The sequence below is a fragment of the Lynx rufus genome, unplaced genomic scaffold (genome assembly GCF_022079265.1).
Source record: "Lynx rufus isolate CCGP_SWC_20201006 ecotype Redwood Valley unplaced genomic scaffold, mLynRuf1.p SCAF_9, whole genome shotgun sequence".
NCBI lineage: Eukaryota > Metazoa > Chordata > Mammalia > Carnivora > Felidae > Lynx > Lynx rufus.
Window position 1 is genome coordinate 38,702,040 of NW_025814897.1, and position 128,017 is coordinate 38,830,056.

Sequence of the window (128,017 nt, forward strand, 5' to 3'; positions counted from 1 at the left end):
TTCTTTTCTTTGTCTGTAGTAACATGGCCTGCTCCGCGTCCTTCAGAGCCTGCCGTAAGTGAGAAGGTTTGAGAATAACAAACCTCAGGCAGAGAATAACAATGCTATTTTACTTGTCTCTCTAGCCTTGATCATATATTTCAAGTTCGTTGGGTCCCGCATGATAGCAGTGGTGGCTGAATTTACAAAGCTTACCAGAATTCTGTTCTCTGCTTTTCACCTGGTTTAAAAAAATGTTTCCTGTTGCCTATTGAAATCTTAGCTGCTCTTAAGTAGCACGCTGTACTTATCCTGAGTTAAGGAACATCTAGGAAAGACTCGGGATTATTTTGTTATCCCCTTTTACAGGAAGCACAGATGTGCTACACTTAGGTGATCTAAGAGGCAAGGGGTTCCATTGTCATTGCTGGCCCACACTGTGGGCCCAGCTGGGCTGACATTTTAATTTGTTTCTTTTGTGGCTTCCATTATCCTGGGGACCAAGGTATAAACGTGTCTGGAATCACAATTTGTGGAAAGGCTAGTAAAACTTTGGAACAGTGCCAGGACCATTCAGTGCTTGGGATGGATTCCTTGGAGTCACTCCAAATGTATGGGTTGTCCATTTGTGCCATGTGGCCAGACTTGAGTCTAGAGTAGACAATTAAGACAAAATGATGTTTACTGCAGCCTTGCTGTACAATGGAAAAAAAACAAGGGAGCAGTCTGGAGAGGGTTGCCTCTGTGTTTAGGTTCCATAGAGGTATGCTGCTCACATGTGGAGAAGCTTGTAGATGCTTAGAAAGCAGTTGCTATCCAGATATAAAAGATGATTTAAAGGGGAAGTGATGGTTAAGGACGAAAGGGCTCTGCTTTTTGGTAATTGCTCTGTTTATTGAAAGCAAAGGTAGCTCTATGCGATAAACCAAAGCGTGGCATCCTGGTTCAGCCTGGGTTGGTACCCCAGCTTCCCCACTTGTTGGCTGTCAGACTCTGAGAAAGTGAACTTCTTCTCAGAAGAGCAACCGTATTGCGAAGTTAGGGTCAAATTAGGTAATACATACAAAATGTTTAGCATAGTGCCTGACCGCTGGAAAGCGTTCTGACAAGGCTCATAAGCAGACGATCTAAAACATTATATGAATCCAGTGGCTTATAAGGCTTTTGGGGTCTCAAGCCTTTCTGGAAACCTACTGAAAACTATTGGTCCTCGTTCCTCAGGGGGAAAACAATGCACACATACAAAATGTTTACACACAGTTTTAGGGAGTTCAAAGACACAAGACTGTACAGCAAGGTTAAGAGCCTTTGTTCTAGGGCTAAGTCCCTTCCAAAAAGAGAGAAAACTCCTCAGTTTTATTTATTTTGTATAAGTTTTGATCATTTATGATCAGAATTTCATAACTTTTTAGATTAGGAAGGGATTTTACCTAGTCTAAATCCCCTCCCCTTTGTTTGGAATAACAAAATATTAAGATTCTAAGAAAACACTTGGTGTCAGGGAACTCTATCAATTTCACCTTTACATAATTTAAAAGATAAATTTTCCTTTTATCAACTACTCTTCATTTTGAGATATTCCTTAAGATCTATTGTATGTCCACTCTGTTCCTAACTCTGTACTCTGAGACACATTTACAGTGCTCAGCTCATGTCCATTCAAAGCCCCACGATGGACACAATGACCATTAATTCTGTGTATTTTGATCGGCACATCTGCTGTACCCATTTGATATTGCGCTATTTGTTGAACTATATTGCTGGAGTATAACTTCATCAAGTAGGAATTTGTATGAACAGAGTTATTGAGCACCGAGACTGGGACAGACTCCATTCTCTCCTCCTAGGATACACGGATGAATAGACAGAGATGTTTTCTCCCCATGGAGCTCACAGTGAAAATGATCTTTTTTTTTGGACAAACATGGCTAGGGTTGAGATTCTATTCGTGGACAGGAACAGAGGTAACCTGCAAGTTTCCAGTCAAGTGAATGTCACCAAAGCCTCCGTTACCATTCCCCAAGGACACATGCCTTCATTTGCTTAAACAATAGTTGACAGCATGGACAGCACTAAACACAGAAAAGCCAAAGTGTGTCTGGGCATAATCCCACCCATAACTTCCCTCTGGCAGGAGCAAGAACTATATATCAAGGGGTAAATAGGCCATGTTTAGATAAGTCATCCCTTGGTTTTTCATTGCAAAATGCTTTTAAACACTTCTACTTTGCTTCCAGGATGTTTTGGGTGACTTTTGAGGAAAATGTGAACAAGAGAGCAAAGGCCTCTTAGCTGTTTATAGTTAGAATGGAGCAGAGAATATGGCTGCCAATGTGGAGAAGACGCTGATTCATATAAGGAACAGGAGACTGGAACGTGAAAAATTGGAAGTAGGTCAGATAAGGGACTGGGCCAAAGGCAAGAGACACTAAAGGCTTTGAAATCATGGAATCTTGTTCAATCTACTCCTGGAGCCCCAGAGGCAGTAGTGACACAAAGTCAGTGTAGCTAACACGTCGCTGGGATCCATGGGCTCTGGGCAATTCACCTGATCTCACTCAGAATACAGGTAGAATGATGTTGCTGTAGCCCTGAAGACACAGGGCAGAGACAACAGAGTCGAGGTGGTGCTGACCTGGCTCAGGAGCTGACGGTTGGGGCTAGAGCCTCCACTGACCTCAGCTTCCTGTCCTGTCTAGTGGAACGGACTACTGGCTTTCATCCTGAAGCTACTTTGGGTAACACCAGGTCTACGGAAACTATCGCACCAACACACCCAAGCATCTCCTTCCCTTCTTTGCTTTCCTACCTAGAACAATCTCATCCGTTTTTGCTGCCCTCCACACCTACAGCCTCATCCTTGTCTGGCTAAATATACTCCACAGTTCTTCGGAAAAGGGGAAACACTCTTCTTGACGTTATCAGGAGGATCTAACTCAGCCTTCACTTCAGCCCTTTTTTACCTGAGACGTGACTGCGCAATAGCCTAAGAACCATAGCGAAAAAGCAAAAATCACGTTCGTCACATCCGAAGAAGGTGAAATTAAGTGAGTTGTGTCGTTTGCTCAAGAGAACAAAATCATTTGCTTTTGACCTGGTAATGCAGTGACCTTTCTTACGTGCACCCGTAATGTGCAAGCCACAGTATTTTTGGCAGAAGACTTTCTTATCTCCTCTCCCAGTGAATGCTTTGATAGACGACAGTATAAATATCCTGTAGCTTGGGTCCTTGGTTTTGTAAACAGCCAGGAAATAAGATATTTTGCCTGATGACCAAGGCAGACTCACAAATAGGCTCCTATAAACAGAGGGCAATTGTAAAAGGCAAAGACAAAACCGATGGTTTGGTCCATGCTTTATATTTATCTTGCCCATTACACCACTCAGAGTACCCTCACAGCCCAGACCTATGTTTAAAAAAAAAAAAAAAAACAGACCCATGAATATGGTTAAGCCCTTGCTTGAGTCATACAGAATCCATCAGGTATATTATCTTTCATGATTTTGTTCATGTCACAAAAGGTAATTGCCTCCCGCAGACTAAAACTGGGGATCCTCAGCTATTGGCTAGTAGGCAAAACTCTTAAAGTATTCCAAGCCACTCTATCTCAGAATTCTAGCTTTTAAATGGATATAATATTTCCTTTTCCTGAGCTGGCAAACCGCCATCCTTCAGTTAAAACCTTAAGTAATAATCCTGACTGGCTATCTCTAGTTTAGCAAAAATAATGCATTGAGCACAAGACACATAAAGGTACATACACACACGTGTGTGTGCGCGCACACTCACGTGTATACATGTAGTACAAGCCCAAGTTCCAGAGAAGATCATCCTTCTGCACCCAGAGAGAGGTAAGAATGAGGAATACATTGTCGTCACCTCATTTCTCCAAGCACTTATGTTCTTCATTATTCGACGTTATCTCTGACAGGGAGTTCTCTATCTTGGAATGCGATTGGATAGGCTAATGGAAAGCAAAAATGTTCTTTGCAAACACGAGTGCAATAAAGATGCTTAATGATAAACCTTGCATGTCATCAAGCACTTGAGGCCCTTTTAAATCAAAACAAACCGTGGCAAATGGTATGAGGGAACCCAGAACATTAAAATTCAAGTAAACTTCAACGCCTCTTAGAAAAAAGTACGATTGTTGTATGAAACCTTTAAAAATAACAACAGCGAGGGGCGCCTTGGTGGCGCAGTCGGTTAAGCGTCCGACTTCAGCCAGGTCACGATCTCGCGGTCCGTGAGTTCGAGCCCCGCGTCGGGCTCTGGGCTGATGGCTCAGAGCCTGGAGCCTGTTTCCGATTCTGTGTCTCCCTCTCTCTCTGCCCCTCCCCCGTTCATGCTCTGTCTCTCTCTGTCCCCAAAAAAATAAACAAACGTTGAAAAAAAAATTTTTAAAAAAATAAAAAAATAAAAATAACAACAGCGAACATCTGTCGAGTGCTCATGATAGGAGGAACGCTGTTCAATGCACTTGGCATATATTTTTTATTTAACCCTCAAACACCTTCTAAAGTTCAATACTTAAAAACGAAATTTGAAGAAACATGAACAGTGACTAGAATATACAATATCGCGATAGAACAAAAAGTTTTCAATTTTGCCCTTACAGAGCTCTTTTTTTAAATTTTTTAATTTTTTAAATTTACATCCAAGTTAGTTAGCATGTAGTGCAATAATGATTTCAGGAGTAGAATCCAGTGATTCATCCCCTACATATAACACCCAGTGTTGATTCCAACAAGTGTTCTCCTGAATGTTCCTTGCCTATTTAACCCATCCCTCCAGCTACAACCGCTCCAGTAACCATTTATTCTCTGTATTTAAGAGTCTTTCACGTTCTGTCCCCCTCCCTTTTTTACATTATTTTTGCTTCCCTTCCGTTCTGTTCATCTGTTTTGTATCTTAAATTCCACATATGAGTGAAGTCATATATTTGTCTTTCTCCGCCTGACTTATTTCACTTAGCATAATACCCTCTAGCTCCATCCACGTTGCTGCAAATGGCAAGATTTCATTCTTTTTGATTGCCGAGGAATATTCCATTGTATATATATACCACATCTTCTTTATCCATTCATCAGTTGATGGACATTTGGGCTCCTTCCATGTTGGCTATTGTCGATAGCGCTGCTATAAACACTGGGATGCATGTGCCCCTTCAAAACAGCACACCTGTATCCCTTGGACAAATACCTAGTAGTGTAATTGCTGGGTCATAGGGTAGTTCTATTTTTAATTTTTTGAGGAACCTCCATACTGTTTTCCAGAGTGGCTGCACCAGTTTGCACTCTCCCCAGCAGTGCAAAAAGTTCCTCTTCCTCCGCATCCTCGCCAACATCTGTTGTTGTCTGAGTTGTTATTTTTAATCATCCTGACTGGTGTGAGTGGTATCTCATTGTGGTTTTGATTTGTATTTGCCTGATGATGAGAGATGTTGAGCATTTTTTCATGCGTTGCCCTTACAGAGCTCTTAGGCAACATATTTCAGGTCACTGCTAAATTTGTATCTTTATATTTACATTTATAAAGATGTATATGTATAGAATTATATGAAGGTTTTTCATTTGCTTCCATTCCTCGACATTCTAGCTCCCCATAGATGTGTGAATCTCTGGAGGTTCAGGCTTTCTCAGAGACATAGGAAATGCAAAGTGACAAGTCTCAGACACACGGAAGTAACGGCAGAGTGATGTCATCAATAGCAAGTCCAACACAACCACAACCCTTCCCTTATGCCGAGGGGAAGAGCCATTTCCTTCTCTTCCCCATCCATAAAGTTTTCAAAGGTGTGGCAAGGCACACCTGCAATGATGATCCTCATTGATGAGGTGAAGTACCTCCCTCATAGGGCTTAGCCTAGCCTAAGAACTATTTACCTAGGAGATAGAGAACAGTTCAAGGCTTGCTGAGCTCAGAATGAGCCCAATGTAAAAGAGAGAGAGAGAGAGAGAGGCCTTAGAAACACAAAGGAGTAGTGGCAAGAGAGAGAAAGAGAGAGACCTTAGAAAGAGAAAGGAGCAGTGTCTCCCGCACAGGCAAGGCATATGAGGCACAGGAATGGAAACCAAGAAAAGCCCAGATCTACTAAGGCTAGTGATTGGCTCTACAGAAACAGCTCAGTTAGTTAGGAACATTCCACATCTGGCAAGTTGAATCAAATTAAAACACTTCTATGTGTTTATATTTCCAAACCAAAATGACCTCTTCGTATATGCCTGGTCCCCTCTGGACCCCCATGAAGACCACCAAAGTGATCTTTAACCTGCAGGCTGACACAAAGTCACGCTCACTCACTTTATCTTTTTCTCGACTACTTAGTTCTTGGAACTAAAGAAATTTGAGGAAATTGAACTTTGATTTCTGTTTGGTTTTACTTTTTTAAAAAATCTTTTTGGTTCAAAAACCCTAGAAAATCATTAAACCAGGCCAGCAGGCATTAGGTCTGAATGAAGAATAAAGAGTGAGCAGGGAGAAAACTTTTTGTCTCCCAAAGTTTTCTTCACAGGCAGTTGCTGGCATGGGCACTTTGGAATCACTCTGGCATTTAACCTGAAGGGGAAAAGCAGTTTGGGTAATAGATTACTGATATCCATTGTGCAACTAGGAACACAAAAAGTTTCTAAAAAGTTTGAGGTTCATGCAGAGCAGACTTTCTTCATGAAACGTGGGCTGTAAGAATTTTTTATGTGCAAAAACTAACCTGGGGTTTTCTGGCCCAGTGAGTTCTAGTTCTTTCTTCTGGGCTGTCTGACTTTCACATCCATTTACTAATGAGAACTAAAAGTAATATGTCATATTTGTAAGTGCTTGACATGGAAACGAAGGAAGACTGTTTCAGTCCGTCTTTTTTGCTGGAAAGAAACAAAGGTGCATTCAAGTTACTCCATAAAATTGGTGGCGGGAGGAGATCAGATGGGGGAAGGGAATTATTACAAGAATATGCAGCAAGGACTGAACAGGAAACGCATCAGCACTGAAGGCATCTCTAACTACGAGTGTCTTAGTGCCTTTGCTTTCTTTCCGTGTGTTACTATGGCTGCCTCAACATTCACTCTCTATCTGTTCTGATCCTTCAAAGTTTGAGCTTGCATATGGTTCACGGCATCCTCTTACAATCTGACTGCTGCCAACTGGCTTAACATCTTAGCTTCCCATTGCCAAATCTCCAAGAGAGGCATCTGATTGGCCCTGGTTATCATTTTAAGCTAGTCTATACAGATGGCTGGCTGGGTTACAGAACGGTTGCCTTCAAACCAAGTGTCTACCCTTTGGTCCACTCATCTGAGAAGAGGGGCAAAGGCATGGCATAAGAGCATGACTATTCAGAATGAGGCCCCAGTGGAAAGAGAAAGATATGGATGGGACAGGCTGAGAAAAGTATCTCTAGTTTGCTGGCAGATTACGGGAAACCAGTTTATCCATCTTCCTTCTGAGTGGAGCTAATCTGAACTAATCACAGCAGACCTAGACTATTTTCGGAGTGGCATGGGAGCATGACAGCGCCATCTTCTTTCCTCTCCCTTGCCCTCAACTTTATCACCTTTATCTCCATTACATCTACCACTCTATCGCCATAACTGACCAAATGCCGAGGAATCTGCAGACTTCTGTATCAAAGTATTCGGAATTTCAACTTAGAGCGCCAACAAAAGTATTTCTCATTTTCCAGGGTCACTCAATTGTTTTATTTTAGAGTATCATGCCGGTAGACAATAAAATATTAGAATGGGGATCATAGATACCCCTTGGCCCACTCCCATGGCATTTATTGCAATAGGAATTCAATCAACAGAAGCGCCCAAACTATATTTGGTGAGGGTTGGGAGATCTAAGTCAGCTGACCTCACCATTTGGTAACCTAATACAGAGAATTGGTTCAAAGGATATTTACAATAATGACCGATTGTACAATGCCAAGACATGATTGCATTAAGACTATTAAACTCTGGCATCAAGCAAATATGGATTCAAATCACAGTTCTGTCTTGCAATATCTGTGTGACTTTGACAAAATTGCCAGTCCCTGTGAATCACTTGTTAAGTGGATGTAATAAGAACCACTTCACAGGGGTTTTGTAAGTATCTAGGCAAGATAATATTTACAATATTATTTAAGATAAATAAATATTTAGGCAAGATAATTTAGGCAAGATAAACCTGCATAGGTTATTGCAACATGCCTGGCACATAATAAGCACTCGGTAGGTGATAGTAATGGTTTCCATTGCTCTCACTATTATCATTCACATGGGTGTTATGGGGATTGCAGAATGTGGATGAGAGATGTGAGGATTATCTTCAAAAACGAGACATCTTAGGAGAGATGACACAGACGTACTTATTAGAAGTGGGCATGCATAGAATTTGCACATACACAAGCGGGACTCAGAAAAATGGTGGACTAAGTGGGAAATGTTATGTGTGAAACAATGTTAAGTGATAGTCTTTAATCGGGAAAAGGAGGTTCAAATTCTGGTGAATTTTTAATAGGGATAATGCCTCTGCAAAAAGAAAGGAGAGATCGCTCCCAGTGTGAAAGTGTATCTGCTGTAATGTAACAGGATGCCTAGGAGTTTCATAACTGGAACATGAACCCTATTAAAAGGGGGAATTAGAGCATCGAGCATTGCAAATGGAAAGGACCTACTGGATGGAAGACATGGAAGTCATTGTCAGGAACTAGGGACAGCCCACTGCTTGGGTGTACATTTCACTTCCCTGGGGAGGCTTAAACCTCCCGGGTCAGTGTCCCCTGCTGTATATTCTCTTCCTGTGTTTTCCCTACTAAAATACTCACTACACAGTGGTATTACTTGCTTGAGGTCTATCTTCTGCTTATAAGCTCTGTTTGACCCTGACTCTCCGTTTATCGCCTTGTTTCCGCAACTGGCCAAGTTCCTAGCACGTGGTAGGTATTCCACAAACATGCTGAGTGAATGAACGCATGAATGCAAGAATGAATTAAGTAATGAACATGGAATTCAGAGGTGATTGCATCATATACTGGTCTGCATTGTTCTCTAATATTTATAAGGATTAGTCCTACCTTCCTGTTGACATTATAAATTGCGTTGAGACACAGCAAAAATTCTGCATCATATGTCTCCACCACTATGAGATATCCAGTTACAGGCATAAATGGTCAAAGGTCTTTCTGAGCTCTCTACTAATAATCCTTTTTACCCTCTAGTCTCCATTTTCTATTCTTTTTATACCAATGCAGAAATTATACCTCTGTCTCACTATTACGGTATAAACATGTCTTTTGTTATTTTTCTCACCAGGACTTACCACTTGGTAAAGTCCCTGTAAATAAGTAAGTGACTAAGGGAATATCTGGACAGTACATATTTCAGAGCACACTATCCAAACTTGCAGACTTCTAGAACCTCACACATTGCTGTTGTGATTTCAGGCTTATAGATCATGCAGGAATGCATCACCTCAAGCCAACATTTTGGGTTGAAATTGCTGTCTTTGTTGTTACCATTCACACAAATGTTGAATGTTTCTTCTCTTGTTAACAAGGAACATTTTACCGTTGCATGAAAATATTTTTACAATTTTAAGATAACTTGAGAACTTTTGTTGGTAAAAGTAACATGCTCAGTTGCTTCCTAGTTAGCGAACTCTAATACATCCCATCAGTTCATCCAACAAGTTTTTTTGAACACCTCTTAGGTTCCAAGCACTTGAATTACTCAGATCAATAAGACTGGCCCCTAAAGATGCTCCAAGTCTTTATGTATCATAGCCACCTTCAGAGGGCCTGAAAGTTGAAGTGTAGACTATTCCTTTCTAAGGGCCCCTTCAGTCTCACCTCTGTCCTGCATGTTGACTCCTACAAATCCCTCACAACAGACTACCATGGCATTTAAGACTTCTGAGTCTATAGATCATACTTCCTCTCTATGAATTAGATCCTACTCCCAAACTTCCTTACTGTCATGTCGATTTTTCTGTTTTATCCATCTACTTTCCCTTTTACACAGCATATTTTACAATCATCTTGCTTTAAAATATATAAAATAGTCCTCTGTCTGAGTTTTCTCATCTCTGAAAGAAGGACATTGAGAATTTGGGACCACGATTTTGGAATATCAAGGAGACAAACAGGTTAACATGGAGAAATAATCCCTGAGTGAACAAAGTATAAACCAGCACAACTCTGGCAATTTTTAAGAATAGAACTTTTACTTTCTCTCTGCCTACTTGAAGAACTTCTCCTGCTTCTCCTTTATCCTTCTTACACTAGATTCTCATGGAAATCCTAAGATAAAGCAGATCCACAGAATTTTAGAGCTTGAAAAGGTCTCCTCTGTACTCCAACATGAGTTAACCACGAATAAAATAAAGTTTATGCCTTAGGGTCCAAGGCCCTGGGAGAGGTCCAAGCAATGTGTGCACATTGTTATATTTCTAATTAAATATCAAAAATAAGGGTTTTTTAAGTTTATTTATTTATTTTGAGAGAAAGAGAGAGCGCAAGCAGGGAAGGGGCAGAAAGAGGGAGAGAAAGAGGTAGAGGGAGAGAATCCCAAGCAGGCTCCACACTGTCAGTGCAGAGACCTAAGTGGGGCTTGATCTCACGAACCATGAGATCATGACCTGAGCCAAAATCAAGAGTCAGACATTCAGCGGACTGAGCCATCCAGGTGCCCCCAAAGTAAGCTATTTTAACCATTATTGGTAAAGATTATAGTCTCTGCAGCCTGATTTACTTCCCTCAAACTTCCCCCTTGTGCTGGAGGAACTGGGGCAGCCATGGGTATTTTTGTTGATCTGGCTAAGGAGCAGTTGAGATGGAGATACCCTTAGCCCGGGTATACTGGGTTATATCCACTATATGTGGATCACAGTTGTTTCAGGGGGTAGTTGTTCTTTTGAGTTGTTCCAGTGTAAGGAGGGATTCTAGGAATAGTTCCAGTGCCCAGTGAGCTAATTAACTGGCATCATGTCACAAAGATGTAGGATTAGAGGCTGTTTCCTAATGCATATCTGTCTTAGGGCATTCAGCACTGGCAATGTAAGCTAGGGAAAAGATAAATTATCTTTCTATCCTCCCTGAGAAGATAATATTGCAAAAACCATTGTCATATGAAGAGGAAATCAGCCCCCAAAATGCAGGAAAAAAAGTAAGAAAGGGTGGTATCAGATAGTTAATTGATAAAGTTATTGGATTTTGTGATATTTATGGTATTTCACCCTAAAAATTTGTTGTAATTTTGTTACTGATTTTAAGTAGCTGTTCACTTTCATAACTAATTTTGGATCTATAATTTTATATTCTTTTCATAAAAAAGATTCTTATTATATAAGCTTCAGTCTCCCCACCTGGATTTGGCCCCAGCCCTACTTAATCACCTCTCCACATTTAACAGATGGGGAAACTGAGGCCTAACCATACCACATAGTTCCAAGCACTACTGAACTAAACCCTAGGCCTCCTGACTTTTTGTCTATTGTTATCTTTACCCACATCATCTTACTTTTGAGAAGTACCTAAAAAATTAAATATCTCTACTAAAAAAAAAAAAATCTCCTGACCACGGTATGTAATAATAGTAAACCCTTACATAGCATTTCTTATATGTTAGGCATTGTTTTAAAGTGTTTCACATATAGCTCATTTAATCCTTAAAACAACTCTATGATTAAGCCAATATTGATACCCTCATTTTCAGAACAAAAATTTGTACAAAGAATGGTTACGTAACTAAAGTAAGGTCACAGTTTGCAGAGAATATAACATCCTTTGTACTGTGGATCCAGCAGCAAACATTTTTTAAGGGCTTACGATGTTCTAGGCACTTTGTTAAGCACTATAGTTAGTGCATTATCTCGTTCAATCTTTAAAATCACCTGTTAAGAGAAGTAGCATTATTACTTCATCTTATGCTTGAGAAACTGAAGTACAGAGAAATTAAACAATTTGTGCCCAACGTCATATGTCTGGTGAGGGGCAAAGCCAGGACTCAAATCCAAGCTTGGCTCCAGGGTCAGGGCTTTGAGTTTCTGCATGATACTGCCCATCAAGGAAATACTTTCAATGACCTACCATTGCCACGATTCCTGTGGTTCCTTTCCCCTAAAGTTACAATTAGAATGGGTATGTGGGCAGAATTAGAATAAGGAGTGGGGTTAGCAGCCTAAAGGATATAGTAATCCCTTCTTTGACGACTGTTCTCCACCTTGTGAGATTTATATATAATCTCACTGTACACACACATACACACACACACACACACACACGTTTGGATCTTAGTGGAATATTTGTTCTTTGAAAAATGAGCTTTGAAAAGAATTTTCTTGGTGGTGATGGGTGATTGAGAGTGTGTGTGTGTGTGTGTGTGTGTGTGTGTGTGTGAGAGAGAGAGAGAGTCAAGGCCGTACATCATAATACTCCCTGCATCGGATCCTGCCCTCAACTTTTGCTGTCCCTTAGAGATGGCCACTTTATTTGTGACTCATATCCTGTGATAAAGTTAAGAATGACAACCAGCGGATCAGTGATTTAGATGCTGCAGAAGGTCTATCGAGGTGGCAAGTCCCTACAAATGTCAATAAGATAATGTAAATTAAGTGGCAAAATGTAATCCCTAGGGAGTGACAGAGACCTTGGTAAATAAAGTAGAGAGCACATGTCCAAACTCGAATAGCAGATACCGGCCTCCAGGAAACGGTTGCCGTGTGGCAATATAAGCCTAGTGTGACCATATCTGACCATTCTTCAAGAGAAACTAGAAATCTAGATTTTTGGTGTAAAATCTCCTGAACTGTAAAAATTTTAAACTAATTCAAAAAAAAATTTTTTTGTTTTTAAAGCACTGCGCTCGCTAACATTGTGCAGGCCAAACACACAACAACAAACCCCACATCAGTAGGCCTCTCCCTGGCAGTCTGCTCCAAAGGGGGTTAAATGCAGGAAACTCCGAAATGGGAAATGACAAGGGAGGACTGACAGAAATTTGGATCTTGGCGGAATATTTGTTTTTTGAAAAATGAGCTTTGGTAAGAATTCTCTTGGTGGAGGTGGGTGTTTCAGGGTGTGGGATGGATACGGGCACTAAAGCAGTGGACTTTTTGGATCAGATCCTCTTAATTTCTCCTCTGGTGTAGTATTGGTCTTGGGCCCAAGGAAAAAATAGCAGAAATCTAATTAACAGCTCAAAGGGAGCAATCAATTTACAATTGTGTGAAGTGCAAATTCCTTTGTGCAGGAAACAAATTACAGTATTTGCAAATTTGTAAATAATGCAGCACTTTCGGCTATCCAAATGCTTTGGATGCCCCCAGGGAGAAGGAAACAGAAGTCTGAGGAGGCAAAATGTTAGAAAATGACCTATTGTCTCACGAAATGGAATTTTAAAAACATCTTTAGTAATTGATTTTTTCAATTGAATCCTTATTTAGGAACTATAAAGGGGCCCAGTTCTTAGGTCAGTAGGAGAATATCTAGAGAAGTAAACAATTTCACATCCAAAAATCACAGCATGTTATTTACAGGGTAACTTGTTTCAAAATTTCTGAACATAAAAAGTTGCCCCCAACTCTTCCTATGCTCTTGGTTTGTGGCTAGAACTTCCAATTTATAAAAAGAGATAGCAAGCCCTGGCCATAACAACCATTATGTTCAATGTCAGAGAAGGAATTGGTGACAGTTCAGGACATGAATCTGGTCTATCTGTTCCATAGCAATAATTTTGTGAACTGTTCAATTCACAGAGATTTATGGAGGCCCTTTTATAAAATGCTAAGCTGTTATTAGAGATTCACAAGGTGCCCTGGAAGAGTGTGTGGTGTATTTAGGAAAGTAACAGTGAAAACTCATTATTTTTGCCCAAGATTTTTGAAGCACTTCTCTTTGGGTTGAGCTAGGAATTGAGAATAATGTAAACGTAACTTCATCCTTACCCTGAAGGTGTTCACAGTCTAATGAGAAAATAAAATTTAAGCCAAACACCTCAATGCGGAGATGGGTGCTAAAGAAGAGATATGAGGGTGAGCGCGTGGACACTTTGACAAGTGCTTGACTCTACCAGGAGATCTTTCAACAGGCGATGAAAATCGTCAGGCAGAAGGGCGTGGAAAGCATTAGAGATAGAGGTAAGTGGACTATTTATGGGCCTTATGTTGGAGAATGACGGTTCGGATTTGTGCTTTTCAAATATTCTTTCCCCTGTGTTCTCATTCACTATAAGAGGAGTGCAAATTGGTTGAACCTTCCCACAAAATATTTTAGCAAATCGTTAACAGGACCCTTAAAACATATTCACATCCTTTCTGTTAGAAATTCCATTTCCAGGAATCAGAGGGACTGCCAGAAACGTATGTATGAGGAAGCTTATCACAGCATTATTTATAACCATGAAAAACTGGAAACAGCCTCCATGTTCAATAATGGAGTAATGGTTAAATAAGTTATGGAACATTCAAACCATGTGATTTTAAGCACTAAATGGAAAAAAAAAATCACATCTTAAAAGAGTATTTCAAAACAGGCAAAAGTTATTTTAAAAAACAATGTAAAACAAGGGTGCCTGGGTGGCTCAGGGGGTTATGTGTCCGACTCTTGGTTTCGGCTCAGGTCATGATCTTGTGGTTTCTGGGTTCCAGCTCTGTGCTGATGGTGCAGAGCCTGCCTGGGATTCTCGCTCTCTCTCTCTCTCTCCCTCCCCATCCTGTGCACTCTCTCAAAATAAATAAATAAACTAAAAAAAAGAAAAAGAAAGAAAGAAAAAAAAAGAAAGAACAATGTAAAACATTTAATAAAGTATTATCCTAATTTTATAATCAAAAGTTGAAAAGTACTTCCCAGTGTTGGTAATTTTCACCAATATCTTAACTTTTCTGAGGTTTTTTTTTATTCCATACATACCACACAACAAAAGGGAGTTTCTCCTTGTTCTGTGCGAAATCTGAAGAAGTGACTTTTGTTTTCTTCCCTCTTAAAAGTGTGATCCAGGATTCACAAGTCAATTAGCTTCTGAGTCGCATTCTCTTTATAATAACCAGGCTGACTAGAAAAGGAAGGGAGACCACGTAAGGAATGGAAGAGCAAGGAAGGATCCAGAAGTCGAATGTTGACATGAGAACAGAAAAGAACAAGTATGATGAGAGTGTGGGAGGTGAGGACTAGAAGAAAGGGTGGGGGTTGTGTGCTGAGGAGTTGCCGGATTGAAGATTTCAGGGGTGAAACATAGACTCATACGTAAGGGTTCCATGTAAGAAATGTCCCAATGCAGTACATGGTTAAATGCCAAATAAATGGCCCTATGGACAATTAATGTTATAAAAGTTTGGAGGAGTTTGGTGGAGACCACCATTATTTGGTCACATACATGAATCTATGTATCGGTCAAGCTATTCCTTTAAAACCTCCCTTTAGCAATCTTTGTCAGAGGGTATAATTGTGTAGGCTCCACTCTCTTGGCCATCTTTTCTGGGGAATTTAGTTACTGAGGAGCTTAAAGAACCATTGTGAAAGGATTTTAACTACTAAGTAAAAGGAACGGTTATAAGAATACGATGGAAAACAATTTGAATCTAAAGTACTATTTGAGAAAATTCAATCTCTCCACAAAAATTCACTTCAGCCTTCAATATCTCCTATCCTTTAAAATGCATTCACATAAAATCTGCTTTACAAGGGAGAACCAGCCAGGAATATAGCCCAAGAAATTTACCACTAAACAGGGACACATATGTGTTTCAGTTCCTAGGAAAACTGTGCCTTGCTAACTTTCTCCCTGGATTTCTTGGTTCTCTGCATTGACAAGCCTATGGTAATTTCTCTCCTTAATGTTCTTGCTTTTACAGTTTTTTCTGATTGTCAAGCACCTTCCCCACACCATTGCTATTCTAGGCTATCCATGTCTACAACAGCATCAAGTGACCTTTAGCTATTACTAGTTAAGTGGATCAACACATTTACCCAACCGCATAACTCAGGCCCTTCAGGGGTTTTCCAGTCAATTTTAATGTATTTCAACCTGACACTGGCAGATTTCCACTTCCTTTGTTCCTTGTGTAGACTTGGTTTATGTGTGTTGGTCTCTAAAAGGGGCAGAGGAGGCAGCTGTTGAAAAAATAAGATTGACAGTTTTAACCACACAATTTGGTCTAATAGCTTTGATATGCTAAACTTGCTAGCTCCTCCAAGTGTACCTTTCTGATTTTGCATTACAACACCACTCTGAATCCCTAAGGAAACCAGGCTGTGTGTGTGTGTGTGTGTGTGTGTGTGTGTGTGTCCGTGTGTTTTTTAATTAAAAAGAAAAGGAAGAAAAGAAAGAAATGCAAACCAGTGAAACCGTTCTTTTACATCATCTCCAGATTCATTCTGCGGACTGCAGGCCTTCCCAAATCCCGGTACACTAGAGACCTCTAAAAAAGGAGAAGCTGAGACTACAGATCATGTTCTAAAGAGCGAAAACAGGTGATGTCATAACGCACAGCCCTGTGTGGTCACGGCCAAGGCCGGGTGGGGAGCCTGGGCTCCAGTGAGCACGGAGCTCCGCGCCAGTGGGTGAAGCAAGTTGTCTCCGGGGCCCAGAGGACACCCGTGAGGACCCGGCACCAATCAGGTTCTCGCTTGGCGCCTGCCTTTGTTCTCACTGGGGAGCAGGTTTCCGGGCGTCTTGCGTCGGGAACCCGCATTCGACCCGCACGCGCGTTGCTGGCCTCCTCAAGAGACCTGGCTCCCCCTTCGCCTGTTCCCCCTCGCTCTGCCAGCCAGAGCTTTCCCCATTTACATGTGGCTTCTCTCCCTAGAGCGTGGACGCCAAAATCCTGACTCACCATTTTTAGCTTTGCAAGAGGCAAGTCCAGCCCAATAGTTTACAGACGATTTGTTCTTCCTTCCAAACCTTCCTTCCAAGCCAAGGCTCTATGCTCTGCATGTTTCTGATCAACTGCCCCAGAAAGGGCTGTTAGGTGAAAGGATAACCCTGTTTCTTTGGCCTTTTCGTGCTGGACGAATAAAGGAACTTTCATTGCTGAGAGGACTGCGAGAAGGTGCTTCAGAGGGAGGAGGAAACCGCTAAACCGGAGGCTTTGTGTCTTTCTCCCCCTACCTCGATTAATGGTGTAAATCTAGCTCAAACATCTACCTCTACCCCCAGCCCAAGCCTTAGGTAGTTGGTCTTTTGCAAAACAAGGCTCAAGATAAATGATGCATAAAGTTCTTTGAGATCCCTGGGTGCCAAGTGCTACGTGACTGCAGTCTTCTACACAGCTAAGCTAAGATTTTGGCTGGGAGAAAGCCTACTAACTGTCCTGACAATGTGAACGTTTTAGCGACCGCCCCTCTCCCGTCCCCAACATCTCTCAAGAAACCAGGAAATATTTAGCTCAGTTTTAGACCCTCTAGTGAGGCTCTAGCTCCCAGCTATTTATCTCACTCTCCTTACCATTTTTGCAGGGACCTAGAGAAGGGGGCGTGGCCAGTCTTCGGGGGAGGGGCTGGGCCTCCAGGGATAATTTGCATCCGACACACCCTCTTCCTCCTATTGGCGGACCGCACAAGCTGTATTCCCACCCACCCCACTACCTAACTAACCCGCCATCTCTCTTCAGTTCCAAGCCTCGGAGATAAACTTAACTTGCCCGGAGATTCAAGGCGTCCTCGGCGTCTCTGATTGGCCGGCGCAGCTCCCAACCGGGCTCTAGTTGCTCATTGGCTGCGGGCTAGCGGCCCAGGGGCGTGGCCGGGGCTGTCCGAATGGCGGGAGGGGGCGGTACCGGAGCGTGGAGGTGGTGAAGGTGGTGGGGAGGCGGGGGCGGGGCCGCACTGAGGCGCTGCGGCGGCGGCGGAGGCGGCGGCAGCGGTGGCGGCTGCTCGTCCTAGCCTGGCGGGGGCGGGGGTCTGGAGGATGGGGGCGGGAGGAACAACGGGCCGGTGAGGAGCAGCCGCCGCCGTCTCCGCCGGCGCTTCGGCAGCCGCCGCGGTGGTCGCCTCGGTCAGCGCCGTTCACTCTCGGGCCGGCGCCTGCCATCCCGACATCTCGCCCGGGGGAGGCTGAGGCTGAAGCGCGGCCGGCGGCAGGGGGACGGTCCGGCCCCGGCCCCGCAGCGGCGCGGGCGGCCGCAGTGATACCCAGCCCCGGCCCGCCGTCCGTCTTCGCCCTCGTTGCCCGCAGCCAAGATGAACCGGGGCGGCAGCAGCCCGTCGGCCGCCGCCAACTACCTGCTCTGTACCAACTGCCGGAAAGTGCTGCGGAAGGTACGGGCTCGGCCTGGGGTCCAGCCCGAGAGGGGCGCTTCCTGCCGGCGGGGCTCGGGCAGCTCGGCCCGGGGGCGCACTGTTGGGGCGAGGCTCAAAGCCATCCCGGGGCACCTTCCCCACGCCGAGACCGAAGAAGGGGGCGTGGGTTGAGGGTGGAGGTTTGCACTGCTGCTTTTTATCTCCGCCGGGACAGATGCTAGTCCCGAGGGGTTGGGGATTTTTTTTTTTCTTCCGATTTTCTTTTTGCTGCCGGTAGTCTTTTTCGGCTCACCTCCCTGCCTTGCCACCTCCGGCCTGCTCCGCGGGCGGAGGGAGGGGGGGAGCGGTTCGATCCTCCTCCCGGTGCTGTTGATGGAGGTCGGTGTGAAATCTGAACAGCCTGGTCTGGGCTTGAGGAACCTGGCTGCGTCTTTGCTGTGGCTAACTCTCGGCGGGGGTTGTTTTTGTTTATTCGGTCGCTTCTGCCTTCCTTGCCTGCTCTCCCTTAATACCCCCCCTTTTTACATTCTTTTGACGGTAGTCTTGTGTCTGTAGTTCAGTGTTGAAAGGAACTGGTAAAGCAGCTTGAACTTTATGCCCATGGGAAATGCTGTTCGACCTTACAGTTCCTTTGGGGTTGGGGGAGGAGGAGACGGAGGTGGACGTAGGTTATCACTCCTTAGCAGCACCCCCCCCCCCGCCGCCCCTTGTAGGTCCAGAAAAATCAGAAGTACAATCAGTTTATTGCTCCAGAGTGACTGATAGAAAGTTTACTCCAGAATTGTTTAGTTTACTTGGCTTAATCACTCCGTTGAGGGGTGGGGGAGGGGAGTGAAAAGATGTCGCTTTAGAACGAGAAAAGCTTTTAATCAGACTTTAACAGCCCCCACTGGGTAATATTATGATCAGTTTATTTTTCTCCAGACTCTATTATTACATTTCATCAAGTGGAAACGTTAGTTGGGGTGCTTCTGTTTGTCCAGTACAAATGAATTAAAATTGCTGAGCTGTGCAAATACATCGGGACTGAAAGACTAGGATGAATACGGCACCGTTTTTAGTCAATTTCCCCAAATGCAGTTCAATTGGGATTGTTATTTATATATTAAAAATATAAAGAAAGCATGTAAGTAAGCAAGCTCAAATATTTGCGCTCTTTGTCCAAAAACTGTTTTTCTTCCTCTGTGGGTCAGGCCAAGTGCCAATCAAAGTTGTTTTTCAAGCCTCTTTTCCCTGCAGTAGGGCTGCTGCTTCCCCCCCCCCCTCCACTATTTTATTTGAGATCATGAAGAAAGCAAAGAGATTTTAGATTTGAAGTTAATCGAACAGTTAAATATGCCTTAAATTGTGTTTATTGGATATGTTTCTCTTGAAACAGATTTTTATTAAATGTGCATGTTGAGTATGTGCAGTTATTTTTTTCCATAAACTCTGGGATCGAATTACAGTTGATACTTGCTCAGCTCATTGTAGGGCAGCTTGTGAGAAATGTAATGGATCAGAAGTGCAGATCAGCTTAGTTGAATGTTAACTCTTTCACTTCAGGGTTAGATGTCATTGGAACCTAGCTTTAAAAAAATTATTATTTGCTAACTTCAAAAGTGGTTAGTTATGTTTTTAACACAAAACAAATTGTTGAGACACATTTGCTTAAACACAAGCCTGGTTAAAATAACAGTTATTTTTTTTTTGACTGAATAAGGAACTATACTGACTTTGACTTTTTTTTAATGCCTCTGGCAATTTGGTAGGCTAATAAATTTGTTTGGAGGTGATATTAGGCTTCAAAATCTAGTTTTTCTTTTAGGAGAACCATGGTTATGGATCCATCACACTTTGCTAGCATTCTTTATATTTTCCTCTTAGCTTTTGAGAAACTATTTCTATTTACCTAGAAAGAACATCCTCATTTCTAGTCATTATTAAAAGAAAGAGGTATATGGAAAATGGATATTCACCATTTTCATATTTTATAATTGCTATGTACCTCTGCCAGTATTCCAGTTTTTAGTAACTCCAAGGTATTTAATATTGATTCATGCAGTAGCATGAAATAACTTTAGATGGAAATGGGATTGTTTGAGCCAGTTATGACATGACTTGGCAACATTTGTAGCTTTTAAAGAGTGCTATTCTTCAGTGCTCTTAAAAGAGATCAAGTGCTCAGCATTTTAAATTCTTTGTCATTCTAAAAATAGCATGGAAGAGTTTATTTCTAATAAAGAGATGATTTTCTTTTTGCTAGAAAGTATATGACTTTAAAATTCATCTGTAACTCTCAAAATGCGATTCTTTGAATTGATCTTGTGTTTTCTACTTAATAAAGTGTTCAGTACTAACCAAGTGAGTCACAGCATACTGAATTTTAGTTCAGTGTAGTCCATAATGAGGAATGAAGCTCGGGTATATTACTCTTTGCTGTTATAATCCTCATTAATGATGGGGAAAGAGTCACCTTTTATGTGGCATGAAGCTATATCTTTATGTAGCTTAATCTGTTGCAATGTGTTGAGTTTGGGGGGAACTTCAAAAGGAACTGGATTCTTCAAATGGAGTAACTTGGTTTATTTAACCCGATGTCTGAAAATTGAGCTGTATATTGTATGAGAGTCAACATTTATAATTAGAAGTGCCTTTACAATTTGGATTCAGGGCCATCAAAAGTAGAAACACTTTTTAAAATATTGAATGTACCTAATTTGGTATCTTAGGTCAGGAACAACAATATATTTCCCAGATAGGAGAACAAATGAGCAAACAAAAAACTATCCTCCCGTCTATAACTCTATATAAAGTCGAACTTGCTCTGTTATCAGTGAAACAATTCAATAAAGCTTCTAATAAAAGAGGAATTGCTTCTACTTACTTTGGGAAAGTTAATGAGTTTTGAAGTGTCATACATTTTACTTGAAGAAATTCCAGTGACGCCTAGATAAATTTTAAAGCGAAGTACCAAACTGCATTAAGGTAGGTAACTGTCAGTCCACTCATTTTCTGATGAATAAAAGGGGGCATATGACAATTTTTTTTGAGTATTGAGCAGCTAGTGCTACTGAGGTGAGTAAAACTGCATGTAAGTTGGAAGATTTAACATTTGAAAATTCTTCATGTGTTTAGGTAGTTCTAGTGATAGATCTTTATTGGTTATTACATTTTTCTGCTTTGTTTATATAACCACTTATTTTGACAGCTTTTGGTGGGTTTTTAAGTGAGAAGACTGAAAATAAAATGGGGACTATTAGATGGAACCATATGAACCACTTTTATAATTAAAATTGTCAATTAATAGCAATTTTTTCAGGTCCAACCAATAGAATATAATTGCTTTGGCTGATTTAGTAGCTATAGTCTACCTCGGTTAATCTGGTTTCTTGCATATATATTTTTGATAAAAAAATAACAGTTTTTATTTTATCTTAACTGAACTAGGTGGAGATTAAGCAGTGAATTTATGACAGCAAACCATTATGCAGTGGTTTTCACACTGCTTTTCAGGGAGCCCTAAGAGGCGTCAGTGTTCATAAATGCATGAGTTGGATTACATTTTTCAGTACCTTTAAAATTATTTTTAAGTTAGAACTTAAGAATACAGCTACCCAAAAATATGTGTTCCCAAATTTTAACAAGTTGTTATCAAAGTTATCTTTTGTTACAGGATTATTCTTGTGCAGGCCTTGAATTAAAACTTGTTCTGCTACCTTTGTGCACGTATTTGAACTTTTTTGTTAATATGATATTGATAGGAAAGATTGTCATTGATTACGAAGGCTTTGGCCTTCAAAAAAAAAAAATCCTCCCTGCACATATCTGTTCATACTCTTACTTGTGAGAACGCAAAGGTATTGTTATCACTAGTTGTTACTTTATAGCTGAAGCATATTAAAATCCATTGTTTTGTATGTTTATATGTTTCATAGTTCAGTTGAAAGTTCATTTGTCAAAGGGATTCTGCTGCTTTCTCCCACCTCCCCACCACCCAATAAGTAAACTGCCAAAACATAACTGCTAAAGTAGTGATGCTGGAAGCCACAAGATGTACTCATAGGTAGGTCTTGTAATGTGGGGCAAATTAAATTCCTGGAAGGCTAGCTTCCTCTGCAAAATGTAGATAATCTCTACTTGACTTAGGGGTTGCTGCATAGCTCAGGAGAGGTAATGTGCGTTCGAGTACTTTGTAAACCATAAAGTACAACTATAAATCTAAGAAAAACATGAGCCTATTTATGTTCCCAGAAGACTGTAGTTCTTTGTGAGTCGTGGCAATCTGTTTCAATACATACTGAGTGATTTGGTTAGTCTTCACTTTTCCGTCCTTTTTAATTATTGTCTATAAATGAGAAGTAAAGATACTCTGCAACATACCGATTTTTGATTTGCATATTTCTATTTGTACCTACCCCACCCCCTCTTAAACAGAGCGAGCCGGTGAGCGCTGCTTTCATTTTTTCCAATAATTAAATAAAATGAAATTGCCTTTTGGGCACTTCAGCAGATGAGGGGAATTAGCATTTAGTTTGAAAAGACTACGAGTCAGAGATGATCATATTTAATACAAGCTGGGGAAAATCCAGCTGGGTTAAGCAAAGAATGTTTAATAATTCTAATTTAGGAGAAGAGTTACGGGAGTAAAGGTGTCTTAGCCTTTTCATCTTCTCCCTTCTCCCTTTTTTTCCCTTTTGAAACTATTGGGTTGTAACTTCAGTTTGCCTAGACTTTCACAGTTTTTAGAGTGCTTTCACATGATGTCAGCTGTTTCTCACAAACAGAAAATTTAAGTGCCATGACCTCTGTCATAAAAAGTCCATTTAATTCTTAGAACTGCTTCTATAATAAAACTGTATTCTAATTGTCCCCTGCAGTATTGAAGCTGCCAGGGAGTGTCCTCACTTCCAGCCTCCGCCTCTGTGAGTGCCTGTAGGTCCCCACAAACTCTCCGTCTGACCATTCTTTTTATTACTAACAATGAATGTTGTCAGGTGTTCCTGAATTTTCAGGATCGCTTTTCGTATTTTGGAGCAAATATTTATCAACATCATGCCTGGGTAATAGAGCCATTAAAAGTGCAAGCTAGACGAATGGATTTTCCTATATGAGGGTATAGAAAGTTAAGTTTACTGATAGGGTTTCAGATCCCACACTGTAACTAACAAGGAGCTCTGCTTGTGGAGTTTTGGTGTGCTATCAAAGAAGATGACTCACAGTTAACTCTTTCATTTCTCAACTTCTTATCTGTGTCAGGCCAGATTTTCCTCACATACTTCAGTCAAAACATCGCAACAGATTGCATGCAGAATCAGCCATGAAATTCAGCTGTCTTATATTAAACAGACACTAAAGAGATTTGCACAAACGTAAATGTCACTCTGCTCGCTGTTTTTTTGTTTTGGAAAATAAAGTTATTTTCGTAAAAATACGTGCCTTATGTTAACATGTAATGGTTTTATTATTTTAAGGGAACTAACATTTAACATTTTCTCAGTTTTAACTTCTAATACAGTAAATATTGACAGTTATAACCCACACATCAACAAAAGCTGTTCGGCATTCTCAGTAATTTTTAAGAGTGAAGGAATTCTGAGACCAAAACATTTGAGAACTGCTGAGTCAGAGTTCATATAAATGTATGGTACATATAAATGTAATTCTCAGGAGTCTATGGGGGAAAATAAGAGGCTAATACCACTGACAGAAAATGTGGATAAGGCCATCTCATCACCTCTATTTTGTGTGGGGATGACTTACATATGCTGCCTGGCACCTTTTCAGTGACATTCTAAAAGCTTCTCTACTACCATAGTGAGACTGAGGCTGACTAGAAGTGATCTTTACTTTTTGTGAGCATCTGGTAGAAACCAGGGAGGGGGAAAACACACATCTCTGGCTCTGAAGGAATATTCTCCTAAGTTCTACACAATAACTGAAGAATGGTCAGATCCAAAGATTATGTCCATTGTGCTCTAATTGGTTTGTTTGGGGCTGAAAAGGAAAGAAAGGCTCTGAGTAGCCGGGTTAGCCTTTTTTTCTTGAAAGCTGAGACATGTGGGAGAAGCAACCAAAGAAGAGACAAGAAAGAATCAGAAAAGTATCAGTGCAGGCTGCTGATAACAAGCATGGGTAGAATAAAGAAACGAAAACCACCACTGTAGACAGAAGATAGGACGACCCTGACTGTAGGAGTTCCTAAATACTGCAATCCCCAAAGATACAGTGCATTTTCTATTTTGTGTGTAGGGGGTGCAGTTACCCTGTCCACACAAGCTATGGCAGACAGTCTGTTCAATGTGGTCCCCAAGGCACCCGCATAAGGATCTATTTATCTGGTTAGATCTGATGACACCTATAAATGACTACCAGTATCTGAACTGTCCTTAGATATCACTGGGGGGGTGGGAATGGGGGAGGAGGTTTGATTCACCATATATAGTAAATACACAGCAAAGCCAAAATGTGTAGTCCTGTGTCCCACAGTTACATTAAACAAAGAAGTAGATGTGGTATAAACTGTTTAAAAATACATACCCCATACCATCAAAATCTATAGTTAACATGTAGAATTCCTGCTTGTCTTTGGAAATTCTTCTTCAAAACTCTTAGGACGTCTCAAAAGCGTTTCCTAATCTTTAAACCGTTTTCCTTCTATCTCAAGACTGCCATGCTGTCCATTTATCACACTTCACACGTTAAATTATGATGAACAATTTACATAGATCTTTCTGCTACTAGGTTGCCTGTTCTTTGGGATCTGGTTAATAGGAAGTTTATTTTTAGCAAAGTAGAATTTTGATTTAAAGATCTATTATTCTTATAACTACCGGCGGTGTACCTATATTGGATACATACAATCTGATAAAATGAAGACTTTTCTCTTTTTCCAAGAGATGTTTGATATTTGTCTGATATATCTGTTCTTTGTGGTCATATTTTGTTCTATTTATGAGGAACACATTGAGAAGTTCAGAACAAAGATGATTTTAGTGATAAAATCATCTTTGCAACCACGGAAATGTTTCAATGAAGTATCTACTTTTTGTAAGAGGTTTTTTTTTCTTTTCTTTTTAATGTTTTTATTTATTTTTGAGACAGAGAGAGACAGAGCATGAGCAGGGAAGGGGCAGAGAGAGAGGGAGACACAGAATCTGAAGCAGGCTCCAGCAGCAGGCTCCAGGCTCTGAGCCGTCAGCACAGAGCCCGACGCGGGGCTTGAACTCACGGAGTGTGAGATCACGACCTGAGCCGAAGTTGGACAGTTAACCGACTGAGCCACCCAGGCGCCCCTGTAGGGAGTTCTGATAGGGAGCACACACATCAGTTCACTAAGAGGGTCAGGACACTGATGTTAGCTATTGGTCCTTCTGAGAAACATAAAATGTCCATTGCTTTCATATGGACACCTGTTCTGTCTCCTGGAATGTGCTAGTGTTTTGTAAGGGATGGCAGTTTTGGAGTACTTAGGACATACCTTCAAACTTACAAGATTCTTTGTAGGCCACCTCCTAAGGTTCTTTCCACATATTATCCTGGCTGAGGCTTTTCCTCCTCTACTTCCCCCAAGTCCTCTATTTTGGAAATCTCCCAAGCCAGCTGTGATCTTCTTGGCCAGCACGCACTCCCTTGGTAACTGAACCAGAGAATTGGTCCTAGGCCTGGACTGCCCCTTAGTTAGCGTTCACTTTTCAGATCCACCCAAAAGTGAGTCACTTGCTGGTCCGTGGGCCAGGTTATTGACTGCCTCCTGAGGGGCACCTCAATATTATCGGATATTTAATGGTGGGTCTACATTTTGTTGCTCAAAGCTTCTAATAAGGAGTAACAGGCATTCTACCTTACATTTCATGAAGAATATATTGAACATACCAAATATACATAAGTATGACCAAGTATAAAAATGGCTGATTTAGGGCCATATTCTTTCTTGCATCAGAGATTTCTTAAGGTATAAAATACATATTTGAGTAAGACTTACTTTTTTTCCTAATTAATAGCAACTTGTAATGGAGGCATATGTTCTCATTTCTAGATAACATTTTATTTTTACCTCTCCCTTATCGCAAAGATGAAACTAGTCACCTGAAGAAATGAAATCTCTCTTTCTAGTAGCTAGAGGCTGAATATTGAGAAGACTGAAATTAACCTCATGGCTAACTAGAGCTGGATTTTGTGGAAGATTATTGTAATTATCTGAGATTGTGACTCTTAGTTTTGAAATGCATTTTATAAAATCAATAACGATACTAGCTTCTTTTGAATACCGCCTATGTGCCATAGACTGTGCTAAATATTGAAACCCTGCATATGTATCCTATTTAATCATCACAATGAACCTATAAAGAATTATTACTCACATTTTATGGATGAAGAGATTAGGGCTCAGAGAGCTTTAGTTACTCGATTAAGATCATAGTACCAAAACAGGTCTAACTCCAAAGCCTGGCTCGTTATACAGGTATAAGCACTGTATTTCCTTACATTCCACGTTTTCTTTATGTGAATGACTCGTACAAGACATAAAATTAATGAAACTTAACAGGACTTGATTACTTAAGAGATTAATAAGAGTGATTTCAAATTCAGATATTTTCTACTAGTTTATTTTTACATTAGAAATGCAAATTTCTCTAAAAGATTAAATTGATTGAGAAATAAATTGAAGTTCTCATTCACAGTTTTGCCCTATCTAGTTAGCTCTCTTCTCTCTATAAATCTGTTGTTAATTATCTTACCAGTCTTCCTAATCCCAGGATACATTTTTCCTAATTTTCCAGCAAACTGTGACCTATTTCGTTAGCCAATCAAGTCATTCATTAGTTCAGTAACATCGATTCACTCAGTACTGTTGAAATATCTGACAAGGGGCACTGTCTAAAAATATTTTAAGTGTTTTGTCTTTTGAATAGGACCCCTAAGAAATGTTCTCAGCTTTCGGTAATCTCTTTGGGTAAAAAAGAGTTATTTATGAAGATAAGAGATCATGTGAATGCTCATTTCCACCATTCATTTTGGCTTTCTGTGGTAAGGCAAAAATGATGGTAAAAGGAAACAGAGAGCCCCTGGGACTGCTGTCCTTCCACTGGCTTCCCCACCTGCATTCTGTGTTCTACGTCCACAGAAGACTTACAGAAGAGTTTCCAGTCTTACCAAAGGTGTATGTTAGGGAGAAGAGTTTGTGGGAAGATGGCAGTTCTGCTATTCGTAAAGTAGAACTCTCGAGAGTTTTCCATAACAACACAAAAAGATTCCTAGTTAAGCACTATGAATATTACCGGTATACTCAATAGGCATTTACTGATTATCTTGGAAACCTAGCCACTAGGTGGAACATTGTTTCCAAGGGAAAATACACTCCAAAATCTAAGTAACTGCTTCACTGGAGGCTTCCCTAACTTTGGTATGCTTAACACTAAAAAAAGGGTAAGCGATTTTGACAAAAAAATAGTTTTTAGTATGTTCATTCTGGGAATATGTTTGGTTATTGTATCTAATTCTGTTAATGCATCTCTATCCAATAGAAAATTCTGTTAATGCAGCTCTATCCAATATTCACGTAACAGTTGAAAAGAAGGGGATAAAAATTGGGTGATAATCAGGTGTTGGGATAACCAAGGGCCCAGCATCAGGCTGGCTTATCCTTGGGTGCTTTGTGTTTACTAAGGCTCTGCCCCAGCTTGGTGCATTTTAAGCTGGGTGGCATATTTTTTACTACCCATTTTGTCTTTAAGGTAATGTAAATGAAAATCAATTTTATTTTATTTTTATTATTTTTTTAAAGTTTATTTATTTTGAGAGAGAGAGAGCATGAGCAGGGGAGAGGTAGAGAGAGGGAGAGAGAGAATCCCAAGCAGGCTCCACACTGTCAGCACAGAGCCGGACGTGGGTCTCAAACCCACAAACGGTGAGATCATGACCTGAGCCAAAACCAAGAGTTGGGCACCTGAACAACCCAGGTGCCCCAAGAAAATCAATATTAATTCCTCAGCGAGTTTCCTTTTTATATGAAGTTAGGAATTTAACTTGCATATCTTATTTTTTGGGGTATAAAATGATAAAGAACACAAACCCAGCCAATTTACTTCACCAACAGAGAATTAAAACAAAAATCACCTAAGCTAATGGTACCTTAGCACTAAACCCCAAGTAATATTCAAATTCTTTTATTTTACATAAACATTTTTGTGTATTAGTTGAAATTAGTGAATTCTCAGGTGGGGTAAAGAATATTTGTTGTAGTCTTAGTTTTTGAAATACAGTATGACCTATATAGTTAATAATCTTCTAAGATACTGTTTTGTATTATGTAACTATTAAGATAACTACAAGGTCTAAGTTTTAATATTCTTGAGGCAAAGTGCATGGTTGAACACCCAAGATTAGCATGAATTTGCAAGTGTTCTTTTATGCAAGAGAACTACTTAGTATTTAGTGCCCTTAGAGTGAGGGACAGTACATGTTTAGGTAAATAAGAATGTAGAAACAATTCTCTCTTTTGGCAAAAGTATATACATTGCCCTTTTATGCTTATTCTACATCTCAATGTTATTACCCCTTCATGGCCTTCATACTCTTAAGCAGTCAAGGAATGTAAAGGCTGTTAGCATTTATAAACCACTTGCATACTATATGAATGTCTGTTATATTTATTAATTCAGCTCCTACCTCTTAGGTACTGAACACACCGACAGCAAGGATATCAGGGCTCTTGCCTAAGCAGTGTCATGAGTTGCAGCATACATCTGGATCTCATAAAGAGAACTTCAAGAGTATGCTCCTCATTTGACAGATGGTATAGAACAGTGTTTGGCAGATTTTTTTTTTTCTGCCAAGGACTAGCTAGTAAACAGTTTAGGTTTGCGAGCCTAAAGTAAGGCCTAAAGTAGTTGTCTGTGTGACAACTACTCAGCTCTGTCCCGGTGTTGCGAGAGCAGTAGATAACCCATTACAGAATGGATGGTTTTGTACCAATAAAACTTTGTTTATGGACACTGCAGTTTTAACTTTATATTATTTTCACATGTCATGAATATTCTTTTGTGGGTTTTTTTTTTTTCAATTGTTTAAAAATGTAAAACCCAGGCAGTACAAAAAGAGACAGCAGGCTGGGTTTAGCCCGCAGGCTAGCTTGCTGACCTCCAGGTGTAAAAGATGGCGCAAGGAATTTGGCATCTTCTGAGGTGTGCCAGCTCATACTAACATAGGTAATATGTAATAGGTAATAGTACCTATTTAAAAAAAAAGTCTGTGTCATTCTAACTGTATAAAACTAATCAAATGCCACTCTGTAATAAACACTGCATTTATAAAAACATCTAATTGATGGGGCACCTGGGTGGCGCAGTCGGTTAAGCGTCCGACTTCAGCCAGGTCACGATCTCGTGGTCCGTGAGTTTGAGCCCCACGTCGGGCTCTGGGCTGATGGCTCAGAGCCTGGAGCCTGTTTCCGATTCTGTGTCTCCCTCTCTCTCTGCCCCTCCCCCGTTCATGCTCTGTCTCTCTCTGTCCCAAAAACATCTAATTGGAATGACCTGTCTATTTAGTACCTGGATAAGTTAGGACGGATCCAAAGTAAAACTTCTAAAAATCTGTAGTTACTAAACACCCTAGAAAGCCCACGTGTCAGGCCATTGAGCACTTATAAACACAGAGTGCTTTTTCTCCTCTTTGGAAGTAACACCTTTTCACACCTTGTTTGATTTTCAGTAGCAGAACCAGTATGTATTACAGAGCTTTACATTGTAATTATGGTTACTTTTTTGAGAGTTTTGCAAAACCTAATTTATACGAATGGTTTGGATTGATAGGCCATAGTGCAAAACTAGTTTCTTAAGAGTCCGAATGTATTTTGTGCTGGTCAGAGTCCCCAGTTAGGACTGCAGAGCTGTGTCATTCATATTGTCTTTGAGGTCTTGGGTGGAGTGGGCATATGATAGTTCCATAGATATTTCTTAGGACTGCAGCTAGGCAAGGCAAGAAGCTTAGTACTTTTTCTGTAGTAAGTTTTATACTTATTCCATTAAAGTCCTAATTCCCTAACTACCTTCCTCCACCAACATTATCACAGTGGCAGTCAAGAAATGTGTCATCTGGTAAAGGAAAAAAACACACACTCCAGACCCAACAGGGGTAGTACCTGAATGCAGAGATGTATGAGCGTTGATGTGGGCAGTGTGTGTGAGGGGAGGGTGATGCAGTGGAGACAAACCCCACCTCCGGTGAGCAGACGTGATGGCTGTCAATACTTTATAAAAATGGAAAACCATTAATTATCCAGAATACTTGTTAGGACAGTGAGCTTTGAAAATTTCACACTGAGCATTTAGTCAGTGAGTAAAATGTGGCACCGTTTATCAGGGTTGAACATTCGTAAAAGCATGAGTATATGATGTTTTTCCGTGGTTGAGATCTAATGATATCCAAAGCAATGACGCAGTTGGAACAAAGTACAAGATTTAGACCCTGTTCAGTCCAGAATTTTCATTGAAATGAAGATCGACAGCTATGCATGTTAATATTGTGTGCTTCAAACGAGATCTGATAGGGAGTTCTTTTGACCAACCCTTGTTATGATTGCATATTGTTATGGTTATACATGGGAGAAATGAATGTGCCTAACCCAAGTATTGATATGGTTGACTATTTTATGTTATGAAGTAACCACTAATCTGATGCACTTGGTTTTAAGTATAATTGACGTACATTATGTTAGTTTCAGGTATACAGCATAATTATTAGATGTTTATATGCATTGCAAAATGATGACCACAATATGTCTAGTTACCACCCAGCACCATACGGAGTTTCAAAGTTTTTCTCTTGTGATGAGAACCTTTAAGATTTACTTTCTTTGAAACTTTCAATTTTGCTATACGATGTTGTTGACTGTAGTCACCATGCTGTATATTACATCCCCACTACTTATTTATTTTATACCTGGAAATTTGTGCCTCTTGATCCCCTTCACCAATTTTGCCCACCCCTCTATATCTTTCCTTCCCTCTATATCTCCCCTTTCCACCAATCCATTCTTGGTATCGATGAGTTTGATTTTGTCCTGTGCATTCCTTTATTTTTTTAGATTTTCACAGGTAAGTGAAACCATACAGTGTTTGTCTTTCCCTGTCTGACTTATTTCACATAGCATAATACCATCAAGGTCTATCCTTGTTGTTGTAAATGACAAGATTTCTCCCCCCCGCCCCCTCCATGGCTGAGTGGTATTCCATTGTGTGTATATATCACATCTTTGTCCATTCATCCGTTGATGGGCGTTTAGGTTGTTTCCATATCTTGGCTGTTGTAAATAATGCTGCAGTGAACATAGAGGTGTATATGTCTTTTTAGATTAGTCTTTTTGTTCTCTTATGATAAATACCCAGAAGTGGAATTGCTGAATCGTATGGTAGTTCTATTTTTAATTGAGGAGCCTCCATACTTTTTCATCCATAGTGGCTGTTACCACTTTACATTCCCACCAGTAGGATACAAAGCCTCCCTTTTCTTCACATCCTCACTGACACTTGTTATTCCTTGTCCTTTTGATAATAGCCATTCTGACAGGTGTGAGATATCTCATTGCGGTTTTGATTTGCATTTCCCTGATGATTAGTGATGTTTAGCATCTTTTCATGTGCGTATTGGCCATCTGGATGTCTTTGGAAAAATGTCTATTTAGATCCTCTGCCCATTTTTTAATTTGGATTTTTTGGTGTTTTTTTTTTTGTCATCGTATGAGTTCTTTATATGTTTTCAATATTAACTCCTTCTCAGATATATGATTTGCAAATATTTTCTCCCATTTGGTAGTTGCTTTTTTATTTTATTGATGGTTTCCTTGCTGTGCAGAAGCTTTTTAGTTTGATGTAGTACCATTTTTGCTCTTGTTCCCTTTGCCTTTGGAGTCAGATAAACAAACAAACAAACAAACAAACAAACACAAAAACACCAAGAATGATGTCCAGGAGCTTACCACCCTTGTTTTCTTCTAGGAATTACATGTTTCTCATTTTACATTCAAGTCTTCATTTTGAGCCAACTTTTGTATATGGGTTAAGATGGTGATCAGTTTCATTCTTTTGTATGTGACCGTCCAATTTTCCCAACAAATTATTGAAGAGATTGCCCTTCCCTGTTGAATGTTCTTGCCTCCTTTGTCTTAAATTAATTGACCATATATGCTTGGCTTTATTTCTGGGTCCTCTATTCTGTTCTGTTGACCTATGTATCTGTTTTTTTTTGTTTGTTTGTTTGCCAGTACTGTACTATTTTGATTACTATAGCTTTGTAATGTATGATGTCAGGGAGTGATCTTTGCTTTTTTTCTCAAGATAGCTTTGGCTGTTTGGAATCTTTTGTGGTTCCATATACATTTTAGGACTGATGCACTTGTTTTTTTAAAAAAACAAATCCTGTCTGGGGCTCTTGGGTGGCTCAGTCAGTTGAGCGTCCAGCTTCGGCCCAGGTCATGATCTCAGTTTGTGTGTTCGAGCCCCGCATCGGGCTCTGTGCTGATAGCTTAGAGCCTGGAGCCTGCTTCGAATTCTGTGTCTCCCTCTCTCTCTGCTCCTCCCCCACTCATGCTCTGTCTGTCTCTCTCCTTCAAGAATAAATAAAAACATTAAAAAAAATTTTTTAATAAAAAAGTAAAAAACTAATCCTGTAATGTAAAAGCAGCCATTAATGGAAAATATTTTACTTTTAATTGATGGTAAGCTTTTAAAAGTAAGTACATCAGTGCCTTTTTCTTTTGTTTCCTTTACGAATGGCCTTTATTAAAGCTATTGCAGAGAACATATTTGTCACAACGGCAAATGGAAAGAATTGATAACTAACGAGTACCTTGATGATAACTCCATTTCACTGCAGATATTTATAGCAGCAGTTGAATTTTTTAAAAACTGAGTAAGAAACTCAGAATCCTGCCATCAAAGCGCTGGCAGGTGTTGCATCTTTTGTTGCCGAGGGCCACTAAAATTTGAACCTGTCGTGACTTCATTCAACAATTGTAGCTTTTAATAAACCACTGTGTTCCCATTTATGAAAGGTACTCTGATGTGAAAAAATGAAGTAGTTTGTCCTCTCATACTTCTGGCTTGTCCCTCACTTTGTCAGTAACAGGTATGCATTTCATGACCATAAAATAGTAGAGGAGGATATTGTGACTCTAAAAGTCCGTTTCTTTTTATTCGATCGTTATAGTCATTTTAATGCCTTTTAGTGTTTCTGGATGATTATTTTACAGAGCCGTGGAACACTTGAAAACCAAAATGCAGTGTGCTGCCAGTTGTAGATCGGTCAATTCAAGATAAAGGATTTCTAAAGTGAAAATGGAAGTCCGTGGGAAGGCTAGACTGGACTCACAGAAACTTGCTACATACCTTTTCTGGAACATATGTAATGCATAATTGGTTTCCAATTGTTGCTAAAAGAAATTTACATTCAAATACTAAGTACCTTTGCACAAGTTTATAGCAGATAGTTGCTTTTCAAGACCAGTTAGTTGATTCACGAGAGACACAAGCCATTTTCTGATGGGCAAGGGTGTGTTTTCCTGAATGTCATTGCAACCCCAGCAGTGACCTAACCACTGGATAGCAAGTTTTAGGAATTAATTTGGTTTTGATTGAAGTAATATCCTTTCCAAATTGCTAGGATTGATTCTCCCCTTCCACCCCCAGACTGAAGCTATTGTTTTATTTAAAATGGTTCACTTGGGTTGAAGTCATTTATTAACAGAATAACAAGTCCGTAAGTTAGTAAGCTTGTTTAATGTCTAGGACAATGGTTCTTGAAGTGTGGTCCTGGAACCAGCAGCATCAGCATCACCTGGGAGATTGCTAGAAATGCACTATTTTGGAACCCACTCCAGAGCTGCTGAATCAGGAACGTTGGAGGTGAGGTCTGTCCATCTGTGGTTTAGCAATCCCTCCAGGTGATCCTGATGTACTCTTAAGGATTGCGAACCTCTGGTCTATGGTCATTAACCTAATGCTTATACAAATCAGAATTGTGTGTGTCCCTTTTATTTTCAGTATGTATTATTAATTGAGAAATACGGTGAAAAGAGGAAATTGTTTCAGATTAAATCAATACTAAATCCCTACTCTTTATAGGCAGTAAAAGTAGGACCAGCTCCAGAATCAGAAGGATTCCTTTGCCTGTTTAAAAAATATAGTTGCAGATTTGAGACCATCTGGTACAATATGCTCTCACCTGAAGAAATCTAATGTCATATTCTATTGTTGCTGGATTCTGAAGTTTAGCTTCAGGAAAAAAAGAGAGTTGGGTTTTGGAAGCTATTTTATGACTGAAATCAAATGAAAATATCTTTTGGAATTGCTTGTTTACATAGAAATAAGTGTTTTAGCACCAGCATTGATAGACTTTGCTGGGCCTCACCATCTTAGATTATTTTTATTTCACAGAAGATTGATGTTTTAAGCTTTTGTGGAGAAGATTATACTGGACATTTTGTTTTTCTTAAACAGAAGGAGAAGTGACACTATTTGTCCTGAAGACAGGTTTAGGATCGAAAGATGGGTTTTTTTTGTTTATTTGTTTGTGTATTGTTTGAGTCTTTTAGGCAAATCTAAATATGCATGTAAACTACGGATATTCTTTTTTACCTGTAAACTGGTAGCTTACTGTTCAGTTACACACAGGGTGTCAGAAAGCTGAATCAGGAAGTCTGAAAAGTAACACAAAGGAAACTTAAGCACTATTTATTATATGTGGGCTCTATATAAATCAAAAGGATAAAAAATTGCTCGTTGAAAGGAAACAGTGTTTTGGCTAGTTGCAGTTCTGTCCAGGATAGTGAATATGAATAATTTTATTTTCTTATTTGGTTGCATATAATTTCGAGGTCATGGGAATTTTTCTCTTATTGTCTCTAGCTGAGTAGTAAAATCTAACTTGTGTTGATCTAACTGAGGAAAAATAATGGATTGTACTAAATTGCCCCCCACTCCCAAATTCCCTTATGTGTTAGCTGCCCCAGAAGCATATGTAATTACTTGATTCTAACCCATGGAGAGTGATGCGTTTGTATTGACCACTTTTCTATCCTTCTGTGAGGAAAGGACTAATATAGTACCTTAAATAGAACTGTCTCCATGGCAATGGGCAGTCAGCTTTTGACTTTGAGCCTCATAAAAAAGGAAATTTAGAGAGGCATTTTCATGGTCTAAAATAGCAGTGCAGCGAAAGTGAGGTATGAGAATATTTCCTGTCAGTTATTGCATGTCTGATTAAGCTAGCATATCTCTTTTTTTACATAACACTTTTTATCTGAGCATTTCAAAATGCTACACAATTCCTTCTCTTAATTAATGAGTGATCATCATTATCTTCAGATTAATGGAAAACTTGAGAAGCTCAGATGTATGTTTAGGATCGGGACCCCTGTCTGTGAAAAAAGAAAGGGGGGGGGTTGCCTAGCTTTAGTTGTAATTTTATTCTCATGAAGAATAAATATACTGAGTTATGGGTCGTTCTTCATTATATTGAAATAGAGTTCTCTGGGGAACACTGGAAGCAATGACAAGGTTACAAATCAACACTTTATGCTTATGTTTCCCCCCTAACTGCTTCCTATAATTATGAGTCTCTGGATCAGTTCTGTTTAAAAGACTGTCCTGGCAACCTGCCTGCCTTCCTTGTTCCTTCTTGCATCTATACCCACTTAAGAGGCAAAACTTTGGTTGGGCCACCGAGCTTTCAGTAAAGGTCAGTGAGAGTACTGTATCCTAGGGGCTAAAGAATGAGACCACATTATCATTTGTAATCTTTCGTCTTTTCTATATTTCCTTCTTGACTAAGCCTTATCTCAGTATAGGGTTAATTTCCAGTTGAATCATGTCTTACCTTTAACGTATCATCATTAAATGCTTAATAGTCTAAGGTTACTTTTAACAAGGGAATTCATGAAACAAACATGCGACATAAATGCAGTGGAATACTGGGCAGCTCTTAGGATTAGATCTATGTATTGAAGTGAACTGATGTCTATAACAGGTTGTTGAGTGGAAAAGACTTTTTTTTTTTCCAGGATGTGAAGTTTTTCATATTTATTTATTTATTTTTCATTTTCATTTTCAAAAAGGTAAAGAGATACAGAAGAGTTAGACTCCAAAATTAATAGTATCAATTCCTCTGTGATGGGATTACTGGAAATTCTTTTTTTATCTTTTACTTCCCTTCATTGTCTTTTGTTTGTTTTAACAGTAAACACGTATTTCACAAAATTTTAAGAGCTATTACTATTTTGAAATAATAAGTTGAACAAATAATTTAATGGCAGGATAGTGCCGAGAGTAAATCCAAATGAGATGGTAAATTAAAGGCCCATTGAGACAAAAACAAAAGCTCATAGATTTAATAGATATCCATAGTAGCTGTGGGTAAATTGCCAAGGGAATAATGATTGTGTAGGTGGTTAATAAGGACTCAGATATGTAGGCATAGATGTACACAATCTGGAAAGGAATGAAGGTATTGTAGCTCTCCGTTTATCATATTAGTTATTCCAGGATTTCTCTTGAGGAACCTGATGTCCTTACTAATATTTAAACAGAAAATTAGTTTTTCTCTTTAATTTTGAATTCAAAAGATAGCTATAGTTGTATTGTTTTACCTTTATACCATGTGGTAGATAAGACTTACTGTATAAATTCCAGGAATTTATCAATTATTTAATTTGAACACCATCTATTAATCTAGAGGTGTTACTTATTAGGACCTGAAGATAGGAATAGGTGGTTACTTTATGAAATAATTTAGTTAATTAACAATTATATTCCAGCATTTTTGAAGAATAAGAGGGTATGCATAGTATAACCTAGGTTTCAGAGAGCTTACTGTGTGGTTGGAGAGAAATATATTTTCTAGATAACTATGAAAGAAGGTAAAAAAAATATATATATATATTCATATATATATATGAAAGAAGGAAAACATATTATTTTGGCGTTTTATAGATATTCATCGATTATTACTTGTCTTTAGCAATTGCGAAGGCGTGAATAAAATGTCGATCATCTAAATACAATGTGTGGAAAAGGATAGTTAAATATTAAATACTTTTTAAAAATTTTCAAGGCAGAGTGATGTGATCTTGGTGACTATTTTTAATGATTTTTTTTAATCTAAATTTTAATTTTTGAAAATGATCATCACTCAGTAAGGAGTATCTATAACCAATTATTTTGTTAATGAGGGTTTCTCACTTAAGTGGCCGTATTTTCCAATTCCGTTTTCCATTCTTAATTGTCTGGGTCATTTGTTGAGCAAAATATTGAGTTAAAGGACTACTGTGAGCCAATTAATAGTTTTGTAAATCCAGTCTATGCTATAAATCTCTCCTTTAACTTGTTTGATAATGTTTAAACATTTTGACTAGTTACATGGTGCTCTGAGAACTCAGTGTTGCCTAATTCCAATAACAGCAAATATATAGTTGGTAATATGGCACTGTTTTAAGCAGTTTACAGGTGTTCATTCATTCACTCATATAATTTTTCTCACTACCTGTTTAATAGCTTGCTATTTACCCCTTAGGTGAGGGAGAGATTCCCAGCTCTGGGTCATGGCGATGGCCAGACACACAAAACATTGGACAGATGAGATGAGCAGTTTGTTATGTATACTCACAGTCCAAGGGAAGAAAACACTATACGTCACACAGAGCCACATGGCGGTTGCGTTCAGGAGTGAATGACCACGGTCTGTGGGGAAAAAGGCTTTTGTCATATCAAGAGGTTAAAATACCCCCTGGCTCCTGTGGGAATCTGTGATTGGCTTATTTGAGTAATTCCATTGGCTGATAGGGAACTGAAACCTTCTACTCGGGAATAAGCAGGAATTGTACCTGGTCCATTGGTGAGGAGAGTTGTTTGGCCTGGGGACCTTATCCATGGTGAACAGTGTAAGGATAGGACTTTGTAGTTAGGCTATTTGAGATCCTCCTAGTTTTATTAGATGTCAAGGCAGCACATGATATTGAGCCTTAATTTTAGAGTTCATGCCATACTACCCTTTCAGGTAGGTACTATTATTAGCCCCATTTCATGGGATGAAGTTACCAGGTACACCAGGTAACTTGCTTAAAACTATGACAACCATGCCCTCAACTATTTTCTTGTACGTTTGCTTTCCCTCAACCTAGATGGAAATTCTCAGTATCCGAAAAGAAAAGCGTATAGAAATGAACTAACTCGGCATTTTTATTACTAATTGCCAACGAGTTTTCATCTAAGTGCCCTGATGATTTTATTTCATTTCTTTTCGTAAGTCTATAAACTCTAGTATACTTCAATATATTTGCATTTCTTGATTGAGAATTGCTACATGTAGTTCTTATGAAGAGAGGTGATAGTTTTGGTTTCTTCTTCAGAGACTTTGAAAGCAGAAAAATAGTAAGATAATTTAGATTTTATTTTATCTAGCATAGAGGGAATGGTCTACTGGTCTTCATTTCTAAAGGCTAGTATTTCTATGAGTAAGTTATATTTTTGATAAATAGGTAAGATACCTTTTGGTTGATAGAAATTTTGCTGGTTTGCTTGATTACAACCTTAGAATTTACAGACTTGATTTGTCACTTGATTGTCCCTGTTGTTTTATAAACATACTTTATTATACGCCAAGAAGTAATTGGTTATTATCTGAGATATATATCGTATTTTTTTACTCTACTGGTGTCAGGGCATCTCAATATTCTTGATACAATTGGTCATCTTTTCCTGTGAGTTTGGTTTTCAAATAATGCTAATCTAATTATAAATTGCCTAAATTAACTGGTTTTGTTCTTTTAAAAAAATAGGACCAAATCTTTGATGTAAGGAAGATAAGTATTTTTATAGAGTATTATTTATAATAAACTATATGACATATTTAAAGGCAAATTTTCCACATTTGAGTTCCTCTCATTCCCTTCATCTTGCCTGTGAACTTTGTCAAGTTAACTTTTTTTACATGAAACAATTTAACTTCGATGTGTTAAAGAGTCTTGAGTCTGGGATAGTGGGATGATGATAATAAATTTCTTTAGTCTTCCTTGTTTTTGTTTTTTTTTTTTTAAGTTTACTTTTGAGAGGGGGGTGTGGGTAGGGGGGAAGGGGCAGAGGGAGAGGAAGAGAGAATCCCTTGCGGGGCTTGAACTGAGGAACTGTGAGATCATGACCTGAACTAAAACCAACAGTCAGCCGCTTAACTGACTGAGCTACCCAAGTGCCCCAATAAGACTTGTGTTTAAGTGATATAGTGTTGGAATGCAACATGCTGTCAGTTCTTCTAGAACGCTTCTGCAAATCTGTTCCAATTGATGGGTTAGGGAAGGATTTGAGCATAACGGTGAATTTTGTATTTGTTTTGTGCAGTTTCATCTGTGAGAAACACGAGGTAAATTCAGAAAAGTACACCCATCTGATCTGACCTACCTGGGAATACCGGAAACACACGTACCTCGAACATCTGCCCTTTTCCTCAGTGCTCATAACCAGTGTTATGAGTTCCACCCATACTCATCTGGTGTTAGAGCTTTCCATCCAATTTCCCATCATCCTCTTTCCACTGCTTTGTAACTCAAAAATGGGGTGGGAGGATATAGTACTAACAATAAGCTAATGCATTTCTTAATGCAGGAAGGTCTTAGGAAAACATAATCCAGAATGAAGGGAAATTAGTAAATCGTATCAGAAATTCTATCTAAAATTTGAATATAGGGCTGCTTTTCATTTTATGCTCACTATATTCCTGACCCAGTACTGGGCTTTTTCTTCATACCTTATCTCATTCCATTTTCATAACAATCTCACAAAGTTGAGATACAATCCTTACTTTATGAAAGAATAAATTGAGGCTTGAAGAGATTAAATATTTACCTGCTGCTTGGATGCTACCGTGTTACCGTTATAATGTATTACTTTTCTTTTTCTCTGGGGAAATGTGTATTTTTTGAAACACTGGTTTATCTTTTTGTAATAAGCAAAGCACTATCGTTCTCCAAATTAGACAAAACACATTTTCTGGGGAAAAGAGTTTGTTAGCTTTTGTGGAGAAGGACACCAAAGCCTTATAATGTTGTAGAATATTACCATTCAAGACTGAAGAATCTGTATTTTGTGTTTTGCCACTATAGAAATAAATGTGACTTCAGAACTTCTGAAGGAACTTAAACCATGCCCTCAGTTCCATGTAACATTCTTATTTGAAACTTCCATGCTTTTCTCTAAGATCAAGTAATAACATTAACAAAATACAAAAGAAATTATTGGCTATCTGAAATGCAAGAGCCTGTTTAGTGTGTTAAAGTATGTAAAAATATTTACCAACTAAATCTTGCTGGTTAAATAATCACATGTCTAATCAGACTGTTATTAAAAATAATTTTAGGGGCGCCTGGGTGGCGCAGTCGGTTAAGCGTCCGACTTCAGCCGCCAGGTCACGATCTCGCGGTCCGGGAGTTCGAGCCCCGCGTCAGGCTCTGGGCTGATGGCTCAGAGCCTGGAGCCTGTTTCCGATTCTGTGTCTCCCTCTCTCTCTGCCCCTCCCCCGTTCATGCTCTGTCTCTCTCTGTCTTAAAAATAAATAAACGTTGGGAAAAAAAAAATAATAATTTTAGTCACATTATGGGCAAGAGTGATTTAACTTTGGCTAAGTTCACTTCTGCTCTTGATCATAATTTAAAATCACCATTTGATTCGTCTTTAGTTTTAAATGTTTATTTTTGAGAGAGAGAGAGAGAGAGAGACGGAGCACAAGCAGGGGGAAGGGCAGAGAGAGAGGGAGAGAGAATCCAAAGCAAGCTTCAGGCCCTGAGCTGTCAGCATGGAGCCTGACACAGGGCTTGAACTCATGAGCCATGAGCCACAAGATCATGACCTGAGCTGAAGTTGGACACTTAACCTACTGAGCCAGCCAGGTGCCCCAGCATTTGATTAGTCTTTAAATCCTCTAAAAATTATCACTGGACTAGTTCTATTGGCTTAGAAATGTACTTTGTGAACTTAGTCTTTAGGTCTTGGTACCACTTGTGCTGAAGGAACTGAATTGTTCCCACTCTAATACACCGATCTTGGAGCAAAGATAGTCTGGGGTGCAACTAAGAAGACTAAAAGTCTTTGCTTTAGAAAGTAAAACTAGGCTTTGAAGGGCTATCAATAAAAACTCATGGGGTGGGGCGCCTGGGTGGCGCAGTCGGTTAAGCGTCCGACTTCAGCCAGGTCACGATCTCGCGGTCCGGGAGTTCGAGCCCCGCGTCGGGCTCTGGACTGATGGCTCGGAGCCTGGAGCCTGTTTCCGATTCTGTGTCTCCCTCTCTCTGTGCCCCTCCCCCGTTCATGCTCTGTCTCTCTCTGTCTTAAAAATGAATAAACGTTGGAAAAAAAAAATTAAAAAAAAAAAAAAACTCATGGGGAAGAGCTATAGCTTCAGCCTTTGCCATTTGGACGCTGCTATTTGGAACCCAGCTGCCATACTGGAAGGAGGCCAAAGCAGCCCATGTGGAGGAGAAGCATGACACCCCAGCCAGTAGCTAGCACCTGCCAGCCATTTGAGGGAGGCACCTTGACCTAGTAGCCAACCGATACACTCTGATAGTTGTGTATCTGTTTGACATACTGATGATCATATGACTCTTCTTTTAGAAGAGAAGAAAATGTATTTGGGGAAATTGCATTCTAGTGAAGAAATAGCTGAATTTGAAGACTGGTTAAGATTATGTGAATTCCCTAAAAAATGTTATGGAAAATGGACTCACTGAGTCATCCTTAATGGTGAAGCTAAAATTCTACATTATTTATTTTTTGAAATGTTTATTTGTGTGTGTGTGTGTATGTGTGTGTGTGTGTGAGAGAGAGAGAGAGTGTGTGTGTGTGTGTGTGTGTGTGTGTGCATGTGCATGAGGGAGGGGCAGAGAGAGAGGGGGACAGAGGATATGAAGTAGGCAGTGTGCTGACGGCAGAGGGCCTGATGCGAGGCTTGAACTCACGAACCGTGAGATCATGACCTGAGCCGAAGTTGGGTGCTGAACCTTCTGAGCCACCCAGGCGCCCCTACAGTACATTTTTAAATAGAAATACCTGAGAACAAGACCATACATCATTGTGAGGACTTTGAAAGATCATTTACAATACTAGATTATAAAGATTTTTAATCTTATAAAGCAGCATGGATCTTTATAAGAAATAGATTTTGTTTTATTTTAAGTTTTTTTTTAGAGTATAGTATGTTTTCTTAACTGGATCGTTTATACAGAACATAGAGTGTAGAACACTAAAAAGGTTTTTAGATATGTTTAAAGTGAAAGTCTTCCGTTATAAAAATATGTAAATTATATAGTATATCTATAATGGGTTATTTTCTATTTATATTTCTATAAAATGTTTTATAACATTTTACCAAAAATTCAAAATCTGAGTTTATCAGCTTATTAATAGATTAAGTAAAATGGCTATCTAAAATATAATGTTTGTTTTAAACTAATAAAGACAATGAGAAGGTAATTTGAAAGCATTTTGGTTATTTTGCTTCTGAAAACTCTGTTTCGGCATTTAGGGTTGCTCACAGCATTCTGTAGAACCAGAGAATGTGAATACAAAAAGGCCCTTAGAGATCATCTCTTTCATTTTTCAAATGAGAAAATTGATGCCCTGGAAACTGATCAAGGTCTCTCAGTGCTCAAGAAGGGAAGAGAACTCAGGTTGTTGGTACCTTTTTCATTATATCATTTTGCCTGTAGCATTTAGTTACATAGTATTCTGTTTATTATTGTTTGAGGTACCTATATCTAATTGCACCAACTAGTTGTAAATTCCTTTAGGTAGCTTTTCTACTTTTTATAGTCTTGAAAGAGCAATTAATTATGTAAGCTATTGAACAGTGAAGAATTCAGGTAGTGCATACTGATTGATTGGTTGGTTGATTTGAATGTGTGTTTTTAACTTGGAATGTCCAGTGCAATATTCTGGTTCCTAGTCTATGTCTTTTTAGTGCTTAAAAATTAGTAAAGCTTATGGGGCCCCTGGGTGGTGCAGTCGGTTGAGCGTCCGACTTCAGCCAGGTCACGATCTCGCGGTCCGTGAGTTCGAGCCCCGCGTCGGGCTCTGGGCTGATGGCCCAGAGCCTGGAGCCTGTTTCCGATTCTGTGTCTCCCTCTCTCTCTGCCCCTCCCCTGTCCATGCTCTGTCTCTGTCCCAAAAATAACTATAAAAAAAAATTAGTAAAGCTTAGATCATATGAATCATCTTTATTTTGAGTTAACTAAAATACTAGGGATTTAGTCTACAAACACTCAAGCCTTAAGAAGAGGCTGTCCTTAGTTTTTAAGTTAAATTAGTTACATAGAAGGATAAAGAAGAGAAGGGTGCATGAATAGCATCTGTATACAAGCTAATCTGGAAAATGGGAGGAGATATCAGAAGAATAACAAATTGGAGAAAGTCTTTTTGATAATTAGAAGATAACTTTCAGAGAATTTAATTGTAACATAATTACAGCTCTTTCAATCAAAACTACACTGAGAATTTTGTTGCCAAAACAAATTCAAAATATTTGGATGTGGAATAATTCTATTCAGCGTTAAGTGTGTGTGTGTGTGTGTGTGTGTGCGTGTGTGTGTGTGTGTGTGTGTGTGTGTTGTGTGTATGTGTTAGAAGTAGCATGAGTCTATGATGATAATAATTGCTTAAGATGATTTTTGTCCAAAAGTAGCTACTTAATATCATTAAATATATAACAGTCTTAGTAATATATAGAGATGTTATATGACCAGTCAACATTTATTGAGCAAAACATTTAAATTTATTATCAAGTAAGATGGAACCCTTCTTTTATTTTTTTAGTTTTTTTTAAGTTTATTTTATTTATTTTGAGAGAGAAAGAGCACACAAGTGGAGGGCAGAGAGAGAGAGAGAGAGAATCCGTCTGCACTGTCAGTGCAGAGCCCAACATGGGGCTCGATCCCACAAATGTGAGATCATGACCTGAGCTGAAGTCAGTAGTCAGACGTTTAACCAACTGAACCACCTGGGCACCCCTAGAACACTTCTTTTAGAATTTTGTTAGTGAAACAGAGGGAAAATCCATTTAAAGGTATGATCAGGTGTCATTTAAGTGAGAACCCAGAAGAGGATCGGTTTGAATGACTCAATGTAGAGAATGTAGGAACTGAGTGAGGTCTTGTGAGAGGAGTTGGCAACACTTTAATAAATACGAAGAAGAGGGGCACCTCTGTGGCTCAGTCAGTTAAGCGTCAACTCTTGGTTTTGGCTCGGGTCGTGATCTCACAGTTCATGGGATCATCCCCCACTGACAGTGCAGAGCCTGCTTGGGATTCTTTCTCTCTCTCTCTGACCTTTCCCTGTTTGTACTCTCTCTGTCTCTCAAAATAAATAAATGAACTTCTAAAAATATGAAGGGGGCGCCTGGGTGGCTCAGTTGGTTAGGCATATGACTTCGGCTCAGGCCATGATCTCACGCTTCGTGAGTTCGGGCCCTGCATTGGGCTGTCTACTGTCAGCCCCGAGCCAGCTTGGGATCCTCTGTTCCCTTCTCTCTCTTTTCCTCCTCCACTTATGCTCTTTCTCTCTCTCTCAAAAATAAATAAACCTTAAAAGAATTTTTTTAATATGAAGAAGGAATGTGGCATTCCACCTAGACGTTCAAGGACAAAGTAACAAAAGGCACAGGAATATGCAGGGCACCTGGGTGGCTCAGTCAGTTGAGCATCCGCCTTCAGTTCAGGGGCCATGATCTTGCAGTCTGTGAGTTCGAGCCCCGTGTCGGGCTCTGTGCTGACAGCTCAGAGCCTGGAGTCTGCCTCGGATTCTGTGTCTCCTTCTCTCTCTGTCCCTCCCCCACTCATGTTCTGTCTCTCAAAAATGAATAAATTTTTAAATTAAAAAAAAAATTTTTAAAACAAATATGCCAAAGAGTTTTTGGGAGTCAGCACACCAGGGTAGCTGACATGAAGTGCTCGTGTCAGAACACTTGGAAAACACATACTGGAAAGCTATGCAAGGGGCAGAAGGTTGAAAACTTTACCTTTTTCTTTCTACTGTCCCCTTACTCCCCCCACCGCACCCCCATAGCTGGGGATATAATGATGTATTAAAATGGGATAGTGGTGGTGGAAATGGAACACATATTCATCCCGAAAAGAGACTTTGTGAGCTGGTAGTAAGATAACCTAGTGTGAGGTTGCTATTAAATGTTAGAGTGTCCTGAATGGTAGGAAGTGCATGCCTTCAAAGTTTTGTTTTGTTTTGTTTTTAATTTTTTTATTTTAGAGAGAGAGGGCACATGAGCAGGGGGAGAGGGGCAGAGGGAGAGAGAATCTTAAGCAGACTCCACCCTCACCACAGAGCCCGATCTGGGGCTTGATCTCAAGACCCTGGGATCATGACCTGAACCCAAATCAAGTGTCCGATGCTCAACCGACTGTGCCACCCAGGCACCCTGGAAGTGTGGGTCTTTAAATGTGGATGAAAATAATCAAACACTTCACTCTTGCCAGCAGTCTCATCTCCACGAAATGCATATCCTTCTGTATACCTACCTTGTAAACTTCTATCTCAGGATCGTGAAAGTCCACCTAAATCCGAGATGCCTCCTTCTCTTTTTCTTTTTCATCTGTTGGTGTCACCGTTATCCATCTATCCACGCTTCCAATTCAGCATTCTGTGAGGCAGCCTAGACTTCTCTCACTACCTCCTCTCATATCCAGTCAGCCAATCCATTCCATTTATTCTGTCTCCTAAGTAGCTCTCCCCAAAATGCCTTTTCTTAATCCTTACGGCTTAGTTAACCCAAGCCTTCTCTCCTAGAAATCATAGTAGCCCTCTAACACGTGTTCTGTTCTCCAGCCTCCCCCACACCAGTCCATTTTCTAGTCGATGTCAGAAATGTTTTCTTAAAAGATAAATAGAATCTGTTTAATATTGTCTGTTATTTATATGAAGTCCTAAACTCTTTGGTATGGCATTCAGGATATGACTCTTGCCTTATTGTGTCTCTAGCCTTATTCCCTCAGAGAATCCCTCAGGGATAATGTAGAACAGCATGTAGTTCCCCAGCTGTGCCACAGCTTTACATTTTCTATTCCTTTTACCTGGGATGTTGTACCCACATATACCCATCTATTTTCTAGGTGGCCTGAAACACTTCTGTCCCTTCCTAGAGATGTATCCCATTGGGAAAGCTTTTTTGATCCGCTTTGCAGGCAGAGCTAAGTATTCCTCCTTTGGTCATCTCCGCTATAGCTCCTAACGTCTATTGTAATTGTACATCCATTTTTATTTACCTGATGTTGCCTGGAGGTCAGCACTTACGCTTTATCTTCATACTCCCAGTACTCAGCCCAAGCCCTTCCAAATAACAGCCTTTTAAAAACAAAACATCTGTTGAACAAATTAATAGTTCTTTATAAAAGTCGCAGTGTTTCACTTTAATCTTAGTAAGGTTTAAACACACGTAACACATTTTTTCTTCTTTAAGTCGTATTATAAGTTACCACAACTTTATTTGAATAATTGCCATGTAATAAGTGCCTGTTATGTGGCAGGTGCACTGATAGGCACCATTAAAAAAATTACCATAAACATGTCTAGCTGTACAAAAGCAGAAAACATAGCACACTGAACCTCCAAAAGCCATCGCCAAATTCAGTATTGGTTAAGACTTTGCCACTTTTACTTCTTCGATCTGCTATTGTCATTGTTGCTGAAGTAATTTAAATTCGATCTCAAAACCCATTTTCTTTTTTTTAATTTTTTTTTTAACATTTATTTTTGAGACAAGGAGAGACAGAGCATGAGCAGGGGAGGGGCAGAGAGAGAGAGGGAGACACAGAATCTGAAACAGGCTCCAGGCTCCGAGCTGTCAGCACAGAGCCCGACGCGGGGCTCGAACTCACGGACCGCGAGATCATGACCTGAGCCGAAGTCGGCCGCTTAACCAACTGAGCCACCCAGGCGCCCCGTAAACCCGTTTTCTTTTACCCTTGCTTCGTTAGTATGCATTTCTAAAATACGCGAATGCATTCCTGTATAACTACAGTGGTAAACACCACACCTAACAAAATTGGCAGTAATTGCTTAATACCATGTAATATTTCACCGTACTCAATTTCCTCCCATTGCTTCTGTCTTTCGGGTTGACCTTTTCTGAATTAGGTCCACCAAAGCTACGTCTTGGAAGTCTCACTTAAGAGTAGTCTCTCCTCTTTTGCTGCTGTTGTTGTTTCTCAGGGCTTTAAACAGTTGGCTAGTTGTCCTACAGAATATTTCATAATCTGGATATTTTTCTGCGTTTCCTCATGTTGTCTTTTAAGTGTGCCTCTAACCCTCTGTTTCCTGTTAACTTGAAGTTTGGCCTCAAAGCTTGATTAGATTCAGGTTCAAGTTACTTTTTGTACATAGACATTTTCCTAATCCTTTTTTATGGCTGTATCAATGGGATAGATTCTTAGAAGTGACCTTGCTGGGTCAAAGGATAAATGCATATGTAATTTTTCCAGGAGTTGTCAAATTCCTGTCCATGAGAGTTCTTTAATTTTGGCATTCCCACAAGTTTTGAGAGTGTCTGTTCCCTTACAGTTTTGTCAATAAATAATATGTTGCCTAACTTGGATTTTTGCCAATCTGATATAAGAAATATATTTGCTCTTCTCTTTTATGAGTAATTTCTTCTCTTAATGCCCATTCTTTATCTAGTTTTTTGATTTGGTTTTGGTTTTTTCCTCTTGATTTTTAGGAGCTCACTATAAAATTAGAGAATTAACTATTATCTGTGTTAAGTTGCAAGTATTTACCATCTGATTTTGCTTACGGTATTTTTGTAGCGTGCAAATTGTGTGTGTGTGTATGCGCACATGCATATGTGTGTGTGCATGTGTGGTTGAATACCAGGGTTTTTTTTTTTTTTATTGTTTCTGGATTTCGAGTCATAATTAAGAAAGTTTATCGGTTTGTGCATGTGTTCATATGTCAACACAACTCTTACTTATAGAAATATATTTTACTATATGGTACAGGTAGCCTCCCACTCCCAAATTGTGCTTCTTCCACAGGGTTTGCTTGGTCATTTGTAATTGAATGTTTATTTTACAAATAAGAAAATGAGTGCTTCCATAGAAGTTCTGTGACCATGTAGTAATGAGAAAAACAAACCATCATAATTGTTCTTAAGAGTTTCTTAATACTTTGTCTTAATATGAAGGTTAAATGTAGCAATCCTTTTGCAGATGACTGAAACCATTTATAAGGATACATAATTAAAAGAGGGACAAGAGCGTATTGGAAACATTTATTTCAATCAGTGGTTCCCAAAGTGCAGTCTGTGGATCTCTAGACCTTAGCTCAAGTCAGAGCAGAGGCATCACACGGTAATGGTAACCCCTGTTTTCCTCACCGCCCTGTATTCACAGTAAACAAGTCAATTTCACTGAAGAATAATCTTGATGTTGATGAGACAGTAGAGATTATACATTTTATTAAATCTCGACCATTGAATACTTACCTTTTTGAGTCTGTTTCAGAATAGAGAATATGGGCAAAGCTCTTCTGCTCGCCAAACATGGTGGTTGTCTCAAGGCAAAGCAAGTGTGACTGAGTTGTGAGTCAAACTGTTCATTTTATGGAACACCATTTTTCGTGAAAGGATGACTGATAACCATCGTTTCAGACTTGGGTATTTAGCAGACATTTTCACAAAAATGAACACAGTGAGCCTGCCGCTTTAAGGCGAACAACTGACAGGATTTATTGCCAATGATAAAATTTGAGCTTTCACGAGAAAAGAATTTTAGAAGACTGGTGTCCTTTACCATGAGCTTTGACCACTTCTCAGTACTTGCGGATGTCTCTGATGTGATCAGTGGTGGTAGTAACAAATCTTATTTTTAATTTTATGTTAAATGTGTCAATATTTTAAAAACCCGCAAAGCTCAGGGAACCAATACTTTCTAAATGACCAGTGGTTAACATTACAGAAGCACAAGTGGGTAAATGATCGATTCAAAGTACAAGATAAACCAATGGCTTTTAATGTGACAGAGTAAAGAGTTTATTGATAAGGCTTCAGATGCCACAGTGCAACAAACTTTTAAAAACTATCGTTTGTCTGGTTTTAGTGTAGTACCAAAGAATGTGCAAAATTATGTGAAAAGGCTTTTAAAATATGCCTGCTTTTCACAGCTACACCTTTATGAGGCCAGATTTTACTCATGGTGTATAATCACTGCACCAGATAACAACATTTTAAGTGAAGAAGGAAATATAAGACTCCAGCTCTTTTTTTTTTTTTAATTTTTTAACACTTATTTATTTGTGAGAGAGAGTCAGCATTAACGAGGGAGGTGCAGAGAGAGAGGGAGACACAGAATCCAAAGCAGGCTCCAGGCTCCGAGCTGTCAGCACAGAGCCCGATGCGGGGCTCGAACTCACGGACCCTGAGATCGTGACCTGAGCTGAAGTCAGATGCTTAACCGACTGAGCCACCCAGGCGCCCTCTTTTTTTTTTTTTTTAATTTTTTAACACTTATTTATTTGTGAGAGAGAGTCAGCATGAACGAGGGAGGTGCAGAGAGAGAGGGAGACACAGAATCCAAAGCAGGCTCCAGGCTCCGAGCTGTCAGCACAGAGCCCGATGCGGGGCTCGAACTCACGGACTGTGAGATCATGACCTGGGCCAAGGTCGGACGCTGAACTGACTGAGCCACCCAGGTACCACAAGACTCCAGTTCTTTTTAATTAAGCCAGATATTTGCACAAATGTAAAATAATGCTTCTCTTCTCGGTAATTTGTTGTTGTTGTTTATAGTTTCCAAAAAACTCATTTGTGTTAACATGTAATGGGTTTTTTTACTTTTAAATGTAAACAAATAAATTTTTGAAATGTTCGTTGGTTTAATTCCTTAAACGGTGATTATTGAGAGATGTTACTTACATCTGGGGTCAATAATTTTAACATAAAGATGTCCTGACATCAGGAAGTTTGTGAACCATCCATTTAAATGGGCATAACCATTAATGGTTTTCATTGTAATTACAATAGGTGCTAAGCTTCCCTTGTGAATATTAAAGCACAATTTTGTAGTCCTCTGTTTATAGACTTCAACAACTTAGAACAGAAATGAACTTAATGAGAATTTACAGATCAGATTTTTCTATTCCGGGCAAAAATTAAAACACAACAGTTCTTTTCAAAGCCACGCAAAAACTTCCATTTTTCTTTTTAAATTTCACTAAAACTGAGGTTGAGTATAATTCAACGTAAAATCAAGCATACTTTAATTGGCTCAGCTGTTGTGTTCCTGGAAGGCTATGTGAAAGGTATTTTCTCCATTCAAAGAAGAGCATGAGTTCTTGTTATTTTTGAATACTCAGTGTGTAAAGAAGTATTGGTTTTCAAGAGGTGAAAATGCTTACATTTGCGAATCTCTAGAAATCAACTGTATTTAATGTTTTCTTCCTTTGCGTCCTCTAAGCTAAGCAAGGGATCTGTATTTTGTTAATCACTGTGGCTTGAAGGATCTGGAAACTGGCCTGGCGTTTTGTGTTCCAGTAGGGTGACATAAAGGCCTTTTGATTTTCTTACAACCTAGTCAGTAGATGCTGAGTTATAGAAGTTTGATTTAAAACTGTGTTTCCATTGGGGCGCCTGGGCGGCTCAGTGGATTAAGCATCTGACTCTTAGTTTCAACTCAGGTCATGATCTCATGGTTTGTGGGATTGAGCCCAGCGTTCGACTCGGTGCTGACAGCATAGAACCCGCTCGGGATTCTCTCTCCTTCTCTCTCTGCCCCTCCCCTGCTTGCTTGCTATCTCTCTCTCTCAAATCAGTAAGTGAACATTTAAAAAGAAAAAGACTGTGTTTCCCTATATACCAAGGGAACTACATTCACAGCACTTTTTTTGTTTCTCCAAAAGACTTGTACTATCGACCATATACTGATTATCATCAGAATATTATGTAACTGTATTTGTCTCTAATAGGAGTCTTACTTTCTAAAACTCACAATTTTAATTTCTTTGAATCTAACGAGTACATAATTTTAATAGTAAATCTTTGTAAAATCAAGGAGAGTTTTTATTATTACAGAATACAAAACTTTAAAAACTGTTTATAGGGATGTAAGGCTCTTGTTAATACTTTTGGGGAACTTAGGGAGAGATCCTATAATTGGTGGTAGAAAAGTATATTGTCTGTATGTTAATAGGGAAGTATTGAGTTAGGTAGTTATTACAGATTTGCATTATCTCAGATACAAAGAGTAATAGTTCTCTCTTCTTTTTTTTTTTTTTTTTTTTTTGAGAGAGAGGATCTCAAGCAGGCTCCACACAGAGCTCAATCCCATGACTCTGGGATCATGACCTGAGCCTAAATCAAGAGTTGGACGCTCAACTGATTGAGCCACCCAGGCGCCTCTCTCTCCTCATTTTCTTGGGCTTTAGCCCAAAATTTTAATAGCATAGTCAGCACTTCTGCATCTCTTAAAAAAAGTGCTCAATGCCGAAAAACTTATATAGGAGCCTTTGTGGCTCAAGATTAGTGTCACAGCGTGTTATAACATTATTACTGATTTCTAGAAAATACTACAGATTATAGGAAATTGCAGATATTGCTTGTTCTATCAATATAAAAAAATAAACAAGTGGGAAAAAGTGTCACATAGGGAACTCAGAGGGTACGAGGAAGGTAATGGATTGATATCCAGGACTGTGTTTATTAGTTTAACTTCTTGTTTCTCAATAAGAATACAGAGAATGACCTCAAGTCCATAGGATGCTCTTGCCATGCTGAAAGAAGAGTAAAAGGATGGAAGAGCCTGAACCAGACTCCTGTCTCCTAAGTTCAGTGCAACAAATATACGAGTGGCTATTATTTTCATGTTGCTGTGTTACGCAATACTACAGATATTGCATCAGAAATCGATCATGCTCTTTAAGGTGCTTATTTATTGTTTGAGAGGAGTAATAAGATAATGATACACATTAATAGCTATAAGAGAAACAAAATTGTGACTCTTAAGAAGAATAGCTTTAAATTCATAGCAGAGCTTGGGAATTGGCAGGAATGGGGGGAGGGGAGCCCAAAAGAGACAGTATTGGAGCTGGATCTTAGCACCTCAAGGAATGGGGAGAATTTCAATAGACATAAAAAAGGGAAGACAGAGTCTTGGGGAATGCTGGCTCAAATATATCTGAATTCCACAGAATACAGAAAAGACTTGCCGTATTAGAACTACCAACTTTCAATTTATAGGTGAATCTAACTTGATGGATTCATGCTACTCTGTGGCATTACATGGAGCGTAGAAAGGGAGGTGTGTTCTTTGCTGCTCGCCTCTCGGGTGACCTTGGACATGAACACGATTTTAGATTGACTCCAGTCTGAAGGGTTACCTAGCTAGCAGTATGATATTACTTGTGCTGTTTAAAGACTATCCTAGCTTCCGATTTGTTTTTAATGTTTCCACCTTTGTAAATTTGTGCCACTCTGTGGCTGTACAGGGTGCTAGTGGTCCTTTCGTTTTTGCAAGTTTGCTATCCCGTAGTCAGTATGAAAATGGAAGCACTTGCCTGCACTTTGCACAGGTGTTCACCGTGTGTTCTAATGAGTAAAATTTAAGAGATTTTGCACTAGCCAACATTTAGAAAGTCATTTAGAAATTTTTCATTTAGAAATTCAGCTATTCTGCGGTGCAAATTTAACTCAGTAGCTACCCTTTGCTCTATGGATATACATGTTTAATTATTGGTGGGATGAGACGTATTCATCTTTGCGTACTTAGATACACCTACCGCAACAACTATGATTACTGATTCCTGCTAGTGATAAATAATACTTCTCCATAGGTGAGTTTGTCTATCTTTAGGCCCACAGTTGGTAAAACAAATTTCCCAGATGGTTCCTACTACTTTGGCACACCAAGGTTTTTAATTTTTTTAATGAGAGTTGCTTGATCACGATGTCTCGTTATTTCTTGGAGCTCCTTTTTTGAAAAATGAAATAGATAAATACTATTATTTAAATGACGATTACATAAAACTTCCAGAAATGGACGAGACGTTTCCCTCACACTGTATACTGTATTAAGATGAAATCCTCAAAGATGAACAAAGCACTTTCTGAGCCCACCTGGACTGGGCAGCCTAGTAAGGGAATGAGGAGGTAAAGACATCACTGGAACAAATACACTTGATGAGTGCATTGCTTTTGGTGGAAGTGTTATGAGATTGCAAGTTAAAATTTTCATCAGTGTGTGTTGTTAATGCTGAAGTTCACAGTCAACAAGGTCTTTGCATTGTTCTTCCTGTGATTCTACCTAGGGTTGGAGCTACTGTCGTAGGAAGGACTCGATAGGCTTTCTTTTACTAGATCAGTTCAAAGGAGTCCACTCCTGGGCCCAGGCCCTGAGAATGAGGCAGGATCCCCTACCTGTGAAGGGGAATTTGAAGTGTTCTTTGGAGTGTCAGTGCATTTCTGCCACACCCTCCGATGCCTGGCTCGGCTTCTGAGGCCCATTGGTTCTTTGCACCACCCTTCACTCTAAGGAATAGGAGAGATGTTGGTGAGATTTCCCCCTGAGTACAATTGCCATTTTCTGCTTCCATATCTTTTCTCGCAAAATAACCTTAGATCTCCATTATTATAATATCAGGTAGGCTAATACGTATTATAATCTAGTGTAGGAGAAGTCACAATTTTGTTAAATTGTCTTTTAGGCCATTTTGGGGTGGTGGGAACATAAGGTATATTCCAGATCATTACAGAAATTTAAATGTGAATTTACCGTAAAATTACCTCTATTGTAGTTCATCGTGAAGCCTGTTCTTTTCTCATTAAGGTATGGACAGAGAGAGTTTATATCTCTGTTCCTCTCCATTTGCCCTTTTCCTCTGAAATATGTAATGTCATCAATTTTTATAAAGCCAGCCATTATTCCTGAAATTGTCTGCCAAGGAATAAAAAAATGGCATCAGCATTATTTCATAGCATAGAGCCACCTGTCCATCTCTGCCCTTTTTGCAGTGGTTTGTGCCAAAGTGAAACGTCTGTAAAAAAAGGAGATTCAACAACCGAAATGTACTATTCGTGTTGATAATTGCAGTTGGCTTTCTTATAGTCACACTTAAAAACTCTGTTTGGGGCATGTGTTTCATATGTCAGATGTTTTGTCACCGTCATGTGTTAAAAAAAAAAAAAAAAAGAACGCTGAAGCTATAAAACTGTCTTCTCAGGATATCTTTTAAAACTGTGGGATTAGTATGCTCCGTAGAGTCAAATCTCTGTTTTGCCATCATTTTTAAAAATTTTTATTAAGTTTATTTATTTATTTTGAGAGAGAGAGGGAGAGAGAGAGAGAGAACAAGGGAGGGCAGAGAGAGAGGGAGACAGAATCCCTAGCAGACTCTGGCTGTCAGTGTGAGCCTGATGTGGGGCTCGATCTCACAGACTGGGAGATCATGACCTGAGCCAAGATCAAGAGTCAGTCGCTTAATCGACTGAACCACCCAGGTGTTCTTGCCATAATTTTTATATGTTGAAGATATAAAAAGAAAAAAAAAAAACCTCTTCTTGTAAGTGTCTCTATGTAAAAAATTAATTGTACATATTACTCAGTATTTTTCTGTCCTATAGAGATAAATTCATAAGCGGTTTTTACATTTTAATAAATAGAATGTGTATGTGTTTTGCTTTTCCATTGTAAACTGGTGAGATGGGTAAAAATTAAATTTAATTAAAAGTATTTAGGAGCAGGAAGTGCAGAAATTAATTCCGCTGAGCAGTCAGCTTTTTAGAGCCAAGTAATTTGTTGATTACCTCTAAAAACTCATAATTTTAAGAATTCCTAACTTCCAAGTATCTTAATTTCCTATTGGGATTAATTTATATAAAGTTATCTGGAAAACTGCTTGGCTGTTGCCTGTCAAAAGAAGCAACTTTCTAAATATAATTAATCTTCATCCTTTCAGTGTTTTCTAGCAGATTATTACTTAACAAGCATAATCTCTGGTGATGAATTTCAAGCACAATTTCTTTCAGCTATAATGACATATCTGAAAAAAAGAAACTTTCCTTATGGTAGCATTCTTGACCTTAAAACACTTGTAGGGGTGCCTGGGTGGCGCAGTCGGTTAAGCGTCCGACTTCAGCCAGGTCACTATCTCGCGGTCCGTGAGTTCGAGCCCCGCGTCGGGCTCTGGGCTGATGGCTCAGAGCCTGGAGCCTGTTTCCGATTCTGTGTCTCCCTCTCTCTCTGCCCCTCCCCCATTCATGCTCTGTCTCTCTCTGTCCCAAAAATAAATAAACGTTGAAAAAAAAAAATAAAACACTTGTAAAACAATCTTAAAACACATAGAACTGACAGAATATCAGTTCCTATAACTATTTTTTTTCTTGATTGAAATTACAGAGTTTTGTGGGAAAAAAATGTAAACAAATCCTGTGACTGTGAAGACATTTGAAAACAAAGCACAATTACATTTACTGTTGTCTAAAGTTTCTTGAAGTTTTCTATACCCTTTGATTTTTTAACACTAAAGTCAACATTTTAGAGACTTTCTTCTTTTTCATTAGTAATTTGAACATTGTCATCAAATTAAGACTCCAAAGAATGGGATCTTCTGGCTTTTCTGCCATTGCAGTTAATTTGTTGGTTTTCCAGTTTTAATATGCAAATTAACTTTGATTTGATTTCCATAAAGTGACTGTAATACGTGATACATGTTTATTATGCTTATATTCATCCCTGAAATTGTAACCATTCTGTGTTTTTGCAACATCCCAGTTGCTAAAGTCAGGACTGATTGATGTTACGGAGCAATGCTGTACCATAGACCCTTTGGCGATGATTCGAAAAGTCTAGACTGGCATTGTATACAGCATGACACTCATTAGCAACATGTGACTATTGCACACCATCAGACATGACAAGTGTAATTAAGGCACCAAATTTTTAACTTTATTTAATGTTAACTTAAATTTCAATTGCCACATTGTGACTAGTGGCTACTGTAATGGACAGTGTAGCTTCAAAAACCTTAAGGGCTAATTTTGGGATTTTAGATGTCTTTACATTTTTTTACTTTTCTAAACCCAATGTGGGGCTTGAACCCACAACCCTAAAGAGTCACATGCTCCACCAACTGAGCCAGACCGGCGCCCTGGGATTTTAAATGTTTGTAGGAATAAAACAAGGCCATTGTGCAAGAGTCGCTAGTACGAACAAAACCATTTGTTTCTGCAGAATAAGATATTAGTTTTATACTTGGAAAGAGGAAAATATGGCACTATTCTTCTCAAAACTAATGCAGCTGCAGGTGACTTTCACTTCTAGAACAACCCTTGAATTCTTGAATTAGAGCAGCATCTGTTGAGAAAATATAGCTCTTCTAGTTTGGGTGTTTCGTTTTGTTTTGCATTAGGGAAAATTGGCAGAAGAAAAATAAAACTAAGACCTTATTTTGTATTGTGCTTTGCATTTTTTTTAAATGTTTATTTTTGAGAGAGAAGATCCCAAGCAGGCTCCATGCTGGTAGTGTCAGTGTGGGGCTCGACGCCAGGCTGGACCTAGGGCTGGACGCGGGGCCCGAACTCATGAACTGTGAGATCATGACCTGACCTGAAATCAAGAGTCAGATGCTTAACCGGCTGAGCCCCCCAGGTGCTTTGCATTTTTGTGTGTGTTATGGTCTCAAAGCCTCCCGAAAAGAGGGAAAGCTAAGACCTCCAAGTGAAAATTATTCTTATTTGTGAGAGGAAAGTATTTCTCAACTCCTGTGGCTGGGGACGATCTGTGGAGAGGATGACTTAAAGCTTTAGTTGGGAAAAGGCAGTTACAGGATTTGTCGAGTGTTTGAACACAGACTCGTAGGATGCAGAGTCAAAGAGAACTCTGAATTGGAACCAGGGCTACTGGTGCGTTGCAGTGATTTCATAACTCAGACAAGAAGGTGAGACGGGACAGTGGCTCTGGGATAGAAGGTTAGTTTTAAGCTTGGTTTTAAGGTGCAGAGAGTACAAACAGGTGATGTCACAGGCCAATCAGAACGCCCCAAAGCCAGACTGAAGGGCAGAGAAGAGCCAGATACAAGGAGTCCATTGCATGGCTTGCTCGTTTTCATTCACCTGCCCTTTTCTCTCCGCCCTCCTCTCCCCAGGACAGTGACTGTCACACCATTCAGTAAATGTGGTTTTATGTAAGGAAGATGGAAGCCCTGGAAGAAAATACTCACTTGAGAGAACGACTATTCATGAAACAAAGGCAGAGGATGTCTAGGAAAAGTGTAAAAATGGTCAAAGACTAGGTAGATCAGGTGGTCCGGCGTTATGGAAGCAACCAGGGGTAGAATTGCACAGGAGACACATCTGAATCATGCAAGGAGGCAAGAAAACTGGCCATTGTGTAAGGAGCATCTCAGCTGGGATCTGAAGAGCACGTTTGTGTGAAAACCACAAAAGTGGTGGTTGCCAAGGGCTGGGGGGGGGGGAGGGAAAAGCAGAGTTGTTGTTCAGTGGGTATAAAATTTCAGTTATGCAAGAGAAAAAGTCCTAGACATCTGTTGTATAACATTGTACTTAACAGTTAACAATACTGTACCGTACTACCTGACTTGTCCCGAGGGTAGGTCTTATGTGTTTCTTAGCATAATTTTTTGAAAGGGAGAAACAGTTTTTATTTTTCTGGAGACGATCTGTAACACGAACGGAAACGGAGATAACAATTCTTGGAACTGGCCGATTTTGTGTGTTTTTCCTGAGTTGTCCTTCTCTGGATTCACTCTTAATTTGAGAGCATTTCTGCAATTACGTTAAGATGCTTGGTTATGGGATTGAGGAGGTATGATCATCAAACTGATAGCTCAGCAGAGAAATCATTTCTCGTGTCAAAAAGGCATTAAAAATGCCTAAGATGTGATTTTAAAAAAGTAAATGAAGAGTCTAGAGCGGTGGTGTCTGGCAGAACCTTCTGCCTTGGCACACGGGAATGTCTGCACTGTCCTTTGCAGTAGCCATGGGCGCATGTGGCTGGTGAGTGTGTGAAGTGTGACTAGTGTGTCTGAGGAACTGTACTTTTAACTTTATTTAGCTTTAATTAATCTAGATGTAGTCACATGTGGCTGATGGCTACCTTACAAGGCAACACAGGTCTAGGGACTTCAGAAAAGTTAATCGGAGTATGAATGAGGTAGGAAATCAGTCCTGGATGCTTGTTGTTGTTGTTATATAAAGTTTCTTTATTTCTGACACACAAAGAGGGAGAGCGTGAGCAGGGGAGGGGCAGAGTGGGGGGAGAGAATCCCAAGCAGGCTCTGCCTTGTGAGCGCAGAGCCAGTTGTGGGGCTCAGTCCTACGAACCCTGAAATCATGACCTGATTTATTAACTGAATTACATAGTGATTTTTAGAAACCAGTCATATTAGTAGTAAATCATTCTTTGTCTCCCACAGTCCCTTTGTACACTTTTAGTTTATTTTTCCTTCCCTATATTTTCTTTGAATTTTATTTATTATTTCTAAAGGACATAAAAACCTCCACTCATCTCCCCATTGGCATTTTCCTCCTCACACCTGTGATTGGTCCTCACAGTCTCTTAACTGCTTTTTTCATTTGAAATGATTAGTCATCAAGGAAATTACTTTTCATGTATGACTGCATTAGGCTGTACTATAAAGAGAATATTTGAAATTTTGTTTGCTATAACTTACAGAGGCTAGCAGAGGGAAGAAAGCTGTTATTTTCTTTTAAATTATTTTTCTGGGTAAAACTAGATTGTGGTTGATGTAGACCGGAAATACCAATATTAGAAATTCTAAATCACTCCTTTTTACGTGGAGTCCTCTAGTGTATTTGACCAGTAGGCTGCGATATGCTTATCGTTACTTGATAAATACAGCCTAGATGCCTTTCTGAAACTTGAGCAGGTTTAGGTGATCATCATTCAATGTATTTATTCTGATACGATTCCGAAAATTGATGGGGATTGTGTGCCAGGCTCATGAGGGCAGGGACCCTTTCTGTTTCACTTCCTCTGTATGCCCCAAGTCTGACGCAGTATCTGATTAGGTTCTCAAAAACTCATTAAATGCCTGGCCGCCTACTTTTGTCAGTTTGTTTTGTAACTGTGATTGAAGTAAGGGATTTGATTAGCTATTTTGTGTTTGGTAGGCTTTCTGATTGTAAGGAATAAAAAAGATTCTGGCTACCTCATGGAGGGAGAAAGGGGCAGGAGGAAGGGAGAAAAAGACACAGGAGAGCCCACGGTTAGACTTGACTTCCTCTAGTAACTCCATAGAAACTCCAGTGCTGTTCTCCTTGGAAGCAGGTACTATTGTTGCCTCCTCTAATGCTTCCTTCTTGTGTTCTCTCTGCTTCTGAGTGCTATTTTGTTGCTCTTCTCTCTGTCACAGTGCATTCCTTTCATACAAGTCTAGCAACTCTAGATCTTTTTTTTTTTTTTAATTTTTTTTTCAACGTTTTTTATTTATTTTTGGGACAGAGAGAGACAGAGCATGAACGGGGGAGGGGCAGAGAGAGAGGGAGACACAGAATCGGAAACAGGCTCCAGGCTCCGAGCCATCAGCCCAGAGCCCGACGCGGGGCTCGAACTCACGGACCGCGAGATCGTGACCTGGCTGATGTCGGACGCTTAACCGACTGCGCCACCCAGGCGCCCCTAGCAACTCTAGATCTTAGTGGTCCAGCTGAGTACCCTCAATTCCTGTTTGGGCAGAACTTTTACATCAAGGCACCCGTAGGCTGCAGATGAGCCTCTGTGTTGATTGGTCTAGTCTGCTGTGGCCAGGAGACGAGGTCACGTGAACTAGATACTGCCATCCTTGCATAAGGAACCGTTTAGAGTGGCTTCCTCAGTTTACAGGTTTCCTGGGGAGGACTTGGTGGCATCTGAAACTTAGTACACTCGTTTCCAGTAGACCTCTGTTCTCATGTTTGATTTCCCACGCAGTCTTTATAATCTTTGTCAACCGTGACGTTGACATACATTGTGTTAGTTTCAGGTGTACAACGTAATGATCCGACGCTCACCTACATTGCAAAAGTCGAGTTACCGTCTGTCACCATGCAGAGTTCCACATTTTTTGGTCTTGTGATGAGAACTTTTTAAGAATTACTTTCTTAGCAACTTTCAAATTTGCTATGCAATATTATTGACCGTAGTCGCCGTGCTGCACATCGATCCCCGTGACTTACTTGTTTTATAACTGGAAGTTGGTGCCTCTTTGTCTTCCTCACCACTTTGCCCACCTCTCCACCCTTCTCCCCTCTGGGAGTCAGCCATCGGTTTTCTCTGTCTAGGAATTTGGTTTGGTTTTGTGTGTTCATTTGTTTTATCATTTAGATTCCACATGTAGTGAAATCACACAGTATTTACCTTTGTCTAACTTCCGTCATTTGGCACGATGTCCTCAAGGTCTATTCGTGTTGTCACAGATGGAAAGATTCCTTTCTTTTTTATGGCTAAAAGGTATTCCATTGTCATATACAGTATACTACATCTTTATCCATTCATCCATTCATGAATACTTAGATTATTTCCATATCTTGATTATTGTAAATAATGCTGCAATAAACATAGAGGTGTATTTATATGTTTCCAAATTAGTGTTTTCATTTTCTTCAGATAAGTTCCTAGCAGTAGGATGGCTAGATCATATGGTAGTTCTATTTTTAATTTTTTTAAAGTTTATTATTTCATTTTTGAGAGAGAGAGAACGCTCATGCAGGTGGGGGAGGGGCAGAGAAAGAGGGAGCCCAATGCTGAGCCCGATCCCCCGACCCTGGGATCATGACCTGAGTCAAAATCAAGAGTGGGCACCCCTCCATTCAAGTCTTTAATCCATATTGAGACAATTTTTGTGTGTGGGGTAAGCATAGTCCCTAGTTTTGTGTTACGGTTTCATAGGGCTTCTTTTTTAGAACTTTAGAATATTGCTTTTATTATAGAAAATTAAGTGGCTCTCCTCTCTCTCCTTCTGGCTAAGAAGGACTTCAAAGACTTGAGAGCCTCCCTCTGACCATTTCTGCTCTTCAACATGCCTGCAGAGAAGTTATAATTACCTGATTGAAATATTTCTGGCTTTGTGGATATCACACTTAAAAAAGGATACCAAATATATTTTTAATTAAAAATTTTTTAACAAAAATTTTCTAACTTGAAAAACTCTAACCCTCAGACACGCCATTGGCGGTCTACCAGTTCCTTCTCAGTGTAGCAAGAGTTGCACTAAGCATCACTGTGCTCTCCATTTCTTGGATTAAGTGAACCTCCACTTCTCCATGTTTCACATTTTTTCTTAAAGCTTCACAACTTTATCTTGGGCATGTTTATTCCTGCCTTATTCAGGAAAAAACCCCACAGGTCAGGTCATTGCTCTGAGGAGTCGCAAGCAATCCTCTGAATTCCACCTTTCGTTGTAGCTCAGATTGAGGTGTAACAGTCCGCTAGTATAATATCAGATACGATTTTATTAGGGAGACCGACCGTTTTCAGTTATGTCAAAAACGGGCTAAAAATCTCTGGTGCTACAGAATATGACCAAGGGAAATGAAATTTCAGAAGCCACTGTGTATCCCGCGCTGGGATAGGAGCTTGCCCCATTATCTGTTTTTGTTTTTAAGTTTTATTTTGATTCCAGTTAGTTAAATACGGTTTTCCTATTAGCTTCAGGTATACACTGTAGCGATTCAGCACTTCCGTTACATCACCCGGAGCTTGTCTCAAGTGCACTCCTTAATCCCCGTCACCTGTTTCACCCCTCCCCCTCCCCCCTCCCCTCTGGCAACCATCCGTTTGTCCTCTGCAGTTAAGAGTGTTTCTTGTTTTGTCTCTCTTATTTTTTCCCCCTTGTATGTTTGTTTTGTTTCTTAAATTCCACATATGAGTGAAATCATATGCTATTTGTCTTTCTCTAATTGATTTATTTATACTCTCTAGGTACATTCATGTTGTTGCAAATGGCAAGACTTCATTCTTTTTTTTTTATTTTTTTTTAATGTTTATTCATTTTTTGAAAGACAGAGAGAGACAGAGCACAAGCAGGGGTGGGGCAGAGAGAGAGGGAGACACAGAATCCGAAGCAGGCTCCAGGCTCTGAGCTGTCAGCACAGAGCCCGACTCAGGGCTCAAACTCACTAACCGCGAGATCATGACCTGAGCCGAAGTCGGACGCTGAACCGACTGAGCCACCCTGGTGCCCCAAGACTTCGTTCTTTTTTATGGCTGAATGATATTCCACTGTGTGTATGTATACATATATATACATACACACAGTGAAATATCTCACTTCTTTTTTGTCCATCCATCAATGGATGGACACTGGGGCTGCTTCCATATCTTGGCTATTGTAAGTAAGGGTGCTATAAACATAGGGATGCGTGCATCCCTTTGAATTAGTGTTCTTGTATTCTCTGGGTAAATACCCAGTAGTGCGATTGCTGGATTTTCTGGGATCTGAGATTTAAACTTTATTTTGATTGTATATAATTCTATTTATTTATTCAATTTGGTTGAGTACCTCAGCAATAAATCTGTACCAATTTAACTTTCCTTAGAAAGTCATCATTAATACATAAAACTTTTCTTTTAAAAACAGGATAAAAGAATCAGAGTGTCTCAACCCTTGACAAGAGGACCAAGTGCCTTTATTCCAGAGAAGGAAGTAAGTTTATCTGTGTTAAAATACATTAAGTGTGACTCACAAAAAAGCAACTTCATTATATCAAAGAATATTTCCATTTTTTTAAATATTTTTTTAAGTTTATTTATTTTGCAGGGAGGGGAGGGGCAGATAGAGAGAATCCTAAGCAGGCTCCACACTGTCAGCACAGAGCCCAACATGAGGCTCGATCTCACTAACTGTGAGATCATGACCTGAGCCAAGATTAAGAGGTGGACGCTCAACCGAATGAGTCACCCAGGCTCCCCTCTCCATTTTTAATATGGAAGTAAACCTGTGTTTTGCTCTTGTTTCTTATTTATATGTCAGAGAACCACAGAGATATTTTCTTTTGAATGTCACTTACAAGTTTATGTGTATAAGAATCTGCCTTTTTATTTTAGAGTTAGTTGTCCTATGCGGTTAGAAAAATTAAATATTACCCTATTTGATTTCAAATATAACTTTTCTGAACAAAGCTGCTAACAGTAATGAAGTTTTTTTTTAATTAAGTTTAATATTAACTTGAAGGTTTTTGGGTTTTTAAATAGCCACCATTTCATGGTGAATATAGGCTATATAAATGTTAAGAAAATAAATATTTTGAAATGAAAATATGAGTTTCCCAACTAAACCTATTAAACAAAACATGCTGTTACATCATTAGCAATTACTCTTTTGTTTTGGTTCTAAGTCTCCGGGCGGAATGTCAATATAATCTGTATAATCTGTACCTTTGGTGAAGGTGGGGAGTCAAGATGGTAAATGCAAGAAAGAGAGGTTGTAAAACATAATGCAAAGGAAATTATAACCAATAGAAGATTTGTGCCTGTTTTGTGGATATACATCTCTATGAAAGATCATAGCAATGTGCAGGACTTCCTAGATTCCTAGGTGCCTCTCAGATAGAAACTTGAGCTAAGAAAAGTTTAAGAACCACTTACTGATTGAGGAGTTTTTCTCTGCTTGAAGGAGTTATTAACTTACTGAATATGATTGTATATGCTGATTGACTATTTACTGCAAAGACATTCATCTTAGAGCATCAGCGTCCTTCCTATACTGTTCTTAAAGTAGTCAAAAAAGATTGTTTACAGAGCAGCTCTTATCTGTGGGGCATTTTCTGAACAGAGGGAAGAATAGAATTTGAAGAATGTCTACCAGGTCATGGCCAGTGTCAGTTTTTCTTCATCTTCATTTTGCTTTTTTAGTGACCTTACCGTTTGAATGGAAAGGTTAAAGGAAAGTTAACAGTAATGTTTGGAGAACTCGGCATCTCTAGCTGATCTTGGTAGTGACCAGTCATTAGAAAGACAGCTGTGCCGATGCCCATTTTCCTCAGACAGGGTAGGGGCCACTCTTGGCGGAGTGATTGCCTCATATACATAAAGACTTCCAGAAACAGCTGTGTTCACGCTGTGTATCTGAAGGTCATCTGGTTTGCAGAAGCCACCACTGTTTTCGGGACCTCTTGCATCTATTAATGTCTTCCGCATCAGTTAAACAAAAGAAACTGCTGGGGAAAACAAAACCAAACCAACAAATCTCTTTTTAATGACACGTGGTTGACCCAGATCTTACTGCTGTTCACATCACTTGGTCCCTGTAGTTGACAAAATGTGGGGAAATGGGCAAATGAAAGTGTATGTGGCTTTTTAACTAGCTGAACTGAAATTGCTTTTTTACACCATTGTAATTAACATTTCCTCACAGTTCGCACTTTTCAAACATTGTATTTCCTTTGGGATTACATTTTCCTCAGTCAATAGTGCCTTTGTGTAATTTGTACTTATTTTTTCAGAAGAGACTGTGAAGCCAGCCTTAAAGAGTAAACAGAGTTTCTGATAGCAGTATGGGTCTTTAGAAAGACCATTAGCCTGGACTTCAGAAAATCTGGATTCTAGACCAGGCTGTGCTGTTAACTCGATGCATGAGCTCGAATTGCATTCTGAATCTACAGTGGGGAATGTATTCTTAAGTCTGGAATTCTAATTCTAAAGTTTCAGTAAGTAATGAACCAATCAGAGAAATATTCATCTCATGTCCATTAATTCCCACAGAGCCAGCTCTCTTCTACAAGGTGCTGATAAGCTCTTAGCACCTTCAGAGCCAATTCTTGGTGTGATGCCCAAGCTGTCATTGTGTATAAAGCTATATGGACTCATCTATTCTTGAGAAAGTTCTTTTGATTCCCTGGGATGGAGGACGTCCATTTTAATAACTAACCTTGTTTGTAGTCATTAATACAATAGGCTGAAAATACGAATGACCGTATTCTAGTGTCCTTACTAATTTTTTCAATGAACACTTTCTACAAATTATCACATTTTCCTTTGTCCCTAAAAGAACTTCAGAAAGCTTTTTATTTAATGTTGAACGAAAACAAGCAAAAGATCAGACCGAAAATATTTGCCTTAAGATTATGTGATTAGGGGCGCCTGGGTGGCGCAGTCGGTTAAGCGTCCGACTTCAGCCAGGTCACGATCTCGCCGGTCCGTGAGTTCGAGCCCCGCGTCAGGCTCTGGGCTGATGGCTCAGAGCCTGGAGCCTGTTTCTGATTCTGTGTCTCCCTCTCTCTCTGCCCCTCCCCTGTTCATGCTCTGTGTCTCTCTGTCCCAAAAATAAATAAACGTTGAAAAAAAAAATTAAAAAAAAAAAAAAAAAGATTATGTGATTAAGTATCTTCGTGGGCCGTTGCGATAAAATTGTAAATACATGAATCAAACGCCACTGCTTTCGCCTCACCACGAATTGGTGTAATAACGGCCAGGCAAGTGGGCCCTGAAAATTTTGCCTTATGTGCCTGGTGCAGCAGATGGAAGCTTCTTTTCTCCAGACTCGTAGCTGTGTGTATAGTGTTTGATAACTCGACATTTGTTGTCTAATAAATGGTGGTCCCAGAGCCAAGAAAGAGTGGTGCTTTTTTTTTTTTTTTTCTGTTTCTAGCCTGAGCAACTGCGTAATTTCAGTGTCTGTTCATATGAAAAGAACATTCATTTGCTTCGATGGTGGCATAACTTCGGTCAACGAAAGATACGTTAGTTCTCGGTAATCATTTTGTGTGTTTCTTGACTGTTTAGGTTGTCCAAGCAAACACAGTGGATGAACGTACTAACTTTCTCGTGGAAGAATACTCTACATCCGGTCGCCTGGACAACATCACACAGGTCATGAGTTTGCACGCTCAGTACCTGGAGTCTTTCCTGCGGAGCCAGTTCTACATGCTGCGCATGGACGGCCCCCTTCCTCTGCCGCACCGGCACTACATCGCAATAATGGTGCGCTGGGTTCCCCGTCTCCTGATTCGCGGGACGTTGTCCTCGCGCGCTCCTTCTCCGCCCTTCTAGTGTGTGTGTGTTCGTGTGTGTAGAGCTGCGTATCGTTTTGTAGAACTAAGAATTGAAGAAGCCCGTGGCTTTTCAGACGCCGTCTCTTGGATACATTTTGACTGCTTTCAGATTCCTTAAGGCACTGTGTATTTCTCATTTAAGTGTGTCAGTCTCTTCTCTTGTTAATGATGCGTCTAGGGTCCAAAGCGATAGCCCTAATATCCCACAAGTTTGGGGTTTGCTACTGGCACCTTGTTTTTATTATGAATATGAAACAGGTTGGTTGTGACCTCTTGTTTAGCCGTTTAATACGTGAAGTGCATCACTAATTTGGCCAAAGAAGAGGAAAGTATCAGCACCAGTGGAGACTCTGGATAAGAGAATTCTTAAATGGATGATAACACTGCCAAGTATCGTACTTGGTACAAACTAGTTAATGTTTCGCTGGGGGTGGGGAGAGAATTATAAATCGGGATGGTAGGCGGCAGGAGCGAGAAGGATAGAAAGAAACAGTGTTACAGTTGGACTGTTAGTGGAGAAAAAGAGGAGGGACATGGCCCAAGTGCCATGTGTTGAGAGTGTAGGAGAACAGCTGGGGAGTTAGCAGGCTAGTTTAACGTGATGATCCTGTTTATGCACTCCCTGCGGTTTTAAACAAGAGAAGGGCAGCGTTCTGTGTTCTGTCGACTGATGAACACGCCCGAGACTGTAATTCCGGCTTACAGTGTTGACGACAGTCAGGCCGAAGGCAGACTTAGAATGATCACAAACTAAGAGATAAACAAGATACAGCAAACAGAACGAGCAAACAGTGCTATTTCGCTGAGAGGCAGTCCTGGGGAAGAGAGCTGTGAAAAGTCTGCTTTGCGTGGATTTCCCAGGTTGGCGGTTTTGACTGCATAGGAAGGAACAGTGTCCGCCGGCTTTAGTCTTATCTCAGTAGGGCTGATGTGCACAGATAATTCTGAAATCACAGTTATCTTGCCGGGGTAAGAGAGACGGCCAAATTAGCCTGCCTTCTTGAGTGGGGAGAATACAAGTTAGTGAGCTTTTACTGTGTCTCAGGTAGAATATAGTTTATATCACTTACCATAATGAAACGGACATGTATTTTCTTGACACAGCTAGAAGGTGGATTCTAGGTTGATCTGTGCCAGCTTCTGGATGAGGAAGGAATTGCCTTCATGTGACAAGTGTTTGCTTATACAGATACCAGCCACGTGTATTGAGTCAGGAATCTATGGCAGTATTGTGATAGAAGTTTCAGAAGGAAGAGGAATCTGTAAGAAAAGAATTTACTGGTGTTAAAATTATTAAATGCCAAATAAATGATTTGTTTAGAAATAGTAGACTAAGACTTTTACCATGATGGTTCTGTCACCGAACTCTTTTTGTGTTTTAGGCTGCAGCTAGACATCAGTGTTCTTACTTAATAAACATGCATGTGGATGAATTTTTAAAGACAGGAGGGATTGCTGAGTGGTTGAATGGCTTGGAATACGTACCACAAAGACTGAAGAATCTTAATGAAATAAATAAGCTGCTAGCACACCGACCCTGGCTCATCACGAAAGAGCACATTCAGGTACCAAGTGCTGGGTTGTAAGAAGGTTTACTAATGATTCTAACTAAGAGCTTTTTTGTTTTGGGTTTTTTTGTTGGTTTGGTTTTTTCGTTTTTGTTTTTGCTTAAGACTTAGTTTTAAATACTTGCATATTAGAAATTTAAACATAGTATATCAGTATGTAGAAGAGATAAACGTAGAAAGTCTGTAATTTAGGTGCAGATGAATATGCCTCCTTAGGTAATCAGTAATTAGCTCTGTGGGTACTTTAGTGAGTGGCCAAGAGAAAAGGTGATTTCTGTTTTCAGGCAGGAGGTGGAACAAAGAAAATAAACTGGCAGTTTAGGATACCTGGGTTCTCACATGTTTGTGACCTTTAGTGAATTCACTTCTGTGGGCCTCAGTTCCCCCATCTGTAAAATGAGGGGCCTGGATTAAATGAGTTCTAAACCCTTTTCTGGTTCTTAACATTTCATAATTTTGAGATTTGCAAGATACAGTTTTGCAAATACAAAGTGATTTGCCAAGTGGTGTGAAGGCTGAAATGCTCCGTGGACCCGCCAGCTTAGAGGAGAAACAGAGTTGCAATTGACTAGAGCACTTGGTAGCAGAAAGGAGCTTCAGTGAGGCCATTATGCAATATCCCGGCACTGTGCTTGGCATTTGGTAACTATTCAGTACCTAGCAGCTGTCACCGAAATTACTATCAGAGAAGTCTTAGGTATTTAAAATCTCTGCTTCTAATGTATATAAATGTTCTTGGTTTTTTTGATACTCTTATTAGACTACATTTTTGTTAATTATTTCCCCAGTTAAACCAAGCGGAGCTTTGGTTATTCTTTATACTCGTAGCTTTTGAATATCTGTCTGAGAACACGTGAAAACATAATGCTGTCCTGAAGTTTATGTTCTGATTTGATAATGTGTAACTTAGATAGAAGAAGTAATCATTATTTTTATGCCATATGTTAATAACTTGGTGCCCTGTGGTTTGGTGGGTCTAAAAAGGGAGACCCTGCCCTTACCCATGCTTGGAATCTAGGGGAAGAAAGAAAGAGAGGTAATGACGATGATCACCGCACCATAGTGTATGAAGGTATGAATAAAAAGAATGGGACCAGGAAATTGCATGAAAGAGGTAACATTTGAGACAGGTCTTGAAGAGTAAGTGGGAATTTTCAGGTAGCAGAAGGTATTCCAGACAGACAATGGAAACATTTTATGTTGGGAAAGTAGCCAATAGCTTTGGGTGACTGAATCAAGGGCAGGTTATGTGAGGTGGGGGTAAGAGATGGGAAGAATTGACAGCATGTTGTTTTGACACGGCAGATACTGTACTAAAGAATTTATGTCCTATCCTTAGAAAGCTGTGTTCTCCAGAGTCATGTTATGTCACCTCAGGGGTACACAAGGCAGTTCTTCAAAATGTTAGCAAATCGTGTATATGCACACATGGGTGCACATGTATTCTCTCCTTAATCAGTTTCTCTACTTGTATATTTTACAATATTAGTAGTACAGTATATTTTTATAACTAACTATATAAAATGTACTTTATGAGTATTTTTTTTTAGTATGTCTTAATTTATACGTAAATGTACGTGCTCTCAGGGGTTGGGCCCCTCCAACTGGCACTGTCAGAAGTATATGTGATCAAAAGATGTTGATCCTAGGGAATCCCTAGGATAAAGAATGAAGAACCATTAAAGGTTCTTGAGCTGAGTTGTAATATGAGTGTATGTGGTGGTGCAGAAGACAAATCACAAATGGTACAGGCTAGACACAGGGGAGCCAGTCATAAAGCCATTGCCGCAGTCCACTTGAGAGATGACTTTTTTTAAGCCCTGGAGAGATAAAGAGGAGCGATCAGACTGTATGTAAGCAGTCTGCATGAGAAAAAGCAGGGCTTGCTGACTCATAGAATGTGAGGGTGGAGGGGCTGGGTGAGACAGGAGAATCAGTAAGGTTTCTACCTTCCTGACCGGGCAAGAGGCCGTGCCATGAGCGGGACGGCATACACGCAGCCCTGAGAATGGAAGATTGTGACATCCGTTTAGTGATGTCCAGTTACCGGAGGAAACACAGGTCTGTGACTGAAGATAAAGGATAGATTAGAAATAAAAGCAGACAGTTATTTACAGATAAGCGAAGATCAAGTTGAATGAATGGCCGATCCTTCCGGGGAGATACTGCACAAGGAAAGGAGATCATGGGTAGAAGAGAGCATTTCAGAGGCAAGCAGAAGAAGAAGGGGGCTGGGAGGGAGATGGGGAGACATGCATCGCAGGGTAGACAGGGTGCAAAACAAATTAGTGGGAGTGCTGAAGGCAAGGGAGGTTAATTTCAAGGGAGGAAGTAAGGAAAACATAAATTCTACAGAGATCAAATAGGATACGTGCTAAAAAAGAAATAGATCTGCCCTGTTGGAGGTCATATGTGCCCTTAGTGAAAGTAGCTTCTGGAGCTTGCTTCAAAAAGCAGGTTCTAATGAACTAAAGATACAGAAATGAATGTGAGATGCGAATTTCGAGGTGATGAGTGTTGGCTGTCTGTCCTCTCAGGTTTAATACTCTTGGAGAAGACTGACAAAGGCATTGTAAATTCTACCAATCCTTTTGGAAGTCTCTTTGGCAGCATTAGCAAAAGTCTTCACATCATAATTGCCCTAAAAGTCCTATTGGGAGTTGTTTCTAGAATATGAACACAGCTGTAGCATGAAGATGCTATTTATAATAACAGGTACACAAAAAAATAGAAGCAATTTGAGGATCTGACAGGGTATTCGAAGATGGAGAAGTAGTTCCATATTTCCACTGCCATGCGATAGATGGCCCACGCTTAACGTTAAGTAAGACCATGGAGCCTCGTGAAAATTGAACATGTCAAAATGTGAGGCCCCCCAAAATAGAGGTATCCTCTGATGACATAATTATGCTTATAAAAATAAAATAAAATACATAAAAACTATATTAGGATGGTAGGTTGTGATTAATTTTTCCTTTTTCCTGAGCCTTTGGTAATATATTAAATTTCTTGTGTGTGAGTGTGTGTGTGAGTGAGCGTGTGTGTGTGAGTGTGTGTGTGTGTGTGTGGTTAATGGAGAGTAAAGCAAAAGAGGTTTTGGTGGGGGGGTTGGCTGTGAAGTGAGCAAAATTAAATAAAAGTTTAGGTTCGTGGGGAGCAGCAGGACACAGACATGTACCCCAAGCAAGAGAGCAAGAACACTGATGGGAAAGAATCCCCAGTGGATTACCAGATGGAATTGGCTCTCGGAGAAAATGGGGATGGAAACATCACTGTTTTTAATGGCTTCACTTGTGATTCCATCATTCAGCTGGAGGATGAAGTAAAATAACATACGAAACAGTGCTCTGAAACTTTTGAAGTTCTTATTCAAAGGTGAGGTATGGTTTCTATCATCTGCCATAGGCTCTTTCTCCATCAGGAAAGATCTCTAAAAGACGACTAACAAAGTTGCCTTACCGAATTGGGTTTTTTTTGTGTGACTTTTAAGGTAAAAGTCTTTACCTAAAAACCTTAAAATGAATGGTTTTGCAAGATCATCTCTAAAGTGCCTTCTAGCTTCCGTGTTCTTTGATTCTCTGAAATATCTTATGAAAACCACGTAACATGTAAAAGTGCTTTGGAAGCAGAAGTTCCATTGAGCGTATAAGGGATTTAGAGGAATCTGCCACAGAATTATATTGTTAGGTTTGACAGTTTAATGCAATATTGTTTGGCCAAAGCCATATCTTTATTATGTGAAACATTTTCAAAAGGGAGTTTTATGTTTGATTACTATAAATGGGCATAAAACTGGCGGATTTTTCATGCTTTCCAAAATTGCTTTGTAGCATTCTGTGATTTTCATTTTTACTCTGATTTGCTTTTCTCATTTCAGAAACTTGTCAAAACTGGAGAAAATAATTGGTCTCTGCCCGAACTGGTACATGCTGTGGTCCTACTGGCACATTATCATGCTTTGGCAAGCTTTGTTTTTGGTAGTGGCATCAATCCAGAGAGAGATCCAGAAATCTCCAACGGATTCAGGCTAATATCAGTCAACAATTTCTGTGTTTGCGATCTCGCTAATGACAACAGCATAGAGAACGCATCCCTTACAGGCAGCAACTTCGGGGTCAGTTTTCTGAACTTTGTTTTTCTTTACTATTTTGCCTTTAAATTTCCCAATGTTAAAAATATCTAGAAAGAAATCATGGTCAGACTGTTTTTCTTTACTATTTTGCCTTTAAATTTCCCAATGTTAAAAATATCTAGAAAGAAATCATGGTCGGACTCTACAGGATATCATATACTTGAAATATTTTTGTACAGTTTTTCTTACTGTAAAAATGCAACCTGTACACGAAGTTCTGAATTGTCTTAAGAGGCTTTTAAAGCAAATAGATGTTATTGCAAATCATAAGGCTGCCTCATTTTTTAAAATAAACTATAATATATACCAAATGCTAGAATTCTAGATTAAATATATCTATACTTATCAATTCTCTGTGTTTGCAACTGAAGCAGAAACGTCATACTTCTGAAAATGTCTGAAATCTGTCATTTGATTCCCTTTGGAGTTAAAACCCGCCTAAACTGTGCCCGTGCCACTGTACATAATAAGGTGACATTGGGAGACAGAGACATGTACTAGAATAATTCTTAATAACACCCAACATGATCTTTCCTGGCTCCAGATTGTAGATTCTCTAAGCGAGCTAGAGGCCTTAATGGAAAGAATGAAAAGGCTTCATGAAGAAAGGGAAGATGAAGAGGCATCTCAGGAAGAAATGACCACTCGCTTTGAGAAGGAGAAGAAAGAAAGTCTTTTTGTGGTCTCTGGAGATACTTTTCATTCATTTCCTCATTCAGGTGTGCTTCTGCCCAAGCCCCCACTGTCTTTGCCCTTGACCTCCTGTATCCCTGACAGACCACCTTCGGTATTTTTCATATAGACGTGTAGAAGCGACTCTGCGACCACCATGTTCCTCTTATGTAGGCCTCCTCCTCCACCTTGCCCGAATGCTGGTGCTCTCCCGTTAGGTTCGTGCGTCTTTCAATGCACCCCAGGTCCAGCTGACAGGAACTTGCAGCTTCGCAGGACGCGCTCTGTCCTGCAGAAAATGTTATTCAAAGCAGAACAGTTGCTTAGAAAGTTAAGAGATACCTGATTCATTCTACTTTTGTGATGTTTTCAAGTGATAAGTGAAATCCTGTTTCAATAGATAACATTCTTATAATACATCTCTGCCTTTTTTGTGTGCGCGTGGGGAGCATGTGGGAGGATTGTTCTCGCACTGTTACTTTTCCACATTAGTTCTAAAATTACATTGTACTTGCGTTTGCAAGATTTCTTTGGAGAAATCTTCAGAATTTAATAAAAATGTATTATTTAGGTCATTTTCTTGTATGGGATTTGGAGGAATTCATTCTCTTTTAAAAGGAGGAATTCATTCTGTATTAAAAGCTAGGCTTCTTTGCTCTAGTCTTAAAAATGTACTTTTTTTTCTAATACTCTCAGAGACATTGAATTAGGAGACCTTTCAGTTATGACTAAAAAAGATGTTGAATACCACATAGTAAATGTTATTAAAATAGCATTGACTCGGTAGAAAGCCGAAACCCTTCAAAGTCATCAATCTACATCACATTTTAAAAATAGAGTTCCATTGATTTAAAAAATTTTTAGTCTTAAGCCCAGTCTCATAAATTCCAAGGGTAACTGATTTGACCATAACTTGTTTGTTAAACATAACTTGCTTGTTAAACATAGCACTGACCAGTAGTTCTCAGAAGTTTTGCCAGAAAGAACAAAAACCCCTTTTATCATCTCCCCTGACGATCTTTTTTATGATAGATTTTATCCACCAAATTGAGTATATTAAGTTCTAGTTTCTCAGAGCTTCTAAGCGGCAGGAAATCCCAAGTAAAGAAACATGGTGTTTTAGGTATTAGCTTAATATCCATTCTACAAACATGCCTTGAGTTCCCTAGTTGGTCTTGGCACTGTAGTGGGAGCTAAGGCTTTCAGGCTAAATAGGACACAACTCCTACCCTTTGGGAGCTCCCAGTGCTGATGGGAGAGAAACAATTTCAATATGTAGCAGAATGTGAACAGTATAGGAGCCTAGAAGAGGGCCCTGAATCCACTGTTGGTGGGAGAGGAACGTGCACAGAAGGGGCCCTACAAGACTTCCTCCAGCCATTTGGCTCTAAGAGACTTGAGTGCAAGGGGGTTGGTGGCAAACAGTCAACTGAGCCAAGGCATGATGGTAAGGAAACAGGATGCCGGGCACAGGAACAAGTGGTTCCGTGTTGTTAGGGCAGAGGTGATGATGTAGGTAATGTCATCACATAAGCTGGTTAGGTAAACAGAGGCCTTATCGTGATGACCTTTCTAACCTTCAGGAGCATGCAGTCTGCCATATTTGGGACATTTTGAGCTAAGAGGTCTGGAGATGTCTAGTACACTGCTTCTCAGACTTTCACTGCATGTGAGTCCCTGGGGGAATCTTGTTGAAATGCCGATTTTGATTCAGTCAGTCTGGGCTAGGACCTGAGAGGCCACATTTCTAAAATTCCCCCAAGTCCTGTCAGTGCTGCCAGTCTGCAAACCACACCTGAGTAGGAAGGGGCTGGCAGATAGTCTGAGGGTCAGGAAAGGGTTTGATTTGTGTGTTTGTTTTTTTTAATTTTTTAAGTTTATTTATTTTGATAGAGCGTGTGCGTGCACAGAAGTGGGGGAGAGATAGAGAATCCCAAGCAGGCTCCCACTGTCAGCACAGAGCCTAAGGCAGGGCTTGAACCCACAAACCATGAGATCATGACCTGAGCGAAATCAAGAGTCAGATGCTTAACTGACTGAGCCACCCAGGTGCCCCCAGGAGAGGGTTTTAAACTCAAGATGAAATTTTGGAAGTTTATAGGCATGTAATTGGGAGTTAAAATCAAAAGAGTTATTTATAAAAACCATCCAGAGAGAATACATGGGACAAAGGAAAATTATAAGCTTAGGGTGAACCTTCTAGGTAAACCAATATTTTAAAATGTAAACATTTTTATTAAGGTTAGTAATATCTATTTGCTTTCAGACATTAACTTTTTTTTTAATTTTTTAACGTTTATTTATTATTGAGAGACAGGGAGATACAGAGCGTGAGCAGGGGAGGGGTAGAGAGAGGGGAGCCACAGAATCTGAAGTAGGCTCCAGGCTCTGAGCTGTCAGCACAGAGCCCGATGCAGGGCTCGAACTCACGAACTGTGAGATCATGACCTGAGCCGCAGTCGGTTGCCTAACCAACTGAGCCACCCATGGGCCCCCAGACATTAACTTTTAAGAGCTTCTCTAACATCACTAGAGCTTGAAGGATAAAAATATTTTATTTCTTTTAGTCGGTTTTGTTTTTAATATTGAAAATACATTCTGGACCCCAGCCTCTGCCTTCTTGGACCCTTGAGCAGGGACTTCTGCCTTCTGCAGTGAATTTTTGCTAGCAAGTCTTAAATCCTAGCCAGAAATTATGTTCTAGTTTTGACAAGAGAGGCTGTATCATTTGTAAATCGTTCAGGGAAGAAATCATTTTGTTGTTTACTCTTAACCATTCCCAATACCACATTTGCTAGTCCCACAAAGGTAACAGCAAAAGGACTCTGTACAATGGCTTATGAAGTCATTTTTATAACCTTAACCATGTTGTAAAATGGAAATAGAAATTTATATTTTTTCTGTAATGAATTTCTTGGTTTGACCAGTGTGATAAAGCATTCCAGATTCCATGTGGAGATTCTAAGAATAGCTTTTCAAGCCTTTTGAAGAAAATGTTTAAAATGTTCTACAGAGGTGGTATTCTATAGCTTGGTAACCGAGTTAACTAGCTTTTATTCTTTTTTTGTTTCTCAAGTTAGAAAGCCATCCCACTACTGTAATAGAGTGTTTTCTGTGTTCTGTTAGGGGCAGATGAATCCAGCCTGTGTGCAACATACTATTTCCTTTGAGTCTAGACTGAAATATTTGTTTTAGATAGAGTTAAAATTGGAGTTTTAGATTTGTTGATCAGAGTACTAATTTTAACTTCTCGAAATAAATTTAGAGAAAAAGCATTTGTAGTTTGAGAGACCTTTGTACATTTCTTTCCGTGGATGAAATCGGCAAACAGGTTTTGATTGACTCTTAATTTTATTTATTTTTTAAAATTTTTTATTGTTTTAAGTTTATTTATTTTGAGAGTGAGAGTGAGAGAGAAAGAGAGAGAGCAAGTAGGGGAAGGGCAGAGAGGGAGAGACGCAGAGAGAGAGAGAGAACTCCAAGCGGGCTTCGCACTGTCAATGCAGAGCCTGATGCAGGGCTTGAACCCACCAACCATGAGATCATGACCTGAGCTGAAGTCAAGAGTCAGATGCTTAACTGACTGAGCTACCCTGGCACCCTAACTCCTAATTTTAAAATGAATAAAGGGATATTATTCGTAGGATAAATTCTATCTTATTTGTTTAGTTACTCATTGTTTATTTAAAAACGTTGAAAGGCATACGACAACTTTGAAAATGCATATGAGCAAAACAAAAACTAACATCACCATCAAATGAACCAGTTGTGTAATGGTCAACTCCAGTATCGGTATTTGCCAAATGAAACCCAACTGGTTGTGCAGTGTGGGTGGAAGGATCACGTCAGGAGAGAAACTGTTTTACACACTTTAGTTATCACTCACTGTTCTTGGTTTGATTTTACTTCACAACCCACAAAACTTCTCGTTTGCCTAGCACTGCAGTGATCGCTGCACATTTTTAATTTTTTGCCTCGTTTCTATTGATTAGTCTGTGATGGACTGAATTAAGGAAAGCCTAACGTCAATCGTAAATGTTAAGAGATAAAGGATCGAAAATGCCATTTTCAAAGTGTTTCCATTTACCCGAAGAGAGTTGTGCAACAGGAGGAGACAGTGCAGTGGTTGTGGGTTGGGCGAGGGATAAGTCTGAGATTTTGTTTTAGAAAACGGAAAGTCACTTGAAAGCTTCAGATCAGATTACGTAGTCCAGGGTTTCCAAGTTTTCCACATCCTCCTAAATGAATCCGCATGGTATTTCTCACTGACAGTGGTGTAACTGACACTTAGTTTACTTTTTTCTTAAGGAGGTACTTCTTTTTGCATTAATGAAACAAACAAAAAAAAATAGATACCAAGTACGTAGCATAGTACCTTGTATATAGTAAGCCCTCAACAAATGCCAGTCTCTTCTCATTTGGTATAATAAAGAAGTTAGGTAAGAATTTTAATATTTCCAAAGTTGGGTAGCCTGGATGCTTGATCTCTCCTGACATTATCAAGCACCCATTAGGCCATGGCAGTGACCTAAGGAAAGGTTAAACCTTGTAAGGAAAGAATAATTATTGCTAGGATTTTCACAAAAGAACAGAGATTAAAGATAATGAAGGCAGTACTAATTGACCACATCTTCTGGATGCATTACTATAATTGCCCTTGTTTGTTTAAGCTTCTCAAGACTGTCTGGTTAAGAATTGGTTTTTTTATGCCATCAAATTGTTTTAGGAGCTATTTAATATTTGTTTATTAATTACTTATTAAGTATTAGATTTATTTGATACTGATTAAAATAACTTAATAAGAAAACATTGGTCTTTGCATGGAAGGAGTATTTTTTCTCTTATTTTGAAAAGAGCATGTTCACTTTCTAGAGTAGAAGGTAGTAAATAAAGGTAGCTCATTCCCTTTCAGTGGTTGAAATCGGAAAAAAGTATGAAGACAGACTAACCTAAAAAAAAAAGTGAGTTGGAAGAGAATTGTTTTTACACCAAATTAACATGCACTGAGCGTTTAAAATTTTTTCAGTGGTGGGCTCCTGGGTAGCGCTTGGTTGGTTGGGCATCTAACTCTTGACTTCGGAGTCAAGGCTCAGGTCATGACATGGCTCAGGTCATGATCTCCTGGTTTGTGAGTTCGAGCCCCACATCAGGCTCCATGCTTATAGTGTGGAGCTTGCTTGGGATTCTCTCTTGCGTCTCTCTCTCTCTCTCTTCTGTCTCAAAATAAATAAACTTTAAAAAATGAAATAAAATTTTTCAGTGGTAAATTTTTACTCTTATCAAGTATGCAGAAGCCAGCTGTCTTAAAGATTCTTGTAGTCTATCTTTTCCTGAATGCCACATTTATAATATTTTAATCACAATCTCATCAACACATTGTTTACTTCCTATGACGCATACAAGCTTTTTTTTTATCTCCACATGCACAGGAAAGCACACATACGTTAGGTGTAAAACTCAGTGAATTTTCCCAAACTGAATCTTCCTATTTTAGCACCCAAGTCAACTAAGAATTATAACAGTGGTACCCAAAAAGGCCACTTTCCTCCCTGCTGAGTTCCCTTCCCAGGCCCTCTCCGTAAATGCCGGCTGGTGAGCTAATCATGAACTACACTGCACTAATTTTTACCATGAACACATCCAGATGAAACACCATCAAATTTTAACAAAATCTACCTTAACTTTAAGCTCCACTGAAGTGGTCTTTTCCCTTCACCTCCTCTCTTTCCCTCTTCATCCCGCGTTGAGTTCAAATAACGTTTAAGCTTTATACTCCATTTATATGCGCTAGTAAAACTAGTGTATTGATCCTTTGCCACTGCTGCTTAGATATTTCAGTGTAGTCATTTTCTCGCCCAGACAACCACACTTATATGCTGATTGCCTCTGTTTTGGTAATGAAATTGTATCCAAAACTTAAGCTGTGAAGTCAATATTGTCACTTCAGAAATCCATGGAAAAGCTAAAAGGTGGAGGGAAATGGAACAGTTGCATTGATCTGTATACAGTTTCCTTTATACTAGAATGTTCATTGTTGCCCTTAGATTTTGAAGATGACATGATTATAACATCTGATGTCTCCCGATACATTGAAGACCCTGGTTTTGGGTATGAGGACTTTGCCAGACGAGGAGAAGAGCATTTGCCAACATTCCGAGCTCAGGTAGAAGATGCCTTTCGTTCAGAGGAACTAGAGAATAAATACTGTCCTCTAACTGTGAAATGTTGAAATGTAAATCCATTGACTTCTAAAGAAATTAATGGTCATTTTGATAGAGTCCGTAAATCCTTTTACGTAACCTTGTTTTTAGCCTAGTCTAATTTGATCTCCCAGTAGACAGCTTATTATTTTATTATTTCTATGTTTCCCCCTCTAAGAAAGCAAAAGGAATCTGTCTTGTTCAGTTACTTGCATTATTACATGGTAATTGTATAATGTTCATACCATTTTTTTTTTCTTGGAGAGGAGCAGGGAGGAAATCAAGCGATTAAAGTTCCATTTATAATAAAATGGCATTTGGTAATAAGATCACCCACCCACCGGTAGCTCTGGGCTCAAGCACCACCCTACTCCCACCCCTACAAAACGGAGCCACCATAGCAATATGGCTCCTAACAAGAGTGTAAGTTTGAATTAAGACAGACTCCTTGGCACTTGTCCACGTGATCTGCTGATTGTGTCACTGAGCAGCTTTGGTCACGTAGGAATATTCCAGCATTCTGGAAGGTGTTCTTCCAGATAAGGGTGTCGTTTGCATCCTACCTGACTACAGGAGGTGGCCAGAGTTCATCCCAACATGTCAAACCGTGGTCCCCACTGAGGAGGCACTCTCATCTACAGACCGATGTGAAAGGTTCTTCGTAGAGCTATCAACTTAGAATTAGAGTTGAAATACGTTCACGTACTTGCTTCAGTAATTATATTTAATAAAAATACACAGTGTAAATGGAGAGTGACCATTTTGCAACTGGATGCAACTTCTCCTTTTAGGACTATACCTGGGAAAATCATGGGTTCTCCCTGGTGAACAGACTTTATTCTGACATTGGACACCTTCTTGATGAGAAGTTTCGCATGGTCTACAATCTCACCTATAACACTATGGCCACCCATGAGGACGTTGATACCACCATGCTGCGCAGAGCTTTATTCAACTATGTTCACTGTATGTTTGGAATCAGGTATGTTCGTTGTCAAGACAGTTTGGAACATTTCTAAATGAAAATTCTGGCCTGATCCTCGCTTCTGTCTTCTTCAACGCTATATAGTACTAGGGAGAGAATATTACCTGTGGACTTCTGATTTTTAAAAATTCCTTCCATTTTAGAGAAGAACATTTTTCTTTGTTTAACTGTGGGGAATCTTAGCATGTACCTGTAAATACAATAATAAGAATTTATTGAGGAGGGAAAAAAATCAGTAATCATCGGGGGATAGGATGGGCTCAGACTCATTTTAAGAATCCTTCCTGTAAGAATCAGGGAGTTAAAAAACCATCTATTATGTCCCTTTAGCTCACTGTCATAAATGTTGGTTTGTTTGTTTATTTTTAAAAGAATAGCAATTAGGGTCTAAATAAAAGTAGGATAGATTGTGTCCTCATAAAGATCACAGGAGAACACTGAAATGAAACCATCAGTCAATATAAATTAATGGCCTCTAACTTTAGAAAACTGGCATTGAGAGAACAGTGAGTACATGAGCAAATGAGATTGAATGGTCTAATCAGGAAAGCTTTTTTGGGAGAATGTGCCTTTTTGAGCTGGGTTTTGAAGGCATTTATGGAGATAGATTTGCAAAAAGAGAAGATTCGCCATCACGAATACATTCAACTTGACTCTACTGTATCCTTTCTGATACAGTATCAGAAAACCTTTATGGAATGGAATTAGAATGCAATTTGTTGAGCAAAGTATCTTCTGTAGTTTTAATTTACAGAAATTTTCCTGAAACATCTAAGAGTAAAGCATTCCACCTAGAAGACACTATTGTGATGGTAAATAATAACTGTGCTCTTTGCTCATTTACCAGTCCAGACAATAAATTATCACAGAACCATCACATTTTGAAACACACACATTATATCTACCTAATTAAGAAAAATAAATACTAACAATTTAATTCAATTATGATAAATTGTATTCAAGACACTAAATAACATGTTATGGTGATTATATTTACCTGTTGGATACTACCCAAAAAAGCTCAGATAAAAATCTTTGAATACTTATGTTTAACTGAGCATATTTTGGGGTTAAAAATGAACTGAAAACATAGAAGAGAAATGCCACAACCTCCTACTACTGCCTTTACCCTCCCGTCTGCCTCTGTGTCCCTTTACTCTGCTGTCTCCTCCCTCGTATTATGGATGAACTGTCCCCCTGTGCACTTGGGCACAAAATCTCATCTCCTCTCATTTAGGATCCCTATTCTAGGATAAAGGAGATGTGGTATATTCATGCAATGGAATATTACTCGGCTATAAAAAATAATCAGATCTTGCCATTTGTGACAACAGGGATAGACTTAGAGGGTATGATGCTAAGTGAAATAAGTCAGAGAGAGACAAATACCATATGATTTCACTTATATGTGGAATCTAAAAAACAAAGCAAAGAAACAGAAACGGACAGTTAAAGAGAACAAACTGATGGTGGGAGGGGGGCGGGTGTGTGTGTGTGTGTGTGTGTGTGCGTGTGGAGGGAAGGCCAGAATTGGTGAAGGGAATCAAGAGGTAAAACTTAAAGTTATAAAATAAGTCATGATGATGTAATGTTCAGCACAAGGAATCCAGTCAGTAAGATTGTAATAACTTTGTATGGTGGCAGATGGTAACTACCTTTGTGGTGAGCATTTTGTAAAATACATTAATGTTGAATCACTGTGTCATACACCTATAACCAATACAGTTGGTTGTCAACTGTAATTAAAAGTAAAACTTCGGGGTGCCTGGGTGGCTCAGACAGTTGAGCGTCTGACTTCAGCTCAGGTCATGATCTCGCGGTTCGTGGGTTCGAGCCCTACGTTGGGCTCTATGCTACAACTCAGAGCCTGGAGCCTGCTTCGGATTCTGTGTCTCCCTCTCTCTCTGCTCCCCCGCTCACACTCTGTCTCTCTCTCTCTCTCTCTCTCAGAAACAAATAAACATTAAAAAAAAAAAAAAGTAAAAATTCTTCCTTCTCTCTCCTGCAAAATCAACTTTACCCTGTTTATTGGATCGTTCCCGTTAGTATGTAAACAATGCTGTTCCTTCTCTGATCTTTAAAAACAAAATCCTTTCTTCATCCTACTTTTCCTTCTGGCTGCTGCATCCTTTTCCTGCTCCCAGGCGCCGCACATCTGTCACCATCTTCTCATCCCCCATTCCCCGTTGAATGCACTAAGGTACTACACCAGAGAAACCACTTTTGGTGAGGTTCCCGGTGATCTCTGGACGGCTGCTCCCAGTGCTCGGTGCTCAGCTCCTATCTGATCCGATCAGCCGGCGGCATCTGACACAGTGGATTAACTCCCTCCGCCTTGGAACCCCGGCTCCTGCCTTGGGGCTTTACATGTGCCCTGTTCCTCCTAGCCTTTGCTCAGATGTCAGCCACCCTACCTAAAATCAGCAGCTCCTCCTACCACAGGCTCCAATTTCCTTTTCTCTCCGAAGCGGTTAGCACCACCTGACATATTATGTGCTTGTCTTTTTTTTTTTCCCCTCTTTTCTCTCCAACAGGATTTCAGTTCCATGAGACCAAGGATTTTTTTTGTTCAGTCTGTTCATCAGTGTATCACCAGTACCTAGAAGAGGACACGCAAAGTGCACGGCACATAAGAGGCACTCAGTGAATATCTGTTAGAACAGTTAGTTGATGAGCTGTTGGCATTTAACCGCTAGACCATAAACCTCTCTTGAGGCAAATCGAGAAACCAGAAGTTTGATTTTGTCATTATAAAACTGTTGTCCTCCTGCTCGTAGGTATGATGACTATGATTACGGAGAAGTTAATCAACTACTTGAACGAAGCCTGAAGGTTTACATTAAGACAGTGACCTGCTATCCTGAGAGAACTACCAAGCGCATGTATGATAGTTACTGGCGTCAGTTCAAGCACTCAGAAAAGGTGCGTTGCATGACTGCACGTTCTGTGTGCCGTAGACATGTGTCCACTATCATTAGGAAGGACTGTGAAAAATTGCACGTGAAAGTGTTAATAAATCAGCGCCATTAAAGAAGAGGAAGCGGCGTCATCTGGCTGTCCCTTGAACAATGTTTTCAAATTCAGGTTTACTGAAGATTAACTAAATTTTTGTTGTGTGTTTTGTCCGGTGTGGTAAGTACGGCAAAAGCGTAGAATCAGCCGTGGCAAGACTGGATCTGAATATTGGTATTTTTGAAGTCCATTTAGGAAAATGTCTACCAGTCCAGCGACTAACAAAAATCAACCCTACTGAGATGTGTTAGGTTGTGCCGTGCCCAGAAGGTATATCCATTTAGAGATGAACTAGCCATTAGAGTTAACCTATTTGTACGATAGTCTCTCATTCCAATTTGGTAATTTTGTATTTTGACAATATAATGCAGGACCTTTGAGCCAAATATATATACCCTTATGTAAGAATATTTCTTTCGGGGCGCCTGGGTGGCTCAGTCAGTTAAGTCCGACTTCAGCTCAGGTCATGATCTCACGGTTTACAAGTTCGAGCCCCACGTTAGACTCTGTGCTGACAGCTCAGAGCCTGGAACCTGCTTCAGATTCTGTGTCTCCCTCTCTCTCTGCCCCTCCCATGCTCATGCTCTGTCTCTCAATAATAAATAAGCGTTAAAAAAAATTAAAAAAAAAAAGAATATTTCTTTGGATGAAATACATAGGAATCATTATGTAAGATCTAATAAATGTTAAGGATCTTTACCAACGTTGTAGTAGAAGAACTGGCCTTAAATCCTAGATCGTTTTGACCTGTAAGTCCAAGAATCTTCCATTTACACCGCAGGTTCCCAGCTTTTGAGGGTAAGAAAATCCATTTAGGGTCCTAACATTCACTAATTAACTCTGTGGCCTTGACAGAAAATGTTATGGCCTCCATACCTGACGGATTTTATGAAGTCTTTGGGCCAGTCACACATACGATAAATAACCCATTTTACTGCCTGCATCTCTTCTTGACAGATCTATATGCCCTATTTATATGTTTGCATTACTTTACTGGGTTGTATCTAGAAATTCCCTTTATTCGTCAAGAGACTATCCCTAACCCGTAGAACATTATCAAAATAAATGCAATATCAAAACACATTTCTTTGTAGTCTATTTTGAAAAATACATTGGTATTAATTTTAGTCTATCAGCTAATGTGTGTCTCCCCCAACACTTAGGGGCTTGTATCCGAAAGACTCCAGGGAAGGTACACATATCTAACAAGGACCAGACAGTAATTGCAAACTGCTGTAAGCTTCAGGTTTTCACTTCCGTACCTTTCCAAGTATACAGGAAGAAATGTTCTTAAAAGCTTTCCGAGGAGTGAACATAGGCTCTGAGAAGTGTAGAGCTGATTTTTAGCCACATACAACTGGAAGAAGAGAAAGTTGCAATTTATTAAAAAATTGAAAAGTGTGTGATTTCGTAATCCAGAAGATTGATTGGCTTTATACACATCGTGTACATTCTGACATAATGCTTGGTACTTTCAAGACTTTTAGAGGTCATTTTTGCCACTCACAAGATCCCTTTCTCTTTTATAGACACGGTTTTGTTATGAGCGTTCCATCATTTACACGCGTAGATATGCCGAGGCATGTGTGTTTGTACGTGGGTCTGTGTACACAGGACAAACCCTTGTGAATGTCTATTAAAAAAAAAAAAAAAAAAGGAAGTTTTTCCAGTTGTTTGTAATGGTCACTAAGTTGCTAACGTTGTCGTTTCTAGGTTCACGTGAATTTGCTTTTAATGGAAGCACGGATGCAAGCTGAACTTCTTTATGCCCTTCGTGCCATAACTCGGCATTTGACCTGAAGCATCACCCAGCGAAAACGTCATATGTGTGTAAAGACCTTTTCACATAAGAACATACATCAGAAGCTGTTTGTGATGGGCATCAAAAGTTATTCAATTCTCTAGTGTCAAAGTTTAGCCGTTCTCTTTGGCGGCTGTAATGTGCAATGATGTGTTTTATTTTTCTTGATGCTTAACATTACTAACAATTGCAAAAATAATACTGAGGAGCACTACTTTGCATTGTTTTATAGTTGGAGTTTTGGATACTGATCATAAATCACGAACCTGGTTTATTAATGCTTAACTTCAGCGCTTTTGGGTTTGTATGTATGTGTATTCTTTTATTTCCTTCTTTCTTTTTTTTTTATTATTATTATTTTTTTGGAATAAGGAAAAGCGCTTACAATCTGCTCAAGTGATTGTTTTTCAGATATTGGAATTCAGCAAAGAATGACCTCTTCTGGCCATTCTAAACTTTTAACGTTGTGTCCTAAATCTGGTGGAGGAGAAGCATGCGCTGTTGAACTAAGCTGCTCACAGGACACATATCTGTGTCCCCAGGAGATTATTTGTCAGGCACTGTTTGTGGTTTTTGTTTGTTTGTTTGTTTTTGTTTTTTGGGTTTTTTTTTTTTTTTTTTTTTTACTGCTATTGGTGATAACGTGAAATGTGATACAGCCATTGTCCATAATTTAATGTGAAATTAATCATGATGAATTCTATAGCATGCTACTGAAATGCCAAATTCAGCTCTTTTCTTTCTCTTCTGAAACAGAAGTTTCCGTTTTCCATATCAGATGTATATATTAAAAGCAGAATTATGCACAATCCTTTCTATCACTAACAGTCCTCCTCAGTCATGTAAGTCATCAGCGCTCACAGAGCTGCTCACCACTCATTCAGTTGGCACACGCAAGCCTGTACCCACACAAGACTGACCAAAAAAGTTTCTTTGCACGTTTTCTTTTCTCATAGCGTTTTCTATATCGCAGTAAGCAGAGGAAGGTTAATATACTTGTATCTTTTCCTGGTAGCTTTTAGAACTTCTTTCCCATGATTTTTCTTCTAATAGGCTGAGGAGTTGAATATTCAGAGGTAACAATTGTGTTTCTATGCATTAATGTGATTGAACAGCAACAACAACAACAAAAAAAGTGCAATATGTCGGGAAAAAAATACTCAGCTGAACTTTCCCCCCATTATGTCATTGCAGAAGTGTCCTTGTAAACAGAGCCATAAAGAAATTTTGTTCAAATTTCTTTATTGCACAAGGCTTTTGCCTTACTGGGGTTGAACAATATTGTTTTCCTAATGCCAAAGCACCCCCTTCCCCAGAAAAAAAAAAAAATCTCTTTGGACAACTGGTTTAAAAAAGCTATCAAGTCTTAGGGGAGGAAGAAGCATCCAAAAAGTCACATTTTTGCATCGGTTTGTGTTGCCTGATTAGACTATCCTTACAGAGCACAACATTATGTGTTTCTAGCTTTAATTTGTATTGTGTTAATGAACCAGTGAAGTGCCTAAGAGATGCTTACAACTATCCAGTAGGACACGACCACACTGCTTAAACGCTTTTTGGTTAACTAAGGGTGACTTGAATTTTCACAAATCTGCTAATTTTTTAAAAACAACTCCATTTTCTCATGGTAAATAATAGAGTCAAAATTCTCCATTAGAGTTCCCACAAAGATTTCATCGAAGACTGACTTATTTGTTGTATAGGACTTTTTCTCTCATGAAAGAATCTTGGGTTTTGTTAAGTCATTTTCCCCTTCCGTTCACTACCCTTTTCTGGTACAATACATTAGGTTGCTTTCTTTTAGAGTTTGTCCCAGATAAGAAAATAGAAAGATGACTGTAAACCTACTAACACAAGGTGGTTCTGCATTTTTAGATTCCAGGATCTCATTTGAAATCTTCCACGTGAGGAAAAAATTACTAATATTTTTTAAGACAGGGTGGTTTATTTAAAGGTATCATTCAGAGAATTCATGCCAGATCTCTTCTGTTTATTGCATATGCCATATGTTGACTTCATTCGGCATCACATCATGTAGAAACGTCTGTTAACTGCAAGGAAAGTATTTAGGAAAATGATAAAACACGGATGATAACATCAATGCATATTTGACTTCCCTAACCTTAGAACTTTCGAGTTGAGGATATCTTTTATTCTTGACGGTTTTTTATTTTGTTTTGTTTTTTAACTACAATCCTTTCAGTTAATAACCCTGTATTATTGTGCAGGTGACCTGTATTACAGGATAAAAAAGGATCTTTATAAAATGGAAAAGAAGGAGAAATTCTCACAGAAAAACCATTATGAGCTTTAGACCAAAAGGGGAAACAAGGTGTAAGTAACGAAAATGGCCACTTAGTTTTTGTCTTTTTTTTTTTTTTTTTCCCCCAGAAATGGAAGTAGTTGGAGTTTGGGTTTTGGAAATATTAGTGCCTTTACTAGATCTCTTTTCTAGCAGAGTTTCTTTTTAGCTCAGCATTGCTCTACTCATCAGTAATCAGGAACGTAAATTGACTTGGAACTATAAACAAAAACAAAACAATGTATTTATGAACCTCAGTGAACCAGCCTAGAAAAATTGACTTCCGAAGGTGCTGGGGCACCTACTGAGACGCAGCACGCACAACATGAGTACCATTTTACAGCAAGGTTGCTGTGAACTTTCTCTAATGCAGACTTGAAATTCTGATGCGGTTTTCCAGGGTGGTATTTTTTCAGAGTATTGAATTTACTATGTAGTAATTTATAGTATAGCTTTTTATATTAAAATGTGATATTTTTCAAAGAGATATCTGGTTCAATTAGTGTAACGATATGATTATACGATACGCTAACCTCCACCTTGGGGCTCACATTGTGCCAAACTTAAATGTGCAAGTGTACTTGGAAAAACAGCACATGTGACTGTGAATTCTCTAACTTCGTTGCTTATTACGTTGAAATTAGTCTAACAAGCCACTGATAATCTGCCTGGTTGATGTCTATTTACTTCCCGGCTTCCCTTGTAATTCTTAATTTCTCAGATCACCTTAGGAAATACCTAAATAAAGACTCTCCCACCTGAACGTCAATCTGATCTGTAAACCGATCCCTTGACTGTGGGGTTGGCCAGGCAGCTGGCCCCCTGGATCCTTCAGCTTCGGTCTCCTCAGATGGGTCCTTGATAATCAGAGGAAACGAGGCTTGCTGAGATGAGACCACTCGTTACCTTCTTTACCTTTTTGAACCAAGTAGGTTGTCTCAGTCTCAGGAAGAATCTTTGTCCCATCCGGGGTACTTTTACAATAAAAGATGGCTAATGTGGAATCTGGGCCATGGCCTTGGCCTTTAGTTATGGCTTTAAACCCAAACAATGGCAGAGCAACACAGGGCTGTTTTCAAACAGAAAACTCAGTGGAAGCTTTATATTAAAATCATATTTGAACCAGAGCCCCTATTTTAATTGTTAGGAAGTCCCCTAAGGATTTTAAATTCTTCTAAAAACTAAATCACATTATTCTACAGCAGCTTTTTCCTTTTCCACCTTACAGAGTTTTGTTTTGTTTTTTTTAATCCAAAATCCTAGATTCTTAGGCCGCAGCAAAATAAAATGATCAGCAAACAATCAAAGATCTATACTTAAAAGTAGTTCACCACTTTAGTGCAGAGTGCATGCATGTGTGAAGGTAAGATTCTTTTAAACTCGTAAATCCGGTTCATCGGGGACAAAAATTAATTTCAGTGCATGTTATAAGAATGATTTGCACTGTGATAGTAAAATGAGGTTTTCGTTTTGTGTTGTGTTTTGAAGACAATTCTAAATCATCCCTCTGGAAAGCAAGACCTTAAACTCTTCTCTTTACCTAATGGACTTTTTCTTCTTTTATGCAAATAGACGGTCTTGCATGGAGTAAAAAGTATGCAACAGTAACGTTGTATAAATAGTATATGAAATTTTCTTAGTAGTATAATGCAACAGCACCCTGAAAGACATGGGGCCCCACAGTTCGGATCGAGTGTTAAGTCACCTAATTTGTATAATCAGAACCTATTCTCGGTGGCCGTCATTTTAATCTGTTTCCCTATCGTACCCCTCCGGAGACAGAGAATCAAATGACGTCGTCTTTCCTCAGAGCAGTACTGTAACATGAATGTATCCCTCTCAGTCCACAGAACCGCAAGGCCCCCCTGTGTGTGGAGCCTACGTCCACGCTGATTTGGCTTAGTTAGTAGTGTCTGCTCAGGTGAGAAGTAGAACAAACATCGCTGGGGTGAAACGGATCCTAGAGGTGGAGGCAGAGCCCTGTGAGGAAGGAGAAGGTTTTCAGTGAACGCGTGGCACGTTCGAGTGTGGCCATCCTCAGCATCGTGCGCCTGATGTTAAGGAACATTCCCATGTGGGAGTTCCTATCTGCATTCAGTCCACCCTTTCCTGCCTGCTTTCTTCCCCCAAGTGCCTCAACCTCTACATGCTCGCCATCTTCCCCTTCCCTCAGCCCATCTTGGTCTGAAGGCCTCTTCACAATCCAAACCAAACATCACCAGCCACCTGCTGATAGTCACCAGCATTTACTTTTCTGAGTTCCTTTTTCTCCACTCGTTAAGAATAGGACTTTGTCCCCGCTCCTCTACATCCCCCCAGTCATCCAGCGACATGTCGGCTAACCTTCTCCATAGACACCCTAGCAGATATTATGCAGCACCGAGTGTAATCCTGTCCATCCCATACTCGAATACCCTTTCCCGGCTGCCTCTACCTCATCCCCAAAGAGCCTATAAATTCAGAGTATCCAACCTTTTCATGGATTCACTCTCTGTTGTTCAGTAATGCTACTTCCATATTTTAATAAATCGTAGAAGATTTTTGCCTTCTATCAAAGTAGAAGTCTTTATATTTATACATGATACAGAAATGGAACTATTTCTACCATGCAGAATTTAGCATTTAGCAGGACTGTAAAGTGATTGATTGAGTTACCACCCTAACCTGGATCTATATTAGGTAATAAATACTGGTGTTAGTCCAAGTTATTTGAATGTAAATGAACAATTCTCTAGCAATCCAGACTGATGTGTAACCCCTCGGGGAAACAGGCAATTTCTGGCATATCCATGGGTGTCGTTACTTGGGCCTTGAAACACGCTTCTAAGAGAAGGATGTATGATAAAGAGTGTTGAGGTGGTCCCATTGGATCGCAGAAGCCCATTTGATATATAACATAGATAAAATACCACACAATTGGGTACATAAGGGTTTTTGAACAAGCTTTCCTGGATTAGACTAGGCTTCTAGCCCCCATTCCTACCTTGTGTTCTCCACGGGGGAGAAAAGTACTATGGGGTGAAAAGGGAATGCACTGACTTTGTAGTCTTTATTCCCCTGGCTGCAGTTCGGGTATATCCAGACTGTCCTTAAGGAACAAGTGCACAGAAGAAGCAACAACACAGTTCTTCCTCTCCAGCCTGTGTGCACCCTGTTCATGGCTGACGACTCTGTCCGGTTTCTAACACGGGGCATGTTCATCTACAGATGGCTGGCTGACCCGGTGATGAACCACCCTGTTTGGAAGTGTAGATTAATACAATCTGTGGTGGCATTTGAATGCTTACGTTCCATTCGTGAACAACCCAACCTGACGGCAGGGTCTCGTAAATGCCTTTAAGGTTCCCAGGAGTGAATCGATGCCTCATTGAGAAGTGACACTTAATAATGGAGACCGAAGGGATGGTTCTCGCAAAATCGTATGTCGTGAAGGGTTCATTCTAGTTTAAATTAATTCTGGCTGCACCACCATGAAGTACAGAACTAACAAAGAAAAAATACAGGGGTGGGGGAAGAAGGAATATCTGATTTTTTTCAGTGCTTGTGGAAACCTTTGAGGTAACGATATGCATACTATAAAATAGCCTTTAGAACAAACACCCCATTTTACTTCTAGCTTCTAGGACAACATCAAACATTAGTGAGTCTAAGTACGATAAATATAATTTTTGGTATATAAATTTTGCTAAAACAGTCTATTTTCTTGCACCCCTCAGCTTAACCTCTTAGAAATGAATGTATAATTTCCACAGAAAGATTATCAAAGGGAGAGAGAATCTCTGATATGTAATGCTAAAGTATTGTTCATGAATTCTGATTAGCTAAGTGTATGCACTATGACATTTAGCAGATATCTTTCTTAATCAGTCTTTACAGATTTTCCACTGACTTCCAAATCTTAAAAGGAAGGACCCAAAGGTAGGATGAAGGAAACCTATCAGTTGGGTAGCCAAGTCGTTTCCTTTGTAACATTGAGAGACTATTTTCTCCTTTCTGAATTTCACTGGTTCTCTAAAATAAAAGGTAAGAGTTCACCGGTACCCTTGTTCATCAAGGCAAGTGATCCAAACTCTCTATCTCGTGCACATATTTTCTTTGCATCCGCATATCTTCTCTGGAAAGAAAATACGATTTTTCCCTTCCTCTTTCTCGTCATATGTACTCTTTTCAACTCAAAATAAGACAGACACAGGAAGCAAATCAAGCCAGTTCGGCATCATCTCCATGCTAATAGAATAGTCCCATCCACATGCACAGTTTGAGCAAGGTAAAAAAGAACCTTGTCAGGTCAACTCGGAACATGGCCTTGCTTCTTGGATTAGCTCCTTCGAACCTGAAAATAACTTTCCTGGTCATGGAAGAACTGGATGTATCCTTTAGCTTATGAAATAGGATTTGAACTTGAAATCTTTTTTTTTTTTTTTTTAAATCCTGATTCTGCAGGGCAGCTACATAATGAATGTATATATTAAGACTTTGTAGCTGAATTGCACATGAAATCAGATTGCCAACTTCTTGACTTTCAATTTTAGACATCATTTTATCCTTAAGTTGTGAGCGATATATGTAGCATGCTGTGAAACGTCTATTATAGTTCTTTAATTCATCAGTATTAATACAGAATTATCTTTTGCGTTCCTTGGTACTTTTTATTCAGTGTAATCAGAAGCTGTGATGTTTTGCCTTTGTAGTCCTGTGCTTTGTTACTGTAATTTTTTTTTTTTTTTTACGAAGCACGTGACTTTGGACTAATGTGAGGCAGATGACATGATCTTTAAGACTGCTATATATATCAGTCTCTTACTATATAAGGTTTTCAATTAGAATAAGCTTTTATCAAATAGATCATTGATGCAATTTAGGATTCACGCAGTTTTCAGCGTCCAATGGCGGTCTTATATTTATAGTTTCAATTCTGAAGATAGCAAACTTGATAAACAGCCACTTTAAACTTGTTCTGGCAAACCAGACCCTGCTCTAGATGTAGTAGTCTAAGGTAGTTAACCATATAAGCCTTTTCAACTATTATGCCCTCCACAGAGTCAGCAGTTAAGGAGATTATAGAACCCATGAAAGCTTTTTGTATGTATAAGTAGGTTTTATTTTTCTTATGTTGCTGATTTTACAATTCTGACTAAAGCTGACCTGAATGGATCAGTTTATGTGTAATATTCTAGTGCTTTAATGGCTTTTTTTTTTTTTTTGGAGGGATGGGTAATATTATTTGAACAGATGCAGAAGGAACTGTTAGTGAGTCAAGACAAACACATTTGAAATAAAGGAACTGTGTATTAACATGTTAACAATTCATAACTGCACTTTTTATGACATTTTGAAAATCTATTTATAGGTACAGAACAATGGGTTTTGTTAAACTGTATCACATTTATACTTGCAGAAATTTATTTCATTGTTATTAGTAGGAATTTTATTGGTTCAATAAAATTGGCAAAACTGATCCCTGATTATTTGCTTTTATGTATTTACATTTTTATTGGAGTAGCATTCTTGCGTAGGTTTGTTTCTGCTCAATTATTGAGACATGCGTTCGGAAAGACATCACAACAGTAAGTCGTTTTTTCCCAGAATTCCTGACCCAAAGATTTCTGGTGACAGTTCTTATTAAATTATCACTTGATATTGTATTAATGGAATATTGCAATAGCGTTAAGTTGTGCAAAATATATAAATCCTGTTACCTTTTTAAATGTCATTTGTGAGGGGCACCTGGGTGGCTCATTCAGTTGAGCGTCTGATTTCCGCTCAGGTCACGATCTCCCAGTTCGTGAGTTCAAGCCCCACATCAGGCTCATTGCTGTCAGTGCGGAGCCTGCTTCAGATCCTCTGCCTCCCCCTCCGTGCCCACCCCCCCAAAAGCATAAAATGTCACTTGTGATCACAGCAAGAGGCAAATTAATTTCACCATTGTCTCCTGTGAGCCAAAACAGTAATGTAGAATGGGAATGGAGCATTGAACCTGGGGTCAGAGCCTGGCTTCGAAACTTTCTCTTTGTATTCCAGTGTTAAGCTTTGTGACCCTAGAAGTAATTTAATCTCTGTGGTCCATGATTTCCACACCACAGTCTGAGGGGAGTAATACCTCCTTGACGTGGGTATTTGAGAATTAGGTAAAATGTAGCCATGTATTCGAAATATACATACAGTGGTGAGTTTGAGCAGCTAAATGAGAAAGCCTGAAAGCAGTGTTGTGGCTAATTGAAACAGATAAGAACAGATGGGGAAAGGGAGGTCATAATGTGTAATGGGAAGTGATGGTAAAGTCCCAAGTAGAAATGTAAGATAGGCTTTCGGAAAGCTACAGAGGATGTGTAAAGTCTTTCATGTAGGGTTTTCTAAGCCAAGTCCTAATTTTGATTTATGCTGATTACATAAAAATTCCTATCAAAGGCGAGCGCTTTCCCTTTGTGCCGCCTGTCCAGCTGTAAGGGAGGATCGGCAGAAACCACCTCCTTGCTGATGAGAGTCTGTCTCTTTCAATAATATGCAACGTCCGGGGGAGAATTAGGGGAGGGCACATCCCGCCAACTCAGCCAGCAGCCTGGCCCTTCCCCACGGCCTCCCTCAACTCAAAATCCCCCTTTTGAACACTGGTTCCCTGAGAATTTGTTAACAACCCTGAACCATTTTTTAAAGTGAAATAAAAGTCGATGTTTATGTGTATGCTTGGTCGTTTCACATACACGATCTCATTTATGTCTCATGGTAACTTTGAAAAGAGCCACTGTGTCCGTTTTGCAGACGAGGAAGTTGAGCCTTAGAGAGCTTTGTCTGCCTAAGAGTTGGCACCTAGAAGAGTCACACTGAGGACCTGAAGTCGTCTTTCTAATATCACTTTTTATACTAAACTTCCCCACCTTTATTCAACCTATGCTTCTTACTTGATGATGTAAGTACCATCAGCATGATATTTTACTAAAAAATGAAAGGCTAGTCCATGCTCCAAACAAGAAGTTAGAAAATTTTCCTCTCTGGGTAACTTGCAACTTTTTTGAGTTTTAAAAAATAGGGGTTTTTTTGTTTGTTTTTTCTTCCAGTCCTGTAGGGGCACTTCTATTTAAAAGACAGTCCCCAGGGGAAAGGTTCCCAGACCAATTATATCAAATCAGTAGCTGTAAATTTAAAAGCTAAAAATTTTTCCCAAGAGAACAAGCCTGATCCTAAAGAAGACTCAGGAAAATTTAAGAACGTATTGCATTTCCGGGGTGCCTGGGCGGCTCAGCTGGTCAAGCGTCCAGACTCTTGGTTTCGGCTCAGGTCATGATATCACGGTTCATGAGTTCAAGCCCCACATCAGGTTTCACGCTGACAGTGTGGAGCCTGCTTGGGGTTCTTTCTCCCCCTCTCTCTCTGCCCCTCCCCTGCTCTCTCTCTCTAAATAAATTAATTAAAAAAATTTTTTTAATGTATTGCATTTTTATTCTTAGGAGCACTCTACTATTGGGTGGAAGTTACCAATTCAAAGTCATAGTTTCTAATGCACCTAACTTTCTCACTACGGATGGAGAAGAGAAGTCAGTGGCAGAAAATGTCTCTTCTCCCTAATCTCACATCCTTGACCTGTGTCAAAACACAGGTGAGCCAAACCTTTCCATAGAACTCTTTCAAAGGAAGTTGAGGCTAGACTTCTTCATGCTCCCTGTTTGGCATCAGCCTGCTCCTAAAATAAACATTAACAAAGCCGTCATCTTCGTTTCAAGGGGGAATTTCGGAAAACGGCCCTGGTTACACAACTTTCCACCACCCATTAATTCTCTCCTTCACTTGGTCAGATGCATTAGTGCACGCCTCTTGTATACCATTGCACAGTCACGGTGGCCTCTTGCTAACTCCCTCCTGCCCTGCTGCTGAGGCCAGTTGTAGGCCTCCGGCCAGGTTGGAAGCACTGGCCAGGTTCGATGGGGGAGAATGTTCGATGGGCCGTGGATAGCTGCCTTCTGGCTTCTGGCCCTGGGGATGCTCCGAGTGAGTGCTCGTGGCAGGATGCCAGAGCCAACCGCCTTTGCACGAGGCGTGTATAACCAGTACTGACCAGCACATTGACAAGGCAGTGCGAGATAGGAGTTTAGAAAACACGTCCTAGAATAAATTCAAATCTCAGTGCCACCATTGCTAGCTATCTGGCCTTGAACAAGTAACTTAATGCTGTGGTTTCTCTGTTTCCTCAACTGTAAACTGCAGATCACAGTATTAAGAAGGACATAGCCCCTGTCCTTAAGAAAGGGGAAGTATGGGTAGGAAGAAGGTAATATAGTGACATCAGACAACATAGAAAAGAATAAAGTAATCGTTTGTAGCCCGGGGTCATAAAAATAGCTATCATTTACCAAGAACCTTCTCTCAGTGTTAGGAACTTTGAAGACATTATTTTATTATAATCTGCAAGTGGGTATTTCCTCCAGTTTAAAGAGTTAAAAAAAAATAGGCTGAGCAAAATGAAGTGACTTGTCTAAGGTCAAACAGGTGGATGGTAGAACCACCCTCAGGTTTGTCTAGCTTGAGTTGCTCTTCTGTTTCTTCTACGCCAAAGAGGAAAGTATCACATTCTGTTTGGTGTTCTGAGTGAAGGTCTAATGGGCGCTTGTAGAATTGCTACGATTTGGATTTGCAGACTGCAGAACGGCACATTTAGGTAGAGAAGCCAGAGGGAGCAAGCCCCCGAGTGCCATCCTCAGGCCATGGGTGTGGCACTTTGGATTAGAAGATGAATTTGGAAAGTGTAATTTGCTCAGACTGTGCAGGGTCTTAAGGGTTAGGCTAAAATACGTGTACTTATTCATGGATGAAAATGGATGAAAGCCATTTTCAATAGGTCTTGAGCGCGGGAATGGACATGTCCCGCTTTGAAACCACAGCATCTCCTTGACAACCAGAGCCTGACTAGAATTTCAGGGCCTCGTGGAAGCAGGTAGCTGGGATGCCGTCTTTGGGAGGTGTCCTGAGTATCTTGAATAATTTCCTGAATATTTTCGCACATCCCCGACGGCGATGTATGGCACACCCTCACTGTACCGGAATGAGATCCTGGAAGCCATACTGCGGACATGCAAGGCCTTCCCTTCCCACGCAAGACCCTTCTGATGCCCGGGACCAACCCGAGAGCCGTCAGAAGGGAACTTCGTGCCTTCTGGCTGTGCATTACCTAAAGTTCAGGTAGATTGTTTGCATAAATGCAACAATTAGTGTCCTTCCAGCAGCCACAACCTTTGAAATGTGACTTTAACAACTTCTCTCATCAAGGGGTAGAGCCTACTTTTCTTGGTTCGTCTTGTGACTTGGTGTGGCCCACAGTATGGCAGAAGTGACATTGTATAAGTTGCAGACCTAGGTTCTAAGAAACCTCGCATGCGTCTGCCCTCTCTCGGAATCCTGCCGTGCCTGGGGCCAGCCTGCCGGAGGATAGGACACCTGCAACGAGTTGAGTTGATCCACTCTGGCCAAGGCCTTGGGTAGAGAAGCTCACCCAAGATCAGTAGTCGTTAGCTGACCTCCACCTGACTGAAAGCTCACCGAGCTCAGTGCAGATAAGCATAATCACCCAGGCGACCCAGACACATGAGCATACCTCATTATTCCTACTGAGGTTCTCTGCTTGAATGTTAGACAGCATTGTCGTGGCAACAGGTAGCTGGTGTCGTGTACGCGCTGGATGCGGTCAGTACTACACCCCGTACAGAATCTGCACTGGGAAATTTCTTGCTCAGATCGCAGTTTATGAAGGATAGCCTGGAGAATAGTCTTAGGGATTTTCATTTGTATCTCCAGAGTCAATGCAGTTAGGAACTTACCAATCAGCCCTTTGTCAGCCCTGTCCTCCGGATGTCCATCTTCGCAAGGTTGATATATCACATTCCTACTAAGCTTGTTCTTAGGTCTTCACCCTCTATACTTGGGGCCCTTAAGCATGACTGTACCCATACCTGGCCTGGTGAGGTCAGGGCCGAAGTATCCAAACTTCAGAGGATAAGAATCACTGAGGAGCTTTTTAAAAATCCAGATTCAGGGAACCACCCGCAGCAATTCTGACTGAGCGAGTACAGGCCTCCATTTTTAAAATCTCAAGTAACCGGGGGCCACATAGTCAGACCTGGAAGGAAAATGGTTGGGTTATAAGAACTTTACAGTTCTGGGCGCCTGGTTGGCTCAGTCAGTTAAGCATCTGACTCTTGATCTCGGCTCAGGTCATGATCCCAGGGTCACGGGATCGAGCCCCATGTCGGGCTCTATGCTGACAGCATGGAGCCTGTTTGGGATTCCCTATCTCTTCTCTCTCTCTCTCTCTCCCTCCCTCCCCTGCTTGTGCTCTCTCTCTCTCTCTCTCTCACTTTCAAAATAAAAAACATTAAAAAATTTAAAAAAGAACTTTGAAGGTTCCTGCTATACTTTTATTGCTCTCTCAGGTGGAGTGTAGGCCAAATTAATAGTTCTCAACCCTGGGGACTTTAAAAATACTGATATCTGAAAACGATCCCCCACCCTGAGACTTTGATGGAATTAGTTTGAGTTGCGTCCAGTCAATTGGTTTTGAAATCTCTCCTGGTGATTCCAATGCCCGGCCCATTTTGAGAACCAGCGGGCAGAATTAGAACACATCCCACTTGAAGAGATATCTTTCTAACAGTGGAAAAAATTGCAGCCCTGATGTACCACACTGACCTACAGGCAGAATGCAGAGAAGAAAGATTAGGCAGAAACGAAAAAGAATTCCCAGCCGCTTCTAAGACGGCGTCCTCACGGTGGGATCTCCGAAGTGCTGGGAAGGTGAACAGGGAAACACACACCCATCTCACGGGACCCCTAGGAAAAGAAGACAAGCGCCCAAGCCCGCTTCTGAGCAGAGCACCAGTGCACATTGAAGTCATTCTAGATTTCTCTACGTTTTTATATCTGTATTTCTATGTATCTACATTTCCGTGCCTATATGTGTACTTGCCAGGATGGTGCATGAGCTACATTGTGTCTTCTGTCATCACTCTGCTCCCTGTAACTTTGTGGTAAGAATGAAATACACCCATGAAAATAAGACACAGGGGGAACCTAAAAATTAAACGGACTCTGCTTCGGTGGATGAATGGATAAAGAAGATGTGGTATATATGCACAATGGAGTATCACTCGGCAGTCAAAAAGAATGAAATCTTGCCATTTGCAACCACGTGGATGGAACTGGAGCGAAATTAGAGGAAGACGAATCTCATATGACTTCACTCATACGAGGACTTTAAGATACACAACAGATGAACATAAGGGAAGGGAAGCAAAAATAATATAAAAACAGGGAGGGCGACAAAACATAAGAGACTCCTAAATATGCAGAACAAACAGAGGGTTACTGGAGGGGGTGTGGGAGGGGGGATGGGCTAAGGGGTAAGGGCCACTAAGGAATCTACTCCTGAAATCATTGTTGTACCATATGCTAACTAACTTGGGTGGAAATTAAAAAAAAAAAAAAATTAAATGGACTATGCTAGATTGCAGTCTAAATCGTGGTTCTCAAACCTTCCCTCGGAGCATCAAAATCTACAGGAAAGTTCCTTAAAAATAAACATTCCTGGAAACACTCAGATTTACTGGATTAGACTGGAAGGTAAGGGCTCAGACGGTTTCCCTTTCTATGAGCTCTGCACACAAATTTTTATGCATTCAGCACCATCCCTCGAAGTCCTGCTTTTGAGAACCGTGTAGCTTTTGGGAGCAAGTCTCCTTAGACCACATTATCCACAGAGTTACATGCCCTTAAATGCACCTTGACTGCCTATACTCTCTCTGTGTTCAGTATTGGATTAGGAAACCAGATGGGGTCCAGGAGCTGCCTGGGAGGCTGGGAGGTGAGCAGGGGAGGGGGAGGTTGTGGGCTTCAGAAGCCCCTCCACCCTGACTTCGGGCACCAGGCACGGTGGTGATGGAGGCGAGATAGCTGGTACAGCCTACTTCCTGGGCTCTCGTGGGGCCTCTAGCTGCTCAGAGCTGTACTGGCCTGACTTTTCCAAAAGGAATATGCCCCTTCTCATCTCAGAATAGTAGATTCTAACCAACTCCTTCCACTGAACCCTGCTACGTAATACAAGATTCTGTAACTCTTTCTACCAATTCTGCCTGTGGCCCCCAAAAGGATTCAGGAGAAGGTAAAGGGCCCCCGTATTCCAAAGTGGAATGATGCCCCATGTATTCGGGACTGGCAACAGAGGTGACCCCAATCCTCTCGGTGACCCTTCCTCCAGCCCCGCTACTGGCTATGAAAGAGCCGAGAGAGAAGAGTTCTTTCTTTAGAAAGAACTGGGCTCGAGTCCCAGCTCCCTTCACAGAGACCACTCTGAGGAATTTATACATGTCTTGGGGAGTTTAGGGAAACTTACAGATTGCTATTCAACTCCACTCTAAAAGGAAGCACACAGCGAAACTGTGGCCTGGGCTTCCCTGGTGGGCAGGCCAGCCCGGGAGAGAGGGCAAGGGGCAGACACAACTACCCGCCCAGCACCTGCCATGGCAAGGATGTCCGCTCCCCTTACGGAGGCCAGGAGGGGTAACCAGGCTGCAGCATTTGAAGGGACACTGTTTAGGAAGAGCACCCTTGGGGCGCCTGGGTGGCTCAGTCGGTTGAGCATCTGACTCTGGCTCAGGTCATGATCTCGTGGTTCTTGAGTTCGAGCCCCGTGTTGGGTCACTGCTGTCAGCACTGAGCCTGCCTTGGATCTTCTGTCTCCCCCCCCTTCCCCTCCCCCGCTCGTGCTCTCTCAAAAATAAAAAATAAACATTAAAATGTCTGCACTGAGCCTGCCTTGGATGCTCTGTCCCCCCCTTCCCCTCCCCTGCTCGTGCTCTCTCAAAAATAAAAAAATAAGCATTAAAAAAATAAAAGAGGAAGAGGATCTGCAGAGTAAGGTTGCCCGCCCCACCCCACCCCCAAATACAAACAAAGGCCAGACTGGGGAGAGGGTCGGCAAGAGACCCCCCCCCCCCCCCCCGCAGAGTGCGTCTTCCGAGTGCATCCACTGTGGCCTGCGCTGTTGGCTTTTATTCTAAGAGCAACAAAAGCTACAGCAGAGTTTAAAACTGTGTGTGGAGGAGGGAGGAAGGATTGGGACATGATGGGATTTGCATTTCAAGAACATTCTGGAGGGGGCACAGAGAACGGAGGGGCCCAGAATAGAAGTGTGAAGGCTGGTTTAAGGAGGCAGGCAGAGCAGTAAGAGGTGCAGGTGGCACCCACTGGGGTGGGCACTGCACAGAGGGTGAGAGTAGATGGATTCCAGGACACGTGAGGAGTAGCCGCAAGCACACAGATGGGGGGACAGGCGAAAACAGTAAGAAGGTGTCAGGACGACTCCCAGGTTCTTGCCTGGCCCAAGTCGCCACCTGCTGGAGCCACTTAGAGAACACGGGAGGGGGCCAAGTCATAGGGAAGAGACCATGTGCCTTTTGCCTTGGTCCCTGGGGATCTGGGTGCCTTTAAGACACACAAAAATGTCACGTAGGTGAGCCGAAGCTCTGCTCCTGGATGGGATGGCTTAGGATGAAGAGTGAGGGATGAAGGTGACCTGAAAGCCAGCCTGGAGGCCAGGACGAGGAGAAGGCACTGTGCCAGGTTAGAAGGTAGCAAAGGAACTCCCAGAGACGCAGGCAGAAAGGCCTCGTGCCCCACCTGTTCTCAGTGGGAGCCACACAACAGGGGATAAATACAGATGCGCCCGCCCACGGGGACTTTGCAATCCACAAAACAATAGAACTACAAATCGCAGTAAGTGTTGTAAAGGGAAAGACGGGGGAATAAGGGTGAATTGTGGGGCAGGGAAGGGTTGTTGGAGGAAGGGACGTTCGCAGATCAGCTCCTCTCCACTGGGATGCTAATGGGGGGCCGCTGGTCCCAGGTAAATACGCCCCAGGATCCACGTTGATTTCTTAAACTCCTGGATTGAAGACACCAGTGCACAGGGAACAGGGACGTGTTTGGGGAGGAGGGGTGCTCCTGGCGCCCATTGTCTGCCTCCCCACTGGAGCCCATTCTTCCCTCCCCAACAACTGCCAGGAGGTGCTGAGGACCCATGGGGACCCACTGACTATTTTTGACCAGTGAGTGTCTCCCAAAAGAAGGGGACAGGACTGGTGGGATTGGCCCAGGACGAATGTCTGGCCGGCCATCAATAAATAGGTGGAGAGAAGCTACCACAGGCCCTGGTCCAGTTGGAAGATGTTTGGGCTCTTGTCCACAGCCTAGGGACATGTACAACCTGGCCTGCACTGACCTGTGAGGGAGCCAAGCCCTTGTTCAAAGTAAAGTGACAGAGAGCGTGTCAGGTACCACTCAGCCCTGCCAAGCAGTCTGCAAAGAAATGCTAACTGGGGTTGCCATGGTGATTTTTGTGGCGAGGGCACCAGGGATTCGGATGGCCTTGGAGATACAGCCCAAGACTTTCCCTGCCCAGGCTGCCTGAAATACACCCCAGACTAAAGGTGCATTTCTCCACCCAAGGTCCCTGTTGGACTGCTTTATTGGATTCCTTCAATTTAATTCTTTGCAAAGTAAACGGTGTGGTATTATTCATACACAATCCCATTTAACCAAGGCAAATGAGAAGCACCCTTGTAAGGCGGCAGCCTTAAACACTGTGAGAAAGCACCAAGTCACTGTGAAGGGAGTCCTTAGGCTCTGGCCTCAGATCCACATTTAAATGTTTATTTCTTTTTGAGAGAGAGAGCGCGGGGGAGGGGCAGAGAGAGAAGGGACAGAGGATCCGAAGCCGCCCCGCCCGACAGCAGCAAGCCCAATGCGGGGCTCGAACTCTCCAAGTTCGACCTGAGCCCAAGTTGGATGCTGACCTGATTGAGCCACCAGGCGCCCTCCCGGGACTCAGACCCAGATTCAAAGCCCAGGTCTGCCACCTACCGGCTCCGCCCCAACTGGTTCTGTGACCTTGGGCAGATTCCACAACCTCATCTTCCTTCTGGGTCTTCTAGAATGAGGATAATAGAACTTCCTTCCCAGGGATGTTTTGAGAATTCAGTGAGATAATGCCTGTAAAGGACTTGAAGATAATAGGAGTAATTATGATGCTAATGTTGATTGAACACTTCCAGTACACCTGATGTGGTCAAAGCGGTTTACATGAATGAACGAGTGAATGAATGACCTATTTCCCAGAACTCCAGGCCTTTTTGCCTGGTCCCGCCTCTCCACATTCTTCCTTGGGCCCTTCCCCCCTCCTTAAGCCCAATACAGGGCCTTGACTGCAGCCACACTGGCCTCCGCTCCTTCTTACAGCCCCCACCTTCTCTCCTGCCTCTGACCCCAGGCTCCAACTGGGCTCCCTCCCACCACCTCTGTCTCCCCAACTCCTACTCGCTTTTCAGGTGCAAATCAAACGTCCCCTTTTCTTTGAAGGCTCCGGGGGCTGCAGGCTGGCCGCAGTCAGCTGCACCTTCCTCAGAGCTCCCACACACTTCCTCCACACCTAAGACTGATAAACACAAGCACTGAGCAATGCGCTGAAGTCCCTTAGCTTTCTAAACCCATCAAATAACCGCAGGGACCCTATAATGCAGGTTTTATAATTGACTCTGCTTTACATACAAAACGTGAGGCACGGAGATGCTAAGTAACTTGCCCAGTGCCACACAGCCCAGAAGCAGCAGGGCCAGGGCACAAACTGCAGAGCTAGGACTGTGGTCACCACACTATGCTGCTTCTCTTGGTGCAGGGTGCCTGGGCCCTTCTCTTCCGTGTCAGGCGGGGAGAGCCGGGGGACTGTGTTCCATCATTCCTGCCCCCCCCCACCACCACCCCAGGATCTCAGCACAGTACCCGGCACACAAGCTCATGCAGCCTCCTTCCCCCAAGACAATAAACAGATTATTGAAGGTAAAACCACTAATCCAAGAAAACTCACCCATGTGTCCTGCTCTCCTTTTCTTTCTGTCCCTGATTTCTGATTGGGAAATTCCGCTCTGACTCCTGTGCAAGGGGCCAAGTACAGTCTCTTTGAAGTTGATGTCTAATAAAGAACTTCTAGTTCATCCAATGCTTTTTAAAACAGCTTTTATTTTTCCCCATGGAGAGAAGCCTGGAGCCTAATTATAAACAGAGACATAGCATTTGTAGTGACACCTTTTCCCACTGAAAGAGAGGGATTCTGTTTTGTTTTGTTTTTTTAAATTTTTTTAACGTTTATTTATTTTTGAGACAGGGAGAGACAGAGCATGAACAGGGGAGGGTCAGAGAGAGGGAGACACAGAATATGAAGCAGGCTCCAGGCTCTGAGCTGTCAGCACAGAGCCCAACGCGGGGCTAGAACTCACGGACCGCGAGATCATGACTGACCTGAGCCGAAGTCGGCCGCCTAACCGACTGAGCCACCCAGGCGCCCCAAGAGATTCTGTTTTTAAAGAAAAGAGTAATAGCAGAATTCAAATGGCAATGGGGCTTCCAGAAAGGTCGCTCTCTGGCGGGGCAGCTCCTGGAGGCCACTGGAGAGCTACAGGGGGAGCAAGCACTGTGAAGGCTGCACAGCCCCGTGCTGGCCTCTCAGCCAGAATGTAGCACGGAGATAAGCAGTCCTGAGAGACAGAGGATTTGGGCAAAATCCTTGGAGTTAGCAAGACTGAAAGGCTGCCCAGCTGGTGATTGTCCCTTTTCTTGCCTCCCAGTTTATGGTCTAAATTGCACATCTCCAGGATTCTTTCCTTTCCCATCAGACATGGATCAGGTCTGGGGCCAACTGGTCCTTTGCCCTGAGTGTTCCACGTTCTTGCGCCCCACCCCGCCCCCGACCCCTCGCCCCCGACACACACATTTAGAAACAAAAGGTGTGGCTTTGCCAAGATTAAATGGCCTGTCTTTCAAAACTCCCTAGTCTGGCTCAGTTCAACGCGCACAAGAGGAGGCCTTTGAAGGTGCTACGGCTAATTTTTCTAATAAGGCAAAACTACCCAGCAGGACCGAGGCCAGAAAAAGAACAGACATCTTTCAACTTCAGGTCCTCGTCAGCCCTGAAAAAAATGGATTTTTCAGCCAAAGCTTAAACATGTGCTGAAGCCCCAGATTTGAAAAATGTTTACAACCAGAACTGGGAGAGGACATGGGAGGTGGTAAGGAAATGTGGGGGCGGGGGAAACACTGGTGTAGGGTTTGGCTTGCAGTCTGCAATGACTGAGTTCATGAGCTTGCACACTCTTGGCCCCATTGGCAAGTATATACTGAGCACGTCCTGGAACTAAAACTTAGTGTGGAATCCGAAGGTGTCAGCCACAGGGCGCCACCCTCCGAGTGATTCATCACCTCACCACGGAGTTCGGGGCCTGAAATAAGCAAAGATCGGTGTATAAAGGACGTGGCACGTGGCAGGGCCTCTCCAAGTCACTTCCTGTCTTCTCTTTGGGCTGTTGGAGAGGAAGTGAGGTGACCACTAGAGATGTCCTGGGGCAGAGAGGTGCACTTCGACCATGGAAAGGGAAAGACCTGGGTGGGCCTGAGTGGCCAGCAGGATCGGCACGGGAGACACGGCCAGGGGTGAGATGGGCCATGATGAGTGAGCTCTAGCTGGTGCTGGGAGATGGGAGAGGGGCACAGAACGTTCAGTCAGGGGCCCCCACCGCCAGGCCAACTGGTTTGGATTATCCTGGCTTCGAGATTGGGGTGCCAGACTCTGACAGCTGTGCATGTGTGTGTGTGTGTGTGTGTGTGTGTTTGCTTTTTGCTTTTCTAGGGAATTCTTATAGATTTTCAAAATCTGAATTTGAACGTCTGGGGTGGGGGAAAATTTGCTCTCCAATTCTCAATTTCGCGCCAGGCCCCATTCCTCCTGCTGATCACCGGATTCATACATTTCTGTTACCCTCCCCCAGGTCCTGTAGGAACTTGAGTTTGTGGATCCTAACCCGATGGGCAAAGGAAAAATGGGATGTTTTCAGAAGGATGGAAATGGTGTTTCAGAACTATCACTCGCACGTAGGGTTGGCAGATCAAATACAGATGCCCAGTTAAATTTGAATGTCAGGGGGCGCCTGGGTGGCTCAGTCAGTTGAGCGACTGACTTCGGCTCAGGTCATGATCTCACGGTTTGTGAGTTCGAGCCCCGCGTCGGGCTCTGTGCTGACAGCACAGAGCCTGGAGCCTGCTTCTGATTCTGTGTTTCCTTCTCTCTCTGTCCCTCCCCCACTCATGCTCTGTCTGTTTCTGTCTCAGAAATAAATAAACACTAAAAAAATTTTTAAAAAAATTTGAATTTCAGGGAAACAACACAAATATTTTTAATGCGAGTATGTCCCATACAATACAAAGTTTTCACTGCTTTTCTAAAATTCAAACTTAACTGAGCATTGTGGTTTTGGTTTGGGCTGAATCTGGCAACTGTACTCATGTGGTGTATATCAGATTATTGGGAGGAAAAGAGGATGAGATCAAATGTGGAGGCTGTACAGGATCCCCCAAAAGAGATCGATAATCCCCCTTACTGGGCAGGTGGCTGGACAGGAGGGGACAGAGGTTCTGAAAAAGGAACAGACAGAACATCCAGGGGCACCTGGGTGGCTCAGCGGGTTCAGGGTCCGACTCTTGGTTTCGGCTCAGGTCACGATCTCAGTTTGTGGGGTCGGACAGTGTAGATCCTGCTTGGGAGTCTCTCCCTCTCTCTGCCCCTCCCCCACTTGCGTGCGTGTGCACACTCTCTCTCTCTCTTAAAATAAACTTAAGGAAAAAAAAAAAAAGAACCCACAGTCTGGTGAGAGATGCGGAGCAAAGACAGAGAAGTTACCTGAGAGTTAGACAAGGACAATTCACACTGTCGCTCTGCCACTTAATTAGGCAGGATTCTCCCCGCCTCAGTTTCCCCATTAGCACCTCAAAATGTGTCACGAGGAGTAAAGAGGCGGTGGAAACGCCTAACAGGCGCTGCACAAACATGAATTGTTATCACAAGGCCCCAGCCCTGTTCTTCTCCACATCCACGGCTGCTAAAGCCATGTGTCTTCCACGCTGTCTGTGCCCGATTATTTTTTCTTTTTAATTTTTTATTTATTTTTGACAGAGAGAGAGACAGAGCGTGAGTGGGGGGAGGGGCAGACAGAGAGGGAGACACAGAATCCGAAGCAGGCTCCGAGCTGTCAGCACAGAGCCCGACGCGGGGCTCAAACTCACAGACCGAGAGATCGTGACCTGAGCCGAAGTCAGTCGGACGCTCAACCGACTGAGCCACCCAGGCGCCCCTGTGCCCGGTTATTTTGAACGCAAGGGTGAAATGTCACCTTGTCCCATTTCCCCCTGGCCCGTGCCCCTTGGACTTGTGCAATTCCCTGCTCTCCCACGTGGGCACTCGCACGTGCTCAGAGGTTCTTTCCCTCGGCAAACTTGATGAGGTTTCCTCCGCTTTTTTAGTGAGCCTGGGTAAAAATGTTTCTGAGGGCAGAGTTAGGGACAGAGCCCCACAGGCTATAAATTCTGGCCCTCCGTCCATGACCAAACACCCTGCGGGGCCCATCTAATGTGCCTGTACCCACACCTGGCTTCTCTGTGCTCAGCCATCAGGCAGAAGCTTGCTCTGGAGATGACAAATGCCGGTGGGTTCGGAGTCCAACCCTCTTCTCTGCCACTTTCCACCTCTGTCACTCGGGACAGGTCATGCGGCTTTTCCATCCAGAGATAAAGTTCCATTTCGCCTTTTGATGTCCTTTTAATTGGTTTTTTTTTCTTCATGTCAATTTCATGAGTCTAAACAATTTCTCTCTGGGTTACAAAGGATCGGGGCATCAGATGCTCTCCCCTGCCTGGATTTCCTCAGGTCACCTCGCCCTGGGGAGCGGGAGGGGGGCTCTGCCTGCCTCACACACACACCCCCAAACAGGGGCCCCTTCCAGGACACCTCACCTTTCCTTGGCCTCTGTTGCCACCTGCAGGATCATTTGGGGGAGAGTTCAGTGACCTTGGACGGCAGTGGAAAAAGCAGGTTAACAGCAGCGTGAAGTCTTTGGGCTTCCCTCGCTGTCGGAGACTTCGTGAGTCACAACGTAACATCATCATCCCTCTGGACCTCACCCTCCAACATTTGATTAGCTGAGGGACTTTGGGCCGGTCACTGCTTTGGGCCTGTTTCCTTATCTCTAAAACAGTATGTAATATGCGTAAAATTGCTTTGTTTTTTTTTTTTTTTAATTTTTTTTTTCCAACGTTTATTTATTTTTAAGACAGAGAGAGACAGAGCATGAACGGGGGAGGGGCAGAGAGAGAGGGAGACACAGAATCGGAAACAGGCTCCAGGCTCTGAGCCATCAGCCCAGAGCCTGACGCGGGGCTCGAACTCCCGGACCGCGAGATCGTGACCTGGCTGAAGTCGGACGCTTAACCGACTGCGCCACCCAGGCGCCCCTAATATGCGTAAAATTGCTTTGTGATAGTGATTGTTGATGGGTCATTCATTCCCTTCTGTGTTCACGAAGTAAACACCACGTCAATACAAAGACGCACAAAAAATAGGTCTTCCCTAGAGGAAATCATCATCTTAGAGTGGCATCAGTCAAATCCACAGGAAACTGTCCGTTCGTTGTGACACTTGCTGCAACAGAGGTATGAACAAAGCGTCACGTGAACTAAGTCGTGACTAACTCTGTCGGCAGCAAGCAGGCAAGACCTCACAGTGGAAGAGACATATGCGTTGGGTTTGGAAAAGCACATAGGGGTTCACCGGAGTTTGGAGAAACACACAGGAAATGCTCCCCATGAAGAGAGCCCGGGAAAGGACATTCCAGAGGGAGGGAGCCCTGAACCCAAATGCTTCGACCTCTCTTGCTCTAGAAAGTTCCCAAGGAGCGACTGAACGTTCAGATTCCGCAGTGGGCCTGGTAGGAGAGAAGTGTAAGCAGAGAGAATTTTGCTAACTTCAAAGCCGGGAGGTAGCCACTCACTTTGCCTGTGGTGAGGCTCAGCCCTGGCAGGAGGCTAGGATGTGGAGGAAAGGGAGCCGCAAGGTGGGGAAAAGAACATTCACTTCAGGGTCAGGAGGTGTGTGCTTCATGACCCAGGCTCTTAGCATGTGACCTTGGCTGAGTTAACCACCCTTTCTATGCTTCAGGTTCCTCATTTGCAAACAAGGGGAATAATACCCACCTCAGAGCACCGTTGCAAGATATACGCAAAAGAGTTAAACAGTGCCCGCCACATAATTAGCCACTGGTGTTACTATTATGTGTCCGCCTTCAGGAAGTTCTTTTACCTCACCAAGCCAACTTTCCTCATCTATAAAACTGAGAATAACAGTGTTTTCCCTGCACCTATTAGGAACTGCGAAGATACCACCAAGTAACACAGACCATGAAGTTCATAAAACCTGAGTTGTGGGGCGCCTGGGTGGCTCAGTCGGTTGAGCAGCCGACTTCGGCTCAGGTCACGATCTCGCGGTCCGTGAGTTCAAGCCCCACATCGGGCTCTGTGCTGACAGCTCAGAGCCTGGAGCCTGTTTCAGGTTCTGTGTCTCCCTCTCTCTGTGACCCTCCCCCGTTCATGCTCTGTCTCTCTCTGTCTCAAAAATAAATAAACGTAAAAAAAAAAAATTAAAAAAAAAAAAACCTGAGTTGTAAATAAGAATGAGATAATCAAGCTGACATTTAAAAACTGTCTACTAAGTGCCTACTATTTCATAAGGCATTTTCACTTTCATTACCTCATCTAACTCTTCCTGACAACAATCTTATAAAGTAGGAAGCACGTTTAGGTGGATCTTACATGTAAGAATCAGATGTTCTGTGAGCAGGTACCGATGGAGCCGTGAAGAAGAGAGGATCACGGGAACTACAACCGAGCAAAGGGAACAGCCGCGGCGTGCCTATTGGCAGCCCCGGGCACAGTGCTTACACACCTACATCCTACTCACTCTTTCTGGATCTTTCCAAACTCATGCCTTTCAGTGCCACCTCTATGTCCCCTGACAGCCCCACACTTCTATCTCCAGCCCGGCCCTCTCCAGACAACCTCTCCAATAGTTCTTCTAGTAGACACCTCAAACTTGAAATGTCCCAAACTTAAGCTTTTCTTTGCCTTTCTCCACAGTCTTCCAGTCTCGGTCGGTGGCGGCTCTATGTCCACAATCGGACAAGAATCTCTTTTTTTTTTAAGACTTAAAAAAAAAAAAAACCAAAAACTTTATTTTAGAGAGAGAGAGAGAGAAAGTGAGCGGCGGAGAGGGGCAGAGGAAGCTCAAGAGAGAATCCCAAGCAGGCTCCACACTCAGTGCGGAGCCTGTCATGGGGCTCGATCCCATGACCCTGGGATCATAAAGGGAGCTGAAAAATCAAGAGTTGGACGTTCAACTGGCTGAGCCCCCCAGGAGCCCCAAGAATCTTTTTTACTCTAGTTTGAAATGCACACCCACCATGTGACCACTTCTCTCCACCTCCAGCACCCCCCACTGGCCTGAGAGAACACCCTTCTCACCTGGCTCATTACTGTGGCCTCCATTTTGCTTCATTATCTCCCACCGTCTATTCTCAACACAGCAACCAAGGTGAACCTTGTGAAAAGCAAATGTCCACCTGCTGCTCAAAACCCCAGGAGTGGCTCCCCATTTCTTTCACGTGAAGGCCAAAGTCATAAACTGCCAAGCCCCGTATAATCGGCCCCCTTCCAACAGAAACGATTTCGCTATTATATGTATTGTCTATTGTCTGACTGCCAGCTCAGCAAGGAACCATTAACTGGCACAGAGTGGGCACTCTATAAATATGTGTTGAATGGTTAAAGTGACTATTCAAGCACTGAATCGTACAGTGGTAAGTGCTAGAAAGAAGATGCACTTTGGTAAGAGGAAATTCACAGGGAGGGAGGGGGGGAACTCCAGCTGGATGTAACAGCTCCCAGCCAGGGCTTCTTCCGCCCAGACGGTGTGCACAGAGTAGGCGCTTTCCCATGCGACCTGACTTGGAATCTGAGGGATTCCATACGCCCTGCCCTCCTTGGCCCGCTTTCTTTCTGTGTGGAGACTTTGTGGCTCCTTAAAATGCAAACAGCTCTCAAGAGGACGAATACAGGTACAATCAACCGGACTCGCACTGGCTCTGCCAGAGACAAGAGGCGCAGGAGACCCTCCCCGGAAGCCTTCCTGCAAGGTGACCGCGATGGCTGTGAAGGAAGTCACCTAGTCCCGCCTCACCCGTTAGGGAGGGAACTTGGGATAAGACTGCCCCCTGCTGGCAAACCTATGAAATCAGCGCACAGAGGAAGAGCGCAGGGATAATGGGAGCAAATACCTGCCGGACTCAGCTGAAACCCGATGCACTTGTTAGCACCTCTCAGATGCGGCGCGTCACATACACACAAAAAAGGGCACACGGGTTAGGGAAGGGCGGGCCCTACGGGCCCCACTGAAGTGGGTTAACAGACTGTCCGAGCCTGATGCAAGTGTACCTTTGATTCACCTAACTCCCCTGCTCTGAGTTCACGGTCTTCCAGCAACTTCGCTTGTTCGGGCCTCCCTTGGAGCTCGCCTCCAGGGAGAGACACTGCATAGGCGGATTAACAGGTGTGGACCCTCCGCAGCCCCTTCTCGGTGTAAGGTCATAAGTGACCCTCAGCCGGGTCAGCGCCTCCCGGTCCTTACCAGTCGGGTCACCAGGTGAGGCCGTTGGCGGTCGGGGGCGCCCAGCTCTGCCGGAGCCGCCAACGCTGGCCGGGTAGGGTCACCCTGGGGCGGGCCGGGGCCCAGACCCCGGAGCCGAGCGCTGGCCTCCCGCGTGCTCCGCCCTTCGCGGGATGGGCTCGAGCCCCAGCGGGACCCTCGGCGGCTACAGGGAGGCCCAGGCGACAGTGCGGAATTGGGTGGATGAGAGTGCCCTTTCCTGGGAGGCTAAGGCCTCCTTCCTTCGCAGCCGGAGGCCGGGGAAGACCCCGCGCAGGAAGGAAGGACGGAGGTCCCGCCAGCGAGCCCCCTGGCTGTCCGACTCGTCTCAGCCCTTTCCCTTGGGCCCACTTTCCCCGCGGCGGCGGCCGTCACCAGGGATGCAGGGAGCGGGTGGGTGTCGGGAGATTGGTGGGGCCGCCGCCCTCGGACACGCAGGGCCCTGCGCCGACAGGACCCCACCCCACCTTGTGCCGCCGCCGTCGGACTGGGCCGGCTGCAGTCGCAGGGAGCGCCAGCTGGAGGCCGCGGGGCCCACGGCGACCCTGGTGGAGAACGGTTCTCGCCGCGGCGCCTCCGGACCCCCCGCCCAGGCGGCCGACAGCCCCGAGCGGAGACGGGCGCCCCGCCGCCCTCCTCCCCGAGAGTCCGCTCCGCCGCTGCCCTCGAGGGCCCAGGGGCTGTCAGAGGCGGCGCCGGCTTTCCCTGCAGCTGGGCACGAAATGTCTAAGTCAGTTACCCAGTGACGGCTGCAGGACCGCCAGCTTTCAGAACTGAGTCTACGCTCAGTCTCCCGGTACTGGATTGGGATAGGGAAGGGGGTTTCATCCCGGTTTGGGCCTTGTGTCCTAAGCATCGGCCTGTCCTTTTGCCCAGGAGGAAACAGGCCGAGCGGCCTCGGAAAGGCGCGCGGTCGCCCGGAGGAAGGGACAGTGCTGTCACCTGGCCGCCTCCCCGATGACTTCGGAACTTGGTGCAGCCACACGCAGAGGTTGGGGGGTGGGGGGTGGACAGACTCGGTCCAGCCCAAGAGAAGGAGTGGCTTTCTCCCCCAACTACCCCAGGGGAAAATAAACAGTCTCTGGCATTTTCCTGCATTCCTGATTTTCAACCAAACTATTGTTGGAGATTGGCCACTGTGGGCCGGGGATGGAGAACTTCCCCTCGGGCGGAGCAAACCCGCCCATTCCCAGGCCAGCGGCGAAGTCGGCGCCCGCCCCGGCCTGCCCTCCCAGGAACAAAGCCCCTTTGTCGCCCGCCTTCCCGGGGCCGAGGCTGCCCCGCCACGCCCGGGGCTCCCTCCCCTTCGAGGACTCCAAAGCCGGCCAGGAGCCTCACCACCGTTCTTCCAGGTCCCCAGCCTGGGAAGAAAACAAAGCAGCCTTCCTCATCGCTCCGGGGGAGTGCAAGGGAAGAGAACATTTCCTGCGCTTTGAGTGTGGGCGCCCTTGTCTCCTCCCTGACAGCCTTGACCCCAGGAATTAGTTCTTTCGGGTCCTGCACCTTGTGCGAGGTCCCAGAGTTGGTGAATGGCAGAGGGTCTCAAACCCAGCACTGTTTCAGAGAAATTACGTACACACACGCACACACACATGAATATGTACACATACGAATTTATACATGTGCATTTTTTTCCTTTCCGCCACCCAGGGCTGAGAACGAATGCCATTTCGACGTTGTCCCCTTTCCGTCTCCAGAACTGTGGCTGGTGTGTACTTGCGTCCAGGCCTTCCATGTGCCCCAGCAAATAACACCCTCACTCCCTCCTTCACCCACCTCCCTTTTACCTGCCCCGCTTCCTTGGTTGCTTAGTAGCACTTAGGGTCACAGTGTCACTGCTTTGGAGGTCCCCCCTCATAGACCACCCCCCCTGCCTCCTCATTTAGATCTGAGAGGTGGTGCCTTCTGCTGGCTGTGCCCCCAGAATGGTCCTCTCCCTTCCGGCTCTGGCTTGTCAGCCCCCCACAATGCTCCTACCAGTGTCTCAGCACCCTGCCAAGACCTGGAAGGACCTGGTCTCTCCCATCCGCTCTGCAGAAGGGCAGAGCCTCAGGGGTGGTCACACCCCTGCCCCACCTTGGGGACCCGTTGGCAGCATCCACAGGCGTCCACGCAAGCTAGAGCCAGTCCCAGACCCAGGATGATTGCCAAAGGCAGAGGGCAGTAGGTGCTGGCTGTGGGGCCACTAAGGGACCACAGACCAAAAGTACAGACTGAGTGACTCCTTGGGGAGAATATTCACATGGGGGTGTTGGTTATTTTGCGGGAGGCGAAAATGAGGTGCTTGAAGTCACAGCTCCATATGTGACTGAATTCTCCTCCCACCCCCACCCTTTCCCTGCCTGTGCTCCTCCTCTGTTTGCATTGGCTGTGGCTCACTTCATCTTGCCAGATGACTCAGAACAGTCGGGAAGTTTTGCTTATTTGAGGGAGGGCTGTATACTATATGGGTACCAAGAGTCACACGCAAAAAGTTTGAATTAAATAAATAAAAATAAAATGCCCAGGACTGGGTAACTGATCCCTGGCACACTTGTGATCCTTGACGGATGCTGAATGTTTGGATCAACCAAAAGCAAGACCAGGGTCATCCACGTGGGGCTCAAGGAGCCCCCAGTAACCTTGAAGCAGGAGGAACAAGTGAAAAACACACAGGCTCTAACCTGGCTTAGAATCCTGGTTCTGACACTGGCCGTGCCATCTTGGATCGGCTCTTCAACCTCTCTGAGCTTCAGATTCATCTTCCACAAAAAATAGAAACCACAATCCTTTATCTTGGCGGGGTTTTTGTGAAGAGTAAATGAAATAACCTATTTGAAAGTGTCTCATGTGCGGCAAATGCTCAGTTGAGTGTTAATTTCATTGTTGAAAATTCTATTCAAAATGAGGCCAAAGATGATTTCTGTCATCAGTCTCTGGAAAGACAGTCCTTCAGAGGTCTTTGGGCATCTCAAGCAGGAGCTGGAGATATTTAGAAAGGAGGAAAAGAAGCTGGAATGAAGACTGGAGGGTTCAGGGCCGTATTTCCTTCTTGGATTCTCAGTTTGAGTGCTAGGGGGAGGAAGCGTGGTTTTCTGGCAGCACGACGGTGTTTTGGCAACATCTTAAAAATTGTCTCCCCTTTTTGCTAAACGGGCCCAAGTCTAGTCTCCCCTCTTCCCTCCTCCCTTCACCCCCTTTTCCTTCTTCTCTCCCCTGTTTCTCCCACACCGACCGGATCTCAATTAGTCCTTTTGAATCTCAATGTCCTCATCTGAAAGCTGGCAATCAGAGTAATGAGTTCAGAGGGTCGCAAGAAGGGTCAAGAGAGATAACATATTCAATAAGTCAGCCCTATCTCCCTTCAGCCGCCTCATATTTTCCTCTTCCCTGTTGACTTCTAATTTTCCCTCCTTCTCCTTCTTCCCCTTCTCCAAAGAGATGGAAAGTGAGGCTGGATCAGCCGCAGAGACGAAGGGTGCGTCTGGGAAATGTGTGCTTCCTTTATACCATTCCACCCTGTCTGGCCGCTACCGTTTGAAGATGACCGCCATTGTGAGTGGCTCTTACTATCTTGTCACCTAACGAGCTCCCACCACCAGCAGCCGCCTCTAGGAGTAAACAGCCTCTGAATTATTTACTTTTAGGAACTTTTCACTGGGTGTGTGGTCACGACGTGGACTGTTACAATAAATAAATTCAATACTGTAAGCTGATTCCATTTGGGGCCATGCCTGAACTCAGCAACATTAAAAATGTACCAGCCTGTGCTGAAGGCTCCTTGGGCAGCTTCGTTGAAAGGACTTGCAGTGTTCATCTTAGTGCTTCGTTTGGGCTTAGCGATCTGGCTTCTCCTTTTGAGGATTATCCGGAAGTCAGGGCCTGAATGTTCTAGTGTCCAACAGGAAAGACTGTCCTGGTCCGGGGCTCAGCCCCTTACCCGTCAGCCGGTCCTCCCCTCTGTGGTGCCGCTTCCTTATACAGTTCAATCCGGATTGATCGCTTGATGCAGTTGTTTATTGGGCAACCATTTACTGTGATCCCTGCTGTGGGGGAGGGGGTGGTAATAAAGCCCCCACGCCTTGCCCTCTATTCGGGACAACTCTGGAGAGCTCTTCCAGCTTCAAAGCTCTCCAAGGGCCTGCTGAGTCCTTTGGTATGACGGCCACAGCCCACCTCTTCCTCTGCTGGACACTGTGTCCTCTTTCAGGGGTGCTCCCTGAGCACTCATCAGTTACCTTCCATCATGCTGGTCTCATCTCAGGAATCAGAATTCCTGGGGGCCCGACCTACAACACGGAGCTGCATGGAAAGTGGCCTGAGACACACCTGTGTTTCCATCCTGCCTCTATCACTCAGTGGCTATGTGACTTTGGGCAAGCTCTTTAACCTCTGGAAACTTCTTTTTCCATCTGGGGGAAACAGATGATGGGAAAGATTAAATGAGTTTATATGCAGTGTGTAAGTACCTGGGTCACTGAAGCAGCTTAACAAACGTGACTTCTGTCTACGGCCATACCACCCCGAATGTGCCTGATCTCGGAAGCTAAGCAGGGCCGGGCCTGGTTAGTATTTGGATGGGAAACAAATGGGACTTCTTTCTTTAATAATACTTGTCAAACATGACATCCCCGATCCTACTGGAACTTGCCTTTCAAGTTTATACATTTTGCTAGAATTTACGTTTTTATATTCTTGAAAATAATACTGCATCCTTGAAAGGGATAACTCTTTAAAAATTTTTTTTAAATGTTTTTATTTACTTTTGAGAGAGACAGAGAGACAGAGTATGAGCTGGGGAGGGGCATAGAGGGAGGGAGACACAGAATCTGAAGCAGGGTCCAGGCTCTGAGCTGTCATCACAGAGCTCGATGCTGGGCTCGAATCCATGAACCTTGAGATCATGACCTGAGCCGAAGTCAGATGCTTAACTCACTGAGCCACCCAAGCACCCCAAAAGGGATAAGTCTTTCATTATTAAAGTTTTAGAACTCTGTCTTAAATGAAGCAATAGTGGTTAAGAAATCAGAGGGAGTGCGGATTTGGTTGCCCTTAAATGAGCAAGCTAACCTTATGACCTAGCGAATCATTGCAAAACGTCCTCATCTGTAGAATGGGACATTAATAGTACATACTTACGACAGATGGTATTTTCCTTGAATGCCTCTGGTAGTATTTCTCATCCCAGCTGCTCTTCTAAAATGACCTTGACATTCCTCCATCAACAGATGGAGCCTAATTCCCATCCCCTTGCATCCAGGCTGACCTCAGTGACTTACTTGACCATAGAATGTTGCAGCAACAAGATTCTGGGACCTCCGAGGCTAGATTACAGGAGACCAAGTCACTTCATCTGGGTTTCTTGTAGCATCCCTGTTGGAGCCCAGCCGGCATGCGGTCAGAAGCCCAAACACTTGGAGAGGTTCTGGCAAAGGTATCTCCTTAACAGCCCCAGTTGACAGCCAGCATCACCTGCCAGCCGACGGAGTGAGCCACCTTGGATGTCAGGCCCCATTGGGCCTTCAGATGCCTGCGCCCCAGCCAACATATAACTGCAACCCCGAGAGGCCCCCCAAAGAACGGCCCCACTGAGCCCAGTCAAACCGCGGACTATGACAGGTAATAATAAACTGTTGTTTTAAACCATGAAGTGATGGGCTGCTTTGTTCTGCAGCAACAGAAACCCAAACACTACCTCCTAGGCCTGTTGTGAAAGGCGATGAGATAATGCGTACACATTGATTGGTAACTGATTACTACACTTGGAAAAAACGGGTAAGCTGATTTATATGGGGAGATAGAACATGGGGACAAATAAACCCAGCCCCAAGCAGGCATGGTCTGATCCACTCATCTGTCACAATTCAGGCTCTCTATAGAATCATAAAATCGTGGAGTAGAAAGGAATCTTGGAATTCTTCTAGTTCAACTTCCCACCCAGCGAGGACATTCCTTCGTGAATGCTTGTTTAATCCAACTGTTACTTATTAACCCCTGCTCTGTGGTCGCTGGTGAGGATGGGAAGTGGGATAATGAAGGTGACTGAGACCAAGGCCAGCACCAGGGGCAAGCCCACGGACCGGACCGTGGTGGCCCCGTGTGGTATCTGCATTTCCCCAGCACCGAGTGGCCATTTCATTGCTGGCCAGCTCTGGTTATACACCTTCCCTTCCCTGTGCTCAGGCTCCTGCTCATGTATTTTTTGTGTACCAACTTGTATTTTGAGTGGCAGTTCTCAGGCTCTTCGCTGTCTTGCTCTGTATCCTGAAGTCGCCTACTGACACATCCACTTACCCACCTGGGCCCATGCTCACCCTTATCAAGGAAGGCGGGCTCTGCCTGGCCCTGGAACACCAGCCCGTGGGCTCTTCGAGGACAGTCCCTGGATCTGTTGTCACTGGGGCCTCAGTTCCTAGAACAACCAAAACCAAACAAACGATAAACAAGAAAAACGAAAAGAAGAAAAGAAACAAGAACGACTAGACAAGGCAGCCAGTTATGTGTGGGTCTGGAAACATACGAGAGATTCCCTTCCTTCACGTCTGTTTCAGTATATGTGCTACCAAAGCCAGTTCACATTTCATGTTCATTTCAAAGAAGGACAGCATAGGCTGCTTTCTCAAGCTTCACAAATGACACTAAGTTTTTAATAGGCTGGAGTTTTAAGAGACAGGGGAAACCAGTTTAAAAAAAAAAAAAACAAAAAAACCCAGAAGAGTTCATTACAGCCGAGTAGTTAGAACGTGCTACGGTGTATGAGCCGTCACTGTAACCCACACACAGCCATGTTTTATGGCTTCCTAAAATTACCTATAAAAACGTTTCACACCCCATGAGCTTCACACAAATATAGGGCTAGAATTTTTATTTTAAACGATAAATGTGAGTTCTGTGCCACAGCTGAGAAAGCCTTTGTCTTCTCTTGAGACACAGAGAATGTAACCCACCGGAGCCCTCCGAAGCCAGAGAGCACAGAGCACAGAGCCCTCCGAAGCCAGCCTTCCTCCTACCCTGCCTCACCTGCTGAGAGCTTCGTCCCCCCTCACGGGTGTTGGGAACGGAGCAGTTTCACTGTCCCTTACTCTTCAGTCAATCCCTCTGCTCAATCTCTTCCTCCTCATTTGAAAATGTCATCCCTGGCTTGTACTACTGTTTCTCTGCAGAGCCGTAATGGTAGTTTATGTACAACAGAACACAGGGCTCTTTTATTTGGCAGTTTATCCTAGTTTTTGCTGCTATGATGTATTCATACCATGGGGTGGGGGCAGAATCTGTTTCATCATCTCTGGAGAGAGCGCAGTCCCCTTCACAAAATCACCAGAACTTTCCTACATACTTCCAGCGCCTCCCTGGCAGTTCAATCCTCTGTTCCCGAGCAGAAATGAGTCAGTGGCAGAGGGCATGGTGCCCTTAGCAATCTCTGGGTAGTCAGTCTAGAAGAGAAGGCAGCCCCAGCCCACCGCTTAATTTCTCTGCTTGATATTTTATAGCCCAGAGCGCCGATTTTCATCAACTTCTTCATCTCCACTTTGACCCCGTTCAGCCCTGGCTGGGCTACAGAGCCGGGAAGGTCTTTTGAAGTCACGCTGCTTCTTATTTCCAGAATAGGATTTTCGCTTGCTTTCCCCACCTCCCCCCACGTACTTACATTTGCTGTTCTTTGGGAGTAACTAATGTGGGGTCCTCGGCCCTTCCCACGTGGAAAAGACTAGCTGGAGGCCCTTTCTGATAGCTCATTGCTTTGGGTTCTGGGCAGGAAGTGATGGACCTTCAGAGCCAAAACCAGGGAATCATGATAGCCCCTTCTGGATTGAGATGTGTCTAGGGAGTCATGACGGACCCTCCTCTGGGGAGGCGAGTCTGAGATGTTCTGCTGAGCCTTCCTAGGATAAGAAGGACATGGGAATTCATGACACCTCTCCTGAAGACAGAGGGATCTGTGGAGTCATAATGACAATGCCTGTGGCAAGACAGACCTTCATTCTTCCATTCGGCATTGGTCCCACAGGCCTCCAACTGGGCCACACCCCACAAGCAAATCTCCATCACCTTCCTCTTTCTCCTTTCCTGCTCGGGGGTGAAGAGAGCGCACGTCCTGGTCCACAGCCTCCATCCTCCTCCCGCAACTGACGCTGGCAAACTGCAGGTGCTTTCTGCAGCACCTGCAACTGAATCGAACGTTCACGGCGGCCCCAGTGGCAAGTGACGCTTCAAATGCATGACCGCCAAGAGAGGTGGAGCCATTACCAGGGCCGCAGCACGTCGTGGGGCTTCTGTGCTTTAAAGGGCAGGGAGAAGAAACCACAGCAGAGGGTGCATCCAGTTTCTCAGGTGCCGGGGCCAGATGGTGCCATTAAAGAGTCTCAGAGAAATGCAGCCCCCTTAACAGCCCCTCCACACACCGGGGTGGGGGGGCTTCATGGCTTCCGGAGACTCCTTATTCAGTTCCTAAGAGGGGCACCTCCAACTTTTCAAGGAAAGCAGTGGGTGGGATTAAGATCTGCCACCAGCACACCGTTTACCTGCAGCCAGCGAAGCCTGCCTGGATACTCGGGCCTCGTCCAAGTGGTTGATCAGGTACTCATTCAGGGAAAGAGTATTTGTGTGAAGGTTAGAAACAAAAATAGCTTTCAGTGATGCGCTCCGGCTACATTTTTCAGTAATTAAAAAAAAAAAAAAAAAAAAAAGGACGCGAAATCGATCCTGAGTCTCTTTCCTGATCAATTGCATTTTTGTTATGGTCACAGCTCTCTCTCCCTCAGTGGGAAGGGACTTCATTTCTCATTCTTGAGCAGTTCATTTCTTCTTTGATCTTTTCACTGACTCGGTCTAAGCCAACGCCCTAAAATTGCTTTTACTCTGTCTCACGAAGAAAGAAAGGTCATGTCCTTATACAACGCTAGCCTTTGGAGAAATGCCTATATAATATCTAATTGCTTGAAATAAGCAATTCTGAGACTCGGTCCCTATTGTAAGTGCGCTGAGGAGAGATGTGTGTTAATAACGATCAGATCCCCTTCCTTATCTTCTTTGCCCAAAACACCGGCTTGGAGATGGAGGCCTGTGTAGAGCAGCGTGAAATGCTTCCCCAGGGAAGAGCGTGGCTCATGGGGGCTGTTGCCTGGGAGCACTTGTGGTAGTATCAGAAATCTGCCCCTGAATTTGACACCCTGCCTCAACTGCCTGACAGTGGAATTTGGAAAGGAGGGTGCATCGCTCACAGCAGGGCTGGCAGGACAGAGGTTAGGAAGTACTTTCTTTGTGCCCCGCAATGGGCTAAGCATACCTCATCCATATTCTTGCTCTCCCACCACAATACCAGCTTACCAGCTGGTGACGAATACATAATTCTCCAGGTTATGTTGTTCCGGGACCATGTCAGTAACCAAGCTAGGAGCCCTTGGAGAACCGATCAATCAGAGGGTCGACTTGACCATGAGTTCCTTGAGATGGGTTCCTCAACCGCATCTCCATTTTATCTCTGCGGACCGAGGTGCTGGACCCCTCACTGATGGTTCTGGGCCGTGGTTAAACAGACTTCAAGGCTGAAGGGAGCAAGAGGCAGTTCGGGCTGCCATTGGAGCCAAAGCCCTTGGGCCTCTTCAAATAAAAATTGGATTTGCTGAGAGATGAGTCTGAACAAGGGACTGTTTCCCTCTGGACTATTTTGCCGTCAAACCGGCAGGGCTGTGAGACTGTGCAAGGCTGCCTGGGCAGACTCCTTCTTCGAAGGAACCCAGCTCTAACATTTGCAAGGTCCCCACGATGTTTATGATCAGTGCTGCTCAATCTTCATTTTTCTGGAGATAACTCTTCCCAGTCCTTTGAAATCAAGTGACCCAAAGCAGGCTGGAATTACTCAGGGAAGCCAGGAGTCTTTAAGCACCTGTCCACAATGATGGAGGTTTCTCATAAGGGGACACAATAGATAGACCCCTGTTTTACAACCTCACCTCTAATCCGAGTGGTTGAATGTATTTGTAAACCTGAGTCTCTTCTTAAAGTTAAGTTGGTTTTTTTTCTGTAATGAGTTTGCATTTTCCCTTCACAAGATGGAAACTTATTTTGAAATCCTGTGCCCATTTAAAACCATTTTTGACAGTTAAAATACATATAAATAGGTTCAGCTCAGGTCATGATCTCACAGTTCATGAGATCTAGCCCCAAGTGGGCTCTGGGCTGACAGTACGAAGCCTGCTTGGGATTCTTTCTCTCCCTCTCTCTCTGCCCCTCCCCTGCTTGCATGCCTGGGGACACAGGTGCACTCTCTCTCAAAATAAATAAACATTAAAAAAATACATATAAATAGAATATATCATGTGGGAAAGATTGCATTCCTGATATGCCCTTCTATAAACTCAATTTATTCCCTTCAAAAAGGTAAACTCTGACTTAATAGAACAACTACAAAATCGGTGAGAGTATTCTTCTTAGGCACTTCTGTGAGATCCGTACATATTAAGGATGTTTGCTGTCTGTCTGGGTGTTATATTTATCAGTTTTCTCCCCTTCTCACCAACCTTAGTCTGTAAGTTGTACAGTACAAGTTCGCAACCGTATTTTTGGTCAACCCTTGTGCCTAATAAACAGCGTAGTAGACATGAAGTGTCCAACAAACGAAGAGTAACTAGAAACTCAAAAGGCATCTCATGTCACGTTTTACAGCCTATCTGATAACCTAATCTTATCTCAGTGGGTTTATTTTCAGAAGCTAAGGAAAAGTACTTGTATGGAAAGCCCAATCATAAACCCCCACTCTCATCTCCAGATAGCACAGAAAATTCTAGAACTAAGATTCCTATTTCCTGATTCTTAACAGAGCCCTGCCTGCCTGCTTTGGGATTGAGAGAGAAGGTCTACAGAGAGCACCTAAGTCATTCATTAAAATTTTGAGTTGAGACATCCCTTTGCACGAGAAAGTTTAGCTGCTTATCATGATGTGCTTTGGAGCTGGACTGTTGCATATCAAGACCCAAGTCTACTTGCTGGCCGTGTGATCTTGGACAACTTGTTAACCTCCCTACTGGCCCTTCTGCCTTCTTTTGTAAAAATCCTTTGTAAAATATAGATGCCCTTTAGTGGAGTGTTGAGAACGTAAGTGCTCAACAAAATCCAGCTGTTACTGTTATTATGATTATGGTGCCACCCAAGTCATGGAAACAGCAAGTCAAGTTTCAGGGGCTGTGTAGTGATGTTATTCCTCAGGCTTGTCCAACTTTTCTACCAATTGAGTCTACACTTTTGCTTCTCCCTTCTATAAAACACTGGGATGATCATGGTAAATAATAATGCCTTTATGTTTACAAGGCCTGCTCACACTCAGTTTCTCATTTGATCTCTGCAATAACCCTGTCAAAGCGAATGAGAAAGATCTTGTTATCTCTATATTATAGGCAAGGAACTGAAGGCAAAAGACAGGTTAGGTGCCCTGCCCAGACTAATAAAAAGTAGAATGGGACTTGAAGCAATTTGTATCGAAAGCCCAATATACTCACTTTGTCTTTCTCCCTGCGTCTCAGGGATGAGTAGAAAGGGCCTTGGTAAAAAGGGTCATTCCCCTAATTCCAGCTCCCGATTGCCATGTTCCCTGGTCTAGGCCAGTGGTCAAGTTTTGCTGCCCTCGCTGGGAGCATTAGGACAGGGAGCACTTCTCCTCCCCTTCTTGGCATTCTGGACCCTCAGTCCAGCTGCCTTAGCTCTGATTTGTAAGCATCTGGTACCAGCTTCTTATGCCCCAGGTTGTACCAGCAGGTGTTACTAGGAGGTACCTGGCTGGCGTGAGTCGCATTGTTTCTACACATACAAACCTTTCTAACATCTACCCTACGTATCAACAGGCTCACCCAGAGCAGATTTGAAAAAAAAAAAAAATGTCACAGGAAGACATCAGGCTGGAATAAATGGATAGATATTGGAGGTGGAGGGGTGTTTCTATTCTGTGAAAGGCCAGAGTAGCTCCAGCTTCCAAGCAGCCAGGCTGGACCCCGGGCACTGAGGCAATAGATTTGAGCACTTTGCGTTCTCTTTTGCACGAACAACAGTTTTCGGGGGACCATCCCTTCTGCTCTAGTGCACAAAGTGGGGAAGGGCTCTCCCAAAATACCCAGGGCCCAGGGCAGCTGAAATGATCTAAAATTGTAGAATCAACCCTGGCTGTACAACAGAACCATAGGTGAAATTAAAAAAATTTTTTAATGTTATTTATTTTTTATATATAGAGAGAGACAGAGTGTAAGCAGAGGAAGGGGCAGAGAGAGAGGGAGACACAGAATCCGAAGCAGGCTCCAGGTTCTGAGCTGTCGGCACAGAGCCCAACGTGGGGCTCTAACCCACAAACTGCGAGATCATGACCTGAGCCAAAGTCTGACACTTAACCACTGAGCCACCCAGGTACCCCTAGATGAAACTTTACACAAATGCTGATGCCCAGACCAATTCAATCAGAATCTTTGAGCCTGAGATCCAGGCACCAGATTTTTTTAATAGCTGTACTGAAATATGTTGTATTATATAAACTGTGTAATTGGAATACAATAAACTGCACACATTTAAACAATTTGTTGAGTTTTGACTTAAGTATATATCCTGATCCATCACTAGAATCAAGATGATGAACATGAACATCACCTCCTAAAGTTTCTTCACACCCTTTGTGATTCTTCCCTACCTCCCCCATCCCCACAAGGCAGAAGTCGATCTGCTTTCTGTTGCTATAGATTTATATTTATACTTATGTTTTCTAGAATTTTATATAAATGGAATCATATGGTACATTCCTTTTCTTTTATCTGGCTTCATTAACTCAAAGTTATTTTGAGATTTACCAGGTGGTTATATGTCAATTCCTTTTTATCGTTGAGTAGTATTCCATTGTGGGATATACCACCACCTGTTGATCAATTCACCTGTCACCAGACATTTGAGTTCTTCCCAGTTTGGGACTATTGCAAATAAAGCTACTCCGAACACACATGAGCAGGTCTTTGTCTGGATGTATGCTTTCTTTTTTCCTAGATAAACAGCACGGAGTGGAATGACTGAATCACGTGGCAGGTGTATGTCTAGCACTTGAAGAAGCGTCCAGACGCCTTTCCAAAGTGGTTGTTCCCTTTTACATTTCCACCAGCAGCACATGAGAGTTCCTGTGGCTGCACGCCCTCTCCATTCTATGGGTGTAGGTGTGCAGTGCATTTAATTTGCATTTCCCTAATGACTGATGATGTTGAGCATCTTTTCATGTGCTTTATCTCCCCCACCCCCGCCTTCTTTGACATTATGTGTATGTCTTTTGGTGACATTTTAGTTCAGATCTTTAGGGATGGGACCTAAGAATCAATTAAAAGTAAATAAAATCTCCCTGGTGATTCTAAATATTTACCTAGGATTAAGCACTACCGTCTCACTGAAAACTTGAGTGCAAACCTCCCATTTAGTCATGTGGAAACTGAAATCTAGAAAGGTACTGGGTTACGTATAGAGCAAGGAAAATTTCAAGACAACAAAATCACCCTTAAAATGATTGTGGCCATTTGGGGCACCTAGGTGGCTCAGTTGGTTAAGAGTCCGACTCTTGGTTTCGGGTCAGGTCATGAACTCAGGGTCATGGGATTGAGCCCCACATTGGGCTCTCGCTGAGCATGGAGCCTGCTTAAGATTCTCTCTTTCTCGAGGATCTCTTTTGCACTGCTGGTGGGAATGCAAACTGGTGCAGCCACCCTGGAAAACAGTATGGAGGTGCCTCAAAAAGTTAAAAATAGAACTACTCTATGACCCAGCAATTGTGCTACTAGGTATTTATCCAAGGGATACAGGTGTGCTGTTTCAAAGGGGCACACACACCCCCATATTTACAGCAGCACTATCAACAATAGCCAAAGTATGGAAGGAGCCCAAATGTCCATTGATGGATGAATGAATAAAGAAGATGTGGTATACACACACACACACACACACACACACACACAATGGAGTATTACTGGGCAATCAAAAAGAATAGAATCTTGCCATTTGCAACTACAAATGGAAGTAAAATTAGTCAGTCAGAGAAAGACAAATATCATACGACTTCACTCATATGAGGACTTTAAGATACAAAGCAGAAATAATATAAAATAATATAAAAACAATATAAATAATTATAACAATAAACAAATATAAACAATATAAATAATATAAAATAATATAAAATAATATAAAAACAAAGAGGGGGACAAAAACATAAGAGACTCTTAAATATGGAGAACAAACAGAGGGTTACTGGAGGGGGTGTAGGAGAGGGGATGGGCCTAATGGGTAAGGGGCTTTAAGGAATCTACTCCTGCAATCATTGTTGCACTATATGCTAATTAACTTGGATGTAAATTTAAAAAATAAATTAAATAAAAATTTAAAAAAATATATTCTGTCTGTCTCTCTCTCTCCCCTTCGGTCCCTCCCCTGCTCACTCTCCCTGTCTCAAAAAATAAATAAAATAAAATAAAATAAAATAAAATAAAATAAAATAAAATGATTGTGGCCATTATAGAGCAATTCTTCATTGCAGACCTACCTTGTTTCTGTAAGTTGGACAATATCTATCTGCATAAGACTTATTGTGTTCAGACTTACTGGTGCCTGTTTCAACCTGATCATTCTCTGTTTCACTTCCTCATCTGAGTAATTGTTCTATAATAAAAATTTGAAGGAAATGACTAAGTGTGTGACCGTATTAGAACTATGGTGAAATGGAAGGGAAAATGGTCTCATGGCTTCTACATATAGTGTGGACTCTGTAACTCTAGAGGGCTCCATTCACACAGACTATGGTGTGGAAGGCATTCCTGGAGTTGTGCAGTGCACAATCTGTACAACCTTATATAGTGACCCTGAACAGCCTTGAACTCTAAGTTCTGGGTCTCACCTAATTGTGCAATGATGGGAAAGTCAGTTGAATCTCTGAATCTTAGCTTAAAAATCTATAAAATTGGGGTAATCAGTGCTCACAGGATGGATATGACTGAAATGAGGTCCTGTTAGGGACTGGCAAACCCAAGTGGCTATGGGAGCTAAGCAAGTAACTTAACTGAGCAACGTGGGTCGGGTCAGAGAGGTGACAAGGAAATGATGGGGCTCACGACAAACTGTCTATTCAGCTCTAGCTGACGATGGCCTTGTAAAAATGCTGGCACACTTACCAGAGCTTCTGTTTGTTAAAAGAAGTCAAAACCCAAAATATCTGTGGTCAAACGTAGTCTGCTGGTGACTGTGAAAGGGCTTTATAAATTCTAAGTCACCTAATGTATGAGGCTTAACTTGAGCTGTGGGTCTGTCCGTGAGGGAGTATCTTAGATGTTTATCTTGCGTCCCTCCTCTCGTCACAGAGGCAAGTCAACCTGGGAAGCCGGGTCATGACCAGAAGTTTGTATGGTTGCAATGGGATTGAAAAGAGGCGTTAGGTAAGTTGAGGTTTAATGGCATTGAGCTAAAACAACCTGATGCATTCATTTTACGGGGCAGGTGATGAATCTGGGTTTGGAAATACTCAAAATTCAAGTTGCCAAGCCTTCGTCCCTTGTCGTCAGTGTCTGTCACAGTGACCTTTCTTTCTCTGCCATACAATGGCTGATCAACTCCCTCTCTGCTGGGAACACCTTTTCTCTATCTGTTCTAGTGCACTCGACTGGATTAGAAAGTTGTGGTGTGGTAGAGTGGCCCCAGTGACTTGAACCAGGAGCCCTGATTAGACGCATCTCTTCTCCATTCTGCTTTCAGTCACACCGGCAGCTTGAAATTAGCCACGGTGCGAGGATTTATACCAGAGAAACGGGCCAACATTACAAATCAGGTTTGTCCCCCCCACCCCAGAGAGCTGGTTGTTCAGCGTCAGCCAGCGCACCACCGGTTATGAGCACCATGGGCCTTGCAGCCTGGTTACCTCTTCCACGTGTATATTTCTACTCTGATCTACGAGGGGCTGATCTTCTATTTGACACCTAGAGAGCAATTTGCTGGCATTATTTCCAAGATCTTAGAGGGCACCTCGCTTTGTCCCCAGCCCTCACAGGAAAGGGCTCACCGGGGCAAGGCGCTGGCCCCATGAGAGGCTGCTCCAAGGCGGGACCTCCTGGCCCTCGGCACAGTGCCTTCCATCATGCCCCTCGCCTACCTAAACAATTCCCTTGTGTGGCCGTTTCTCCAGCTGGGGGGAAGGATGGCAGGAGATCACTTATTCTAACTCGCTAGCAGGGACGCAGCGTGCTAGCTGTTCTCAGACTCTTTGTATTTTCACAGGCGACAGAGACAGCCCAAGGGAAAAGAGCCAAGGGGTAAGTTTGCGGGCCGCTGGGGAGTTCGTTGCCATCCCGGAGCTTCGTGACGTTTCTGAAACGCTCTCAGGTTGGCTACCACCTAAGAGTAACCCCGCTAATTAATTTCGCGAGTCTGGGAAGAAGAAACGCAGACAACGATAATGAGACGACAACGATAGTGAGACAGTTTCACCATCCCTCCCGGTAATACCTCAGAGAATTTCCCTGACTTTTGGTGACCCTCAAATAGAAGAGAGAAACTCATAAAACTTGATCAGAAACATCTGTGATTCGGTGATAGAAAATTACCTGTTGCAAAGCAGAGATGTATTGCATGCAATTTGGCAAGGCCCTAAGGAGGGTCCTTCCCATCCAGCCCTTCTTGTTTTGCAAATGCACCCACGAGGACATCCAGAAAAAGAACAGTAACTCAAAGGAAGTAAGTTCAGGTCTCCTGTGTCCCAACGAGCACCCTCCCCTTTGACCAGCCTGCTCATTCCTCACTTCTGGAACTTCCATTTCCCTGAGCGTTTACTTCCAGACACAGTGAACAGGATACACCTGGATGGGTCCAGTCAACAAGCCTCTTAGGGAAATACACACTTAAGAGATCCTCGAGACACATAGTCCTGGAAGCTGGCTGTCTGGTGTTCTTTGAAACAGAGGACTCCGCAGCAGGCCAGGGCTGGCCTTCGGTTTGCAGGCTTGTCTGGGCGGCTACCGTCGGTTCTCAGAGGATCCCCCGTGGCTTTTCATTCTGATGTGTTTCTTGCTCAGCTCTATTGTTATATGACTCATACGGTGTCTTCTTTGCGACACCTAATATCCCAGGGACTCAGCCGACTTGTACATGAGGGATGTGCCTGAGGAGTGTGCAGACCAGTCTACTGAAGACGGGATTTATCGAGTTTTGAGAAAATAGACTTAAGGGTAGATGAGAGGCAGAATTCTGAGGACCTTAAATCCAGAGCCAAACCCAGTCTTTGGCTAAACCATTTATACTTTCTGGAGAACTGCTTTAATTTTCATTTGTATCTACTCACATTTAAAAAAAAAAAAACAAAAAACTGAACCAGGGTTACCTGGGTGGCTCAGCTGGTTAGGTACCTGACTTTGGCTCAGGCCATGACCTCATGGTTCCTGAGTTCAAGGCCCACACTGGGTGAGCTCGATCCCTGACCGTGCGCAGCCTGCGTGGGATTCTCTCTCCCTCTCTCTCTGCCCCTTGCTCACTCATGTGCCCTCTCACTAAATACA

The 128,017-nt window shown here is 42.1% G+C and overlaps 1 protein-coding gene across 1 annotated transcript; it reads left to right on the forward strand.

Moving 5' to 3' along the window:
* Nucleotides 1–18,110: 18,110 nt before the first annotated feature.
* On the forward strand, nucleotides 18,111–92,342 carry SESN3 (sestrin 3). Its single transcript, XM_047070505.1, has 10 exons — nucleotides 18,111–18,212; nucleotides 62,801–62,866; nucleotides 65,944–66,141; nucleotides 67,595–67,777; nucleotides 71,658–71,894; nucleotides 72,457–72,631; nucleotides 78,629–78,747; nucleotides 79,576–79,766; nucleotides 82,547–82,691; nucleotides 84,495–92,342. Exons 1-10 carry the CDS (start codon nucleotides 18,135–18,137, stop codon nucleotides 84,579–84,581), a joined length of 1,479 nt encoding a protein of 492 aa, XP_046926461.1. The 5' UTR covers nucleotides 18,111–18,134; the 3' UTR covers nucleotides 84,582–92,342.
* The last annotated feature ends 35,675 nt before the right edge of the window (nucleotides 92,343–128,017 follow it).

Excerpts from the sequence above, each read along its gene's own strand:
- SESN3 (XM_047070505.1), top strand. The coding sequence starts at position 18,135 with ATGAACCGGGGCGGCAGCAGCCCGTCGGCCGCCGCCAACTACCTGCTC. Across the intron at positions 62,867-65,943 it reads CCTTTATTCCAGAGAAGGAA|GTTGTCCAAGCAAACACAGT; the intron begins GTAAGTTTATCT and ends TTGACTGTTTAG. Across the intron at positions 67,778-71,657 it reads TCACGAAAGAGCACATTCAG|AAACTTGTCAAAACTGGAGA; the intron begins GTACCAAGTGCT and ends TTCTCATTTCAG.